The sequence below is a fragment of the Carcharodon carcharias genome, chromosome 10, assembly GCF_017639515.1.
Source record: "Carcharodon carcharias isolate sCarCar2 chromosome 10, sCarCar2.pri, whole genome shotgun sequence".
Classification (NCBI taxonomy): Eukaryota; Metazoa; Chordata; class Chondrichthyes; order Lamniformes; family Lamnidae; genus Carcharodon; species Carcharodon carcharias.
In genome coordinates this window covers 38,500,944-38,645,122 of record NC_054476.1, presented here as the reverse complement: position 1 = coordinate 38,645,122, position 144,179 = coordinate 38,500,944, and the positions used below count along the sequence as shown (strand labels likewise).

Genomic DNA, 144,179 nt, shown 5'->3' with positions numbered 1-144,179 from the left:
AGCATTGTGTCAGCTGTGGCTCATTAAGTAGCACACAAGTGACACATAATGACTATCTCCAACAAGAGAGAATTTAACCATTCCCCCTTGGCGTTCAGTGGCATTACCATAGCTGAATCTCCCACTATCAACATCCTGGGCGTTACCATTCACCAGAAACTGAACTTGACTAGCCATATAAATAATGTGGCTACAAGAGCAGGTCAGAGGCTAGGAGTCCTGCAGCGAGTAACTCACCTCCTGACTCCCCAAAGCCTGTCTGCCATCTACAACGCACAAGTCAGGAGTGTGATGGAATACTCTCCACTGCCTGGATGAATGCAGCTCCCACAAACCTCAAGAAGTTCGACACCATCCAGGACAAAGCAGCCTGCTTTGATTGGCACCCAGTTGCACAAACATTCACTACCTCCACCACCAATGCACAGTGGCAGCAGTATGTACCATCTACAAGATGCACTGCAGGAACTCACCAAACCATCCTAGGCAGCACCTTCCAAACCCAGGACTGCTATCTTCCACCACCTGGAAGTTCCTCTCTAAGCCACCCACCATACTGACTTGGAACTATATCGCCATTCCCTCACTGTTGCTAGGTCAAAATCCTGGAAATCTCTCCCTAACAGACTGTGGGTGTACCTACACCACCTGGACTACAGCGGTTCAAGAAGGCAGCTCACAACTGCTTTCTCAAAGGCAACTAAGGATGGACAATAAAGGCTAGCCTAGCCATCAATGCCCACATCCCATGAATGAATTAAAAAAACTCTCACCTTTGAGTCAGAAGGGCATAGGTTAAGTCCCACTCAAGATCCAATGCAGGCACTCCTAGTATAGTATGGAGGGTGTGCTGTTAGAGGTACCATCTTTTGCCTTCTCTGACATCTCAGTATGGTGGACATGATCCCATGCCACTACTCAAAGAACAGCAGAGGACATGTGTCCTGGCCAAAATTTATCGCTCATAGAACATTACTAAAACAAATTTTCTTGTCGTTTTTGCATTGAGGTTTGTGGGAGCTTGCTAAGTGCAAATTGGCTGCTGTGTTTCCTACATTACAACAGTTACTACACTTTGCTGAAGAATTTATAGCACAGAAACAGGTCATTAGGCTCAACTAGACTGTGCTAGTATTCATTCTCAACGTTAGCCTCTTGTCACCCTTTTTCATCTCACCCTATCAGCATAACCTTTTATTCCTTTGGCCCTGTAATCTTAGTTTTCTCTTAAATGTGCTTAATCTATTCACTTTAACCACTCCTTGTGGTAGCAATTTCCACATTCTCAATACTCTCTGAATAAAGAAGTTTTTCCTGAATTCCCTATTGGATTTATTAGTCACTATCTTATATTTATAGATTCTGTCTCCTCCACAAGTGGAAACATCTTCTCGATGTTTACCATAAAAAACCCCTTTTCATAACCTCAAACAACTTCATCAGGTTCCAGCTCATTCTGCTCTTTTCTATAAATAAGACCCCCAACCTGCTGAATCTTTCCTGTTTTAGTATCATCCTTGTGAATCTTATTTGCACCTATTCCAGTGCAACTTTATCCTTTTTGTTCTGGAGAGTATTCCAAGTATGGTTCCCAAACTTCACAAGTGATTATTTGTTTGTAAAGTGTTCAGAGGTTGTGAAAGGCGCTACATAGATTCAAACTTTTCTTTTATTTCTCACCATCCAAATAGAGGTTAATCTTGGCAGAGTCACTGGGAGATTGAGCTGTGAGCTGCCATCTCACAGTTTGTTGAAGTGTCTGAGTGAAGGTCCAGCTCCCTCTAATGGAGATACAAGATTCACAGAATTCATTGATCTGTACCTGTGCTGGACACATTTTGTTTGCACTTGTTTTGCTCCTCTTAGCCCACAGTGATAACTCCTGCACAGAATCTCCATACCTCCTTTATTGTTTTGCTATAAGGAAAGATCAATAGGTTAGCATGTGTTTCTATAGTAACTATCTATCTCACTTGTGTCACTATAAAGCTCCATCAGTGCTAATTGAGAATGAAGTTTCTGACAACAGCAGACATCCGTGAAAATTGCCTCCTCACTCTCCCTCAATAAAAATGTGCCTATTCTGCAACTTCTAACTTTGTCCTTTCCAATTGTTTATTTAGTATCCAGACTCATTATCTATTAACTTTAGAGTTTTAGTAAGTGTTTAGTGACAATCACCATTTCTCGCTGTGCACCCAACTATTCCAGCTCAGTCACTAAATCACCATCTAAAGATAATTATGGATAGACAATAAATGGACTAAACACTCATCCGAAGCAGAAATAAAAGTTTGAAAGTCAGGTGAGTTTAGAGAAGGACTGGATACATCCAGATGTTGGATGGAATGGGGTCACTTCCATCCAGATTTTTTTTTTACTTATTCTTTCACAGGATGTAGACTTTAAGGCCAGCATTTGTTGCCTATCCCTAATTGCTGAGTGGTTTGCTCAACCATTTCAGAGTTAACCACATTACTGAGGAGCTGGAGCCACATGCAGGCCAGGTAAGGAGGGCAGATTTCCTTCCCTAAAGAACTTTAATAAACCAGATGGATTGTAATGATAACTGTCAATAGCTTCACAGTTACTTGCTAGCTTTCATTTCCAGGTTTATTAATTAATTGCATTTAAATTCCAAGAGCAGCCATTGTGAGATCTGAACCCACATTCCAAGAGCATTAGTCTGGGCCTCTATATTGCTCATCCAGCAGCATTTACACAATGCCATCCTCTCCCCGTTCTATCCATGTTGGATGTAGCTAACTCCTCCTGCATCCCCCTAATTGTGAGGGCAATTATTTTTCACTCGGTTGACTGTTCTATCAACAACAGGTAGAAATGCAATAATGGGATTGTGGTGACAAATGTTTAAATATGTTGTCCTTGTAACAGGGACAAGAGACAGTCGGTCGACTTAATCTACACCAAAGAGATGCTGGATTATTTGGCTAGGCAACGACTTTTAGCCAAAATATGACAAATATTGGGCACCCCGAGGCAGTTGAGCCGGATGCTGCTCCCGAATGCCCCAAAGATGTTTCCGAAGAAGCTTTTCAAAATGGCAGTAAGTGAAGTGGAAGATTCTGAAACACTGCCAATCACAGGCCGTTCCTCTCACTATCCTCCTCGGAGTTCATAATTGCAAGTTTTGTGTCACGTACAAATTTTGAATTTGTATCCTGCACAACCAAGTCTAAGTCATTAATGTATATCAAGAAAAGAAGGGCTCCTAACACCCACCCATAGCAAGCCACTCAGTTGTGTCAAACACTATAAAGTCACAAAAAAGGAATGAAATGGGATGGACCATCCGGCATCGAAAACGACAATGGTAATCTCAGCCCTCTCGACACTGCAAAGTCCACCTTACTAACATCTGGCAGCTAGTGCCATAACTGGGAGAGCTGCCTCACTAGTCGAGCAACAGTCTGACATAGTCATCCTCATGGAATCATATCTTAAAGATAATACCCCAGACACCACCATCACCATCCCTGGGTATGTCCTGTCCCACTGGCAGTGATATATAGTCGGTAGGGAGTTGCCCTGGGAGTCCTCAACATCGACTCAGGACCCCATGAAGTCTCATGGCATCATTTCAAATATCAGCAAGAAAACCCCGTGCCGATTAAACCACCCACCCCCTCAGCTGATTAATCAGTGCTCCTTAATGTTGAAAACCACTTGGAGGAAGCACTGGGGGTGGCAAGGCACAGAATGTACTCTGGGTGAGGGACTTCAATGTCCATCACCAAGAGTGGCTCGGCAGCACCACTAATGACCAAGCTGGCCGAGTCCTAAATGACATATCTGTTAGACTGTGTCTGTGGCATGTGGTGAGGGAACCAACAAGAGGGAGAAACATGTGTGACCTCATCCCCACCAACCTGCCTGCCGCAGATGCATCTGTTCATGACAGTATCGGTAGGAGTGACCACCGCACAGTCATTATGGAGATAAAGTCCTGTCTTCACACTGAGAATACCCTCCACCTCCATTTAGTACTACCACCATGCTAGATGGGATAGATTTCAAACAGATCTAGCAACTGAAAAATGGGCATACATAAGGCACTAAGGGCCACTAGCAGCTGCAGAATTGTACTCAAACACAATCTGTAACCTCATGGCCCAGCATAGTCTTCACTCCACCATTGCCATCAAGCCAGGAGATCAACCCTGGTTCAATGAAGATTGCAGGAGGGCCTGCCAGGAGCAGCACCAGGCATACCTAAAAATGAGGTGTCAACCTGGTGAAGCTATTACACAGGACTATTTGCATGCGAAACAGCAGAAGCAGCAAGTGAGATAGACAGGGCTATGCGACTCCACAGCCAACGGATCAGATCTAAGCTCTGCAGTCCTGCCACATCCAGTCGTGAATGGTGGTGGACAATTAAACAACTCACTGGAGGAACAGGCACCACAAATATCCCCATCCTCAATGATGGAGGAGCCCAGCACATCAGTGCAAAAAATAAGGCTGAAGCATTTGCAACAATCTTCAGCCAGAAGTGCCAAGCAGATGATCCATCTCGGCCTCATCCAGAGGTCCCCACCATCACAGATGCCAGTCTTCAACCAATTCGATTCACTCCACATGATATCAAGAAATGGCTGAAGGCACTGGATACTGCAAAGGCTATGGGCCCTGACAATATCCCGGCAATGGTACTGAAGACTTGTGCTCCCAGAACCTGCTGCGCCCCTAGTCAAGCTGTTTCAGTATAGTTACAACACTGGCATCTACCCGGCTATGTGGAAAATTGCCCAAGCATGTTATGTACACAATAACAGGTCAAACCCAAACCGGCCAGTTACCGCCCCAACAGTCTACTCTCCATCATCAGTAAAGTAGTGGAAAGGGTCATCAACAGTGCTGTCAAGTGGCACTTGCTTAGCAATAACCTGCTCACTGACATCTAGTTTGGGTTCCACCAGGGTCACTCAGCTCCTGACCTCATGACAGCCTTGGTTCAAACATGGACAAAAGAGCTGAACTCCCAAGGTGAGGTGCGAGTGACTGCCCTTGACATCAAATGAGCGACTCCTTATTTTGAAACAGTGACTCCTAGTTCTAGATTCTCCCACAAGAGGAAGCATCATCTCATCCTTTCCATATCCATCTGTCAAGTCCCCTCAGGATCTTAAAAATTTCAATCAAGTCACCACTTGCTCTTTTAAACTCCAGCCGCTACAAGCCTAGCCTGTCCAACCTTTCCTCATAAGACAACCTTCCCACTCCAGGTATTACTATAGTAAACTTTCTCTGAACTGCTTCCAATGCATTTACGTCCTTCCTTAAATAAAGAGACTAATACTGTACACAGTACTCCAGGGCAGGATCTTCCGGTCGGCGAGCAGGTGGAACTCCAGACGTCACCCCACGTCACTTCCATTTTCAGGTTGGCAGGGGCGCAGCCAAATCAGCTGTGCACCCGCCGACCTGTCAACGGCCTATTGAGGCCATTAATAAAACAATTTAGGTTATTGACAGGGCTGCCCATCCAACCTTAGGGTTGGCGGGCAGGATGGGAGCCCTGGCGGGCTTAAGAAAAAGCATGAAACCTCATCCACAGGTGAGATGAGATTTCATGAGGGTTTTTAAATATTTAATAAAGGTTTCACTAAAAGTGATGGACATGCCCCAACTCATGTGACAGTGTCACATGAGGGGACATGTCAGGGAAATTTTGTTTTCGTCTCTAACATTTTTAAATTTGGAGCCGATCTCCCTGAGACAGCACTTAGCCCGCATAGTGCTTCCTGGTGGACGTCAGGCTAGGTGGGCCTTAATTGGCCCGCCCACATAAAATGACAGCACGCTCCCAATTGTGGGCACCTGCCCGCATCCGCTCCTACACTTCCCCTTAATGGGGGGAAATTTTTCCCCTGATGTGGTCTCACCAATACCCCATACAGTTGAAGCATAACCTCCCTACTTCTGTATTCAGTTCACCTCATAATAAACAATAACATTCTATTAGCTTTCCTAATTACTTGCTAACCTTTGCGATTCATGCACTAGGACACCCAGATCCCTCTGCATATCACAGCTCTGCAATCTGTCACCATTTAGGTAATATGCCGCTTTTTTTATTCTTCCTGCCAAAATGGATAATTTCACATTTTCCCACATTATACTCCATTTGCCAAATCTTTGTCCACTCACTTAACCTATCTGTATCCCTTTGTAGTTTCCTTATGTCCTCTTCACAACTTTCTTTCCTCCCTATCTTTGTGTCATCAGCAAATTTAGCAAGCATACCTTCAGTCCCTTCATCCAAGTCATTTATATAAATTGTAAAAAGTTGAGTGAAGCCAGCCCTCAGTTCCTCAATCTCAGAAACTCTTTACCAATTGCCCCATATATCATTGTCCCCTCTCAACAGTCACACACCAACACAGACTCTTGCCCAATACCCCCTACTGTAGCTGCTGCTAAACACCACCATCCACCTCCCACTGGTTCCAACACTCAATCATCTCTACTATTCCCCCATCTGGCAAATCCCTTTCCAACACTTCCACTCATCTCATGCACCATTCCTGGAGATCTCAAACCCTGGAATTCCCTCTCCTGCTACATCACTCCTCAATATTTCTTCCTTTATTTTCCAAATATGAAAGGAATAAAGAATAAAATGGACCCCACATTCTCCTGATTTTGTTCACTCTCCCTTTACTTTGCTGGAGTGAGAACAGTAAAGGGGCCCAGAGAAAGGAAATTGAATCCCAAATCACGCGGTACCCCAGAGCAGTATAGGTTGGGGATAGAGACACACAGAGCAGTATGCCTGCCTAGGGCTCCAGCTGAATAGGAGCTTGAGTACAAACTGTTAGAACAACCACAGATTCACTTTAAACAGCTGAGGATCAAAAGGTAGATAAACTGTGGACAGACGCAAAATATTCAGTGAAGAAGGTGCTAAAATTGCCAAACGAAACTGGTCATAGTGAGAATTCATCCTCGGCTGAGTGCAAGCATTCCCATCACTGGGTGAGAAGGTGAAGGGTCTGAGCCCTTTTTCAGACTGCGCTAAAGATTGGTAACTGGGGTACAGTCTCAACTGGTGGATATCCAACAGGGTACAGCGGAGAGGATAAGTTAGGATTTTTATCTAAGATAAAACCAAAAAACTGCAGATGCTGGAAATCCAAAACAAAAACAAAAATACCTGGAAAAACTCAGCAGGTCTGACAGTATCTGCGGAGAGGAATACAGTTAACGTTTCGAGTCCGTGTGACTCTTCAACAGAACTAAGGAAAAATAGAAAAGAGGTGAAATATAAGCTGGTTTAAGGGGGGTGGGACAGGTAGAGCTGGATACAGGGCCAGTGCTAGGTGGAGATAACCAACAGATGTCACAGACAAAAGGACAAAGAGGTGTTGAAGCTGGTGATGTTATCTAAGGAATGTGATAATGAAGGTACAGATAACCCTAGTGGGGGTGGGGTGGGGGGAAGGGATCGAAATAGGCTAAAAGGTAGAGATAAAACAATGGATGGAAATACATTTAAAAATAATGGAAGTAGGTGGGAAAAGAAGAATCCATATAAATTATTGGAAAAAAGGGGGATCGGAAAGGGGATGGGGCTGGAGGAGAGAGTTCATGATTTAAAATTGTTGAACTCAATATTCAGTCCGGAAGGTTGTAAAGTGCCTAGTAGGAAGATGAGGTGCTGTTCCTCCAGTTTGCATTGTGCTTCACTGGAACAATGCAGCAGGCCAAGGACAGGCATGTGGGCAAGAGAGCAGAGTGGAGTGTTGAAATGGCAAGTGACAGGGAGGTCTGGGTCATGTCTGGGACAGACCGAAGGTGTTCCACAAAGCAGTCACCAAGTCTGCGTTTGATCTCTTCAATGTAGAGGAAACCGCTTTGGGAGTAGCGAATGCAGTAGACTAAATTGAGGGAAGTGCAAGTGAAATGCTGCTTCACTTGAAAGGAGTGTTTGGGCCCTTGGACGGTGAGGAGAGGGGAAGTAAAGGGGCAGGTGTTGCACCTTCTGCGGTTGCATGAGAAGATGCCGTGGGAAGGGGTTGAGGTGTAGGGGGTGATGGAGAAGTGGACCAGGGTGTCCCGAGGGAACGATCCCTGTGGAATGCCACCGGGTGGGTGAAAGGAAGATGTGTTTGGTGGTGGCATCATGCTGGAGTTGGCGGAAATGGCGGAGGATGATCCTTTGAATGCGGAGGCTGGTGGGGTGATAACTGAGGACAAGGTGGACCCTATCATGGTTCTGGGAGGCAGAGGAAGGTGTGAGGGCAGATGAGCGGGAGATGGGCCGGACACGGTTGAGGGCCCTGTTAACCACTGTGGGTGGAAAACCTCAGTCAAGGAAGAAGGAAGACATGTCAGAGGAACTGTTTTTGAAAGTAGGTTTAGATTTAGTAAACTTTCATTACAAGCCTACCGACTCCCACAGCTACCTCGACTACAGCTCCTCACACCCCACTTCCTGTAAGGACTCCATCCCATTCTCTCAGTTTCTTCACCTCCATTGCATCTGTTCTGATGATGCCACTTTCAAAAACAGTTCCTCTGACATGTCTCCCTTCTTCCTTAACCGAGGTTTTCCACCCACGGTGGTTGACAGGGCCCTCAACTGTGTCTGGCCCATCTCCAGTGCATCCTCCCTCACATCTTCCTCTCCTTACCAGAACCATGATAGGTCGCCCCTTGTCCTCAATTATCACCCCACCAGCCTCCGCATTCAAAGGATTATCCTCCGCCATTTCCGCCAACTCCAGCATGATGACACCTCCAAACACATCTTCCTTTCACCCTCCGGCGGCATTCCGCAGGGATCATTCCTGCCGGGACACCCTGATCCACTCCTCCATCACCCCCTACACCTCAACCCCCTCCCACAGCACCTTCCCATGCAACCGCAGAAGGTGCAACACCTGCCCCTTTACTTCCTCTCTCCTCACCGTCCAAGGGCCCAAACACTCCTTTCAAGTGAAGTTGCATTTCTCTTGCACTTCCCTTAATTTAGTCTACTGCATTCGCTGCTCCCAATGCGATTTCCTCTACACTGGAGAGACCAAACGCAGACTGGGTTACTGCATTGCGGAACACCTTCGGTCTGTCCGTAAGCATGACCCAGACCTCCCTGTTGCTTGCCATTTCAACACTCCACTCTGCTTTCATGCCCACATGTCCATCCTTGGCCTGCTGCATTGTTCCAGTGAAGCTCAACACAAACTGGAGGAACAGCACCTCATCTTCCTACTAGGCACTTTACAACCTTCCGGACTGAATATTGAGTTCAACAATTTTAAATCATGAACTCTCTCCTCCAGCCCCACTCCCTTTCCGATCCCCCTTTTTTCCAATAATTTATATGGATTTTTCTTTTCCCACCTACTTCCATTATTTTTAAATGTATTTCCATCCATTGTTTTATCTCTGCCTTTTAGCCTATTTCGATCCATTCCCCCCACCCCACCCCCACTAGGGTTATCTGTACCTTCATTATCACATTCCTTAGACAATATCACCAGCTTCAACACCTTTTTGTCCTTTTGTCTATGACATCTTTTGGTTATCTCCACCTATCACTAGCCCTGTATCCAGCTCTACCTGTCCCACCACCACCCCCCACAACCTTAAACTAGCTTATATTTCACCTCTTTTCTATTTTTCCTTAGTTCTGTTGAAGAGTCATACAGACTCGAAACGTTAACTGTATTCCTCTCCGCAGATGCTGTCAGGCTGCTGAGTTTTTCCAGGTATTTTTGTTTTTGTTTAGGATTTTTATCCCTGGTTTCAGCCCATTCAGAGCAAGACACTTCAAAGATAAAAACTGGGAAGGAGACAATGGGCTCATCTCTTACTCCCTAGTGAATTGCTTAAGGATCTTGTACATTGATTTGGGACCTCCCCTAGGGCAGAACCCCATGACTGAACACTGAGATCGTTGGGCTGTGTCAGTGTTTATATCCATTGCTGTTACTGAGGTGATAACTCTAAAACATCTTCATTTCTACAGTCAGTCTGAGATGCCCTTCAGAGAAATGGATCACCTGACTGGTGGGTTTCTGTGCCCTGTTTTCACACGATGTTTCAAGATATGGAACCACAGGCTGTCCTGCTAACTCTCAGTCAGTCAAAGACATGGTCGTGATGAAACTCCCCTGAACCTTGCCTGCCGTTGCTCATTTCTCTGTCTGTTTCAAAGCCAATCATTTGTTATTTGTAATTTTCTTTGTTGGAATACAGACCGACAGCTCATGGGTGATTTTAATTTGATTCTTTAATACTCAATTCATATTTACATTTAGATGGATATTTTCGTATGTCAGATTTTTCTTCTCCTTACTGAATTCAAGCATAAAATAAATATGGAACTATTCCTAACAATATTTGTTTGGTTTTTGATTTACAGCAAATGCTCTAGTTTAGAACATCATAACAAAGACCATAGGTTAATAATTAGTCTGAGAGGAGAGTGTGAGAGGAGGACCCTGGGACAGGCAGTCAGCAGCACCTAGAGAGTGCAAGAGGAGGACCCCGAGCCAGACAGTCAGCAGCACCTAGAGGAGAGGTTGGCAGAGATTTAAAAAGAGCAGGAGCTGAGAGTCAGAGCGGAGATTCAGAGTGGAGATTTAAAAAGAGCGGGAGCTGAGAGTCTGAGCAGAGATTTAAAAAGAGCAGAAAAACTGGAAATGTGGCTCAACCATGGCTTACAAAAGAAATTAGGGATAGTATTAGATCCAAAGAAGAGACATATAAAATTGCCAGAAAAAGCAGCAAGCCTGAGGATTGGGAGCAGTTTAGGATTCAGCAAAAGTGGTCAAAAATGATTGATCAAGAAGGGGAAAATGGAGTATGAGAGTAAACTTGCAAGGAACATAAAAACTGACTGTAATAGCTTCTATAAATATATGAAGAGAAAAAGATTAGTGAAGACAAACATAAGTTCCTTACAGTCAGAAACAGGGAAATTATAACAGGGATCAAAGCAATGGCAGAAGAATTGAACACAGATTTTGGTTCTGTCTTCACAAAAGAGGACACAAATAATTTCCCAGAAATGTTAGGGAACCAAGGGTTTAGTGAGAGGGAGGAATTGAAGAAAATCAGCAATCGTTAGAAAAAAGTGGTGCTAGAGAAATTAATGGGCAGAGTCAGAACAGAGATTTAAAAAGAGCAGGAGCTGAGAGTTCTTCCCTTTAGATTAAGCTCATTAGTTACTCCCTTTAAAGAACCGTAATTATGCTGGTGGCCTTATTACACTCCAAACACTTCCACTACAGTCCAAAGGCTGAAAAGTTCCCAGAGCCTGATAATCTATTTCCCAGAGTACTAAAGGAAGTGGCCGTGGAAATATTGATGCATTGGTCAAAAAATTGATCAAGAAGGGGAAAATGGAGTATGAGAGTAAACTTGCAAGGAACATAAAAACTGACTGTAATAGCTTCTATAAATATATGAAGAGAAAAAGATTAATGAAGACAAGCATAGGTTCCTTACAGTCAGAAACAGGGGAAATTACAATGGGGATCAAAGCAATGGCAGAAGAATTCCAAAATTCTATAGACTCTGAAGCAGTTCCTATAGATTGGAGGGTGACAAATATAACCTCACTATTTAACAAAGGAGGGAGAGAGAAAACAGAGAATTACAGATCAGTTAGCCTAACATCAGTAGTAGGGAAAATGCTAGAGTCCATTATAAAAGACATGGGCCAGAATTTTACCTTTGGCGGTTGGGCCTGCGATTGCCGCTGGTGAAACGGGTCGCGCCGCCATTTTCCGCGGATGGGCCAGTTAAGGTCCCCCCGCAGCTTTGCGACTCCCGTGGAGAACGGGAAAATAGTCGCGAGGCGGCCTCAGACTGCCGGTTCCAATGGGGAGCCGGCAGCCTGTTTAAAGAGTGGCCAGGCAGCCTGCTTGAAGCAGTTCACCATGGCCACACAGAGATCAAGAAATGTTGCATGGAGGGCAGAGGAGGAGTGGAGGAGGAGGGGGGCAGGCTGCAGGAGAGGCCAGCGGGGGGGGGGGGCACTGTGCCCTCATATTTTCAGATGCATGTCTTGCTGTCCTCCTGCAAGAGGTGGGAAACTGGTGTCAGATTTTGTATCCTAAGGGTGGGAGGAGGAGGGCCCCCCATGTCACCAGCCAGGTGTGGGAGGAGGTGGGTGACGCTGTAAGTGTCCATGATGACGTGATGATGTGCGGCGCTCTGGCACACAGTGCAGGAAACTATTCAATGATTTGTTGCAGTCCAGACGGTTGAGTACCATGTCTGTCTTGGCCATTTGACCCAGAAGGCAGCCTTAGCCTTTGCCCTCCCCCCCAACCATGTATGGCTGTCATTTCTGCATGGGGCATCTGTCGCACACTGGGTGGGCAAATGGGTACTGACAATGTTTACATCAGCCTTAGTGGTTGAGATGAAGAAGGGCTTTCTGTGCAGCATTTGTTGGTTTCTGTGGCATTTGAGTAGTTTGGGGGCAAGCTGCACAGGAGGCTGGTAGACACATACTCAGAACTCTGACCCATGTCATATTGATGGTAATGAGATGGTCCAAGGGGTGCTTCAAGGTCTTTTGGGCAAGTCCCATCTGCTGGCATTGTGCTGCACCTATTTGCTCCTGTTTGCCATGGTCACGAGGATCCATGTGCTATTCAAAGTGATGGACGCCGAATGTGTCCAAGGGGACCTTTGGGGGAGGGGGTTGGGACCAGCCGTACTATCTTCTGGGTACTGATCACCAGTAGTGTAGACAGGAGCCGCTGGAGACCTCAGAAGGGCCACTGGAGTGTGGCATTCACGTACAGAGTACATGGGCGAGCTGCCCCAATAAAACCTCTTCTCTGTTTTGCAGGCAAAAAGTAACCACAATGCCCAGGGGAGCCTGAGGACTGGAGGTGGGCGCGCTGGGGGCAGGGAGGCTGGGGTCCAGCGGGCAAGCATTTGAGGTCCACAGTCCCACCCACTCTGTGTGCCCACCATCCAAACCACTGATGGTTGCTGCAATCGTTAATGCTGCAAAAATGCTCATTCACAGACTGAGACATTCTGACATTTGGGTCATACAGGAGGGACCCTCGTCCTCTTGAGGAATAGTATCTCCACCACCTTCCAAAGTCACCTTATCCCATTTGTGACCACTATCACCATGGTCTCACATGCCATTGGATCACTGCTGCACAGCCAAAGACTTATTCCATTTTCGGGGGTTTGGGACCTCCTGCACCCTTTCAGCCAGTGCGCCCCACATTACTGTGTCCAGAAGGTCCTCAGCAATTCAACTGTGAACCCCATGGCACTCAATTTAGATGAATGCCACCATGTTACTCATCCCTGCGCCAAGGGGAAATGTTGCCTTCTGCCCACCCGGTCTATGCCCCTCCTTACGGAATGAAGAGCAATAATGTGACCTCTCAATCTCCCATGTTCGGCAGAAATTGTCACAACTGTTTGAAATGTTTCCTCAGCCGCGCAACTATCCAGACAACAATGCATCCACATCAGGTACTCCTGCACTCTCCTCACTCCCCTGGTTCATAACAAGCCATGTGGCATTCCTGAGGCCATCTGACCAGCCTGTCTGCATGTGCGTTTAATGCTTGGGACCTATCTTGACTCATTTCCACCTCACCGATGTTCTTCTCCTTAGGGTCTTAAAAGGGTGAGTGACTTATGTGTCTGGGGGGTGGGGAAGAGATGAAAGATTGAAGTGAATGAACGCTAACTGATGCACTGTCCTTGTTGTTAGTTTCAGCATCACCACCAGAGCGACCTGCACCTCAACCCCGCAGACCCCCCTCCACACCTGAGGGGCAACATGTGCAACTTGCAGCACATCATTTCAGCCAGCCAGGCACCAGCACAGACACATACATCTCGGTGGGGACTTTACCATCGGCTAGTGTCCTGGGTCACAGTGGAGAGGGCACATCACGATCGCTGGAAGAGATAGTAGGGGCAGAGAGTGCCGACGGCTCCAGCAGCCAGAGGGCTGCAGGGGACGAGGCACATGCTGAGTCCACCACTGATGACGTGACTCTGGAGTTGTCCCCATTGCAGCTGCTGCAGGAAAGGTGGCAGGAAGTGCATTTGCATCTGGCAGGGTTGCATGAGGGAATGGTTCAGTTGCTCTCTGCGACGGAGGAGTCTAGGCAGAGTGCACACGAAGAATCTGCCCTCAGGGCAGAGCATAAGGATTCCTTCAATGAGAGATTGGCGACTCTCATAGAGAGGGTCTTCCACCAAATGGATCAAAATATGATTGGGATACGCTCTGACCTGCAAGCCCTTACAGCGGTACTGGCCGCAGGTGGTGTTTTCCATTGTGGGAGATGTTGTGGACACTAAGTGCTGGCACTCGGTGCCCATGCATCTGCGGTGAGCAGGGAGGTAGATTTTGACCTCACATTGGCGCAGCAGCTGCCTGTCGTCACTGTGAGCCCCTCTCATGGTACTCTGGATGAGGGCAGCAGCTCCTCCACCCCTCTGCCAGTCAACGTTTCTTCCGTTGAGGCTGCGACAACTGGGGAGGTGCCCGTTCTAGAACTGGCCACTCCCTCCCAGGCGGGGCCATCACAGGCTCCATGGGCCAGAGGATGCCTGCCCAAGGTCATCTAGGCCAATAGGACAGCAGAGTCAGCAGGCTGTCTCACAAGCCACTCTGAGCGATGGGGCGGCACCTAGACATAGCACACGCAAACGTAAGCATAAGGCACCTTAGGCACTCCACAGGTATGTCACTGGTGATTTTGTGTTGGCCTTAGAATCGGCACCCATATTTTTGTGATCGCTAACAAGTGGTGTGTGTTTTTGTTTTGGACAAAATAAAGTCCACCTTTGAAACAATGGCTGAGGGTCTTTTGTTTGTGGTGCATTTTTCTTTTTCACATATTTATCATGAGTGTTTGAATAGACATTGATGTTTCTGTACTAAGGCCTTATTTGCCCCTCTCCCTCCAGCCTCTCTCTCCTCCCTTCAGCCTTTGTCCTCCCTCAAGCCTCCCCCACTTCCTCTAGCCTCCCCTCTTCCTCCAGCCTCTGCACCCTTCCTCCGGTCACTCCCCCACTCAAAATGCTTCCCCTCACTCCAGCCATCCCTCCCTCCCTCCAGCCTTCCCCTCCCCAGGCTATCCCCCCAACTTGCCCCCACAAACTCTCGCCACCAAATTCTCCCCCCAAAGTCTGTGTCTCCACACTGTCTAACTCCCAAACATGCACCACCCACCCCCCCAAGCCCTCCCCTCCGTTCCCGTCTCCAGGCCTTGGGGCCTCCTGAACTCTTTCTGGGGTTCCGACTTCCCAAATACCACGACCCTGCTCCTGCTCCTACTTCAAAATTTCACACAGCTGCCCTGGACAACGTCACTTCCAGTTTCCAGCCGACTCTGTAAACAGGGATCTTCAGTCGGTATTGGTGGGGATGGGGGCGGTGCGCGGTGGCGATGGAGGGGAATAAGGGAGAAATGGGGGAGGGGATTAAAGGCGGAAATGGGAGAGGGGAATAAGGTGGGAATTAGGGAAGGGCAATAATGGGGGGGGGGAATAGGGGAGGGGTATGGGGGGAATGGGGAGGGGAATAAGGGGCATGGGGAGGGCAATAGTGGAGCAAAGGAGAGGGCAATAAGGGGATATTGGGGGAGGGCAATAAGGGAGGAAGAGGGAGGAGGAGAACAATAAGGGGAGGGCAATAAAGGGGGAAGGGGAGAACGATAAGGGGGAAGGGGAGGGCAAGAATGGAGAAAGGAATAAGGGGGAACAGGGGAGGGGAATAAGGAGGAGGGGAATAATGGGGGAAGGGGAGGGGAATAAGAGGACAATGGAGAGGGCAATATGGGAGATGTGGTGAGGGTAAAGAGAGGGGAAGGGGAGGAGAATAATGGGGGAGCAGGGAAAGGGAGGGGAATAAGGGGAGAAGGGGAGGGGAATAAGGGAAGTGGGGTGCAGAGAGAAGTGAAAGAGAGAGGATTGGGAGAGAGATGGCAGGGGAATGAGGAAAAGATCCTCTGAAATCTGGGGCGGGTCCATGATTTTTTCCATGAATTTTTAAAACCCATTTAACCTCTTTGGCCAAGCTTTTGATCACGTGACCTAATACTGTCTCATGTTGGCTCACCCCACCCAAAAAGTTTGACTTTTGAAAGTTTGAGGGGGGCATAGATAAAAATTGCTTCAGGGTGGGGAGGTTTGCCGGGGGGTAAGGGTGCGGAAGAAAATGGCTTGGGGAGGCAATAATTGCTTGGTGGAGAGCTGCTGCAAACCATGGGTTGGGGCAGTGGGTGTTGGGTGGGCACGGCTGGGGTGTGTGGTGGATGAGCATGGCTGGGATGTGTGGTGGATGGGCACGGCTGGGATGTGTGGTGGGTGGGCACAGCTGGGATGTGTGGTGGGTGGGCACGGCTGGGGTGTGTGGTGGATGGGCATAGCTGGGGTGTGTGGTGGGTGGGTGCGGCTGGGGTGTGTGGTGGATGGGCACAGCTGGGGTGTGTGGTGGATGGGCACAGCTGGGGTGTGTGGTGGATGGGCACAGCTGGGGTGTGTGGTGAGTGGGCACGGCTGGGGTGTGTGCTTGGTGGGCAGGGTTGAGGTATGTGGTGGGTGGGCACAGCTGGGGTGTGTGGTTGGTGGGCATGGCTGGGGTGTGTGGTGGGTGGGTGCGGCTGGGGTGTGTGGTGGGTGGGCACGGCTGGGGTGTGTGGTGGGTGGGCACAGCTGGGGTGTGTGGTGGGTGGGTGCGGCTGGGGTGTGTGGTGGGTGGGTGCGGCTGGGGTGTGTGGTGGGTGGGCATTGCTGGGGTGTGTGGTGGATGGGCATGGCTGGGGTGTGTGGTGGGTGGGTGCGGCTGGGGTGTGTGGTGGGTGGGCACAGCTGGGGTGTGTGGTGGGTGGGCATCGCTGGGGTGTGTGGTGGGTGGGCATTGCTGGGGTGTGTGGTGGATGGGCATGGCTGGGGTGTGTGGTGGGTGGGCACAGCTGGGGTGTGTGGTGGGTGGGCACAGCTGGGGTGTGTGGTGGGTGGGTGCGGCTGGGGTGTGTGGTGGGTGGGCATTGCTGGGGTGTGTGGTGAGTGGGCACGGCTGGTGTGTGTGGTGGGTGGGCACAGCTGGGGTGTGTGGTGGGTGGGCACAGCTGGGGTGTGTGGTGGGTGGGTGCGGCTGGGGTGTGTGGTGGGTGGGCATGGCTGGGGTGTGTGGTGTGTGGGCACAGCTGGGGTGTGTGGTGGGTGGGCATTGCTGGGGTGTGTGGTGAGTGGGCACGGCTGGTGTGTGTGGTGGGTGGGCATCGCTGGGGTGTGTGGTGGGTGGACACGGTTGGGGGTGCGGTGGGTGGACACGGCTGGGCAGGGTGATAAGTGGGCATGGCTGGGGGTGTGGTGAGTGGGTACAGCAGTGGGCAGGGTTGTGCTGCACAAGTTATAAGTTATAAAGAAAAACATAAAAATATCTCATCAAAACAGGGTCTGATCTTTCTAAAGTAGTTCTGTTTTATGATGTTTGAAGCTATAGAAAAAAATTCCATGATTTTTGGTGTCCAAATGCTTAAGTAATGTTGCCAAGTGCAAATGTTTGAGCACTGTGGTTTGGGGCAATAGATGACTTTGATATCAGTTATGGTAAATCTAATGTTAAGTGATAGCTAGATGATTAGTTTTGAGTGCAACTGATGTCAAATGATAGTTAAATGATTGCTCTTCAGTGCAATTTATATCAAATGAGTGCAGATGAATGCTGTTGAACACAAGTTATGTCAATTTTTTCAGGCCGGGTTATGCACCCGCAGTCCTGTTAGGAAGAGAGTTCCAGGATTTTGACCCAGCAACAGTGAGGGAACGGTGATACATTTCCAAGTCAGGATGGTGAGTAGCTTGCAGGGGAACTTCCAGGCGGTGATGTTCCCATGTGCCTGCTGCCCTTGTCCTTCTAGATGGTAGTGGTTGTGGATTTGGAAGGTGCTGCCTAAGGAGCCTTGGTGAGTTCCTGCAGTGCATCGTGTAGATGGGAGACAGGTGGAAGAAGGAGGCCCACTAGCCTCAATCTTGCAGCTTGGGAGCAGGTGCCCAGCGTGGTCAGAGCCAGCTCAGCATAAAGGAGATTCGCCATCCAGTGCAGGAAGAGGGTGAAAGATTTCAATCATTCCGCAAGGGGAAATCAACTTCCTTATCACTCTCAACTCACATTCTCATAAGCCCATCAGACATTCACAGGGTGACAGTCTACAGGGATCTCACATACTATCATCACAAGGTACATCACCACTGATTTTCTCACACTCATGTTGACATCTCCATTGCTCTCATATCCTGTGTAGCTCATGTTCTCAATCCTTACACAGGTCCACTCAGTACCTATACAAGGTAGGCATTCTTATCATCTGCCTTAGCACCCACCGTGCTCACAGTCTCTCCATCTGTCTTGATGCAGGACAAGCCTTCCCATAACAAAAGGGAGTGACCCCAGACTGGTGGGGGATGCCAGAGCTCAAGGTCCTCACTCCATATGAGGAGCATGCAGCTGAGCTAGGAATGGAGACTGTGTATGCACTGAGGGTGAGGCCGATGTCTCCAAACCAAGTGAGGACCCTGCAACAGCTGATCATTCATCCAGAGATATTGTGAGTTCATTGCAATGTTGTTGCCTATACAGCCATTGACAAATTATCTCTACTCTCTTTGATAGGCACCAGTGCGAAATGCAAGAGGGAGAATGGAAGCCAGCCCCTCAGCTCCAGTACCCAGACCACCTCGGTTGGGGATGGCACTTTTAAAAACTTTTGCTGTAACACACCAAATAAAGTAAACATAATTCAAACATAATTCAAACATTAATCAACAGGTGAAGGTTATTCCAAATAAAAAGGTGAAGTTCGCTTGAAATAGTCGTTACCACAAAGGAAGCCTCATGTAGTTACAAGCACTCCCATTATTTCCTGCACAAATGTGGCATCATGTGTAATCTCACAGTCTTTCCAACTCAGCATCTGTTTTCCAGGGTCTCTTACTTCCCATCCAACCGTTTCAGCCCTTGAGTTGCATTTGCCAGCTGCAGTTTTTGCTCTGAAATCTCTGAACACAGTTCCCACTGAGAAAGCACATGTCTGTGAATATTCTCTCACTTGGGCCATGATAGGCCTACTGGTACAGAATCCCCAGAGACTCCCTTCTCTAAACCTCCTAAAAGGCCTGGTGGGCCCCAACACCACTTCAACAGCAGCAACGGCTATTGTCCAATCCACAATTCCTTACTTTTCTTGTCTTCAGTAGTCAGTTCTTTCCAACTGTATAGTACACATAGAAAGACAAGGACCTGATCAAAGACTGCCAAACAGAAAACTCTTCCATTCAGAAAGCGCCTAGATTGTTTGCTCTTTGCACAAATTCCCAATATTCTAAACCGGCAAAGTGAAAAAAAAAGACCATGTCACTGCAATTAGCTTACTATTTATCATTTGCTTCTTAGCTGTTCATCCCCATGGCACTTCCAGGTCAAATGGGCACTTCTTGGAAATTAATGATGTTGTAATTAGGAAAGCAATTATTCCTCTTTCAAAATAAGTGCCAGCCCACTTTGTTCTTAAAGTGACATCATATGAAGCAAATTACAGGCATTTCCCAGCACATGGGTCATCACATTTCAGGATCACAGAATCACAGTGCAGAGGAGGCCCTTCGGCCCATCGAGTCTGCACCGACATGTAAGAAACACCTGACCTACCTACCTAATCCCATTTTCCAGCACTTGGCCGATAGCCTTGAATGTTATCATGTGCCAAGTGCTTATCCAGGTACTTTTTAAAGGATGTGAGGCAACCCGCCTCCACCACCCTCCCAGGCAGTGCATTCCAGACCGTCACCACCCTCTGGGTAAAAAAGGTTTTCCTCACATTCCCCCTAAACCTCCTGCCCTTCACCTTGAATTTATGCCCCCTTGTGACTGACCCTTCAACTAAGGGGAACAGCTGCTCCCTATCCACCCTGTCCATGCCCCTCATAATCTTGTACACCTTGATCAGGTCGCCCCTCAGTCTTCTCTGCTCCAACGAAAACAACCCAAGTCTATCCAACCTCTCTTCATAACTTAAATATTTCATCCCAGGGAACATCCAGGTGAATCTCCTCTGCACCCCCTCCAGTGCAATCACATCCTTCCTATAATGTGGCGACCAGAACTGCACACATTACTCCAGCTGTGGCCTCACCAAGGTTCAATACAACTCCAACATGACTTCCCTACTTTTGTAATCTATGCCTCGACTGATAAAGGCAAGTGTCCCATATGCCTTTTTCACCACCCCACTAACATGCCCCTCCACCTTCAGAGATCTATGGACACACACGCCAAGGTCCCTTTGTTCCTCAGAACTTCCTAGTGTCATGCCATTCATTGAAAACTTCCTTGTCAAATTACTCCTTCCAAAGTGTATCACCTCACACTTTTCAGGGTTAAATTCCATCTGCCACTTATCTTCCCATTTGACCATCCCATCTATATCTTCCTGTAGCCCAAGACACTCAACCTCACTGTTAACCACCCAGCCAATCTCTGTGTCATCTGCAAACTTACTAATCCTACCCCCCACATAGTCATCTATGTTGTTTATATAAATGACAAATAATAGGGGACCGAGCACAGATCCCTGTGGTACACCACTGGACACTGGCTTCCAGTCACTAAAGCATCCTTCTGTCATCACCCTCTGCCTCCTACAACTAAGCCAATTTTGAATCCACCTTATCAAATTACCCTGTATCCGATGTGCCTTTGCCTTCTTTATAAGTCTCCCATGTGGGACCATGTAAAAGGCTTTGCTGAAATCCATATAGACTACATCAACTACACTACCCTCATCTACACACCTGATCACCCCCTCAAAAAATTCAATCAAATTTGTTAGGCATCACCTCCCTCTGACAAAGCCATGCTGACTATCCCTGATCAAATCTTGCCTCTCCAAGTGGAGATAGATTCTCTTCTTCAGCAATTTCTCCAATAGTTTCCCTACCACTGATGTGAGAATCACTGGTCTGTAGTTCCCTGGCTTATCTCTACAACCGTTCTTAAATAGCGGAACCACATTAGCTGTTCTCCAGTCCTCTGGCACCTCCCTCGTGGCCAGAGAGGAATTAAAAATGTGGATCAGAGCCCCTGTGATCTCCTCCCTTGCCTCCCTCAGCAGTCTGGGACACAAATCATCTGGACCTGGAGATTTGTCCACTTTTAAGCCTTCCAAAACCTCCAATGCCTTGTCACTCCCTATATCAATTTGCTTAAGAACCTCGCAGTCTCTCTCCCCAAGTTCGATACCTTCATCCTCATTCTCTTGGGTGAAGACGGATGTGAAGTATTCGTTCAATGCTCTAGCAATGCCCTCTGGCTCCACCCATAGATTGCCCCCTTGGTCTCTTATGGGCCCTGCTCTTTCCCTGGTTATCCTCTTCACATTAATATACTTATAGAATAACTTGGGATTTTCTCTACTTTTACCAGCCAGAGCTTTCTCATATCCCCTCTTTGCTCTACTAATTGCTTTCTTAAGCTCCACCCTGCACTGTCTGTACTCCACTAATGCCTCCGCTGATTTGCTTCCCTTGTACCTGCTAAAAGCCTCTCTTTTCTTTCTCATCGTAACCTGAATATCTCCGGTCATCCATAGTTCTCTGGGCTTGTTAGGCATTCCTATCACCCTAGAGGGAACATTTTGAGCCTGTACCCCCCCCCATTTCCTTTTTGAACACCACCCACTGTTCCTCTGTAGATTTCCCCACAAGTAACTGTTCCCAGTCTACCTTGGACAGATCCTGCCTTATTTTACTAAAATCCACTCTCCCCCAATCCAAAACATTTTTTTGCAACTTGTCTATTTCTTTGTCCATAACAAACTTAAACTGTACCATGTTGTGGTTGCTACCACTAAAATGCTCCCCCACCGCCACCTCAGCCACATGTCCGGCTTCATTCCCCAGAATTAGGTCCAGCACTGCATCGTCCCTTGTTGGACTCTCTACATATTGACCTAAAAATTTCTCCTGTACACATTTCAAGAAATCCACTCCATCCAAGCCCTTAACACTATGTCTATCCCAATTAATGTTGGGAAAGTTGAAATCACCTAATATAATTATCCTATCGTTATTGCTTTTACACACCTCCACAAATTGTGCACATATTTGCTCCTCAATTTTCTGTTGACTATCTGGGGGGTCTATAATAAACACCTAATAATGTGGTTGCCCTGTTTTATTCCTAAACACTATCCACAAAGATTCATTCAATGCCCCCTCTAAGATATCATCTCTCCTTATTGCAGTAATGACTCCTTAACTAATAATGCAATGCCTCCTTCTCTTTTACTCCCTCCACCGTCTCACCTGAAGATTCTATATCCCGGAATGTTGAGCTGCCAATCCTGCCCTTCCCTCAATCACGTCTCAGTGATAGCTACTATATCATAATTCCACATGTCAATCCTCACCCTTAACTCATCTATTTTACTTGTAATACTCCTGGCATTAAAGTCAAGGCCATCCAGCTTTGCCTTACTCCCTTGAAGCTTATTGCAGCTGTACTCCCACTGACTTGATTGTTTTACTGTATTATGATGTGTCCCTATTCTGCTAACATTCTGTGTCCCCTCCCCCAGCCGAATTAGTTTAAACTCCTCCCAACAGCACTAGCAAACCCACCCGGGTGTTAGTCCCGCTCTGGTTCAGATGTAGACCGTCCCGCTTGTACAGGTCTCACCTTCCCCAGAAATGGTTCGACTGATCCAGGAATCTAAAACCCTCCCTCCTGCACCAACTCTTAAACCACACATTCATCTGTGCTATTCTCCTATTTCTGAGCTCGCTTGCATATGGTACTGGGAGTAATCCAGAAATTACAACCAGAGGGGTCTAGCTTTTTAGTCTACTGCCTAATTCCCTGAATTCTTGATGCAAGACCTCATCCCTCTTTCTCCCTATGTCATTGGTACTAACATGTACCATGGCCTCTGCCTTATCACCCTCCCCCTTCAGGATGCCCTGCAGCCGTTCAGTGACATCCTGGACCCTGGCACCAGGGAGGCAACATACCATCCTGGAGTCACGTTGACGGCCACAGTAGTGCCTATCTGTTCCCCTGACTATAGAATCCCCTAATACTATTGCTCTTCCTCCCTTCCTCCCTACAGGCTGCTTGTGGTACCAGAAGCTTGGCTCTATCCAAACTCCCTGGAGGAACCAGCGCCCTCATCAGCCTCCAAAACGGAATACTGATTTGGGAGCGGGACCCCAGGGGACTCCTGAACTACCTGCCTGTTTCTCTTGGACTGCCTGGTGGTCACCCATTCCCTTCCTTCTTCAAGTCCCTTCAGCTGCGGTGTGACCACCTCTCTAAACTGCTATCCACGGTGATCTCAGACTCATGGATGCTCCACAGTGTCCCCAGCCGCTGTTCCAGCTCTGAAATCCGAGCATCCAGGAGCTGCAGCTGGGCACACTTCCTGCACCCATGCTGGTCCCGGGCACTGGAAATGTCCCCGGCTTCTGACATGGAGCATGAAGAGCACACCACGGCTTTGAGCGCTCCTGCCATGACTTATCCCTTTAAATTAAACCTTTTAAGTCAATTACTCTCAGGCCCTTCTTTCCTGATCCTCGTTACTGCAGAGTATACAAACTGTAAACCACAAAAAGACCTTAAACTATAAGCGATTAAAGTAGTAAATACCTTACCCACTACCTACCAGTGATTCCTTTCAAATTTCCATTTGATATAAAACATGAAAAACGAAGGGCCCAGTACTGAGACCTTCCAAAACCCATTGGAAACATTTTTACAACCAGAAAAACAGCCATCAACTATAACCCTTTGCCTCCTGCCACTAACCAATTTTGGTCCAACTTCCCATTTTCCCTTGGGTTCCATGGATTCTTATTCTCCTGTCCAGTCTGCTATGTGGGACCTTGACAAAATCCTTTAATGAAATCCAAGTATTACTATTTATCTGTTTTCAAAGATGCTCAATTACCAAATATTTCCTACCTCACTGTCTGTATTCTATCCAATATTTCACACTGTGGGTGTACCTACACCTTGAACTGAGTGACTTTTCAGAGCGCATTTAAGAATCAATGACATTGCTCTGGGTCTAGAGCCACATGTACGCCAGATCAGGCAAAGATGGCAGATGTCCTTACCTAAAGGGCATTAGTGAAACAGATTGTGCTTCTGGGTGCACATCATTCTGGGCAGCCCTTAATTGGCCTTCCCACATAAAATGGCAGCACACAGCCAATCACAGTTAGCGATCGGCTCCGGGCCCAGCCGCCTCCGCTCCCGACTGGCCCTCCTGACAGGGAGCAAATTCTCCCCCTTCTAACAATATGGCCCATATGGCTATATTGCTTGCGTCAATGGCCAACTTAAATTGCTTGGCATAATTGGGTACTGCCAAACCAGTCTTGTAGTCAATACAGTTTTCAAACTGTCAAATGCCTTCTGACACTCCTGTGTCCATTGAAACTTCTTGTTCTTTTTTAATAGTTCAGTCAATGGAGCAACCACTTGGCTAAAATTTGGTACAAATTTCTGTAAAACCCACTCATGCCCAGAAATCTCAAAACTTCTTGTTTTATAGCAGACACTGGGAAATCCACGATAGCCTTGGCTTTCACATCTCTCGGAGCCACCTTACCATGTCCGATGGTTTGGCCTAGATAGGAAACTTGTGCTTTTGCAAATTCACTTTTAGCCAAGTTCATCACCAAATTAGCTTCTTGTAATCAACAAAAAAATTCTTCCAGATGTTGTAAATGCTCCTGCTTTTGACTGAAACCTATCAAGTCGTCAACATAAACAGCACATTTACTCAGTCCTGCAATTACTTTGTTTGTCAGTCTTTGAAATGTTGCAGGTACATTTTTCATACAAAGTGGCATGACTTTAAAGTGATATTGTCCATCTGGCATCACAAAAGCCGATACCTCCTTTGCTGTCTCTGATAATGGTACTTGCCAATATCCTCTTAGCAAGCCAATCTTTGTGATAAATTTTGATTGTCCCACTTTCTCAATGAAACCTTCCAACCGTGGTATAGGAAATGAATCCACTGTTATCACCGCATTCACCTTTCATTACTCCACACACAGTCTTTGTGTTCCATCCAGTTTTGGTACTAGAACAATAAGTGGGAACCCCAGTTACTGTAACTGGACTCACTGATATCATTTTGAAGCATGAATTCAATTTTGTTCTTTATTTGTGATAATTTTGCTGGCTTTAATCTATAAGGATGTTGCCTTATCAAAGATGAAACTTCTACACACACATCATGTATAGCTAAATTTGTCCTCCCACAATGTTCCAAAGGCCACAACCTAGCCTATCTAATCTTCCTTCATAGCTAAAATTCTCAATTTTTGGAAAAATCCTAGTAAACCTTATCTGTACCCTCTCTAATGCAATCACATCTTTCTTGGAAGGGGATGACCAGAACTATATGCAGTATTCTGGCTGCAGCCTAATGGGCGTGTTGTCAAGTGTTTTATAGTGTTCTCGCATCACCTCCTTGCTCTTATCCTCTGATACTATACCTATACTTATACTTGGCAATTCAAGGAAGTTATCCCATAGAATTTCCTAACCACCTGATTTACCTGTCTTGCTAACTTCAGGGATCTGTGGACATCCAGCCCAAAGTTCCTCTGTTCATCTAAACTTGCAGTATCTTACCATTTATTGTGCATTTCCTTGCCTTGTTGGCCCTTCCCGAATGCATTATCTCATACTTCTGCATAATGAATTCCTTTTACCACTTTTGTGCCCACCTGACTAGCCCATTTTATCTTCTTGCAGTCCACAGCTTTCTTCTTTACTGTCAGCCATAGGGCCAAATTTCGTATCATTGGCAACTTCTTAATCTCACCCCACCCTACTTATTTCAGTTCAAATTATTGTTACAAATCTCGTAGAGACCGATGGTTTTAAAAAAAAAGAAAGGGATCCCCATGACGCCAATGGAAAGAAAATCCCTGGACAAGGTTTCACTTTTTAAAACTTTTACTGCAGGAGACCAAAGAAAATCAACACAATTCAAACATTAATGAACAGGTGAAGGATATTTCAAACAAAAAGGTAAATTTCACTTTAAATGCTCAGTACAACAAAGTAAAGCCTGATGTAGTTATAAGCACACCCATTACCTCCTGCACAAATGTGGCATCATATGTAATCTCACAGCCTCTCCGACTTGGACTTTATTTTTCAGCATCTTTCACCTCCCATCTAATCATTTCCATCCTTGAGTCCTATTCATCAGCTGCCACTTTTGATCCAAAATCTCTGGGCATGGTTCCCACTGATAGAGCACACTTCTGTAAATGCTCTCTCACTCTTATCATGACAGGCCTGATGGCACAGGCTTCCCAGAGACTCCATTCTCTCAACCTTGTAAAAGATCTGGTGGGGTCCGACACCACTTCAAAAGCAGTAATGAGTATTGTCAATCCAAAATCCCTCACCCTTTCTGTCTTCAGTATCATTTCCTTTCTAATTGCAAAACATACACAGAGGCCTTCTTAAACACAAGGATTTGTTTGAAGACTGCCAAACAGATAATTCTTCCATTCACAGAGAGCCTAGCTTACTTCCTCTTTGCACATATTGCCAGTATTATGAACTGCTAAACATAAAAAAGGCCACACCACTGCAATTAGTTTTCTATTTATCCTTTGCTTCTTAGCTGCCATCCCCATGGCAACCACAGGTCACATGGGATTTCCTTGGAACCTAATGGTGTGATAATCAGGAAGCCAATTATTCCTCTTTCAAAATAATTGCCAGCTCACCTTGTTCTTAAAGGGACATCACATGAAAACAAATACAGCTTTTTCTCAGCACATGGGTAATCATAATGTTATAAAATGGGACCAGTACTGAGCCCTTCCAAAACTGACTGGAAGCAACCTTATGTCCATAACCCATAGCTTCCTATCACTGGATAATTTTGGATCTAACTTTCCACTTACCCTTGGATCCCATGGATTCTTACTTTCCTGACATGTTGCCATTTAGAAATTATTATGCTTTCATATTTTTTATTGATAAGCTTTACCTTCCTGCTTGACATCACTGATTTTATGATAAACTAAGAATTTTGTTGTTTATTGAAGAAACCCAGTTATTGAATGGTCATTGAGAAATTAATAGGTAAAGTACATCTTCAGTTGTATAGCTGGCTGGGAAGATCATTTAAGTATATGTTGTGACCGATGGAGTAGTGGAACGAGAGACAGGCAGTGCACTCCTCCCATCTGATAGGCCGAATGGCCTCTTCCTGTGCTGTATGATTTCATCATTCTATAAAGCTGACTCCTGTTTAGTGGACAGTGGGAACAGGAGGTTTAAAGTCCAGGTCTTAACTGGCCATAGGGAACAGTGAGGTGAGGAGAATGCTTCTGGGATCTCAATGTTTTAATAGCGATGCATGCAGTCTAATGGAGTCAATTTTTGTGGCCTTTGTTTTTTTCCCAATATTTGGTTGGAGGAAACTTCTGCTCACCCAGTAGTGGATGTGAGATAAGTAAGATGTGAAATCAAAGACAACGAAATGGTTGACAGAGTCAGTGGTGAGGTATAGCCAAGTGTCATTAGTATTTGTGCGAAATCTAATGTTGCACATTCAGATGATGTAGCAGAGTGGCAGCATGTAGATGAGAAATAGAAGGCCAAGGATAGACACTAGGGCAGGGTCACCAGAGGTAGCAGTGCAGAAGCAGGGAGAAAAGCCATGTTTAAACTAACTAAATCAAGACCATTTTCACCAGGAATTTTCTGCAAGTTAAATTAGCCCAGCATCTGATAAGGTACTGCACATAAGGCTACTTAATAAGATAAGAGCCCATGGTGTTGGGGGTAGTATATTAGCATGGATAGAGGATTGGCTAACTACAAGAAGATAGACAGTTGGGATACCGGGGACATTTTCAGACTGGCAACCTGTAACTAGTGGAGTGCCACAGGGATAAGTGCTGGGACCACAATTATTTACAATATATATTAATAGCTTGGATGAAGGAAGTGAATGTACTGTTGCTAAGTTTGCAGATGACACAAAAATAGGTGGGAAGGCAAGTGGTGAGGATGACAGAATTTTGCCCTTGTCAGGTGATCTTGGAGGGGGGCGAGCGGGAGCGATCGGAAAGCTGACTGCCACCCACGATCGGGCTGCATCCGGGGTTTAACGCTGGTGGGCCAATTAAGGCCCACCCAGCATGAAGCACATGCTGCAGCGCTCAGCGCTGTCTGTGTGGCGGAGGGGGAGGAGGGTGAGCGGGGAGCTTCACGCATGCGCGCAAGTGCATACTGGAAAGATATAAAAAATGAAAAATAAAGAATTTAAAAATGTTACAAAACATGTCCCCTCATGTGACCCTGTCACATGAAAAGGGGCGTGTTATTAATGAAAAATTACAATTTTTATTTTATTTTTAATTGCTAATTAAATAACCCAAAGGCTGCTTGGCCTTTTTGCCTGCCTGCCAACTGTAAGGTTGGGTGGACAGCAAAAAAATACATTTAATAGGCACTTTAATGGCCTTAACAGGCCTGTTAATTGTCGGCAGCGGCACTGTCGACTCCTGTGTGCACAAGTGCTCAATGACGTTGGGACGCTTGCCCAGCATCATCGCGTGTCATTTTATGCTCGTTCGGGTCAGGCGCATGCCCGCCCGAAGAGGTAAAATTCTGGCCAAAGACTCTACCGAGGGATATAGGCAGGCTAAGTGAGTGGGCAAAAACTTGGCAGGTGGGGTATATTGTGGGAAAATGTGAGGTTATGCGCTTTGGCAGGAAGAATGGAGGAGCTGACTATTATTTAAATGGAGAAAGACTGCAGAAAGCTACAGCGCAGAGGGACTTGGGAGTCCTTGTGCTTGAATCCCAAAAAGCTAGCATACAAGGTCAGCAGGTAATAGGGAAGGCAAATGCAATGTTGGCCTTTATTTCAAAGGGAATGGAGTATAAAAATAGGGGAGCCTTGCTAAAACTATACAAGGCACTAGTTAGACCACACCTAGAAGACTGTGAACAGTTTTGGTCCCCTTATCTAAGGTAAGATATACTGGCATTGGTTGCAGTCCAGAGGAGATTCATGATATTGATGCCTGGTATGGAGGGATTTTCTTATGAGGAGAGGTTGAGTAGGTTGGGCCTCTACACATTGGAGTTTAGAAGAATGAGAGGTGACCTTATTGAAACATATAAGATTCTTAGGGATCTTGACAGGCTAGATGCTGAAAGGTTGTTTCCCCTTGTGGGAAAGTCTAGGATCAGATGTCTAGGACCAGAGGGCTTAATCTCAGGGTAAGGGTCTGCCCATTTGAGACATGGATGAAGAGGACTTTCTTTTCTCAGAGGAGAATCTGAGGAATTCTTCATCGCATGGGGCTGTAGAAACTGGGTCATTAAGTATATTCAAGGTGGAGATAGACAGATGTCTAATCAGTAAAGGAATCAAGGGTTATGGGGAAAAGACAGGAAAGTGGAGTTAAGGATTATCAGATCAGCCATGATCTCATTGAATGGCAGAGCAGATTCAATGGGCTGAATGGCCTACTTCTACTCCAACTTTTTATGGTCTTATGGTCTTATGGAGACAGCCTGTGCAATGGTTGGCTCTGTTGCCTTTGGTGACTTTGGCATGCATCCTCTGGAGATCAAAGGCCTTGAGGGCCCCGGGTAACTTTGGCTGTCCTCCCGTGAGCCAGCTGCTCCCTCTGTGGTGACAAGGATGGGGTTGAGGGGTTCACAGGCAAAGGGGACTCAGTGGGAGACTGCAGTCTCTGAGTTTCCTGACTGGGTGGCCCAGGGGTGTCCAGCTGCTGCTCCTCCTCCCTTCGGGTGCCTGAGGGCCCCGGCCTGACTCCTTGAGGGACATCAGCACCTGGAGGGACATTGAGGTGGCCATTTCCCTCTCGCGTTACCACTGAAAGAACTCACCCATGGCTCCAGCGATGGAGTGCAAGTCTGCACGCATCTCCACGTTCTGCTGGACCAGGGTCTCCATGGTGTTCGCCATCCTCCCCATAGAGACCTCGATATGCACATATGTGGGCACCACTTCATCAGAGAGCAGGCGGACGCACTCCTCTGACTCACATGCCACTCTGTTGTGGGCTTCCAACAGCTCTGTGTGATGTTGCCCTGCCTTCAGCTGACTCTCCAGGATGAGTTGGAAGGCTGAATCCAGAGGCTTGTCATCTGGATTGTACCTCACAGATGCCTCTTACCCAGCAGTCCTCTGAGTGCGGGGGAGCTCGGCTGAACCTGCCTCCCCCTGCTGCAGACATGTGTCCATGCGGTGAACACCAGATTGTGAACCCGAGCCTGATCTAGATCTGGGTCCCACCGAGGTGTGTATCTCTGCGCTGGCTGAGGGTGTGGGTAAGCCCTGTAACAGGTCTTCCAGGCTGCTTATTTCCAGCTCTTCAATGTTCTCTTGGCTGGAGGTGAGGACATGGATGGAGCTAAGGGACTGGCTGGCTGAGGGTGGCGGTCATTTGGCAGAACTCCCTGTGAACCAAAGTAGAGATAAGTAGTGCATGGCAGCAGAGTCATAAGCAGGAGAGCGAGCACACACAATGCGTTGAGAGAGGGATGATGTGGAGCAGGACCCTCACGAGGCTGGTCACCACCAACCTCCCAGTCGCCACAGAAAGAGTCCGTGTCCTCACCAGTCAGCGCAATGGCACACTCATCAAAGCGAATGAGGGGTCTAATGTGGGCCACTCCACCCCCTGATCTGGGATCTCTCCCTGTTGCCGTGAGCTAGCTTCTCCTGCATGAAGACAGAAGGAGAGAGTGTGAGCAGGATGCATGGCACTGCGTGGAATGTTTGTGTGGTTTGCAGAGCAATGGATGGGATGAGGATGTGAGGTCCAGAGAATATGAGTCTGATGGAGATGTGAGGATGTGTATGAGAGTTAGGGGTGTTGTCTCTTGAGGTGTTAGATCCCTGTGAATGTGTGATAGGCTTGTGTCTGTGTGAGTTGAGAGTGACGAGGTGGTTGACTTACCCTGGTGGAACGGATGAGAGCATTCATCCTCTTCCTGCACTGAATGGCTGACCTTCTCTGTGTTCCGGTGGCACCGACCCGACTCCCAGGTCGGATTGGTGACTCTGGTGGACCACCTGTGGCCAGAGCAGGTGTAGAGGGCATCGCAGAGGCATCCCAGTGGCGCTCCAGATAGGCATTACTAAATTTGTGGGTCTTCTTTGCTTTTGGGGTCATCTGTTGCCTGGAGCAGTCCAGGTCCAAAGAAATGAAGTGGGCATGTGCTCTGGTGCGCTTTAAGTATGGTGCCCAAGGAGAGAGGAAACACAGAGGTCACCGTGTAGAGGGCAAATGGGAGCCTGACCACCAATGAGCCAGTCTATTCCCTGTGAATACACAATTATCAAGGCAGGACACGCAGGGAATGGAACAAAATGGTGCGAAAAGACACCATTGCAGATGGTAGTAAAACTGTCCTTTTTCCCACCCACTACCCGCATCTTTTGCAAATCTGGGACAATTCTGCCCTAAGAAATATAGGTCTACAGCATCACAAGCCCATTCTCCAATTTGTTAAAGTTTAGTAACTGGGCTGGATTGCAGGAGTGTCGAGCAGGCTAATTCATGAAGGAAGCCAATGGGGAGATCTTCTGTCCCAGTGATCAGAAACAAGTAACCCTGATTTTATGCTACTGAGCTCATGTGGAAATAATGATTACATCAGGGGTGTTTTCATCTATGATATGAGGTATAGTATTTGGACAAATAAAAATGCAAAGGTTAATCATGGATGGCCAACAGCCAGCACAAATTTGTCAAAGGTAAGTCATACTTGACTAATTGAATGGACCTTTTTGAAGTCACTGGCAATAAAAAGTGAGGACAGTAGGTGTTTTTGGCTGTTTTCAGTGGGCGTTTGAGAACATTATTCATAAGGGGAGAGAAATTTAGATATGTGGGACATGAGAGAATGCAACTGCATGGATAGAAAGTTGTTGATGGACAGAAAACAGAGATTTGGGGTTAATGGATGATCTTGAGACTATAGAAGGGATTGAGGTGGAAATCCCCAGAGATCAGTGCTGGGAGGAGCAAATCCCACCTGGCGTTCATGCTGGGTGGGTGAACCACCCCCTCCTCTTCCCTTGGGGTTAGTGCTGAGAGGGGTGAATCCCCTCATACCCCTCGGGGTCAGTGCTGGGAGGATGAACCACACACACGGGATCAGTGCTGGGAGGGGTGAATCAAGGGGCAAAAGTGAGGAAGGAATTTTAAACAATCACTCATCAATAGAGAAAAAGCACTAAGAAAACTGAAGTGACGAAAGACTGACAACCCCCCTGGACATGATATGCTGCATCCTGGGGTTGTAAAAGAAGTGGCTGCAGAGATAGGGATGCATTGGCTGCAATCTGCCAAAATTTCCTAGATGCTGGAAAGGTCCCAACAGATTGGAAAACTACAAATGTTGTACCTCTATTAAAGAATGAGGGGAGGCAGAAAGCAGGAAACGATAGGCCAGTTAAATTAATTTTGGTTATTGCAAAAATGCGACAATTGATTATTAAGGAAGCAATAGCAGGACACTTAGAAAATCATAATACAATCAAGCATCGTCAACATGGTTTTGGGTGAAAAAGAAATCATGTTTGACAAAATTCTTTGAAGATGTATCGAGCAGCATGATAAAGGGGAGCCAGTAAATGTAGTGTTTTCAGATTTCCCAATGGCATTCGATATGTTGCCACTTAAAAGGTTCCTACACAAATTAAGAGCTTTGGGTGTTGGGATTAATACATTAGCATGGATAGAGCACTGACTAACTAACAGGAAGTAATGAAGTTTCTCCTGAATTCCCTATTGGATTTATTAGTCACTATCTTAAATTTATAGATCCTGGTCTCCGCCACAAGTGGAAACATCTTCTCGATGTTTGCCCTAACAAACCCTTCTCATAATCTTAAAAAAGCTTTATCAGGTTCCAGTTCATTCTGCTCTTTGCTACAAATAAGACCTGCAGCCATATCAAGCTTTCCTGTTCTAGTACGATACTTGTGAATCTTATTTGTACCTTTCCCAGTGCAACTTTATCCTTCTTGTTCTGGAGAGTATTCCAAGTATGGTTCCCAAAGTTCACAAGTCATTATTTGTCTGTAAAGTGTCCAGAGGCTGTAAAAGGCACTACATAAATTCAAACCTTTCTTTTATTTCTCACCATCCAAATAGATGTTAATCTTTGAACATTGGCAATGAGTCATTGGGAGATTGAGCTGTGAGCTGCCATCTCACAGTTTGATGAAGTGTCTGAGTGAAGCTCCAGCTCCCTCTAATGGAGGTACAAGATTTACAGAACTCATTGATCTGTACCTGTGCTGGACACACGGCAGAATCATCCATGCCCACTGGTGTCAGGCATGCTGGGCAGCGTGAGCAGACAATATGGCGAGAAAGGCAAGATTCGGTTTCACGACATCGTCAAACCAGTTTGCGATCATCTGCTCAACACGACGATGGCAGGCCACGTCTCTCGCCATCAGATGTCGGGAACCTCATTGTAATACATCAGCATTTCATTATAAGGCCAGCCCTCCGGACTTATTTCCCGCACCCCCCTCCTCAGCCCACGCTGGATCATCTCTCCACGTCTGTGTGATTGCATGCCAATGTGTTTCACAACAGCATATGTAAGGCAGGCTGCTCTTTGAGGGGAACTCAAAGCTGAGTTGCACAACGAATTGCCCAGGTAGCATTGGACTTCAAGGCTGAGGCGCGTTGGAGATGTGGGGGCAAGGTCCGCCCTGCAGCAGACGTGACTTGGGGGTGGTGGACAAGGGGGGTTGAAGGTAGTGCACAAGCACATGTGGAATTGGGAGGAGGGAAGCGACCATGCAGTGGAGAAGTGACAATTCCTCTCTAACTGAGACTGTCCAGATGTGGACATATTGACATGCGTGGAGTCGGGCCTCTAACTTACCTGTCACTCAAGCAGCGCAGAGGCACGAAAGTGCCACCAAGTGCTCCAGAGCTTTTCACCCCTCAGGCACAGACTGCAAAATAATGAACGTTTTAGTGCACTGCGGAACAGTTGGATGACTGTGCACATTGTACAATCTCCTCGCTAAAACTGGCCGTGGAGCAGTCACTGGTGCAGGTGCTCACAGCCCCTTGCAAAGTCATCATCCCGGTTTGGACCAGTCTCCCCCATGGTTCAAGCTAACAGTGCAGCCTTGCAGCATGGGTTAGGAGAATGCCTGTGCCTGAGCTGAGAGCACAGCATGCAGTCCAGTGGGCAAAGCTACCGCCAATCGGTCAGGTGGCTGGGGTTTTGGGCAGCCATGAAGTGCACTAAACTGGCCATCAGCGTGGTGGCCAGACCTCTCTGGGATGCATTAAGGAACCTTCAGACTTTATCAAGAGAGGTTCTTAGTATACCCGTGATTACCCATTTGTCTCTTTCTCTTTCATCTCACAAGAGGAGTACGTCAGCAACATGGAGCCCAGTGAACTAGCTGTATGCCTTGTGGCATACAGAGAGCAGAGATGACAGAGGAGAGACTGACTGAGGCACCTGGCTGCGCAGAGGGAGGAGCAGCATCCTCAGGAAGAAAGGGGCTGCTGGGGCTCCTGCACATGCTGCTGAATAGCCACAATGAGTTTTCATTATACAGCGCCTAGCTAGATCCAGGGTCTATAGACGCTGCCTTTCATTCCTACAGGTGACCAAGAACCAGTGCCGCTGTGTAGGGAACTGGTTGGTCATATCTGCCAACTACTGCAGGATTTGGTACCACGGACACATAAAGAGCGTCCACTGCCAGTGGCCTTGAAACTGACCGCGGCGCTCAATTTTTCAGGGCTCCACGGGTGACCTCTATGGGATATCACAAAACCTCCACCCACAAATTCATCCTTGAGGTCACGGATGCCATTTTTGTGAGGGCACACAGCTTTGTACATTTTGCCCAGGAACAAGAGAGCCAGGATGCAAGAATAATTGGGTTTGCCCAGGTCTTGGGTTTCCCACAGGTGCAGTGTGTGATCAACTACACTCATGTGGTGCTCAGATCTCCATTACAACAAGGGGTCAACTACGTCAACCGCAAGGCCTTCCATTCCCTGAATGCGCAGTTGGTGTATGACCACCACAAACGCATCCGGCAGGTGTGCGCACAGTTTCCAAGGACCGTCCATGACTCCTACATCCTCAGTTGGTCACAGATTCCTGACATCTTCCAGGGTCCACCGGCTTCTAGGGGACAGGGGCTACTCGCACAGGACGTGGCTGATGACACATGTGCAATAGCCTCAGACTGCAGCAGAGCGACAGTATAATGAGGCTCATGCTGCAACTCACAACTTGGTGGAGCAAACCATCAGAATGCTGAAAATGATGTTCCGGTGCCTGGACCGGTCTGATGGAGCTCTGCAATATAGTCCACAGAGGGTGTCATGCATCGTTGTCACCTGCTGCGCCTTTTACAACCTGGCACTGCTATGGGAAGAGGGGCTGGCAGAGGAGGAGGTGCAGGAGCTGGAAGTCTCGTCCCATGAGGAGCATGTTAATGGGGATATGGGTGAGGAGGTCTTCAAAGGCGATGATGATGGCGAGGAGGCTCTCGCACTGGCCAGACGAGGCAGGCACACTTGGGAGGTCCTCAAAGCTCCTAGATTTGTGGAGGATGATGACAACATGCAATGAGGAGACACCATAGATCCTCACATTGCATCTAGGAACATTTGACTCCAGTCTGGCTTATGGCACGCAAGTACCCTCCGTGATAATGCTCCTGTCATGGAGACGCAGTGGAGACCCTAATAGTCGTTTGATTGGGGGAGGATGATGACCACATGTAGTGATCCAAAGACTCCAAAGATCTTCACATAACCTCTGAGAATGTCTGACTCCTGTCTAGCCAAGGGCAGCTCACTTGGGCTCTGTGATCAGGGTCATATCATAGAGACGCAGCCGTGAAATTTTAGAAGCATCTGATCCTTTGTCTGCCTTCAGCACCTGGAACACAGCGTCACTGGTCACAGATGCTGAAGAGATGGAGGCCAGCCAAACCTTAAAGGTGCTGAGAGCACACAGAGAGAATGACAGAACTCTGTGGTGCCTGCCCACTACATTCTGGCAGCAATGACCAGCACTACCAAGGTGCAGGTATCAATAATGTTTCCAGGGAGTGGGAGGCCAGACTATCACTTTGGTCTGAAGGCTGCACAGAGCACAGGGAAGAGGCCCTGGACTGAGACACCTGCCTTTATCTTGTGCAGAAAGGTTTCACTTCTGAGTGACACGAATTCTGCTCATCAGAACAAGGAGCCACAGGCAGGGTGACAACCTTGGGAGTTTATTGAACATTATGTACAAGCGTTTAACACCCATGCCCAGGCTGTGCAACTAAATCTTCTTAACCTTCCTAACCCTGCCACTATCTTGGTGCTCCCCAGACATCCACAGCAGAGGTGGAGGCAGCCTGCTGACTGCAATGCCCTGTCTGTGAAGACCTTGGCCGGTGTCCCCTGGAGGGCTGAGACCTGGAAGGCCCCGGCCTGCTTTCGGTGTCCTGCTGTGTGGACCTGGAGGGCCCCGGCCTGCTTTCGGTGTCCTGCTGTGTGGCAGTGGCACCCTCCTTGGCCTGTGGAGCTGGAGCTGCTGAGGTCACAGGAAGAGGGGATTCGGAAGAGCCGGACACTCCCAGAGTCACCTGGGTGGATGGCCCCAGGGTTTGCACCTACTGATCCTCCTCCCTATGGTTGTCCGATGGACCCTGGCTGACTCCATGAGCAGAATGGGTAGCTGGAGTGAGATCGAGCTGCCTAGCACCCCTCTCACATACAGACTGTTGGAGGCCAACTATGATCAGCGATGGAGTTCAACCCGTGCAGCAATGCAGGAGTGACGTCCTGGACCAACGTCTCCATGGCAGCCACCATCCTACTAGTGTTGACCTCAGTGCGTTGGGATGCCGGCACTATCAACTCAACCTGAAGGCCGATAGACTCCTCCTTTGTGCCTTGCAATCTGAGGTGTGCGGTGGACATCCTTTCCTGATGTTCCCGAGCTTGCATTTGCAGATCCAGCAACTGTGACATGACCGAGTCCGGAAGCTCGTCATCTGGCTCGGACTCAGCAGATTCCTGGTCTCCAGCAGCTCTCTGAATGCTGGACTCTTGGGAAGTCCCTGCCGGTGCCTGCTGTGGATTAGAAAGTGCAATGCGCTCACCGGATGGTGATCCTGAGGCTACTCTAAAGCAAGGTCCCACTGAGTTGTGTGTCTCTGCGCTGGTGGATGGTGTGGGTCAGCGCTGTGATGGAACTTCAGGGAAGGTTTCAGCGGATTCCTAAATGCACTGTGGGTGTACCTACACCACATGGACTGCAGCGGTTCAAGAAGGCAGCTCACTACCACCATCTCAAGGGCAACTAGGGATAGGCAATAAAAATGCTGGCCCAGCCAGCAAAGACCACATCCCATGAATAAAAAAAAATCCTCTTCTGAGCTTCCCTCCTTGATTGGAGGCCCTGGGTCATAGACTCTGTGGGCTGCTTCCCAGATGTGCCTGCGAAAGCAGGAAGAGATAATTAGTGCATGGCCGTGACCTGTGAAAGAGGACACATCATTCACGGCATGGTTGTCTGATGGATGTTGCACTGCTGGATCCTCACTTGGTAGAGCACTGGTGACCTCACCGTCAGCACAGGACCGGCCCCGATTCTCACCGGCCAGCTGGATGGCTCTGTTTTCAAAGTCCGTGAGGACTTTGATTTCAGGCATTCCTCCACCGGTCTGCGACATCTCCCTATTGTTGTGTACCAGCTTGTCCTGCATGAATAGAGATGGAAAGAGTGTAAGCGGGATGCCTGCCAGGCCAGTTAAGTATGCTTGGCCTGTGTGGGTGGTGTGTGGTCCCATGGACAGGATGAGGACAATGGTGGTGAGTGTGAAAGAGTGAATGGTGATGCCCCTTGAACTAGCAGTGAGTGAGGGCCCTGTGGATGTGTGATGGGTTTATGGGTGTATGGGTTGAGAGTGATGAGAAAAGTGACTTACCCACGCGGAACAGAAGAGATCATTCATCTTCTTGTGACACTGGGCGGCTGTCCTCTTTTGCAGGGCGTTGACACTGAGCACTGCTGCCTCCACCTCCCAAGCCGGATTAGTGATGTTGCTGCCCATCCTGCGGCCAGGGTGGGGGTAGAGGACATCACGGTGGCCTCCGCTGTGTCCAAAAGGCATTCAAGTTATGCATCATTGAACCTGGGGGCTGCAGTCTTCTTTCCTTTCAGGGCCATGTCTTCTCTGTAGCCGTCGTAGGCTGGAAGCACTGACAGGTTGTTGTGCAGCTGCACTTTAAATATGGCGCCCGGCATGATGAAGCAGCGAGGTGTTGGCGTGGCGGGCGAATGAGAACCCACCGGCCATGGAAACGGCGTGTTTCCCAGGAATGCATAATCAATGCGGTGGGTTTGGGATGATACGGCATGGGAAAATGCAATTGCGGCCAGCGGGTAAAACATCATTTTACCCGCCCACTACCACACTTAGTGCAAATCTGGGATGGTTTCTTACATAAAATCTCCTTGTCGCCTTTATTGCTTTGCTATAAGGAAAGATTAATAGGTTAGCATGTGTTTCTATAGTAACCACTTGTGTCACTATAAAGCTCCACTACTGCTAATTGAGAATGAAGTTTTTGACAACAGCAGAAGTTTGTGAAACTCCTGGTGCTAGGTGATTGTTTCCTCACTCTCCCTGAATTGTATAAAATGTGCTTATTCTACAACTCCTAACTTTGTCCTTTCCAACTGCCTATTCATAATGAGGAATTTTTGAGACTAAGTGTGGTGGCGTGATGCTTTTCCCACGGTCAGAGTAATGGGAAATCACACTTGATTCAGCGCTTGGAAGTTCAGTGCTTCTGCACAGATGAGTATCTCTCCGAATCACCTGGTGGGTCAGGAGCTGATTTGACTTCCCTGCCGTTATGTGATGAGGTAGAAGGTCTGGGCACCATATTTAAATGCCATCTGAGCATACTTATCTCACTCTCTCCATCCCAGTTGTCTCCAGGACACACACACAGATGCCTGGGAACCAGATGAAGAAGTCTGCAAGCCACAAGAAGAAGGCTGTGCCCAACTTCTGCCCCGATGCCCTCAAGGTCTGGATTCAAGGAGTGTGGGAGCATAAGGATGTGCTGTACCTGAGGGATGGCTTCCAAAAGCACACCAGTCTCACCTCTCTGGCTGCAGTGCAGTGGGCACCCACAATGCCACCCAGTGCAAGAAGAGGATGAATAATCTAATCTGCTCTGCCAGGGTAATTCATTCTTCAACTCCCTCCAATATCCAACTCTCATTGTGGTATCATGTACTCAGAGAGCTACTTTCTTCAGGATCTCACACAACCATTAGCAGGGGACACATATCACCACTGTCTCATGGAAAGTTTCACATCACCACCATCTCATCTATTATGCTGCTCACACTCCATCCTCAACCTCTCCTGGGGAGGGCTCACCGCACACAGGGGCCATGCATGTGCCCCAACCTCACCTCCATCCCTCCTCATCACATTCTTATCTTTTGTTGTCATCCAGGACAAGCTAGCCCACAACAGATGGAAAGGATCCCAGACCAGGGGAAGGGCAGAAAACCTCACCCAGTTTGAGGAGGATACCATTGAGCTGGCTGTGGAGGACAGGGATCGCTCCTGCGGGGCAGGGGAGATAGGCCTTTCCAAGCAACCTAGTATGGATGACACCCCCATGAGTTCACCACATCCTGCCATTCACAGTGAGTGACATGCAATCTTGTAATCTGGCTGTTCTTGAGCTTAAACTCTCTTCTTTCTATTATAGGCACCAGCAGATCCAGGGAGACAAGGATGGCCAACATAAGCCCCAGGCCCTAAAACACCTTGGATGAGGAAGATGAGGAAGCCACTAAGGAAGAACCGTCACTGCGGTCACCAGCACAGGAACACACACCTCATTGGGGCATAGCTCTGGATTAGGCTCAGGCTTACCTATTGGAGAACACCTGACTGACATATCCCTGCAGCAGTCGGATGCAGGGACTGCCCAGATCTCCAGCACTTGGGGGGGCTGCTGGAGACCAGCCACCCGCTGAGTCCGAGTCAGATGAATATCTGCGAGCGGTCGCCAACTCAGTAATGGAGGTACAATGACCAGTGACAGAACATCAGATAGAGATGCATCCAGTCACTCAGCTGACTGGAGCGAAGGATGGAGGAGTCCCTCCACGTTTTGCCTGATGTCGTGGTTCCGACATACGAGCGCCTTGAGGTCACCATGGGAAGGTTGGCGACTAGCATGGAGACCTTGGTCCAGCAGGTTTTAATGGATTTGCGTTCGGCACTAGACTCCATAGTCACACACACTGGTGGGCAGCATCAGTGAGAGGGAGACAAGGCACCTTGACCTCTCTCTAGGTGCCCCTTCTCCTCAAGGAGTCGGGGAGGAGCCCTGGGGAATCCACAGGGAGGATGAACATCAGCTGCACACCACAGTGGCCTCCACTCAGGATGCTCCAAGGGTGTCCAGCCGCTGAGGATTCCCTCTGCCTGTGACCCCATCCACACCAGCTGCTTAGGCAGAGGAAGGTGCATCTGCCAATAAGCACAAGACCCTTATTAGGCCGGGGCCCTCCAGGCCTCGGGCCACCAGAGGACGTCCATAAAGGTCATCACACGTCAGGACGTAGCAGTCAGCAGGTGCCTCTACCTCTGCTGTGGATGTCGGTGCTGCACCCAGGCATAGTGTTAGGGTTAGGAAAATGATGAATATTGAAATCACCTTTGGGTCATGAGTGTACAATCACTGTAAAAATATTGCACTTTTGTTAATACATTTGATGTTTCTGCGAATGGTTTGGTCAACAGAAGGCATTGTGGTTGATTACAAATAAATTCTCTTATTTTGAGGTTTAGCCATTCCCCCGCTCAGTAATAGTCTCCCTTTGTGGGATTCATATTCATGTGATGTCAACCTCACTAGGGTTGTTTCTGCACCCTTGTGTGATATTGTGGAGATGTGTTAAAATCTTTATTGGAGGTGTATGCTTAATGTGCTTGTAACCCTTTTTTGTTCACAACACACTGTTGTGTGAGGACAGCTCAGCAGCCTTGAGGGATTAGCGGCAGTTGTGTCTCCTCAGTGGAAGTGCCAAAGGACAAGGCTTGGACGAGAGGATGATATCCCTAACCATGCCCTCATCTCACTGGCCATTGTAGTTTCTCTTTAATGTGGCAACGACTGAATCAAGTAAGTCAGCGCAGCCTTCTCACTGTTGTCGACTTTCACTTCACAGAGCGAGCGCATACAGGGTTCACCACTGACCTTCTTAGAGATTATGAGGCTAGAAGGTGCATGTCTGAATGCTGAACTTGCTCTCGATGTGACTCGTTGGACATCTCTTTCAATGCCATGGAATGGCAGGAAGGGACAGGAGAAATGTGGCCATCTCCCGTTGCCTTCACTTTACTCCTCCTGAACCTGGTAGCAATTAAAGTGGCACAGGCATGTCTTCCATGGTTCCTCGATGGTGTCATCCCATGTGAGCTGACCCTCACCACTCTCTTCAGGTTCCTGGCCCTTCTACTCTTCATCCTCCAAGTAGCTCTCATCCTCCTCCATTTCTACCTCTGGCAAGGGATCACCCTTTTGCAGTGCCAGTTTGTGAAGGGCGCAACACACAACGATGATGTGGTATACCCTATCTGGAGTGTACTGCAGTGCCCCACCTGAGTGGCCCAAACAATGGAACCACATTTTCAGAATGCCAGTGGTCTGCTTGGTGGGGTCCATGTGGAGCTGTGAGCTGTGTTGTACCTCTCCTCTGAAGCACTCTGAAGCTGCGCACGGTTATCATGAACCAGTGTTTCAGTGGGTAACGTTTTTGCCCAAGCAGCCATCCCTGTAAGGCAGGCAGGAACTTTGAATATCTGAGGCAGCTGGGAGTGACTGAGAATGCATGAGTCATGGCAGCTCCCAGGGTACCTGGCACAACCGTGCATTATGTGCTTCTGATGATCGCACAACAGTTGCACATTGACGGAATTTTAGCCTTTACAGTTGATAAACATTAGTGGCTGATGCTAGAGCACTTAAAGCTACACAGGTGCTGCCTAATGCACCCTGCACTTTTGAGAAGCCTGAGATAGTAAATCTCGCAGCTTGGCTACCTTCATCAAATGTAACCTCATACAGTGATGTGCCTTGTTGTAGAGGGCATCTGTGATCTCCTTGATGTACCTCTGTGTGACAGATTGTGAGAAGCTACACAGGTCCCCTGTGGACCCCTGGAATGATCTGCAGGCAAAAAAATTGAGTCCAGCGATCATCTTCAAGGCGACTGGCAAGAGATAGCCTCTGACTCTATGGGGTGTTAGTTCCTCATGCAGAATGGGACAGATGTGATCTACCAGTGCTTGGGATAAGTGCAGATGCGCATGGCATTTCCTCTTGTTCATCTATAAATAGGAGCGTTTTCTTCAGTATATCATAGATCTAGTGAGTTGCCTCCGTGATCTGGGTCTCTCCTCCTGATCCTCATGTTCTTGCTGTGGCTTCCCTGTACCTTGGACTTCAGGCAGGGCCTCCTCCTGAAACTGTGCTCGGTGTCACCTGTCCCTTCTACTCCTTCGCCATTGCATTAGAACCCTCAAAAAGGAAGCATTTAGCCCTGATCCATAATTGTTTTAACCTCTCTGAAATGATAGGTTGAATAGATTAATGATTCACCATAGTGAAGCTGACAATCTTGAACCAATAGCAAACGTTACAGTCTATAGTGGCTCCTGCTCTACCAGCCTCTTCACTGATGCAGCTTTGCATCTGAGGTTCTAACAGATACATCGAGTTGACCAAGATGCCATTCCTAAGACTTAACATCTGAATCTCATAGTGGTTGGAGAAGGTGTGAATGATATGTGTGACCTGACCTAGCTCAGTGCTCCAAGCTCAGGTCTGGCATGCTGATTAACAATAAGTTGCTCATGATTAATAACTGGATTTCCTTTGGCCTGTTATGAATGCCAATTCTGAAACTGCATGAGAGTCTTCTATTGATGGGATGGCATATATTCATCACCTTTGCCTCCTTAATGGTTGCCTGCATTCCCAAATTCCACATCCCTGTGTGTTAATGTTGAAATGCAGCGAATGTGATGTTAAACCAGCAACATTTCCCTGTTACAGCGTGGCAAAGGCTGTTCTAATGATTACCTTCTCAAGGAGCTCTTCCCCCTTTCTCTCAGCTTTGACTCCATTTTAATCTTGTGATACCAACAAGTTAGAGGGTGCCCCCAGAAAAGGCCCTTAGTCCAGCAGTGCACTCTGCCCAGACTGCATCAGACCCCTCCCAAGCAGGTTCGCTTCTACTTTCAATTTATAACTTGCCATTAGTTTGAGAGTGCAAGATGGTGGTTCTCCACTATTACTTCAAGACCAACTTTGAACTCACTCTCTCACTATCCGCGTCTCAGAAATTTACCTGGAACCTCACGATGTGAAGAGCTCCCTCCTGTTATTCCCCAGCCTCCCCCAGTAATACTGGATCGCATTGTTGTTGTGGTCGACATTCCTACCCTCACCCCTGAGCCCATCACTGTTTAATTGCAAACTGCTTTCACACCTGTGGAATTCCAATTTTTTGGTTCCCGCTATATTCTCTGTTCTCACCTGCCATGAAACCCAGGATGGGAAAATTCCTCCCATAGTGTCCTACATTCATTATCTATCAATTTTAGAGAGTTTTAGTAAATGTTTAGCGACAGTCACCAGTTCTGTAGTGCACCTAACCATTACAGCTCAGTCACTACATCACCATCTAAAGATAACTATGGATGGGCAATAAATGGAATAAACACTCATCCGAAGGAGAAATACAAGTTTGAAAGTCAGGTGAGTGTAGAGTAGGACTGGATAAATCAAAGCCTTTCTTTTGTTATTCTTTTATGGGCTTTGGGCATCGCTGGAAAGGCCAGCATTTGTTGCCCATCTCTAATTGCTGAGTAGTTTGCTCAGCCAATTCAGAGTCAACCACGTTCTGTGGAACTGGAGTCATATGAAAGCCAGCCCAGGTAAGGATGGCAGATTTCCTTCCCTAAAGGACTTTAGTGAACCAGATGGGTTTTTATGACAATGGATAATAGCTCCACAGTCATCATTACTGGCTAGCTTTCAATTCCAGGATTATCATTAAATTGAAGTAAAATTCCAAGAGCAGCCATTGTGGGAAATGAACCCACACGCCAATAGCATTAGTCTGGGCCTCTGGATTACTCATCCAGCAGCATTTACACAATGCCATCCTCTCCCCACTCCATCCATGTTGGATGTAGCTAACTCCTCCTGCATCCCCCTAATTGTGAGGGCAATTATTTTTCACCCGGTTGACTGTTCCATCAATGACAGGTGGAAATGCAATAATGGGATTGTGGTGACAAATGTTTAAATATGTTGTCCTTGTAACAGGAGCAAGAAACACATCGATGGACTCTTCACCAGTGAATGCAGCAAGTTTCAAAACAAAATCACTTCCGAATGTTGTGATTGGTGGCCGAGTTAGTACTATTGATAGAGTTGATCTGCGGATACTTCTTAGGTGAAAACTTTTAGTTTATTTACAAGGTTCTTAGCAGCAACCACATGTGTGCTTTCTACTCAAACTCTATCTCTACACAACTCTACCACTGACTACTGACCACTGAGGTGGACTGTGCTACTCTCCTATTGGATACCAAATGTCATGTGATCTTCCTTAACAAGTATTACTCTTAAAGGCATATTACACACTAAATAAAACCACAATTATCACACTGAAAGTTCTTAGAAGAAGTATTAGGACCCATGGGCACCCGGCAGTCTGCAGGCCAGATGCTGCTCCCGAAGTGATTCAATGAGGCCCTCAGAGACGGTTTTCAAAATGCAGGTAAGTGGAATGGAAGATCCTTAGAGGAACTGTTTCTCCAACCATTGGCCGTTCCTTTCACTATCCTCCTCAAAGTTCACAATTCCAAGTTTTGTGTCATCTGCAAATTTTGAAATTGTATCCTACGCACCCAACTCTAGGTCATTAATGTATATCAAGAAAAGAAAGGATCCTAACACCAACCCCTGGGGAATCCCACTGTATGCCTTCTTCCAGTCCAAATAACAACCATTCACACTACATGCGGAACTCACTACCACATGGAGTGGTTGAAGCATTTGAGGGGAACTAGATAAGCATATGAGGGAGATGGAAATAGATAGGATTAACCATTGCCTCATGTGGCCTCAGAATGCAGCAGAGCGACGCTATAATGAGGCTCATGCAGCAGCTCGCAACTTGGTGGAGCAGACCTTCGGGATGCTGAAGATGTGGTCCTGATGCCTGGACCGGTCTGGTGGAGCCCTGCAAAGCAGTCCGCAGAGGGTGCCACACATTGTCATTGTCTGCTACGCCCTTTACAACCTGGTGCTGTAACGGGGAGACGAGCTGGCTGAGGAGGAGATGGAGGAGCTGCATGTCTCCTCTGATGAGGAGGATGCTGATGGGGATGAGGGTGAGGGAGTCCGCGGTGGTGACGACGATGGGGATAAGGCTTTCGCACTGGCTAAATGAGGCATGCGCACTCAGGAGGCCCTCAAAGCTGCCAGATTTGTGGAGGATAATGATGACATGCAGTGAAGCATCCATAGATCCTCACATCACAGTTGTGAATGTTTGACCCTATCTGGCTTAACTCAGCGGTAATACCCTCTGAGAGAATGCTCTTGTCGTGGAGATGCAATGGGGGCCCTAATAGTCGCTCAGTCAGAGGAGGATGATAACAACATGCAGCGAGGACACTCCATAAATCTTCACATAGCCTCTAAGAACGTTAGACTCCTATCTGGCCAAGGGCAGCTTGCTTGCGCTCCATGATCAGGGCCATCTCAGAGATGCAGCCATGAAAATTTAGACGCACCTTGACGCTGTGTCCGCCTTCAGCACCTCAGCCCTTCAGGAGCTGTTGCACAGCATCACTGGTCACAGATGCTGGTGTGATGGGGGCCAGCCCCACCTTAAAGATGCTGAGAGTACACAGAGAGTATGAGGGAACTCTGTGGCATCTGCCCACTACATTCTGGCAGCAATGACCAGCACTGCCAAGGTGCAGGCATCAGTAATGTTTCCAGGGAGTGTGAGGCTGGACCATTACTGTGGTCTGAAGGCCGCACAGAGCACAGGGAAGAGACCCTAGACTGAGATATCTGCCTTTTATCTTGTGCAGAAAGGTTTCACATCTGAATGACAAGAACACTGCTCATCAGAACAAGGAGCCAGGGAGATATTCTTGGGAGTTTATTGGCAATTGTGAACATTATGTACAAGTGATTAACACCCGTGCCCAGGCTGTGCAATTAATTCTCCTTAACTGTCCTAACCCTGCCGCTATGTCTTGGTGCTCTTCGGACATCCAAAGCGGAGGTGGAGGCAGCCTGCTGACTGCAACACCATGTCTGTGATGACTTTGGTAGGAGCCTCTGGAGGGCCGAGACTTGGTGGGCCCTGATCTGCTTTCGGGGTCCTGCTGTGTGGCAGTGTTACCCTCCTCGGCCTGTGAAGCTGGGTCTGCAGAGGTCACAGGAAGAGAAGATGGGCTGGACACTCCCTGAGTCACCTGGGTGAATGGCTCCAGAATGTGCACCTGCTGATCCTCCTCCCTGTGGGTGCTTGAGGGCCCCTGGCTGACTCCTTGAGTGGAAGAGGTAGCTGGAGTGAGATCGAGCTGCCCGGCACCCCTGTTGCATGCACACTGTTGGAGGCCAACTATGGCATCAGCAATGGAGTTGAGCCCGTGCAGCAGTGCAGGACTGACATCCTGGACCAAGGTCTCCATGGCGGCTGCCATCTTGCCAGTGTTGACCTCAGCGCATTGCAATGCCAATGCTATCACCTCAGCCTGAAGATGGACGGACACCTCCATCGTGCCTTTCAATCTGAGGAGTGCAGCAGCCATCCCCTCCTGATGTTCCTGAGCTTGCCTTTGCAGCTCCATAACTGTGACATGACCAAGTCCAGAAGCTCATCATCTGACTCAGATTCAGCAACTCTCTGGCCTCCAGCAGTCCTCCGAGTGCCAGGGACCTGGGAAGTCCCTGCCGACTGCTGTGGCTCAGACAGTGTGAAGTGCTTACCAGATTGTGATCCCGAAGCTACTCTAAAGCTAGGCCCCACCGAAGTGTGTGTCTTGCGCTGGTGGAGGGTGTGGGCGAGCGCTGTGACCGGACTTCAGGGAGGGTGCCTTCAAATTCCTCTTCAGAGGTTTCTTCAGAGTTTTCTTGGGGGCTCTAAGTTGTGAACTCCATTGGCTGCTTCCCAGATAAGCCTGCGAAAGCAAGGGGAGATAATTAGTGCCTGTGAAAGAGGACACATCATTCACAGCTTGGTTGTCTGATGAATGTTGCACTGCTGGATCCTCACATGGTAGAGCAGCACCAACCTCACCGTCAGCGCAAGACTGGTCCCGGTCACTGGCAGTTGGTTGGATGGCTCTGTTTTTGAATTCTGTCAGAACTTTGATTTCCAGTATCCCTCCACCTGTCTGCAACCTTTCCCTCCTGTTCTGAGCCAGTTTTTCCTAAATGAATAGAGATGGGGGGAGTGTATCAGCATGCCTGCTGGGCCAGATGATAAGTGTGCCTGACCTGTGTGGGTGGTGAGTGGTCCCATGGACTGGGTGAGGACAATGACGGTGTGTGTGAAAGAGTGAATGGTGATGACCCTTGCACTAGCAGTGATCTAGGGCCCTGTGGATGTGTGATGGGTTTGTGAGTGTGTGAGTTGGGAGTGATGAGAAGAATGACTTACCCTGGCAGAACAGAGGAGATCATTCATCCTTTTGTGGCACTGGGTGGCTGTTCTCTGCGTTGACGCTGACCACCGCTGCCACTGCCTCCCAAGCTGGGTTGGTGACGTTGCTACTCATCCTGCGGCCAGAGCAGGGTAGAGCAGGTGGGCCTCCACGGCATCCAACAGTCGCTCAAGGGACCCATCATTGAAGTGGGGGCTGCAGTCTCTTTGCCTTTGTAGCCCATGTCTCCCGGGCAGTGGTGGTGAGCTCGTGGCAATGAGTGCTTTGTTGGCAGCTGCCTTTTAAAGATGGCAGCCGGTGTGATGCAACGGGGTGATGGGGGGCGGGCGATTAAGACCCACCCACCATGGAAACGGCATGTTTCGTCGGAGTGAATATATCATGAGGCAGGCTCAGGAAGATAAAGCGTGAAAACCCGCCATTTTCATCAGCGGGTAAGACTCCATTTTATCCACCCGCGACTGCACTTAGTGCAATTCTGGGTAATTCAGCCATAGAAATTAAATAGACACCAAGCAAAGCACATTTTATCTTATGGGCAGAATTTTATGGCTCCGTTTCGGTGGGGACAGGGCCATAAAATGCGGCGAGCCGTTATAAACCACATTGATGACCACAGGAACGTAAAATCCCACTGTCATAAAATTCTGCCCTATGAATTCAAAATAAGGTCCCTTTCAATTTGTTTCCTTTGCAGACAGTTGTAGGCTTACAGGCTTAGATCTCACATGCCTCTGACTTCCACACACAAAACTCTTCTGTATATACCTGTATATTCCCTTTGAATGTAAATTCTCATTGTATCACCAGGCCCTTTGAACTGCACCTCTTCTAACAATAAAACCCCTTTCATAGAACCAATTTTATTAGTAGTATAAATATATTGCTTGTTGTCTCCTAGCTAGATTCAAAAATTCACCACCAGTCTTTGAATGGTTTATTCAACAAAATGCAAACCCTTTACCTTACTGTTTATATCTCAAAACTACTATACATCAAAGCACCCAGACTAGCTGGCTTTAATCCAGTTAACACACACACACTCACAGACACAGACCCTACTACAAGTCCAATTTAGAATAATTTCCAATAAGATTATATACATTAATATCTCTTCATGACAGTCTGCATAGCAATAAGTTTGGCTTGCATCAAAACAAACAAAACTCTCATGACTATGACACTGGGTGGCTTCCACCTGTGCTGCAATGGTAGCTAAGGCATTTGCCAGCAGTCATTGCATCATGGTTGGATCCTCAAGTGTTGCTGTGGCGCTAGCTGCCACTTCCTTGTTAGAAAGGAGGGGTTCCAAGCTTTGCGCAAAGCCCTGCACCTGGCGGTCTCACTCTGCTCCCATGTCACAGCATGCTCCCCATCCACGTCTGGGTACCAATCATTTGTATACTCTTGTCTTGACCATTCTCCACATGGAAAGTAATTACAAACTGTACAGTTCACCAGATGCAAAAGCAACAGAGGCTCCTGTTTGAAGCTAAAAAAGATTGACAGGCTGGGGCTCTTCTCCCTTAAATAAAAAGGCTGAGGCGGTGACCTAATAGATGCCTTTAAAATTATAGAGAATTTTGATAGAGTGGACACAGAGAGAATGTTTCCTCTTGTGAGAAAGAGCATATCTAGAGGTCATCAATATAAGAACATCACCAAGAAATCCAATAGGGAAGTCAGAAGAAACCTCATTACCCAAAGAATGGTGAGAATGTGGAACCTGCTACCACAGGGAGTGATTAAAGCAAATAATATAGATGCATTTAAGGAGAAGCTAGACAAGTATTTGAGGGAGAAGGGAACAGAGGGTTACAATAGAAATTTAGATGAGAAAAGATGTGAGGTGAGTCAAGTGGAGCATAAACACTGGCATGGATTGATTGGGCCAAGTGGCCAGTTTCTGTGTCCTATATCCTATGTAATCCTATGTACAGCAATTGTGGTATAACGTTATTTTTATTGTCATATTACCCTCCATTTCTGTTGTAAAATAAGTTCCGCAAAAGCCCAGCAACTTTAATGATTCTTTTGTGGACCCCATGGAAAGTTTCTATGGATGCCCAGTGGTCTGTGGACCCCAATTTGAGAACTGCTTGCTCCTGGGACCTTGCTATACTCAACTTGTCTGCCATATTTCCCACATTTCCACATAAAGTGCTTATTTTGTAGAATACTTTATGGGTTGTAAACAGTATTGCAGCATCCTGAGATCATGAAAAGCGCTATATAAATGCAATTTCTTTTTTTCTTTTTCGCTCTTTCTTTCTGTTTCTCTCCCTCTTTCTCTGGGCATCACTGGCAAGGCCAGCATTTATTGCAAATTCCTTTTTGCCCGTGAGAAGATGGTGACAAACTGATTACTCGAACTGCTGCAGTCTATGTGATGTAGGTACACTCACAGTGCTATTGGGGACGGGTTCCAGGATTCAGTCAGTGACAGTGAAGGATACATTTTAAAGCCAGAATGAAGTGTGATTTGGAGGGAAATTTTCTCATGCATCTGCTGCCATCATCTTTCTAGGTGGGCGATGTTATGGGTTTGGAAGGTGCTGTCAAAGGGTTCCTCTATTTAACAATGACAACAGGCTCCATGACAGGCCTGCCAATGTGCCCAGCATCTTGGAGTTCATGCCCATCAGCCTTTTTCTTTACACCTCCCCATCAAGGTCTTCATCTTAGTCCCCTGCTGCAGAATTTGTCTGTGTTCTCAACCTTTGGTGAGCTAACAGATGAACCATTTTATTTCCCCCAGGCCTGGCTACAGCCTGCTACTGCATAGTGACTCAAGTACCCAAGAACCGTCATCTGGCAGGCCAGTGCAGTCTCACAAAGAGGGGCTTGACCTATACCAAACATTTGATGAAGGATCACCAACACTTGATCTGATCATCCCCCCCTCCCTCCCCCCCCATAACTCTTTCTCCGGTACATCGATGACTGCTTCAGTGCTGCTTCATGCTCTCGTCTGGACCGCGAAAACTTTATTAATTTTGCTTCCAATTTCCACCCCTCCATCATTTTCACATAGTCCGTCTCTGACACTTCCCTTCCCTTCCTTGACCTCTCTGTCTCAATTTCTGGTGATAGACTGTTCACCAATATTCATTACAAGTCTACCGACTCCCACAGCTACCTTGACTACAGCTCCTCACACCCTGCTTCCTGTAAGGACTCCATCCCATTCTTTCAGTTCCTTCGCCTCCATCGCATCTGTTCTGATGATGCCACTTTCCAAAACAGTTCCTCTGACATGTCTTCCTTCTTCCTTAACCGAGGTTTTCCACCCACGGTGGTTGACAGGGCCCTCAACCGTATCCGGCCCATCTCCCGCGCATCCGCCCTCACACCTTCCTCTCCTTCCCAGAAACATGATAGGGACCCCCTTGTTCTCACTTATCACCCCACCAGCCTCCGCATTCAAAGGATCATCCTCTGCCATTTCCGCCAACTCCAGCATGATGCCACCACCAAACACATCTTCCCTTCACCCCCCTCCCCCCCTCCCCCAGCGGCATTCTGCAGGGATCGTACCCTCCGGGACACCCTGGTCCACTTCACCATCACCCCCTACTCCTCAACCCCCTCCGAAGGCACCTTCCCATGCAACCACAGAAGGTGCAACACCTGCCCCTTTACTTCCCCTCTCCTCCTCACCGTACAAGGGCCCAAGCACTCCTTCTTAGTGAAGCAACATTTCACTTGCACTTCCCTCAACTTAGTCTACTGCATTCGTTGCTCCCAATGCGGTTTCCTCTACATTAGAGAGACCAAACGCAGACTGGGTGACTGCTTTGCAGAACACCTTCGGTCTGTCCATAAGCATGACCCAGACCTCCCTGTCGCTTACCATTTCAACACTCCACTCTGCTCTCATGCCCATATGTCCGTCCTTGGCCTGCTGCATTGTTCCAGTGAAGCACAATGCAAACTGGAGGAACAGCACCTCATCTTCCGACTAGGCACTTTACAGTCTTCCGGACTGAATATTGAGTTCAGCAATTTTAGATCATGAACTCTCTCCCCCATCCCCAACCCCTTTTTTTTCCAATAATTTATATAGATTTTTCTTTTCCCACCTATTTCCATTATTTTTAAATGTATTTCCATCCATTGTTTTATCTCTATCTTTTAGCCTATTTTGATTCTTTCACCCCACCCCACCCCCACTAGGGCTATCTGTACCTTGCTTGTCCTGCTTTCTACCCTTAATTAGCACATTCCTTAGCTAATATCACCACCTTCAACATCACTTTGTCCTTTTGTCTAAGACATCTTTATTAATCTCCACCTATCACTGGCCCTCTATCCAGCCCCACCTGTCCCACTCCCCTTTAAACCAGCTTATATTTCTCCTCTTTTGTACTTTTACTTAGTTCTGTTGAAGAGTCATATGGACTCCAAACGTTAACTCTATTCCTCTCCGCAGATGCTGGCCAGACCAACTGAGTTTTTCCAGGTATTTTTATTTTTGTTTTGGATTTCCAGCATCCAGAGTTTTTTGCTTTTACCTTGATCTGACATTCGCAGCCACTAGCTCAGATACTGGTCTGAACTTTAGAGGGTAGTATAGAGTTGAGAACAGCACTTAAGTCAGCCGCTATGCAGTAGCAGGCTGTAGCCAACAGAAAGATGCCCGAACCAGGAGGGTCTCCTTATCCTCCAGCGTGCTACAAGGCTGCTGGGGTTCGCAAGGCCTTACCATGTGGCAAGGGCACCCCGTTGTTGGTGACTTTCACTGGTGGAGGGAGTAGGTTCTTAAGTGGCTATTTATTGGCTGCCTGCCAGCCTTCTCCCGGGTTTCGGGGGCGGGGGGAGGCGGAGGCGGGGTCGGGAGTTGTTTAAGTTCTCCCCATGGAAACAATATACACTGCACAAGTTTGAGGTCAGTCAAGGGAGAAGATCCCGCTTCTGGTGAGATATTGGATACTTTGACCTGAGGAATATATCAGGAATGTATGAGGAAATGTACTTTGAGGTCTGTTGACTGATGGGAAAAGCGTTTCGCAACGTCTTGAACAGAGAATGAAATCTCATTACCCTTTAACCAGCAGCGTCGTGTCAAAGAGAGATGCAAAACTTGCAATCAGCTTTTATGATTTTCCGTTTGACTTTATTACTGACCTGCGATTGGATAAGCAGGTCAGTAATAAAGTGATTAGGACATGAATCAAAGGTTGGGATGACAAGGTGGTTAGCACAAACACCCGCTTCCTTCAGAACATTTAGATTCGGTTCCTTCCAACGCATTAACAGAAAAAGCAGTTGAGGCTGGGATGGTTTGGGTTCAGTAACCGGGGACAGTTGATTCTTTAGTTAGAGAACTGAGGGGAGAATTTTCAGTGTTTGTGAGATAATGGATTCAGGCCTCACGTTTTCTGTCCTTCGCCACTTGCTGTTCATCCTGTTAGCAGCCCTTCAGCTGAATGGCGCTGCTGGGGCAATATGCTCTGTCAATCACGGTAAGCTGTATTTTTCACATAACATGTGAACAATTGTTTTCTTTGTAAGTTATTTGCAGTAAAAGGTTATTTCGCTCTTTCTTCAGCTTGCTGTGTTCCAGAAAAATATATACGTGTCGAGGAGAATAACCCAGTAAACTTTGTCATCAGTAATATAACAGTACGGGAGCATCCTGTTATGATATCGAACCAGCATGATCTACCTTATGTTGCTGTAGTCGGGGACACACTGCAGCTCACAAAATCGATTGACTTTGAGGTAATTAACTGACAGTAAAAAAATCATTAGTTTAGTTGTAACTATTTCTGACCCTGAGTGAGAAGATGCAGAGCTCGAATCCCAACCCAGACATCCCAGGGAGATAAAAACTTCAGGCTGTCCCAGGGAGACAGGAGCCCCAGACAGTCCCATAGAATCAGGTCTGCAGACAGTCTCAGGTAGACTGGGCTCCAGACAGTGTTGGTGAGTGAATTCTGTGTTTGCATCCAAATGGCTCCCTACATCTCCTGGAGTTATTGACTCCCTCTGTGATCTGGTCCTAGAAGCGCAGCCTGACTCTCCTGAAGGTGCTGTGTAACAATGATGTAGAGGTGACAGACAATTGCATGTCACAGTTGTGTGTTATAGCCAAATGTGACATGAGATTCTGCTCATTTTATTTAAAGAATTGCAAGGAGTACGATTGAACTCTGAGTCCCTCAACAAATGTCTAGTTTCTGGAATACATAGCTGACACATGGGGCCCAATGAGCTCCCAGTCTCTGCCAGTGGTCAATGATTGAAGCTGAGGGGTTTGAGAGTGTTTCTGTTGGAACAGAGGAGATTGGATGGTGTGACAGAGAAGTTTAAAATAATGCTGAGGTGGAACAGAGTAGAGAGAAACAGACTGTTTTCAGTGATTGAGAATTCTACAATGAGTGGACGTAGGTGTGAAATTCAATCTAAGACTTTCAAGAAAACGTGCTCCACCAGGCAGTGTCAGGCCCTAAATGGTTTCCCAATCTCCTAATATGATGGCCAGAAAGCACATCCCCTCCTCAATATTGATGGATGCACTGGTGTCTGGAGAGTGCAGAAACATTTAAGAACATGAGCAATAAGAGCAGGTGGAGTCAATGCAGCCCCTTGAGGCAGCTCTGCTATTCAATAAGATCATGATTGATCTTATACCTCAACTCCACTTCCCTGCCTTATAGCCCTATTCCTTCATTCCCTTCATGCCCAAAGATCTACCAACCTTTGTCTTGAATATACTCAATGACCAAGAATCCACAGCCCTTTGGATAGAGAATGCCAAAGATTCACAAGCCCCTGAGAGAAGAAAGTTTTCCTCAGCTCAGTCCCAAAGTGATAACATTAAATGAATGGGGAAAACTGTGGCAAATAGATTTCAGTTTTGGCAAATGTGAATCATCCGCTTTGGACCTAAACAGGATAAAACAGGCGACTTTCTAAATGGTGAAAAGCTAGAAACAGTGGAGGTATAGAGACTTGGGGATCCAGGTACATATAGATCATTAAAATGTCATAAACAGGTACAGAAAATAATCAAAAATACTAATGAAATGCTGCCCTTTTTATCCTGAAGACTAGAATACAGGGGGAGGGGGGGGGGGGAGGTGGGGGCGGGGGGAGAGATCCTGCTTCAGCAATACAAAGCCCTGATTAGATCACACATGGAGAACTGTGAGAAAATGTGGGCACCACACCTTAGGAAGGACTTATTTGGATGGGGTGCAGTGCAGATTCATCAGAATGATACTGGGCTCTAACTCTTAAATTAGAAGGCACAATTACAAAATCTAGGGCTTTATTTTCTGATTTAGAAGGTTTAGGAATGATTTGATCGAAGTTTTCAAGATAGACTAGAGAGAAGTTATTTCTGATGACTGGGGAGTCTAGGACTAGGGGACATATTATAAAGATCAGAACCAGAGCTATCAGGGGTGAAATTAGAAAAGCCTTCTACACACGAAGGATGGTAGAAGTTTGGACCTCTCTCCACAAATGACAATTGATGCAGGATCAACGGTTAATTTTAAACCTGAAATTGAGAGATTTTTATTAACCAAAAGTGTTAAAGGATATGGGGCAAGGGCAAGTGTATGGAGTTAGGTTGCAGATCAGCCATGATCTCATTGAATAGTAGAAAAGGTTCGAGGGACTAAATTGCCTCCTCCTGTTCCTAACCTCTTATCCTGAGACTACGAACCCTAGTTTTAGATTGTTCAGCCATCAGAAACATCCTCTGTGATTATCCTGTCAAGCCCTCACAGAATCTTATAGATTTTATAACTTAGTTCGACGTGAGATTTCTGTTCATTCTGCTAAACTGCAAAAAAAGAGGCCCGTTCTATTAGTTTTTTCCTCATATAACCAGCCTCTCATCGCAGGGAAAAATCCTTTATTGCATTCCCTCTTGGGTAAGTTTATCCTTCCTTAAGTAAGAAGATCAAAACTGTACACAGTACTCCAGGTGTTGTCTCACCAAAACAAAAACAGAATTACCTGGAAAAACTCAGCAGGTCTGGCAGCATCGGCGGAGAAGAAAAGAGTTGACGTTTCGAGTCCTCGTGACCCTTCGACAGAACTTGAGTGAGTCCAAGAAAGGGGTGTTGTCTCACCAAAGCTCTGTATCATAGCAGCAAGCCTTCTTTACTCTTTTACACCAACTCCATTGTAATAAGAGCTAACATGCTCTTTACCTATTAAATAGACTGTTATTTTTTTCAAATTAGAGTATGACACATTCTCAACCAGTGTTAATCTCACTCAACACACTGAGGGCAGGCTTTGTAACTGGCAGGAAAGGCACCTTCACACCACCCTTTCCCAATCAGCAACCTTTCCTGCTGCCTTCCTGTGCCGTCCCCATCCCCCGAACCCCCAAATGTCCTTTTGCTCTCCCTCTGAAAATGGTTGCCTTTCGAAGATGGAAATTTCTGTGCCCACTGGTGTCAGGCGTATTCAACAGCGTGAATGGACAATATGCTGAGAATGCCAAAAATCATCATGAAACCAGTTTGCAATCGTCCACTTTGCCTGTCAATGGCGGGCTGCGTTTTCTGCCAACCGAAGTCGGGTACCTCATTGAAATACATCTGCATATCATTATAAGGCCAGCCAACTGGAATCATCCCCCCACGCTGGATCATCCACTCATGTTGGCAGGAAAATACACCAGTGCAGAATACGTCGTGACCAGTGTGATGTGCAAAAGTTGGGACTTACCACCAGGACCTTGCTCACATTGCAGACATCCGAGGAGTGGAAGGTGCTGGAGCCAGACAGCAACAGCACACTGGAGGAACGTCCATGGTATGCTGGGTGGATTCTGATGGACATGACTCAGCTGTGAAGCAGCTCGTGGAAGGTGGAAAGTCACCATTGAGAGTCTGCTTACAACAGATGATCATCGAGGAGGTGGAGAAGAAGGTCCAGTTGTGTTTTGGAGAGGAAAATATACCAGGGGTCGGAGAGGAAAACTTGGGTTCCACTGGGATAGGAAGGTGTGTCGGAGTTGGGAGGGGGGAAATGAAGGTGTCGGCGGAGGTGAGGTTGGTGGGGGAATGAAGATGTCAGAGGGGTTGAGCTTGGGAGGGGGGATGAAGGTGTCGGGGGAGGTGAGTTTGGGAGGGGGAATGAAGGTGTTGGGGGTGAGTTGGGGGTGAAACAAAGATGCCAGGGGGTGATCAGGTTGGGAGGGAGGAATGCAGGTGTCAGGATGGGGCAAGCCTGGGAGGGGGGAAACGAATGTGCCAGGGAGTTGAGGTTGGGGGAGCAGGGAGTACAGGAGGGAGAAGGGGATAACAGGGAGAAGATGGCAACTGGGGAAGTAGTTGTAAGAGGGGAAGAAGGCATAAGGGAAGGGGAAGGAGTTCGGAGGGGTGCAGAACTTTAGGTGGAGGAAGGAGCTCGGAAGGAGGCAGGACTTCTGGGGGAGGATGGAGTTCTCGGGGGGGGGGCGAAGGGGTTCTGAGGGGGAAGGAGTTCCAAGTGGGGAGGGAATTCCGAGGTGGGAAGGAGTTCCAAGAGGGGAATGAGTCCAGAGGGGGCAATGTCCCAGTGAACGTGCAGGGGAAGCATCTGTTGATTCCATGACTGATTTCTGGGGAGTGTACTGAGGGTGGGCGTGGTAAGAGGGAATGGTGAGAATGACCAAGGGCAGAGAGAGGTGGGAGGGTGAGGGTGCGACGGTATCAGTAGAAGGAACGGAAGGGGTGGTTGGTGGGGTCTTGGCAACAGATATGGACCCTTGGGGGTGGGAAGAACGAGGTCAGGAGGTGAATGTGGCTGGGGGTGGGGTTTTTGGGAAGAAGTGAATGTACACGTTCACCTGGACATCCTTGATGGAAAAGGGCTGTGGCTGGTAGGTGACGCTGGGGAGGTGGAGGGTGATACCGGGGCTGGTGGGGGATGGGGGGTTGTCGACAGTGATGGGGGAAAGAAAATGGGTGACTGGGGGAGGGGAAAGAACAGGGGAGTGCACGAAAAATGTTAGCCACACCATGCTAGCTAAATCAAAAGTGAAACGAGAGGTGTGGTGGGTGAGAACAGGTGCTGCATGGGAGTGTGATCAGTGGATGGGCAGAGATGCAGCTCAGCTCAGATGGACAACTGGAAGTGAATCCCAGCAGGCAGCATTGAAAATGCTCAGGACATTGAGATGAGTGTGATACGGGAAGGATCCACATGCGTGGGAGAGTGCTTGCCCGAGGCTCTAAAGGCCCTCCTACACACACAATTCTCCCTCTAGAATCACTTGTGGCCTGGTTGTATGCAGCTGAACTGCTACTGGGAGGATGCAGGGAGAGTACTTACGCAGCATGTCTGAAAGACACCATTACGTATTATTCAGGAAAAGTGAATATATTTTCAGATTGTAAAGTGACAAATTCTGTTCACCCATGCAAGCACGTATGACCAGAATTTCTCAGCTTTTGAACTCTTAGACTTTAGTGGCTGCTCTGACATCTGCATCAGGGGTGGAGACAGCCTGTGTGATGGTTGGCCCTGTTGCCTCTGATAACTTCGGATTGGCCCTCTGGAGATCCGAGGCCTTGGGGGCTCGGCTTGCTTTGGCTGTCCTCCCATGGGCTGGCTGCTCCCTCTGTGGTGATAGAGGATGAGGTTGGGGGGCTCATAGGCAAAGGGGACTCAGAGGGAGTGGACAGCCTCTAAAGTTCCTGAATGGATGACCCAGAGATGTCCAGCTGCCCCTCTGCCTCCTTTCAGGTGCCTCAGTGCCGCAGCCTGATTCCTTGAGGGGAGTGAGCAGGTGGAGGGATGATGAGGTGCCCCATTTCCCTCTTGTGTTGCCACTGCAGGTACTCACCCATGGCTCCCGTGATGGAGTGCAGGTCTGCACATATCTCCACATTCTGCTGGACCAGGGTCTCCATGGTGTCCATCATCCTCCCCATAGTGAGCTCCAAATCTGCACATGTGGCACCACTTCAGAGAGCAGGTGGACGTACTCCTCTAACTTGTGTACCTTCCAAAAGCTCTGCATGATGTTTCCTTACCATCTGCTGACTCTCCACAACAAGCTGGAAGGCCAAAGCAAGAGGCTCACCAACTGACTCAGACCTGACAGATGCCTCTTCCCCAGCAGTCCTCTGAGTGCTAGGGAGCTTGGCTGAACTTACCTCCTCCTGCTGTGGATACGTGTCCATGAGGTGACCACCTGATTGTGAACCCGAGCCTGCTCTAGATCAAGATCCCACCGAAGTGTGGAGTGTGTGGGTAAGCGCTGTGACGGGTCTTCCAGGCTGCTTATTTCCAGCTCTTCAATGAAGGAGGTGTCCTCTAGGCTGGAGGTGAGGACCTGGATGGAGCTCAGGGACTGGCTGGCTGAGGGTGTTGGTCGCTTGGCAGAGCTCCCTGTGAACCAAAGTAGAGATTATTAGTGCATGGCAGCAGAGTCAAAAGCAGGAGAGAGAGCATTGCACTGAGAGATGGATGCTGTGGTGCAGGGTCCTCATGAGGGTGTTCACTGCTGACCTCACCATCATCGCTGGCACGGCCCATGTCCTCACCAGTCAGCACGATGGCACACTCCTCAAAGTAAGTGAGGGGTCTAATGTGGGCCATTCCACCTCCTGGGACCTCTTCCTGCTGTTGTGAGCCTGCTTGAATTCAGATGGGGAGAGTGTGAGCAGGACACATGGCACTGCATGGAATGTATGTGTGGTGAGCAGAGCCATGGATGGGATGAGGACGTCAGCTCCAGAGGATGTGAGCCCGATGGAGATGTGAGGATGTGTGAGAGTTAGTGCTGTTGCCCTTGATGTGAGAGATCTCTGTTGGTGTGTGATGGGTTTGAGAGTGTGTGAGTTGAGAGTGATGAGAAGGGTGACTTACCCTGGTGGAGCGGAGGAGATCATTCATCCTCTTTAGACACTGGGTGGCTGTCCTCTTTTGCAGGGTGTTGACACTTAACGCTGCTATCACGCATCCCAAACCAGGTTGGTGATGTTGCTGCCTATCCTGCGGCCAGAGCAGGGGTAGAAGACATCAAGTGGGCCTCCACTGTGTCTAAAAAGGTGTTCGAGGGTCGCATCGTTAAACCTGAGGACTGCAGTTTTCTTGCCTTTTGGGGCCATGTCTTTCATGCTGCAGACCTGGGCTAGAAGCATTGAGAGGTGTGTGCGCAGCTGCACTTTAAATATGGCGTCCAGTGTGAGGAAGCGGCGAGGTGATGGCATGTTGAGTGAATGAGAGTCTGTCCACCAGGGAAATGGCGTATTTCCCAGGAATGTATAATTAATACAGCAGGAATGCGACAATACAGCGTGAAAAGTCACCATTGCAGCCAGCAGGTAATATGTCATTTTTCTGCTCGCTACCGCATTTAGTGCAAATTTGGGATGATTCCGCCCAAGATGTTTTGGAATGTGAAACAATGAACAAGCCACATAGGACTTGTTGCTCAGCATCTCACGCAAGTAGAACAAGGAGCAACAGCAAGGATTTGCACAATGTTAGAGAGGGGACAAAGGATGGTTCCCTCTTTTTCCACCTCTCGACTGGAAAAATGTGTTTTAACCCCTTGAGCACTAACTGTTCTTCAGTTCTCTGCCCAAAGTCAGGTCCACCCACGGTGCCACAATCTCCACCGTGGTTAAGGCAAGCAGACAGGATTGAACCCCATGCCATTGGCACAATCTGATCCATACCAGCCATCTAGCCAACTGACCCCCATCATACACTTTTACATGCATGTTGTAGTTTGGAGCTATGGATAGTGATAGTAGAGACTTCAATTTCTTTCCATTGCATGGTTAACCAGAAATCTCTTCTGTTCTTACCACCTGCCATTGGTGTATTTTGGAAGGAATTACAAGTTGATACCCAACCTGTTTGGCCACATTATGAATTCACCTTCCTTGGCCATCATGTTCTGGAATGGGACTTGAACCTAGAGCTTCTGCCTCAAGAGGCAGGGATGCTACAACTGTGCCACAAGAGGTCCTCACTATAATTGTTAAGAACAGACATATGACAGGTTTTCTCATAAATTTTACAAAAGGGATAAATGTTTAATACTCAACGCCTGAAATGTATTCACAACCAACCAAACACACACACACAGACACACACACATACACACACACACACACACACACACACACACACAAAGAGGATGATTACAAAAGAGGTAACATGCACCTAAGTCTTAAAAGTCCAAAAGTTCACTGCCACACTTGTTTTTCCCGAGATGACGTCTTGAAACATTGCAGGCCTTTATGGTCTGCTGAAGAAATAGTCTGGAGGTTGTTGAAGATAGGTTTGCAGTGGTTTACTGCTTGTGTGTAGCAGAACTATGTAGCAGATTTCTCTTGTTTCACTCCAGTGAAGTTGCAGTCAAACACCTGAAAACCTGGTTTGATTCTTCAAATAACTAGGTAACCTGAATTCTCTGCCACTGATGGATCTTAGGCAGAGTCCTGTCCATTTGCTGGTCCAGATCTTTCTTCCCTCTGCTCCCAAAAATATGACTTATTAAATGTCCTTATCTAAAAACCTGGTTTTTGTTATGTGACCGTAGTATCTGCTATCTGCTTTTCATTGTCCTCATAAATGGTCTCTGATGACTTGGCTATTGTCAGACAATGCACTCCGAGTTTCACCTGTTTACATATCGGTTTGATAGAATAGGGGTATTTTCACACCCATTGTTTGGAATTCCACTCCGCAGCTGAAAAGTCTGCCAGAAGTATTGTGAACTAATTTATTTAATTATCTGGATAAGGGCAGTCCCTAACCATGGGAATAGTTTGAGCCATTTTAGTGACTTCTCAATGAGATATCCCTAACATCTGTTTGCATTTTAATGTCATGTCCCGACATGAAGGTTAGTTCCAGAGCCTTGTGTAGTTCCATGTACATTTATCAGCAAAGAAAAGGTCACCTGACCTCACAACATGATTTTGATTTTTAAAAATTGACCATTCTCAATTCTGTTTTAAGATAAAGTGTTCATTTCGAATTTATACTCCATGAATCCATAAGTCTATATTGTGTGAGCATGTTTTCATGTGAATGTTCCATGACTATGCTCTTGAACATATTGTGGACACTCTCTCTGTGAAAACATTTCTCTCAAATGGACAGCACCACCTGGAAGTTCCCCTCCAAGTCACTCACCATCCTGACTTGGAAATATATCGCCATTTCTTCACTGTCGCTGGGTCAAAATCCTGGAACACTCTCCCTAACAGCACTGTCGGTGTATTTATACCACAAGGACTGCAGAGGTTCAAGAAAGCCGCTCACCGCAACCTTCTCAAGGGCAATTAAGGATGGCTTAGCCAACGATGCCTGCATCCCATGAATGAATTTTTTAAAAAGTAACCACTTTTTTTAGTAATTATATATAAAGTTAAGAGTGACAAAAGGGCACTATTTATTGTTTGATATTGATATGTACAATGTTGTCTGGCAGAATCTAACGAGTCGTGTTATGATCGTCACATTAGCCTGTGGACCGATGTTGGTAAGTTAAATGCCTCCATTAGCTACTTAAAATCTGTTTGAATTCTGTGCAAAATGCAAGCACTCTGCAGTCACCTAGACCAATATGACTATAATAAATATTTTTATTATCATAGAATGATATACCATTCAGCCCATTATGCTCATACCAGCTCTTTGAAAGAGCTAACCAATATGACCCACTCCTGTTCTTTCCCGACGGCCTTGCAAATGCTTCCTTTTCAAGTATTTATCCAATTCTCTGTTGAAAGTTACTACTGAATCTCCTTCCAGTGGCCTTTCAGGCAGCACGTTCCAGACCATAACAACTCGCTGTGTAAAAACGTTTTCTCAATTTGCAGCTGGTTCTTTTGCCAATCATCTTAAGTCTGTGCCCTCTAGTTACTGACTGTCTTGCTACAGGAACCAATTTCTATATATATATATATATAATATATATATATATATTATATATAATACACACCCTATCAAAATAGCTCATAATTTTGAACACCTCTATCAAAATTCCTCTTAACCAGCTTCTCCAGTCTCTAAACATAACTGAAGCTCTTCATCCCTGGTACCATTCTAGTAAATTTTCTCTGCAACCTCTTCAAGACCTTATCATCCTTCCTAAAGTGCGGCGCCCAGAATTGAACACAATACTCTAGCTGAGGGCGAACCAGTCTTTTATAAAGTTTAACACAATTCCCTTGTTTTTATACTCTATGTCTCTATTTATAAAGCCAAAGATCCAGTATGCTTTTTTTGACAGCCTTCTCTACTTGTCTTGTCACCTTGGCCTTTCTTTTCCTGCACCCCCTTTAAAATCAAACCGTAATGATATATGTTGCATATGAACATCTGGGTTACAAGCTTTAATTATCCAGTTAATGTCAAGCATTTAAAAGATTATTATTGACAAGAAACATATTAAATATCGAAACCTTTGATTGATGCGATTTTATAATTAGCTCTCATTTATAGGAAACTTTAAGACTAAATATTGAGATCGTCAACGTCAATGACAATCCTGCCACGTTCCCGCAGGATGTATTGAATTTAACCATTAGTGAGGTAAGATGACTATTTCATTTCTTTTTCCATTCGCTCTAATGTAATATTTGCACATGGTCAATGTAATGTCCAGTATGGTGAGCAAGGTGCACTCATTCTGTCCGTATCCCTGGAACCATTCTCACAAATCTTTTCTGTGCCCTCTCTAAAGCTTTCACCTCTTTCCTAAAGTGCAGTGTCCAGAATTGGACAAGATTCAGTTGAGGCCGAAGCAGTGTTTTAAAAGGTCATTGTAACTTCCTTGCTTATGGATGTATTCATAAAATCCAGGATGCTCTATGCTTTGTTAAATGCTTTCTCAGCTGGCCACCTTCAATGATTTGGGTACATGTACCCCCAGGGCCCTCTGCTCCTACAGCCACTTTTAATTGTATCCTTTAGTGTATACCGTCGCTCCTTGTTCTTCTACCAAGATGTATCACTTCACCTAAGAAAGGGTATACTTGCCATAAAGGGAGTGCAGCGAAGGTTCACCAGACTGACTCCTGGGATGGCAGGATTGTTGTATGAGGAGAGATTGGTCTGTATTCTTCTGAGATTAGAAGAATGAGAGGGGGTCTCATTGAAACGTATAAAATACTGTCAGGGATGGACAAACTGGATGCAGGGAGGATGTTTCCTCTAGCTGGGGGAGCTAGAACAAGGAGTCACTGTCTCAGGATACGGGGTAGACCATTTAGCACTGAGATGAGGGGGAATTTCTTCACTCAGAGGGTGGCGAACCTATGGAATTGTCTACCACAGAAGGCTATGGAGGCCAAGTTACTGACTATATTTAAGGAGGAAATAGATTCCTGGACTCCAAAGGTGTAAAGGGATATGGGGACAGCGCAAGAGTATGGCGTTGAGATACAGGAACAGCCATGAACATATTGAATGCTGGAGCAGGCTTGAAGGCCCAAATGACCTACTCTTGCTACTCTTTTCTACCTTGCTATGTTTCATACATCTCTGCATTAAATTTAATCTCCCATGTGTCTGCCCATTCCACCAGCCTGTCTCTATTCTCTTGAAGTCTATCAATAGCCTTCTCACGGTTCACAATACTTTCAAGTTCTGCATCAAATTTTGAAAGCGTGCCCTGTATACTCAAATCTATGTTATTAATACATACATGTATCAAGATAAGCAGGGCGCCTAATACCAATTCCTGGAGATCCCCACTACATATATTCCTCCAGTCCAAAAAACAGCCATTCACCACGACTATAAAAACAAAAAACTGCGGATGCTGGAAATCCAAAACAAAACAGAAATACCTGGAAAAACTCAGCAGGTCTGGCAGCCCTGTTCTGTTGAAGGGTCATGAGGACTCGAAACGTCAACTTTGCTCTTTTCCGCCGATGCTGCCAGACCTGCTGAGTTTTTCCAGGTAATTCTGTTTTTGTTTTCATTCACCACGACTCTTTGTTTCCTGTCAATAAGTCAACTTTAAATCAATGCTACCATTGTACCTGTTATTCCATGGGTTTCAACTTTGCTGACAAGGCTTTAATGTGGCACTTCATCTAAAGTGTTTTGTAAGTTCATGCACATGAGCTGCATTACCCTCATCAACTGCCACCAGTTTGTAGGGCAGGGCACCAGGGGAAGGGCCCAGTCCCACGAGGCACCAGGGGAAGGGCCCAGTCCCACGAGGCACCAGGGGAAGGGCCCAGTCCCACGGGGGGGCAGGGGAAGGGCCCAGTCCCACGGGGGGGCAGGGGAAGGGCCCTGTCCCAAGAGGCACCAGGGGAAGGGCCCAGTCCCACGAGGCACCAGGGGAAGGGCCCAGTCCCACGGGGCACCAGGGGAAGGGCCCAGTCCCACGGGGCACCAGGGGAAGGGCCCAGTCCCACGAGGCACCAGGGGAAGGGCCCAGTCCCACGAGGCACCAGGGGAAGGGCCCAGTCCCACGAGGCACCAGGGGAAGGGCCCAGTCCCACGAGGCACCAGGGGAAGGGCCCAGTCCCACGGGGCACGAGGGGAAGGGCCCAGTCCCACGGGGGTCCAGGGGGAAGGGCCCAGTCCCACGGTGGAGGCAGGACACCAGGGGAAGGACCCAGTTCCACAAGAAAAAGGGGAATGGCCCAGTCTCTCAGGGCTGGGCACAGGTCCACAGGATAGGCATTAACATTGAGAAGAGAGATTAATCAGGAAGTCTGACCAGGTGATCCCAAACCTGAGTTTTAAAAGCCTTTAGGTTTTGTGAGGCTTAAAAGCTGAGGAAGGAGAAGCATAGCCTAGTATTTTTTGGGAAATTAATGAATTTGTGTGAGTGCTTGTACGATGTGTCTAGATTTCATCAGAATGAGTGAGGATGGGAAGAGGCTCTGAGATCAATAGATTCATAATTTGTACAATGGCGGGGGCAAAAAGGGTTGATCCACATCAACCGTGCTCAAATTGAATGGCAGACCAGGTGGATGGGCAGAATGGCCTCCTCCTGTTCCTGTGTCCCACAGTGAATTTGGAACTTACGATGAACAAGAGGGGGTTATTACTAAATTAGTTTACCCTTGATATAAAGACCACTCCTTGCTATTTATGCAGCGATTTATGACCCCTTGTTTTCTCTCTCTGCTGAAGCTCTTCCCTGTGAATAAAACCTGGATAACAGAAGACGCAATCGATTCTGATAACAACCAAATCTTCTACAGTCTGGATCAAAACACAGTAAGTGCTGACTCCCAGCTCAGGGGCCACCTCTATTCACCGCGCTATATACAGTATTGTACCATCTCTGAACTCAATTAGTCTACCTATTATGTGCTTTTTGTAGGATGGAGCAGAGTACTTCCGCTTAAAGACCAGAAACACACCGGAGATTATTCTCAAGAAGGCATTAGATTATGAAAAGACCAAGACTTTGCAGCTGATTTTATCTGCTGATGTGAGATTTTGATACATATCTAATAATGATATTTTGGAGGATTTGTGAGATCCTAAGTTGCCTATATGATTGGAATTTGCATATTATGTTATGTCAGCTGTGCCTGGCACTCTCACCACTGAGTCAGAGGTTTGCAACTTCAAGCTCCACTCCAGAGGCTTGAGCACATAATCCATTGATGCTCCCTGTTCAGTACTGACAGAGTGCTACATTTTCTGAGGGGCAGTATTGAGGGAGTGCTGCACCGTTAGGGGGAAAGTAGTAAGGGAATGCTGCACTATCAGATGGTCAGTACTGAGGGAGAACTGTAATGTCAGAGGGTCAGTACTGAGGGAGCACTGCACGGTCAGATGGTCAGCACTGAGGGAGCGCTGCACCATCAAGGGCCAGTACTGAGGGGTGCTGCGCTTTTGGAGGACCGGTACTGAAGGAGTGCTGCACCGTTTCAGGGGCATTACTGAGGGTGTGTTGCCCTATAGGAAGGGCAATACTGAGGGAATGCTGCATTGTTGGAGGGTCAGTGCTGAGATAGTGCAAATTAGCTGTCACATTTCCTATATTACAGCAGTGGTTACAATTCAGAAGTATTTCCTTGGTTGTGAGGTAACAATGGTTGTAAACTTTCTTTAATACTCTCTCTTCCCAAGCCCTGTACTCACATGTTTCTCTAGTTTCTCCTCATTTCCCCTCATTCCCTCTCTGAGCTCATCTTGTCCAAGAGACCCACCTCACGTTTCCTCGATCCTATTCCCATTATACTATTGATCACCTAACTTTCCCTCCTGACTCCTATATTATCCAATATTGTAAATGGTTCTCTCTCTTTTAAATCTGCCATCATCACCAACCCCTCAGAAAAACAGTCCTTGACTCCACCATCCTTGTGCTTGAACGTGCTTTTGCCTCCGAAATCTAATCCCTTCTTTCTGCCAACTCCATGTTTGAACCCCTCCAATCAGGTTTCCACCCTTGCCAAAGTGCCAAAACAGCTCTTATCAAAGTCACAACTAGCATTCTATGTGACTGTGATTAAGGTAAACTTCCCCTCCTTGCATTTCTTGACCTGTATATACAGCCTTTAACATGGTTGACCACAACATCCTCCTCCAATGCCTCTCCAGTGTCATCCAGCTGGGTGGGATTGCTCTCACCAGGTTCCATTCTTATCTATCTAACTGTAGCCAGAGAATTACTCATAATTCCTCTGATGTCCCCCAAGGATCTATCCTGGGCTAAAAACAGAAAATGTTGGATTAATGTCTTCAGAGTCATACAGGCTTGAAACATTAACATTGTTTCTCTCTCCACAGATGCTACCAGACTTGCTGCATTTTCCAGTATTTTCTGTTTTTATTTCAGATTTGCAGCATCCACAGCATTTTGCTTTGATCTATCCTGGGCCCCCTGCTATTTCTCATCTACGTGCTGTCCCCTGCCGACTTCATTCAAAAGCACGGTGTTAGTTTTCATATGTTCACTGATGACACCCACTGACTCTACCTCAATTCCACCTCTCTTGACTCCTCCACCGTTCATAATTTATCGGACTGCTTATCTGACATCCAGTACTGGATGAGCAGAAGTTTCCTCCAATTAAATATCGGGAAGACAGAAGCAATTGTTTTCCATTCCCACTCTTTCCTAACTACCAACTCGGTCCCTCTCCCTGGCAATCTAAAATTCAACCAGCCTGATTGCAATCTTGATGTCACACTTGATCCTGAGATGAGTTTCTGAGCTTATATTTCCACCATTACTAAAATTGCTTATTTCCACCTCTGTAACATTGCCCTCTTCACACCTGTCTTAGCTCATCTGCTGCTGAAACCCTCATCTGTTCCTTCGTTACCTCAACATTCGACTTTGCCAATGTACTCTTGTTTGGTTTCCCCCATTCTACCCTCTGTAAACTTGAAGGCATCTAAACTCTGTTGTCTGTATCTTAATTCGCAGTATGTCCTATTCTCCTATCACACCGGTACTCACTGTCCTGTCTTGATTTTAAAATTCTTACCCTTCTTTTCAAATGCCTCCATTACCTCCCTCCTCCAAATCTCTGTAATCTCCACCAACTCCAAAACCCTCCAAGATATTTGCACTCATCTAATTCTGGGCTTTTGAATGTCCCTGATTTCAATTGCTTCACCATTGGTGGCCGTGTCTTCAACTGTCTAGGCCCCAAGCCCTGGAATTCACTCCCTAAATCTCTCTATTCTCTAACATAAAAGCAAAATACTGCAGACGCGGGAAATCTGAAACAAAAACAAAAATTGCTGGAAAAGCTCAGCAGGCCTGACAGCATCTGTGGAAAGAAAGACAGAGTTAACATTTCAGAACTAAAGAGAAGTAAAAATATGGTGAAGTATATACTGTTTAAGGGGGTGGGACAGGTGAAGCTGGATAGAAGGCTGGCCATAGGTGGAGGCAAAGGAGAGATTGCAAAATATGTCATAAACAAAAGGTCGAAGGGGTGTTGATGGTGGTGATACTGTCTAAAGGAGGTGCTAATGGTGACATTAAGAGTAGAAAGCAGGATGAGCAAGTGACAGATGGCCCTAGTGGGGATGGGGTGGGGTGGGGGGAGGGGAAGGTGTGAGAAAAAAGGTGGGGATAAAACAATGAATGGAAATAAATTTAAATAATAATAATAAAAATAGATGGGGAAAATATATATATATAAATTTTAAATATATGTATTTGAAAATAGGGAATCAAAAAGTCTTCCGGACTTAATATTGAGTTCAACAACTTTAGATCATGAACTCTCTCCTCCATCAAAAAGGGGGTGGGGATGGAGGAGAGAGTTCATGATCTAAAGTTGTGAACTCAATATTAAGTCCGGAAGACCTTTTGATCCCTTTTTTCAAATATATATATTTTAAATTTTTATATATATGTTTTTTCCCCATCTATTATTATTTTCTAAAATTTAATTGCTTTATCCCCACCTTTTAGCCTATTTCAATCTTCTCTCCAACACCGTCCCCACCCCACCCCAACTAGGCCATCTGCCACTTGCTCATTCTGTTTTCTACTCTTGTCACCATTAGCATCTCCTTTAGCTAATATCAACACCCCTTTGACCTTTTGTTTATGACATCTTTTGCAATCGCTTTTTTATCTCCACCCATCGCTGGCCTTCTATCCAGCTTCACCTGTCCCACCCCCCCTTATACAGTATATATTTCACCACATTTCTACTTTTCTTTAGTTCCGAAGAAGAGTCATACAGACTCAGAACGTTAACTCTGTCTTTCGCTCCACAGATGCTGTCAGGCCTGCTGAGTTTTTCCAGCAATTTTTGTTTTTGTTTCTTTCCATTTTCTACCTAGCTTTCTTCCTTTTAAGACATTCATTAAAACCTACGTAGCTCTCCGTGTCATACTTTCTTCCATAATGCACCTGTTGAGTGCCTTGGCACGTTACATTACAGTAAAGGTGCTATATAAATGCAGGTTGTTGTTATTGTTGCAACATGCTATGTTGAGTGAGAGGTGTTATAAATAAAATGAAGGCTTTTCTATGTTCTCATCATTACAGGACAATTCAGATAGTACTAATTCGACCAAAGCATTACTGACCATTAACATCAGTGTCCTGGATGAAGATAACAAGCCTCCAGTGTTTGAACCCTGCTCTCCCATTCCTAACTCCAATGCAAATATCTGCCTCAATGCAGCCTATGTGGGAACTATCACACAAAACAAGACTGAGGTAGCATTCTGTCACTTGGAACTTTCTAAGCTGTATTCTGTAGCTCACATTTCTCACATCTCATTAACTTCTCCCTCTTTATTTATTGCAGACTGGCCCGTTGCGACTGCATCCTCAGCAGATTCAAGCTGTTGATGGTGATAAAGGAATCAATACAGCGATTCAATATAGAATAATAGGCGGTGAGTTAGCAGGAAGAGGTCCATCATCAATCGTGTTATAGATTTAATTCATTATCTGCATTCGGTCCAATTTTAAAGAGGGTGCAGGAAGAAGGAGATCTGGGTGTGTACACAAATGTTGAAAGGTGACAGGATACATTGACAAGGCACAACCCCATGCCCACGCAAAAGATGCAACACCTGCCCCTTCACTTCCTCTCTCCTCACCGTCCAAGGGCCCAAACACTCCTTTCAAGTGAAGCAGCATTTCACTTGCATTTCCCCCAACTTAGTCTACTGCATTCGTTGCTCCCAATGTGGTCTCCTCTACATTGGAGAGACCAAACGTAAACTGGGCGACCGCTTTGCAGAACACCTGCGGTCTGTCCGCAAGAATGACCCAAACCTCCCTGTCGCTTGCCATTTTAACACTCCACCCTGCTCTCTTGCCCATATGTCTGTCCTTGGCTTGCTGCATTGTTCCAGTGAAGCCCAACGTAAACTGGAGGAACAACACCTCATCTTCCGACTAGGCACTTTACAGCCTTCCGGACTGAATATTGAATTCAACAACTTTAGGTCGTGAGCTCCCTCCCCCATCCCCACCCCCTTTCTGTTTCCCCCTTTTTTTTTTCCAATAAATTATAAAGATTTTCCTTTTCCCACCTATTTCCATTATCAAAAAAACCCCACTAGAGCTATACCTTGAGTGCCCTACCATCCATTCTTAATTAGCACATTCGTTTAGATAATATTACCAACTTTAACTTTAACACCTATGTGTTCTATTGTACTATTGTCGTTGACATCTTTTGATGATCTGCTTCTATCACCTGTTCTGTCGAAGGGTCATGAGGACTCGAAACGTCAACTCTTTTCTTCTCCGCCGATGCTGCCAGACCTGCTGAGTTTTTCCAGGTAATTCTGTTTTTGTTTTGCTTCTATCACTGCTTGTTTGTCCCTACAACCACACCGCCCCCCACCTCTCTGTCTCTCTATCTCTCTGCCCCCCACACACATACCTTAAACCAGCTTATATTTCAGCTCTTTCCTGGATTCGAACTCAAGTTCTGTCGAAGGGTCATGAGGACTCGAAACGTCAACTCTTTTCTTCTCCGCCGATGCTGCCAGACCTGCTGAGTTTTTCCAGGTAATTCTGTTTTTGTTTTGTTTAAAAAGCATATGGAATTCTTGGCTTTATTAGTATTAACACAGTGTACAAAAGCAAGGATGCTATAGTAAACCTTTATAAAACAATGGTGGGGCCTCAGCTGGAGTATTGGAAGTAAATGCCTGCACCCTCCCCACCCAATGCATGCTCGGAGGTAGTGAAGTTTCTAAATGAGGCGGGAAGGTGGTAGGCGGGGACCTCAGCACCTTTCTTCCTCTGCCCCAATTTAGTCAGGGAGGGAAGGCGCATGGTCAGCCTTCTCACCCTGCCACTAATTGAGGCCCTTAAGCAGGCAGTTGGTATGCTGGATCACCATGCAGGGAGCCTGAAAAGCTAAACCTGTCATGCTTATTTGCAAACTCCCAGGAATTCCTATTGTCAGGCCTGATGGGGCTCCTGGCATCAGGAAGTGGGGAGGGGCCCACTGAGAGCCACCACCTGCCATTGTCTTGGCTGCCGACCTCCCACCCCCCTTCTCCCGTGACCCCTGCCCCACGACCCATATCCTCACTCACCTGTAGTCTGGGGGTTTCCATGATCCTGGGCATTAACACAGGCTGTATCACCAACAGCTGCTTTGCTCCACTGGCACTGCATGCAACTGGCGGGCTCTAATTAGCTGGCAGCTCTAGGGCTGGCAAGATTTCTGCCCCCTTGATTCCAGGGAAGGCCTGCCACTGGCCACTTAAGCCCCTGATAAGCACTTAATAGCAACAGGATTTCCCAAAGCAGGCGATGGCAGGGGGGCTCTCCAGCCAGTGGGTAAGCCCCCTGTCATCTGCATTAAATACTGCCCATTGTGTCCAATTCTGGGCATCACACAATTAGGAAGGAGGTTGAGGCCTTTGAGAGTGTAGAGCAAATTTACTGGAATGAGGGATGAGTTGTTCACAGCTAGTTTTTTGACTGGCAAAGACACAATAGCTAAGTGGCCTCTTCCTGTGTCATAAACTTTCTCTGATTCTATTCTATTCTTAGAGATTTCAGTTGCATGAAGAGATAAGAGTCATGGAGTCATCAAATCATAGATGCATTACATCACGGTGTTATGATCCCTGTAAAGAACAATAATGTTTAAAAGAAATTTAAAGTTCCGGATAATAGCTGAAAAGGATGACATGACAAGTTTTCGTGTTTCAAGATTTTTACTGTAACAAATGACTAAAAGCCCTATTAACTAAATGCTATTTTTGTAGGCAATTTATACCCTTTTATACTTATGACACATCACTCTCTCCACAGAGGGAAAAATTCTCTCCCCATTTGGGGGGGAGATGTTCAGGAGCAGGCGCATGCGGGCGCGCTTCCGATCAGGGGCATGCCGCCATTTTACCTCAGTTAAGGCCCTCCCAGTGTGACGTCCACCAGGAAGCGCTATGCATTCCCTGTGCGGGTGGGGGGTGGATTCCCTAAGCCAAGAGCGTGCTCTATCACGGGTACACATGAAAGAGCACACCCATCTCCCTGAGGCTAAGTGCTGCCTCAGGGAGATTGGTGCCAAATTCAAAAATTCAGCAATAGAAAAATAAAATTTCCCTGACGAGTCCATCACTTTTAATTAAACTTTTATTAAATTTTTAAAAACATACATGAAACCTCATCCTGCCCGTGGATGAGGTTTCATGCTTTTTCTGAAGCTTGCCAGGGCTCCCAGCCTGCTTGCCAACATTAAGATTGGACGGGCAGGTCCTTTAAGTGTTTCAATTAGTTTTTAAATGGCCTCAATTGGCCGTTGACAGGTCGGTGGGTGCACAGCTGATTCAGCTGCACCCCCGCCAACCTGAAAATTGAAATGACGTGGGGTGACATTGGGAGTTCCACCTGACGACATCCCACGTCATTTTATGCGTTGGCAAGTGGGCCCCGCCCACCCCCCCCCGCTCGCCGAACTCAATATCCTGCCCAGAATTACTGTCCTTACTGCAGTCAACAGTCACTTCCAGTTTCCAATAGGTTCATGTTTTCCTGTCTCACTGAGTCGTAGACTGCTTCCAGGCACTTCTCTCAGTATTCGGAGAGTTCTTAAATCCACTACCAGTAGCTCCCTTGATTCTCCTTTCCCTATGGCCAAGCCAGGATGAATCTCCAGGATTTCTAAGATGGCTGTGGAATGTATCATTTCAAATAGAGACCATCTCCCTCCTGCATCCGGTTTTGGTAACTTGCAGCTGCAGCCTCTACTCTCTGCTAACCAAACCAACAGCTTCTCTTTTCCTCCCTCTCATTCTTCTGCCCAAATGCTTGCTGTTTTTATCTCTGTGTTTAATTGACTGCCACTTCTCTTCAAGAAATGCCTACCTTGAAGAAGTTTTGTTCCACTCTCTGTCAGGATTTTTGTATCTCTACATCTTTTGGTTATCTCCTTCTATCATTGCTTGCTTGTCCCAACAACCACTGCAACCCCCCCCTCCTTCCCCCACCCTCCCCACCCACCCACCCCCCCACCCACCCACCCCCCACCCACCCACCCCCCCACCCCCCCCCACCACCACCTCCCCTTAAACCAGCTTATATTTCACTCCTCTCCTACTTTTACTTAGTTCTGTTGAAGGGTCATGAGGACTCGAAATGTCAACTGTACTCTTCTCCGCCGATGCTGCCAGACCTGCTGAGTTTTCCCAGGTATTTTTTATTTTTTGTCTTGGAATCCACAAGTCTATTTACAGTTAGCACAGCTGCCCTTGCCTTTCTCCCCCAGGTGTCAGAATTTCACACCTTATCAGCCAGTCCCTCAACTAGCCAGGCTTGTTGTCAGGCAGACTTCGGAAAGCCACATCACCCCTTTCATTTTAACCTAAAATTAAAGACACACAGTACAAACCATAATAATGTCATAAAGTTCATAATTATAACAATTGAAAGAGCCATTGAGCCCATGATGGCTCTCTGTGGAGCAATCCAGTCAGCCTCATTTTCCTGCTCTACTCACACAGCCTTGCAAGTTTATTTCCCTCAATTGCCCACGCAATTTCTTTTTGAAATCATTGATCACCTCTGCTTCCATCATGATGAGTTAGGACAAGGGCAGCAGAGTTTTGGGTGAGTTTAAGCTTCTGAAAGACAGAAGATAAAAGGCCAGCCAGGAAAGCATTGGAATAGTGAAGTCTTGAGTTACCAAAGACAACTAGAGGGGAGGTGAGAAATTTATTATACAGCATGTTGTTGCGATCTGCAATGTTCTGCCTGAAAGGACGGTGAAAGCAGATTCAATAGTAACTTTAAAAAGAGAATTGGTGAATACTTGAACAGCAAATATTTGCATGGCCTTGGGGAATAGAACTAATGGATAGCTCTTTCAAAGAGCTGGCACAAGCACAATGGCCAAATGGCCTCCTTCTGTGCTATATGATTCTATCAGTCTCTGTTAATGAGTCCCATCACTTTTAACCATGTTGTATTACTCTCAAATATCATGCATTGCCCTCAATCTTTGTCAATCACTCTCAAATAATGCCTATCAGTCTCACATATCATCCATCACCCTCAACCATTGTCCTTCACTCTCAAAATTTCCCATCAATCTCAACCATTGTCCATAACCTTGAACCATTGTCCATTGTTCTCAAATATTATCCAGTACTCTCAATCATTATTATCCTCAACCATTGCCCGTCATGCTCGCGCATTGCCTATTACCTTCAACAACTGTGCATCACTCACAATCATTTCAAGCGGGCAGGCCAATTAAGGCCCGCCCTGCATGGATCATGAGCGGTAGCACTGAGCGTTGTTTGTGTGGTCAGAGGGAGGAGGGAGAGCCGGGTCTAAAGCACAGCTCATGCATGTGCATGAAAGAGCGCTTCAATCTCCCTGAGGCACGGAGCTGCCTCAGGGAGATTGAAGTACTTTTTATAAAAATTAATAATGACGTTAAAAATTTAATGACTGTGTCGTATGAGATGGGACATATTTTTAATGTCAAAAGCAAGCTTTTATTTAATTTGTATTAACTTTAGGAAACCTCATCCCGCTCGTGGATGAGGTTTCCTAAAAAATACAAAGGCCACTTGGTCTTTTCGCCTGCCCGCCAACCATTAGGTTGGACAGGCAGTGTAAAATTCAACTTAATTACCTTGTTAATAGCCTTAAAAGGTCTTTTCAATTATCGCCGCTGCACAGCCAATTCTGGCTAGCGCCCGCCGAACAAAATATCACACGAGTTCATGATGGGACGCACACCCGACGTCATCACGCATCACTTTACATTCTAGCATGTGGGGCGCACGCCTGCACGCTAAAGGGAAAATCCTGGCCCATGTTTATTTGCAAAGGTACTCAGCAGCAACTAAATGTGTGCTTTCACTTCAAACCCTATCTCCATACTACTGACAACTAATCACAGAGGTAGCCCGCACTACTATTCTATTGGTTACTCAAAATCATGTGATCTTCCTTAACAGCATTCTTCTTAAAGGTATATTACACATTAGATAAGACCATAATTACCACAAGCAGAAACTGAGCTTCCATCTTTTTCTGTTTTGTAATCTTCCTTTATCGTAAAATTATATATATTTTACAGCACTGTAATAATTTGGTCCCTCACTCCCATTCTCTCTGCTTTGTGTTTTAATTTATATAATATATAAATTTAACCATTTCCCTTTTCAAAGACATTCTAGGTCTGCTTCCCCCATTCTTTCTGGATGGATATTTCACATACATGTACTCTCCATATAAACATAATGATTACCTTTCCTTCATTATTTGATGATGATCTGAAATTATTCCTTGAATTTCCAACCCACCAAACAATGTAAGTTGTCCCTCCTGATTAACTTTTTAAAAACCCCTCAGAATTTTCATCCTCACTGTCAGATCTCCTCTCAGTCAAATAATTATTTGGAAGACCAAAACCATTGTTATCGCTCCCTGCCGGAATCTCTGTTCCCAAGCTACCAGCTTCAATCCTCTTACCTTGCAAATGTCTGAGGCTGAACCAGACTGTTCGCAGCCTTTGTGTCATGTTTGGCTCCAAGATGAGTTTCCAATCGCTTATCTGTACCATCACTGAGACCGCCTATTCTAATCTCCGTGACATCACCCGACTTTTCCCCAGCCTCAGCTCATCTGCTACTGAAACCCTCATCCCTGCTCTTGTTGCCTCTAGACTCTACTATTCTAGTGCACTCTTGGCTGGCCTCTCATGTTCCACCCTCTGTAAACTTGAGGCTATCCAAAATTCTGCTCCCAATATACCAACTCCCAGAAAGTTCCATTCACCCACCACCCCTGTGGTCACTGACTTACATTGGTTCCTGGTTAAGCAAGGCAGTAACTTTAAAATTTCCGTCCTTGTTTTCAAATCCCTCCATGAGCTTACCCCTCCCTATCTCTGTAACCTTTTCCAACCCTAAAACCCTTCAAGATTTCTACACACCTCTTGAACATCCCTGATTTTAATCACTCCACCATTGGTGACCACACCTTCAGCTGCCTGGGTCCTAAGATCTGGAATTCTCTCCAAAAACCTCTCAACCTCACCTCTCTCCTTCTTTAAGATGCTCCTTTAAATCTACATCATTGATCACCTCTCCTAATATCTCTTTATGCCGCTTGGTATCATTTTTTGTTTTGTATTGCTCCTGTGAAACACCTTGGGAATTTCATTATGTTATAGACAGTATATAAATATAAGCTGTTGTTATGAAAAGAACCCCAGTTTCTCTTGTCTCTCCTTGTAACTAGCTCCTGTCATCCCTGGGTCACCTTGGTGTATCACTTTCAGACCCTTAGAAAGGCCTTGATGTGCTGTGCCAGAAACTGAACGCAATATTCCAACTGTGGCCTAACCAGTAGTTTGTACAGACTTAACATTTTCAGTTTTCTGTTGCATTCTGTGCCCCTATTTATAAAACTTAAGATCCCATCTACTTTGGCCCCTGGGCCTCTTACTTTTAAAGATTAAAGCTGACCCAGTTTTTTCCCATGATGCTGATCCATTTGGTATTCTCCCAGGTTTCCATAGACTGATTATTGTTGGACAATTTTTTCCATGCTTGTTCCTCTCTGTCTATCAGGAAACAATGACTTTTGCTGCTGTAGATCCCAGAAGTCCTTGGACTTGGTGGACTTGGTGATGTCTAATATTGGATGGTGACATGTTGGTTAACTTGTCCATGAGCTACGTTTTCATTCACTGATTTTTATTTTGTAGGGGATCACACGAACGCTTTTAAAATTAATTCAAACACTGGAGATATAACGATGATTAAAGCTGTAACCAGTACAAATCCAATTGTACTAACAGTCATGGTATGTACACCACCCCTTAATCTTCAAGTTCAAAGAGCATTTTTAATTACTAAATTTGCAATAATATAACGTGAAAGTTAGTTCCTTTCACGCACAATCACTCAGTGAAGCCATTTTCATGATTTAAAGAGACAAACTCTATACTTTCCTTGTAAAATTCCTTTGAAGAGAGTGTTCACAACCTTAGACTAACTTTTCCAGCTGGTCCTTTGCTGCAGAGATTGCATTTAAATCCATTCATTGGGTGTGAAGGATTCAGCATGATGCAGACAAACACAATGGGTTGGTGTAGGATAACCTGATGAAAACTCATTCTTGGTAAGGAGCCAATCTCACTCAAATCCCACTCAAAGGGAATACTGACTGTGCTCCCTAAGATTTTCCGTCTGATGGGTGAATAAAGGTCATGGTACATTTTGAGAAGTTCTATTCTCACCACAAAGCCTTGCTTAGTGGAAATATAGATTGGAGAATTAGACATGCAGGTTAATTTTCTCAATTGCATGTCTTTGAATTTTTTTTTGATTACTTTTAGTGACTAAAAGTTAGGGAGTGCCAACTTCTACACCCAGTCCTTGATCTACACTCCTATTGGGTATTGGATAGACCCATGCAAAACTGTTCCTGAAACAACAGAAATGAACAGCTATGCTGGATATGAAAATACCTACTGGCCCATCCAGCCATATATTTGTGATGTCTTGTTTAATCAGATTCAAATATCTCTATCGAACAGACCAACATAATGTCCTGGGAGAGATGAAGAAAACAGGCAAACAACTAGGCCAATTAGTAGGGAAAAATTCAGAAAACCCTTCTTCAACCCCTTTTAAGTGTTCAAAACTCATCCAAGAGATTACAAGTAACCTGAAGGATGCCACTGGCCCCAAGAGACCCCACTGATCATGAGGGTTCTTACCCTGAGAGAGCCCCCCCTTGACCCCGAGAGACCCCCCCTTGACCCCGATAGACCCCCCTGACCCTGAGAGATCTCACTGAATCTGGGAGACTGCAGCGTTGAGTGTGACTGTCTAAGATAATAATCACCTGATTTTACCCCACAGGCTTACCAGGAAAATGATCATTACAAATACACCACAACCAATGTTGCTCTCAATGTCTTGACAAGAAACAGCTGTCAACCAAAGTTTGCAAAGGCAACCTATAATGGAAATATACAACAAAATTCGGAACCTGGAAGTATTGTCATAGAACAAGGTACAATCGCAAGACCTCTACGAGTTCAGGCTGAGGATTGTGACTTTCCTAATGTAAGTAAAAGAAAGTAGTGGGTTTATTTGGGGAACACACTCAAAATTCTTCATGTGATTATTCTGCACAACCTAACACAGTCTGGGACTCAGAAATACTGACCATTCCTGTGGTACCCCTCTCTGTTCATTCAATACCCCCTGTCTGTTCATTCAATACCCCCTCTCTGTTCATTCAATACCCCCTCTCTGTTCATCAATACTCACTCTCTGTTCATCAATGCCCCCTCTGTTATGTTATTGCTTTCTGCTTCAGAGTATCACTGTTTCCTCCATTGATCCTCATCCTCCTCCCACTCCTAATCCTGATCCTAATTACGATCCTAATCCAATTTCCACTGTCAGAAAGTGAAATTGAATATTAGATCAGGGATGGATCATGATTGGCTATGTATGTTGACTTATGCAATTTTATAATCTGATATAACATATTACTTATTTTGTTTAATTATCAAATCTATTTTACAGAATATTAACCCTTCAATAACATATGAAATTGCACCAAATGCTAATTTTGCTATAAGCAGAGATGGACTTATCTTTACTGAGACTGAACTCCCAACTCTGCACAACCTCATTGAGTTAACGGTAAGACTGCCCATCCTTCACTGACGATTATAGTACAGTGTACAATAATTGACCATTAATCTAGCCAGTGCTTTTGATCAGTGTAGATCCCAATAGGTAGTTGAAGGTGTCTGGTGTTCCCATTCCCAATTTGAACTGGGGCTGGTCTGGATAGTGCAATTTGTCACAGCACCATTGGGCAGTGAAGGGAAACAGCAGCCAGCAGGGTCCACACCACCCCCCCCCCCCCACCCCCCCTTGCATGAAGGATGGATGCTCTGGCACGTAGCACTTCAGGACAGAGCAGGCAAAGGAAAAACTTGGTTAAAAACTAACTTTCTTTTCACTCAGGAAAATGTTTCACTCAAACCACATAACACAGGTCATAGAGAGGAAGAAAAAATGATGGAGGAAGTTTGCACTTGTAGCAGGAGGGTAAGCTGAGGGACTCTGGTAGTCATTAGAGCAACAAAGGAGTTGGGAGTAGGAGACAGTATGACAGCCATAGAATGGGTACTGGCAGCTCGAGCAGATGCTGCCAAACAGGCAACACTGGCTTCTGGTAGCATGGTAACCTGCCAATCACACAGTGCCCTGTAATATATACTTACTGGGATTGGGATGGTTCCAAAGAACCTGCTGGTATTGGCACTTTTCAGATAGAGGTCTCTGGGATTCTGATTGGCTTTAGATAAAGGAGATTCCATCAACACAAAATGGAGTATGCCATCATTCACTTACAGATATTGAGTGGAGATTTCAGTGAAAGGACACAGCACCCTCCCTTGCAGCCTGACATCTCTTCTGCTCCATTCTCTCTGCACTACCTCCTCCAACCTCCCTCTCCCCTCCTCCTCCTCCTCCTTCCTCCTCGCTCTTCCTACTCCTCCCTCCTCCTATTCACACCAATCCTCCTTGCTTCTCCCACCCTCCCTCCTCTCTCCTTCTCACTGTGCTCCCTCCTCTTCCACCTCAACAAAATTATACTTAAATTTTATCACTGATTGGGCCTCAGAAGAAGTTGTGTTCTGTTCTGGACACCATACAATCGAGGCCTTGGAAAGGGCACAGAGAAGATTTACAAGTCATGAGGTATTTCAGTTATGTGGACAGATTAGATAACTTGGGATTGTTCTCCTTAGAGCAGAGGAGGTTGAGGAGAAATTTAATAGAGGTGTTCACAAGTAGCTCACATCCTTTCAAAAAAATATTATCAACTATCAACTCCACCTTAAGCAATTTTATTAGATTGCCCATTAATCTTATATTGAAGGAAATGTAAGTCTAGTTTTTGCAAACTGCCTTGGTATTTTAACCATTTTAACTCCTGTATCATTCTGGTAAATCTGCACTGCACTTCCTCCAAGGCCATTATGTCTTTCCTAAGGTATTCGGCTCAAAGTTGAATGCAGTTATTTCAGGTGGGGTCCAACCAGAACGATGCACAACTGTATAATCAGTTCCATCACTTTGTATTCCATCCATAGAACCAAAGAACACTATAGCACAGAAAACAGGCCATTCAGCCCTTCTAGTCTGTACCAAAATATTACTCCGCTAGTCCCATTGACCTGCACCTAGTCTTTAAGATGAAAACTAATAATCCGTTTAGTTCTTCAATTTTTTTTAGACCTGCCCAATTGCCGTTATTGATTCCTGTACATGGGGTGGTGGCATTGTGATATTATCACTGAACTAGTAATCCAGAGAGACACAGGATAATGTTCTGGGGAACCAGGTTCAAATCCCACCATGGCAGACGGTAGAATTCAAATCCAATAAAAATCTGGAATTAAAAGTCTGGTCTGCATATGACTTCAGATCCATCTCTGAAATGGCCTAGCAAGCTACTTAGTTGTAATAAACTGATAAAAGGCCTAAAAGGAATGAAACAGAATGAACCACCTGGCATCGACCTAGGCTATGGAAACGACAATAGCAAACTCAGCCCTGTCGACTCTGCAAAGTCCTCCTTACTACCATCTGGGGGCTAGTGCCAAAATTGGGAGAGCTGTCTCACAGACTAGTCAAGCAACAGCCTGACATAGTCATCCTCACGGAGTCATACCTTACAAATGATGTCCCAGACACCATTGTCATCATACCTGGGTGTGTCCTGTCCTATCAACTGGACAGACCCAGAAGAGGTGGCAGCACAGTGGTATGCATTCAGGAGGAAGTTGCCCTGGGAGTCCTCAACATTGACTCTGGACCCCATGAGGTCTCATGGCATCAGGTAAAAATGGGCAAGGAATCCTCCTGCTGATTGCCACCTACCACCCCCCACCCCTCAGCTATTGAATCAGTACCCCTCCATGTTGAACACTCCTTGGAGGAAGCACTGGAGGAAGAGGCTCCACAAATATTCCCACCCTCAATCATAGGGGTGCCCAGCACATCAGTGCAAAAGATAGGGCAGAAGCACTTGCAACAATCTTCAGCCAGAAGTGTCGAGTGGATGATTCACCTCGGTCTCTTCCAGAGATCCCCACCATGACAGATTCAATTTGATTCACTACACGTGATATCAAGAGGCAGCTGAAGGCACTGGATTCTACAAAGGCCATGGGCCTCAACAATATTCCAGCAATAATACTGAAGACTTGTGCTCTAGAACTTGCTGCGCCCCTAGCCAAGCTGTTCCAGTGCAGCTACAACACTGGCATCTACCTGGCTATGTGGAAAATTGCCCAGATGTGTCCTGTACACAAAAAGAAGTGCAAATCCAACCTGACCAATTACTGCCCCATCAGTCCACTCTTTATCATCAGTAAAATGATGGAAGGTGTCATCAGCATTGCTATCAAGCAGCATTTGTTCACTGATGCTCAGTTTGAGTTCCACCAGGGACTCTCAGCTCCTGGCCTCATTACAGCCTTGGTTCAAACATAAGCAAAGAGCTGAACTCAAAAGGTGAGGTGAGAGTGACTGTCCTTGACATCAAGGCAGCATTTGACCGAGTGTGGCATCTTGGACCCCTAGCAAAACTGGAATCAGTAGGAATCGGGGGAAAACTCTCCACTGGTTGGAGTCATACCTAGCACAAAGGAAGATGGTTGTGGTTGTTGGAGGTCAATCATCTTAGTTCTAGGACATCAGTGTAGGAGTTCCTCAGGGTAAAGTCCTAAGACCAACCATCTTCAGCTACTTCATCAATGACCCTCCTTCCATCATGAGTTTAGAAGTGGGGATTTCGCTGATGATTGCACAATGTTCAGCGCCATTTGCAACTCTTCAGATACTGAAGCATCCATGTCCAAATGCAGCAAGACCTGGACAATATCCAGGCTTGGGCTGACAAGTGACAAGTAACATTCAGGTGACACAAGTGCCAGGCAATGACCATCTCCAACAAGCAAGAATCTAATCATCGCTCCTTGACATTCAATGGCATTACCATCACTGAATCCCCCACTATCAAAACCCTGAAGGTTACCATTGACAAGAAACTGAACTGGGTTAGCCATATAAATACTGTGGCTACAAGAGCAGGTCAGAGACTATGAATCCTGCGACAAGTAACTCACCTCCTGACTTCCCAAACCTTGTCCACCATCTACAAGGCACAAGTCAGGAGGGCAAATGGAATGTTCTCCACTTGCCTGGATGAGTGCAGCTTCAACAAAACTCAGGAAGCTCGACACCATCCATGGTAAAGCAGCCCCCTTTATTGGCACCCCATCCATAAACATTTACTCCCTCCACCACCAATGCATAGTGGCAGCAGTGTGTAGCATCTACAAGATGCACAGCAGGTACTCACCAAGGTTACCTAGACAGCACCTTCCAAACCCATGAATACTACCATCTAGAACGACAAGGGCAGCAGACACATGGGAATACCCTCCAAGCCACTCGCCATCATGACTTGGAAATATATCGTCATTCATTCACTGTCATGGATCAAAATCCTGAAACTCCCTCCCTAACAGCATTGTGGGTGTCCCTACATTCCCCAGTGGTTCAAGAAAGCTGCTCACCACCACTTTCTCAAGGGACATTAGGGGTAGGCAATAAATGCTGGCCTAGCCACTGACTCCCTCATCCCATGAATGAATAAAAAATACATGGATCCCTCAGCCCTTCTGCTCCTCTGCAGTTCCTAGCATTACACTATTTAGAAATACTCCTATCAATCTTTCCCAGAGCCAAATTGGATGACCTCATACTTCCCCACATTGAACTCCATCAGCCACAGTTTCACCAGTCGCATAATCTATCAATGTTCCTTTGCAACACCCTCGTCCCGTCTACACTAGTAATGCCCTTCCACATTAGTGTTACGATCATGTATAATGATATACAGCTCGAAGATTATGGAGCATATCTCTCGATTAGTTGTAGTTTATCACTGTGAAGGTGTTACTCATTTCACCTGATTAGTAGAATGATAATCTCTCACGTTATGGCACCCAGTGTTAATGTGTGATCTCTACCTGTTTACCTGGACAGATAACAGCGACAGATAATGAAAATCAAGAGACTGCAAAAACGGAGGTCAAAGTGCAAGTCATCAGCAGTAATGGTAGGAGCATTTAGTTATATTCAGACATCTGGTGTATTAGATTGAAGTGGGTTCATCTGGAAGGGCAGTGCAATCATGTAATGGGACAGTTCTAGATCCCAGGTTTTCCTGTGACATTAGTTACAGATATGATTTGAGCATTTAAAATCCTTAATACTTCTCCAGCGGGTTGCCACAGTGACGGGGCACATCTATTATGTAATGACGGTGATTTCCTGAGTTTTTATTCCTGGGGAGCATCCTAATCTGCTGGGACTGAGTAGAGGAAAATGTAGGCCAGTCATTTTAGCATCGATATTAGGAACAATAATAGAAACCCTACTAAAGGAGGGAATAGAAGATCAGCTAGAAACAAAAATATCTAATAATGAATATTCAACATGAATTTCAAAAGGGAAAATTTTACTTCAACAACCTTATTGAAATCTTTTGAGGAGGTAACAGAGAGAGTTGACAATGGTAATACAATGGGAATAATCTAAGGTGGCAAGAAGGTGTTCCACAAGGATCAGTGGTGGGACCACTGCTGTTCACAATTTACATTAATGATTTGGACTTTGGAATGTAAAACATAATTTCTAAATTTGAAGATGGCACAAAATTGGTGTGGTGGATGGGTGGATAGTCAATACTGAGGAGGACTGCAACAAATTACAGGAGGACATGAATAAATTTGCAGAATGGGCAAATAATTGGCAAATTGGCAATATGTGAGGTAACACATTTTGGTAGGAAAAAGTAGGGTGGTCACTTATTACATAGGAGGTGTGAGTCTAGGCGGGGTAGAGGTACAAAGAACTCCTGAAGTACAAATGTACCAATCACTATAAGTTGAGCCACAGGTTTGCAAAGCCATAAAAAATGCAAACCAGGGGATAGGATTGAAAAGTAGAGAGGTTATGCTAAACCTGGATCGAACTTTGATTAGCCCACACTGCATGCAGTTCTGACCACCATATTATACAAAGGATACAGATGCACTGGAGAGGGTGCAGAGAAGATTTACAAGGATCACACAAGGCTGCACTTCCCAGATGAACAGGCTGAGTCTCTTTTCTGTTGAAATAAGAAGGCTGAGGATGACCTAATAGGGGGCTTGAAAATTGTGAAAGATCTTGGTATAGTGGATGTAGAGTGAATGGCTTGAATTTTCACTCCTGGGTCAGGAGGGCAGAGTCGGGAGAATTCCGGGCTCCTTGAGCCCAATTCCTGAAAAACAGCCCCGGAAGTTCAGATTTTCATTCCAGGGTCAAGGTATTGACAGTCATTGGACAGAACTTTAACTGCTGAGGGGGTGGCATTCTGGTAAGGGAGGAGGGTTAAAGCCCCAAAAACTGGTGTGTCGGGTCAGAAAACCGACATGATCTCAAGTTAGCAGGTGAAAGGGAAACCCCTGTGGAGTTGTCAGGTAAGTCATTTAAATATAGAAGTAGGCAATAACCCAGGATTCTGGCTATAATAGCCAGTGGACAGGTTTCCCAAGCTGTGTGAAACTCATCAGGGTCAAGGAAGTGAGAGCACAGCTGGGAGACAAGGTCAATAAAACTGATCGGCTGAAAAGCTTCTAAAGAGTGCAAAAAGAAAGACTTGCATTTATATAGCACCTTTCATGAACACTAGATGTCTCAAAGCACTTTACAGGCAATGAAGTGTAGTTGCTGTTGTAATATGTCTTTAAGGTACAGCAGCATGACATCACTCAGAGTGAAGTGTGTCGTGCAATCCAGTTTTTGCTTCACTTTTACTTGTGAGTAGAACACAAAATAGTACTGATGTCTTCAGGCTTTCTATCCAAGTCTATCTATTCTCATGTGCCTAGTCTTAATATATGAACCTACAACATGCATACCCAATCTCTAAAGCTTTTGTATCATTTTAACAACACAACATGGGTGTTCAGCATGGTCAAACAGAATGGCAGCAAGATTAAGTGACGGTACAACATGGTGTACAGCCTTAGATTGTGCTACGTGGCATGAGATGACCCTTGACATTTCGATCAGATCTCAACTTGGTGCAGCATCGGAGAGTGCTGAAATTTCAGTGTGCCGACTGCGCAGAAAAGCTTTGAAGAAATAAAGAGCTGGCAAGCAGATGGATCCCTCATGGTGAGATTGTAGTGCGTAGCCTGTTAATCCAATGAATGGCACAGCACATCAAGACCAATGCTGGGTTAGCTCAGTCTGGAAAGGTGAGTGACAAGGTGTGGGCCTGATCGATAGCAAGCAAGGCAGAGTCAAACAAAAAAAAAATCAAATAAAACATTCATAAAAATCAGGCCAGAAAAGGTTAAGATAATTTTTTTTATTGATCATCCATGGGATGTGGGCTTCGCTGGCTGGGCCAGCATTTATTGCCCATCCCTAATTGCCCTTGAGAAGGCGGTGGTGAGCTGCCCTATTAAATCACTGCAGTCCATGTGGTATAGGTACAGTGCTGTTAGGGAGGGAGTTCCAGGATTTTGATCCAGCAACAGTGCAGGAACAGTGATATATATCCAAGTCAGGATGGTGAGTGACTTGCAGGGGAAAACCCAACAAGGTAAAAATCCTGCCCCAAGAGAAGAAGACCAACATGCATGATAAAAAGGTGGACACAGAATTGCCAGAACAACAAGTTTGCATCCAGAATCCCACAGAAGGCACATGGCAACCAGCCGAGGTGACAATTTTTTTCAGAACCTAGGTCCTGTGAGTCATTACACATAAAGACACAATGGTGAGGCTTAACTGAGGACAAATCAGATCCATTCCAGCTCCTCAACCATCGTGCAGTCCTATTGCATCAAGGACTGGACTCCAAATGCAAACAGGACAACATCCAAGAATGACAATCCCACAGATCGCTCTGAGCAATTAAAGAAACCTCCAGACAAGGATACCATTACAAAATCTGATGAGTGATGAAGTTGAAGAATATCAGGTCTTAAGCATTCCTGTATGATGACCTGCCTGCCTTTAAAAATGACTTCTTGGAAGATACCTATCTCATCTTGGTAAGGACAAAATGCTCTTTAAAAAGAGGATGTTATAATGTGTCTTTAATGTACAGCAGCAAGACATCACTAGAAGGGAAATGTGTCATACAACCCAGTTTTAGTTACACTTTTGCCTATGAGCAGAACACAGATGGCTCTGCTGCTGATGTCTTCAATCTTTCTATCCATGCATATCTGTTCTCATATGCCTAATCTTAATAAATGAACCCACAACATGTCTACCCAATCTGTTATGACTGATTGGTGCCTTTATATCATTAAAACAATGACTGTCATGTTGTTATAATGTAGGAAACGTGGCAGCCAGGTTGTGCAAAGCAAGCTTCCACATAAAGCAATGACCAGATAATCTGTTTTTTGTGATGTTGATTGAGTAATAAATATTGGGAGGAATCCCTTGGTCTCCTTTTGAAATAGTGCCATGGAGTCTTTTACATCCACCCAAGCAGGCAGATGGGGTCTTGGTTTAAGATCTCATCTGAAAACCTACACCTCCAACAGTGCAGCACTCCCCCAGAACTGCACTGGACCTTGACTTTTATGTCCAAGCCCTGGGCCAGGAATTTCCTTTCAGCGATTTGGGGGCGGGGCCCGCTCACTGAGGGGAAAATGACGCAGGATAACGTCGGGAGGAATCCCTGATGTCATCCTGGTAACTTTAAATATTCACGAAGGCGGGGAGACAGTGAAATCAGCTGTCTGCCCACTGACCTGTCAATGGCCAATTGAGACCATTGACAGGCTAATTAACCCCAGTAAACACCCTGCCCCGCCAATCTTAAGGCTGGTGGGCAGGCCAGGAGCCCCAGCGAGCTGCAGATTATTAATGAAACTTCATCCACTGGCAGGATGAAGTTTCATGTCCGTTTTTAAAAAATTTAATAAATTTTTATGTATTTATTATTGTGTCTCATCTCGTGTGACATTGTCACATGAGGGGGACATGTTAATTTTAATATTTATCTATTTTTAGAGTTTACTTACCTCTCACAAATCTCCCTGAGACAGGACTTTTCCACGTGCGTGCGCGAAAGAACACACTTTGACAGATGGGGATTCCCTCCACCCCCTGCACAGGAAGCGCATTGCCCACCCACTCAAAATGGCGGCAGGCCCCGTTTCGGCTGCAGGGTTCAGCCACCCATCGAGGTAAGAATTCTGCCCCTGGAGTGGGATTTGAACCCAGAATCTTGCAATTCAGTGGTGAGAATGCTACCAACTAAATTGACACTAAATTGGTGGGGTAAAACTACATATCTGCTGGCCTTGGTTATGACACAGCAGTTTGTAAAGACTGAGTTATTTAAAATTCCAGAGGGAAACTTTAAACAACTGTCATAACCTATATTTTCAATTGATGATATGTTTTGAGCTGCAGCTCTAAATTCAAGAATAAGACCACCAGCTCTTGAGAGGTTTTTATATCAAACTAAATGAGACATTTATTAACTTACAACAAATTAAACACATACACAAGGCTACAAATTACTACTATCATAACTTTTAACAAGTTCCCAAATTAGCCTCCTCTAGTGCAACAATAACCAATAGACTTAAACAGACACCAGGCAAAGCATTTTTGCCTTATGAATTCAAAATGTGATCCCTTTGCAGACAGTTGTAGGCTTACAGGCTTAGGTATTACATGCCTTTGACCTGCACACACAAACTCCTTTCCTTACCCAGTCTTTCTCTTTGAATGTAAATTCTCATTATGTCACCAGGCCATTTGAACTCCACCTCTTCTAACAATAAAACCCCTTTCATGGTACCAATTTTACTGGTAATATGAACATATTGCTTGGTGTCACCTAGCTAGGTGCAAGATTCACTCCCACTCTCAAATGCTTTATTCAACAAAATGCAAATATCCCCTCTACCTACTGTTTACACCTCAAAACTACTATACATCAAAGACACAAAGACTTCCATCCCAGACTAACTGGCTTTAATCCAATTAACACACATACAGACTAAACCGCTATTTTAAAAAATAATAATTTCCAATAACATTATATATATTAATATCTCATCCTGACAGCCTGCCTATGTGAAAGGTTTGTGCTCAATGGACATCTTCTGAAAGCATAATTTCACTGCTTTTAAGTTGCTTTCCAGCTTTTTGAGCTGAACATCCTGCTGCCAGCCCTCACTGCAGCATAGCCGCTACTCATGCAGCTCTTCCTTGCACATCCAATGAGCAGCAATGCCAATACCAAAAGCTCCAGGTGCAGTAGGAGCAATACCAACAGCAGATTGACAAGGAGATCCAGATCCAAAGAAATGAGACCCCAATACAGGGTCTACAGTCTCTCGATGTGTGTAAGCACCACTGCCTCAGGTGGCTCAGTCTCTCACAGCAGGTCACGGCTGAAATCTGCATCCTCCTGGAACGAGAGCTCCTTTGCTGTGGACTGGTGGGCACACTTTGCCAGTGGCCATGAAGGTGACTACCAACTGAGGGCCAGCCCCCAGTTCTCTGTCTCTCTCTGGAGTTCTTTCCCTTCTGCAAGGAGAGGAAGCAGAGCGTTATAAGTGTGAGAGATGGATTGTGTGAGGAGGGCAGGATGGCCCTAATTGAGATGGTTGTCTGTGAGGCATGGCTGGGAGGTCAGTACGACAAGGGTGAGCATGTGTGCTACATGTTCAAATGGGGGTGGGAGGAGGTGACTAGAGAGAGAAGAATAAGTGGATATGTAATGTGTGCTGTCTGAGGTCTATGTGCATGAGAATGCTGGGAGAGTCAGAGTGTGGGGCTTGGCAAGTTGGTTTTCTGCCACTCACCTATCCCACTCTTCTGAGGTCCTGGATCATCTCAGTGTACCATCTCCAGGTTAGAGGGAACACATCCCTGGTGCTGACCTCCTCAGGTCTGTTTGGGTTATGAAGCTCTTCCATCCTTGGAAAGTAGTGCTTCACTGCAATCCCCTGAAACAGTGGCTGCAGGTAGAGAGAGAGAGATCGGGAAGGGGTGTGTGCGGTGTTGGGGCAGCATTGGGAGAAAGCCTTCTCATGTGGTCGTTGCTGCCTCAGGAATCAATGAACAGTTGAACCTTTCTGACCCCTGTTGGGGTCCCTTTAAGTAGAGATCCATTTGTTGATAGGTCTGCGTTGTCAGCTCTTCCATGCATCGCTGACGAGGAACAAGAGCAGCAGTAATACCAACACCGAAATCGCCAGGAAAAGCCTACTTCATTGACAGCTTCCCTAGTCCCTACCGCCTACCCAACCTCCCCCGCTGCAAACAGCTCTCTTTAGGTTAAATTCCTCCTGTAGTGTGGGACTGGAGCCACATGTGGCTCAGACTGGCTCGAAGGATGGCAGCATTCCCTCCTTGTGAAGGGTATTAGTGAACCAATTGAGCTTTTGCAATAACCGAACATACTTCATGGTCACTTTTACCTGATGCCAACCCAGAAATCACCAAGTTTATTACATTCATTTTCATCCATTGCCCTGTTTGGGCTTTGAACTCCCAGCCTTTGTATCATGGAGTTTACTCTCCAATAATTTGCAGCATTCTGTTTATATTGGATGTGGTTTAATTTACTCCGGGCTAATGATTTACAAAGGAAAAAAAAGCAAAGCAATAAAAATTCACTTATTTCATAAGCAGAGTGATGACCTATGTCTTCATTGCACCAGTAAAACGGGTTGATGGTGACCATCACAGTAGTGGAGAGGGGTGGAGATTTGAAAACTCTTTACTTGTCTACATATCTACCAAGAAAATAATTTTAAATCTCAGATTGGAAAATTTAGAAAGCGAACAGTCTAAATTCCCACTGGCAAGGTGCTTAATTTGGAGAGGGAACAGGATTCCGGTGTGTTGGCCTTTTGATGAGCATTCATGATGTGCAAATAGTGTTCCCGACATAGCTCCGCGGGACAATCCTGCCTCTAAGCTGCCAGAGAACAAGATTCCAAACTAACTTCCTACCTTCGGGAGACTGAATTTTGGCCGCTCATCAAATCTTGCTGCCCCGCCCGCCACGATTCCTGCTACTGGCAGGAGCAGAAAATACTGCCCCATGATCTGCCCCATGGAATGGAGGAACAGGCTCAAAAGCCCCCAGCTCTTCCTCTGTTCTTAAAGTGTCAGACGCCACAACGAGCTAAACAATGTGTTGTGATCTGGAATGCGTTTCCTGAAAGGGCGGTGGAAGCACACTCAATGGTAATTTTCAGAAATGAATTGGATAAATACTTCATAGGATGACACAACACAGAAGGAGAGGCTATTTGGCCCATTGTGTCTGTAAATCTCTTTACAGTTACTCAATTAATCCTACCCCCCTGTCTTTCCCCATAACCCTGTAAAATTTTCCCTGATCTTTTCCTTAAGTCTTTATCCGGGAAGCGATGAGAACTTGGAACTCCTTTTAACAGGTTTACCCACAATTAATCCCAGTTATATAACAAAACTGTTCTCAACATTGATTCAGTATCCATAATTCATTGATATTATATTTCACGGTCCAATACATAAATTACATAAATTTATATTATTTATTGATAAATTTTCTGAATAAATTTCTAACTTTTTATTATTCATTTTGGGGCATGTGAGCGTCATTGGCAAGTTCAGCATTTATTAGCCACCCCTAGCAACCCTCAGAAGGTGGTGGTGAGCAGTCTTCCTGAATGGCTGCAGGGTGATTGCAATGGTGAAAGAGGTAAAATACTGCAGATGTGGGAAGTTTGAAATAAAAGCAGAAAATGCTGGAAAAACTCAGCTGGTCTGGCAGCACCTGTGGAGAGACGAACAGAGTTAACATTTTGAGCCCGTATGACTCTTCTTTGGAACTCCAGTTCCAAAAGAGAGGCTCATGGTGAAGCTGCAGATGCTGGTAGCTCACGGCTGTCGGTGGTGTGTGACAGAGGGAGAGCAAGAAGGAATAGAATAGAAGATACATTGAATAAAGGGGGAAGCGTATAAACACAGCGAGGCTGTAATTTAAAGTGTAGCCTGAGCCTCGTGCTGCAGCTGAGTACAGGTCCCTGTCAGGAGCATAAGCTCATAAATTCATCCCTCAGTAAGTCTAGTCACAGCCTATATCAGCCCCACAGTTCCCCTGTGTCCGACAGTGACCTCCAGCATTGAAGCCCTGGTTAGAGATTGCGGGTCAGCAGGTGGAATTGGCAAGAGAGCATGCATGGGGGCAGGGAGCTGGAAGTATCATTTTTGTCAGGACCCCAGTGCACGTGGAATCTTGTGCACCCATCCAACCAGTGCCGGGAGTTGGGATGGGATTGTTTCCCAGCATTCCCCTGCTCTAATCTACCTCTAAAACAGTGCTTGTGGGTGGGAGTGGGATGGGGGAGGTCTATGCCAGGCTTGAGTCTTATCATTGGGGCACATATGGAGCCTTTTACAGCCCGGTATGCCTCTCATTACTGAGCACATCAGCATTATCTGGATCCCTTTTCTGGGACCAGGACAAAGAGCGCCAAGATTAAATGGTCCCCTCATTATGCATTTCATGTGGAATGGAATAAAAGTTTTGCCCTTTTAGAGGCAGTTCAGAAATTCTGGGAAATGGTGGTTCCAAAATAATCATTCTCTGCTGTTCCTGTGGATGTTCCTCCTTGGCAGAGTTACTTAGAGGGACAGTCAGGCTCCCTCATTGCTGTTATAAATTGCTTACTATTATCCATACTTTAACTGTCGCAACTAATTAATTTTTAATCCAGCACCAATTACTATGACAACAACAGCTCAAGGAACTGGACCAACGAAACCATCGACTAACCCTGCAGGGACAGGGTCAACCACCATTGAGGTGAAGACTTCAACAAAGGCCCAGCCAACAGGTACACAAAGTAGCACCAGCCACTCACTGGCGCATCAACAAAGGCAAAGCGTCCTTGTGGTAAAAAAAAATATAGTTCACCTTTTGCCAATGATTTCATTATCTCTGTAATCTCCTTCAGCTCAACCACCCTCTGTTATTTCTGCACTCCTCCAATTCTGGCCTCTTGCCCATCCCTGATTTTAATCACTCCAGCATTGGCCTGGGGCCTCCACCCTGAAACCTCTCCACCTCTCTATTTTTCTCTCTCCTCCTTGAAGACACCCTTTAAAACTTACCTCTTTGACAAAGTTTTCCTGTCCTATCATCTCCTTATGTGGCTCAGTGTCAATTGTAGTTTATTCTCCAGTGAGATGTTATACTACGTTAGACGTGCTGAATATATGCAAATCGTTGTTGCTATTTTGAGATTGACCTGAAGATTTTGTGTAATTTTGAGTTTTTGATTTTATGCAATATTTTGACATTTGTTGTGCTCTGGGCTATTGTAGCATGACAAACACCTACTTCGAAACAGAGAGAGGTCGTTAGCAGAGTCCTGAGTGGAAACCCATCCTTTAAACAGCAATACATTAATTGATTACTGAACCGTTTAAATGCCTTGCATCCTTTAAAAAGTACCTGGATGAGCACTTAGCACGTCATAACATTCAAGGCTATGGGCCAAGTGCTGGTAAATGGGATTAGGTAGGTAGGTCAGGTGTTTCTCACATGTCGGTGCAGACTCGATGGGCCGAAGGGCCTCTTTTGTGTGAGTCTGTGATTCTGTGAATGGTCTGATCATTTAAAATTATGTTCAAATACTTTTCTTTTCCTGACCGTTTAAATGAGCTAATTTTTAACCCAGTGCCAACAACTGTGACGCCAACAACAACAACAACCCATGGAAGTGGAACACCAAAGCCACCGACTAAACTTCCCTGGACTGGGCCAACCACCACTAGTGCATCCATTCCTTCAAAGACCCCTCCTGGACCCTCAGGATCCACAACAGCAAAGTCCCCCATAACCGGGACTGGGCATGTCACAGGTAGGATGATGGGGCCTAGCATTGCAAGCATCCAACCAATTCTCCAACAGTCACAGCAAAAGTATCCACCAAACCTTGTGTTACTGGACTGATAACTACAACAAACCCTGGGGGGGGTGTTATTCTGGCAGAAGCCATGCCTTCCTCTCTGGTGCTGCGAAGAGCAGGAATTGCCAACCTCTGATTGGCTGGCAGCTCTTGGAAGGTGGGAAGTCGTCTTCTGGGGGCCCTCAGTCTGGAGGAAGGCCCGCTGCTGTCCACTTAACTGCCTGCTGGGCAGGAGGAATAGCAGACCTTCCTCCTCAGAGTCAGTGTGAGTGTCTTGCCACTTTTTCAAACAGCAAGGAAGGCACCACCAAATTTCATATCCCACGTCTCTGCCCACTCCACTAACCTATCTATGTCCTTTTGAAGTTTAACATCCACCTCACAGTTTACAATACTTCCAAGTTTCATGATACATATTTTGTAGCTAAAAAACTTGAGATGATAATTTGTTAATTTTGAATGCAATATCAATAGACTTTGTTATCCAAAGATATTAAGGGATATGGGGCAAACTGGGTGTACATGGTGTTGGGTCACAAATCAACCATGAACTCACTGAATGGCAAAACAGGTTCAAAGGCCTTCTCTTATTTTAATGTTGCTATAATGGTAATGTTTAGAGTACGGAAAGCTTTGCAACACGGTGGTGGTTGAGGAAAAGACTGCATCTTTTAAGAGAAAGTTGAATAAACATTTGAAATAGCGAAAGGAGGAAAATGGGCAGTGGGATTAGTTTACGATTTGTACAGGGCTATGGAAAAGTGAGGCAGTGGGGTTAGTTTGGAATTGATGCAGGGCTATGGAGTGAAGGTGGGGCAGTGAGATTAGTTTGGGATTGATACAGGGCTATGGAGTGACGGTGGGGTAGTAGGATTAGTTTGGAATTGCTATAGCAATGTGTTGGCATGCACATGATGGACTGAATGGCCTGCCCTTTGCTCCACTCTTTTATGGTTCATTGGAGAGACAGGGGTCCAGGGTGGAGTGGGTGAGGAAGATCTGGAATTATGATGCCGATCCTGGAGGTAAAAATTTGCGTGAACTCTTTGTGCTTGGAGTTTGAAGTGAGTGTAGAGTGGATGGTGACTGGGAAGTGCGTTTACGGAGATAATTGATTGTGGAAGAATTGAGGCAAGATTTGAGCCAATTCACAGGATGTTCCTGGAGTAGGCGGATTTGGCTGTGGAGAGTGATGCATGGTGATGCTTGATGTGGCCAGACACCCCAATTAATACTTCACTAGCTTTGTGCCAAATACCTCGAGTTTGCCCCCACCATTCCTTCTCGGAGCAGCTAAACGGACAACAATCTCGACCTTGCCCCTTGCCAGCATTGCCAACCTCCTGAGATAATAGACACAGCAAAAGCAGCACACTTCCCAATCCTGAAGTCTAGTCCCACAGCTCCCACTGGCAGAATGGACCAAATATGTTGATCATGATTAGCAATGTCACCAAATTACTAACAGTAAACAGCCTGACAGACAACAGTAACAATTCTCCTGGGTACTTGTACCTGATTCTATGGTTACAGTATGCAATCATTCTGTAGTCTTGCTCATTACGTTTACAGGTGTTATTATCGACAAGCCTTGCAGGGAAGAGTGTTGAGGAAATTGCAGACACATTGTGAACACCTGTATGATAAACCTATCTGATCTGGTAACTGTTAGGTATCAGATCCTATCTGACCTTCTGCCCATTGCTGAGACCGAAGTCCATGCAACACTTTCTCACAGTTCAATCCGTCATTAAAGAAAGATTCCCATTGTGCTTTTCTCAACCTCAGGGCTTCACAAAGCACTTTACACCACCTGAGAGAGCAAAAGATGCCTCAGACTCATTTCTAATCTAAAAGGTAGCATTTCCAAGAATGCAGAACACCCTCAGTACTGACCCTCTGACAGTGCAGCACTCCCTCAGTACTGACCATCTGACAGTGCAGCACTCCACCTGTAATGACCCTCCGATAGTGCAGTTTCTTCCTTAGTGCTGACCGTTTAACAGTACAGCACTCCTTCAATATTGCACCAAAAGTGTAAACCTGGATTTTTTTGCTCAAGTGGAGCTCTGGAATGGGTTTTAAATCCTGGCTTAGAGGCAAAAGTGACACCCACTGTGTCACAACTGATAATCACAATTGTAAAATGATGCCATGGGAATGTCATCACTTCTAAGTTTCCCTGCCAATCACTCACCATCCTGACTTGGAAATATATCCGCCGTTCCTTCACTGTCACTGGGTTAAAATCCTGGAACTCTCTCCCTACCAGCACTGTGGGTGTACCTACATTATATGGTCTGCAACACTTCAGGAGGGCAGCTCACCACCACCTTCTCAAGGGCAATCAGAGATGGGCAATAAATGCTGGCATTACCAGTGACTCCCATAACCTGAGGATAATTTTTTAAAATCTACCCACTTATTCCCCCTATATATCTGACAAATCTTCTCCTCTCTGAATCTTGGCAAGTATCCATTTGAAAGGACTGTATAGTGTTCTTGTCCTCAGCGATATCCAACTCATGTTGGAGCAGGACACTTCATTCTCATGTCTTATTCTTCCTCATATTTCATCCAATATTCACCAGCTTCTACTTGGAAATTTGAATCTTTATTAGTAACCCTCCTGTACCCCACAGAAGCTTTACGCTTTCTTGTATCTGGGATTACTGAGCAATCTCTGCACTGGGTGTACTTTGAACACAGATCAGCTGAACCTTGTTAAGAGAAAGATCCACTGCTTTGTTTGAAGTATTTCTTTGTTGGCTGCTCCTAAAGCTTTGAGCAGCTTGTGTGAAACTGAAGTAGCAATGCCTATTGGACAATAACCTTGATGTAAACCTTCTGATAAGCTGCCAAGGGTCAAAGCTTACTGAAGTGTTTCAGCTGTAAAAGTCACACCCTTGTTTTATATTAACTGCAAATAGTTCAACTAACTAGAAGCATCTTACATTTTCAGGAAGAATTTACTCCCAGAGGTATGGAGGAGATTTGGTTGAAAGGTTAGAAAAGGCTAAGTTTACTTCAGGTTTTAAATATGCTGCCCGCTTTTTCACTGAGTCTAAGTCATTGGTTACAAGCTTCCTTGCTGGTGATACCAGTTTTATCAATCCCACTGTAAAAGGAATGATGGTTCAGAGTGAATTGGGTCCTTATCCTGAGTGACCCCCTAACCTGAGTTTCAAGGTTGTTGTTAACACTGGTGACGAGGCCACAGGTCAGCATTTGGGTTCCAGTCCCACTTCCCAATTCCTGTTTAAACTCTTCACCCTCCCACCTGTGTCACAAATAATTTTGGAAAGCAGATGTTTGACCAGTTGTCCAGGAAGTAAGGGGAATAATCTGGGGCATGAGAAACTGAAAAGAGGAAATTAGAGATAAAATTAAAGCTGATCTCTGAGCCTCAAGTGAATTTTGATTTTGCCACATATGTACCAATCACACTGGGGATTGTGCAAGCTGCCAATCAAATTCCATAACAGCCCAGAGGTTCAAAAATAGTTTCCCTCCACCAGGATCAAGCAGCTAACAGGTTAATGTTTGCCAAGATCCCGCCTTGTCCCCCGCCCTGCTCCTCCCCCCGCACCCCCCCACCCCCCCCCCACCCCCAGCACTGACCAACACTCCCAGCCCTGCCTTGCCCCACCCTGTGGTCTGGGCATGTTATTTCTATTAATTCAAGGGGTATGGGCTTCGCTGGCTAGGCCAGCATTTATTGCCCATCCCTAATTCCCTAATTGCCCTTGAGAAGATGGTGGTGAGCTGCCTACTTGAACCGCTGCAATCCATGTGGTTTTAGGTACACCCACAGTGCTGTTAGGGAGGGAGTTTCAGGATTTTGACCCAGTGACAGTGAAGGAATGGCGATATATTTCCAAATAAGGATGGTGAGTGACTTGGAGGGAAATTGCAGGTGGTGGTGTTCCCATCTATCTGCTGTCCTTGTCCTTCTAGATGGTAGCGGTCGTGGGTTTGGAAGGTGCTGTCTAAGGAACCTTGGTGAGTTTCTGCAGTGAATCTTGTGGATGGTACTGGGCAGAACTTTACCCTTGGCGAGCGTGCGCCTGACACACCTGTATGTGAAATAAAGCACGTTGACATCAGATGAGCGTCCCAACGTCAACGTACACTCTCGCAATATTTCGCTAGGCGGATGCACGATAAAGACAGAGGCGCGCCTGCCATTAATTAAGTGGCCAGTTAAGGCCCTTGTGAGACTAATTGACTCCCAAGTTTACATAGCCCATGCGATTTTCAGGCCATCACAATGGCAAAACGGGCAGGCGGGCAGGCCACAATTTGCAAAACCTCATCCAAGGGCGGGATAAGAGGGGTCAGTGGCCTTGTCAAAGCGATTAGTGAGGAGTGCGGGATATCACTTGCTGCTGGTTGTAATTGGGAACAGGACAGCTTTATTTCACTTCAGAGCTGCATTCAGAGATTTCAGAGGCTTCAGTCCAGGACTCAGTGTTGTTTTCCAGGCCCCTGGAGGATTCACACCGTGTGGGGCCTTCCAGGTATCAGACAGCTTCCCTCACCCTGGTAATGGGGATTGTGGTCTCCACTGGAGGCACCTCCTCTGAGGAGGACGAGAGGGCCAGAAGGGGGAGGAGGCCAGGTGTCTCTATTCAGCTTCCAGGGGAGCGACCTGTGGGAGGAGGGGCGCAGGCACAAGAAGTGCAGAGCCAACAGGTAGTCCAAGATGGAAGGGGCTGCAGGAGACACCACTATCCGGCTGCCAGGGTTTACAGGCGGCGATGCAGCTTTCTCAGTATGTCTGAGGTGCAATGCCGGTGGAGGCTCCATCTCCCACTGGAGACAGTGACCTCCACCTGTTAGAGGATCGGCCCTGAGATCAGCTCCGACTGTGTGGGTGGACACCTCATGCCTGTGGCTCTGAAGGTCATGGTGGCCCTCAACTTCTATACCTCCGGCTCTTTCCAGGGCTCAGGGGGGATCTGTGTGGAGTCTCCCAATCAGCTGTCCACAATGCTCTGTTCATGCGTGCACTGACTTTCATTCATTACCATATGGATGAGGCCAGCCAGGCTGAGTGAGCCAGAGGCTTCGCAGCAATTGCTGAGTTCCCCCATGTCCAGGGTGCAGTCAACTACTCACATGTGGCCATCAAGGTGCCAGCGGGTGAGCTGGGAGCCTTCATCAACAGGAAGTGATTCCACTCTGTGAACGTGCAGATAGTGTGTGATCACAGGATGCAGATTCTGCAAGTCTGTGCAAGGTACCCAGGCAGTTCCCATGACGCTTACATCCTGAGACACTCCAAGGTGCCGAGGCTCTTCAGTGCCCCAGCCTGGATGGATGGCTGGCTACTGGGTGACAAGGGCTATCCCCTCAAAAGGTGGCTCATGACGCCTCTCCGCCATCCAAGAACAGAGACCAAGCAGCGGTACAATAGGAGCCACACCTCCACAAGGGCTGTGGTAGACAGAACCATTGGTCTTCTCAAGATGAACTTCCGATGCTTGGTCCGTTCAGGGGAGTACGGCAATACCCACCAGATCAGGCATCACTAATAGTGGTTGCATGCTATGCTGTCCACAATCTGGCACTGGAAAGGGGGGGGTGGGGGTGGTGCACTGGAGGAAGAAAATTTTGACGCAGCTGCACAAGCAACAGATAATGAGTCCAGTAATGGGTCCAAGGACGAGCACGGTGAGGAGAATGCTGAGGCTAACCTCCACAGAGGCAGGGACATTCGGGATGCTTTGATCCTATGCTCCTCCAGCTAGCCTGCCAAATAAGAACCACCAGCACATGCCACAGCTGCAGGCTCCATACTCAATTCCTGATAGGACCAGTTCCTTGGTCAATGTGCCTTTGCAATAAAGTTTCAGGAGACACACGTCCATCATAACATAATGGCCTACCGTGCACCTACAGAACAAATGAAGCATCCAGAGACCAGTTGCAAAAAAAATCTCATTTATTTCTGAGTGACAAACATAGCAGAAGATAATATTCACCAGTGCTTTACATCACACCATTAAAAGAAAACAGAAAAATGGGGCAAACAAATATCACCCGTGATAAGGCCGTGTTGTGCTTAAGGTGCTTTAAGCTTTCACTTGCGAGTGTTCCGTCTAGGTGCTCCCCCCTCGCTGGCACCGGCATTGAAGACAGCTTGCTCACTCTGCTGTCTTGTTGGCCTTGATGACCTTGGCTGGCGCCCTCTGGCCTGTGGAGCCTGTGCTGGCCCCGCCTGGGAGGGAGTGGCCAGTGCCACGGTTGGCATTTCCCCAGTCGCTGCAGTCTCATCGGATGCCACGGGTCACTGGCAGAGGGGCAGAGGAGCTGTTGTCGTCATCCGGAGCACCCTGCGAGGAGCCCACAGAGACAACAGGCAGCACGTGAGCCAACGTCAGGTCGCTCTGGACGTCCCTGCTCATTGATGGATGGGCACCTAGCTGGGATACTGGGTGTCCAATCCATCTCCCACACTGACACTGACCAGCTGAGGTCATTGCCGGTGTGAGGGTTTGCAGCTCTGAGCACATCCCCAGGAACCCCTGATTGAGTCCCTGGAGGAGCCTCTCCATGAGAGTCGCCACTATCTCCATGGAGGAAGCATTGTGCAGTGGTCAACTCAGTGCTTAGGCTCCATATGGACTCCTCCATCACAGAGATTATGGCACACATTCCCTCATGTATCTCTGCCAGATCCTCCCACACACTCTGCTGGACAACCAGCATCTGCTGCCTCAGGGACGACTCCAAAGGTTCATCATCAGCCATCGACTGAGCATGTTCCTGGTCCAAACATTGCTCCGACTGCCGGCACCCTGGGCACTCTCAACCTCCGCCTATACCTCAGTCAAGTGTGAAGTGCCCTCACCAATGTGCACCGAGATGCTAGATGCCGATCTTATCCCCACTGAGGTGCTGGCATTGCGCTGGTGCCTGCTTGACAGAGAGGATGTGACGTGGGTGCGTGCTCAACATTGTGGTCCTGAGGGGTCAGGGGTTGGTCTTCAAGCTTCTCACAACGCGGGGCTGCTGGTGAACCTAAAAGGGAGAAGAAGGACATGTCATTAGTTTACGTCATTAGACTGTCACTGTGCATGCCTGGCACCTGGTGAGACAGAGATCTGCATCTTGGTGCCCTCGTCTTTCCATTATCAACGGGCTTTCCAGGTTCAAGGCTCACATCGATATACGGACTACACTGCAATGGTTGCAAAAAGCCACAATTTCACCTCAGTGCACTGCACTCTTACCTCCCTCTGGTATCCCAACCTCATCGCAGCCGCTTGACCAAGGTGCATGGCACCTCTCCAGCTCCAGAGCCTCCTGCTCATATCACTTGAGGATGAGGAGGTGTGAGGGTCCCCCTCCAGTCCGTGACCTCTCTGCATTGTTATGGGATGCTTTCTCCTGAAAGGGCAGAGGAGCATTGATTAGTTCACTCTCTACCTCCAGCGCCATTGCTGCCTGGCCAATCCCACCTGAGGAGCACCTTGCATGGCTCAGCTGACTCGTGACCCTGGAGCCACTTGGCACTCAGTCCAAGCAGCCAGGGCTCATCCCCCTGGCCAGATCCTGCCTCATTGACATTTCCACTCACAAATACCAACACTTGCATTTCTCCAGCCGCTTTAACAAAATAAGACATCCCATGGACTATAATCAGCCAAGTATTTACCCCAAGTCAAAGTAGGAGCAATTCAAACAGGTGATTAAAAGTCTGGTGAAGGAGGTACTGTTTATGGTACACACTACCGCCACTGTCCACTGACAGTGGAGGGACAGTATGTTTAGGGTGGTGGATGGGTTCTGATCAAATGGGCTGCCTCTGAGGTCCACGGTGGGGGGGGGGGGCGGGTGGGCAGCTCTTACCTGTTCTGCAAAGTGACCCATGCCAACACGGTGCTCACCCTTCCCGATCGCAAGAGATCGTTAAAGTGCTTCTGGCACTGGACCCAAGAGCGTCTCACCGTGTTGTGGCTGCTGACCCTGGATGCCAGCTCCTCCCAGGCCTTTTCGGTGAGGTCGGGGGGCCTCCTCCTCCCACCCCTGGGGGCAGGTCTTTCCATCCTCACTGCCACCCCCTCCAGGAGGGCACTGAGGCACTTGTCCAAAAAATGCGGGGCCAAATACCCCGTCAACCTGTCCTCCCTCCTGCCGTGTCCACCCGCTGCGGCACCCATGCACACAACTCCCGCGTCCTTCAGTGGCAGCCTTCCAGGGGCTGCCGAGGCCGCATTTGAATCGTCTGCCGGGACACCACTGGACCCGGAGGACATTAAGCCCCCGCCTGCCCCCTCGTGCTCACTGAAAGGCCACATCTCACGCTGAGCAGTCCTTAATTGGCCCGCTGAATATAATCATGGTGCGCTGCCAATCATGGGCAGCGGTCGGCTTCCCGACCATCCCCGCCCACCCCCACCGAGCCGGCATACCGAGGGTAAAATTCTGCCCACTGCTGCCACCATGCATCAGTGGCGTAGGGAGTGAATGTTTGTGGATGAGGTGCCAGTCAAGTGGGCTGCTGTGTCCTGGATGGTGTCAAACTTGTTGAGTGCTGTCGGAGTTGCACTCATCCAGGCAAAGGGAGAGTATTCCATCACACTCCTGACTTGTGCCTTGTAGATGGTGGACAGGCTTTGGGGAGTCAGAAGGTGAGTTACTCGCCAGAGGATACCTAGCCTCTGTCCTGCTCTTGTAGCCACAGTATTTATATGGCTAATCCAGTTTAGCCTCTGGTCAATGGTAATCCCCAGGGCATTGATAGTGGGGGATTCAGTGATGATAATGCCATTGAATGTCAGGGGATGATGGTTAGATCCTCTCCTGTTGGAGATGATAATTGCCTGGCACTTGTCTGGTGTGAATGTTACTTGTCACTTGTCAGCCCAAGCCAGGATATCGTCCAGACTTTGCTGCATTTGGACATGGACTGCTTCAGTATCTGAGGAGTCGCAAATGGTGCTGAACATTGTGCAATCATCAGTGAACATCCTCACTTTTGACCTTATGATGGAAGGAAGGATTATCAGTTTCTTCAAGTATCCTTATGGTTCCTGTTTAACCCCTCACTACTTGGCCTCTCATATTCTGTAAATTAGCCAATAGAAGCATAGCAGCCTCACTGAGAAGTTGCTTCCCTCCTGAACAATGCTTATCAGCTTTAACATGGAAAACAGTCATTAATGATGTCCTAAATGGAACAACTCGTAATGATTTGTACGTTAATTGATTACTGAATGTTAAGTTTACTTTACTATCTGTTCAATCATTCTCTCAGCAATTAAGTGAGGGACCTCAATTATGTGGAGAGACTGCAGAAGCTGGGTTTGTTCATGTTAAGGCAGGAGAGTTAAGAGTTGATTTGAACAGTGTTCAAGATCATGAAGGATTTTGATGGAGTAAAGAAGCAGAAACTGTTTCCATTGGCAGGAGGGTTGGTTACCAAAGGAAACAGATATGAAGCAATTGAGATGAGAAAGATCTAGCGCAGAGATGAGAATTTTTATTTTACACAGTGAGTTGTTGTGATCTGGAATGCATTGCCTAGAAAAGTTGGAAGAAGCAGACTCAATAGTAACCATCAAAAGGGAATTGGGTAAATGCTTCAAAAGGAAAAATTTACAGGCCTGTGGGGAAGACCTGGGGAGTGGAATTAATTATATCACTCTTTCAAAGAGTCAGCTAGGCATAATGGGCTGAATGGCCTCCTTCTATGAGATTCTATGATTCTGTGATTTCCTGGCTGCTAAAATGAGCTAATTTTTAACCCAGCACCGACAACAGTGAAAGCAACAACAACCCATGGAACAGGAACATCAAAACCACCAACTAAACCTCCCGGGACTGCGCCAACCACCATTAAGGCATCGACTCCACCAAAGGCCCCTCCTGGGACTCCAGGATCCACAACAGTAAGGCCGCCCGGACCAGGGCCTACAACCAACAAACCTCACGCCACTGGATCAATAACTACAAATAATCCTCAGCCTCCAGGGTCAATAACCCCATCCAGAAATCCACCCGATGGATCAGGAACTGGGCCAACAAGTAAGCCAGCTCGTCTCTCACCATGTTGACTCCCACCTCATCACCGGCACTTACTGATCACCCCTGATCACGCTGAAAAACCTGTGCATTGATTTTAATTCTTGTCTACTTTCTCATCTTACTGTTCCCTGCCTCTCACTTCTTTGGTGCAGAAGAAATTTACCAAAATGGTACCAGTGATGAAGGATTTTAGCTACAATGTTAGGTTGAAGAAGCTGTGATTGTTCTCCTTGGAGCCAAGGAGATTGAGGGAAGATTTGATAGAGATGTACAAGATTATGACAGTTGGAAAAGGTGGACCAAAAAAGGCATTTCCCATTAACTAGTGGCACAGGACTAGGGGGCACAGATTTAAGGCCTTTGGGAAAGTGACACAGTGTGAGTATGAGCAGAAAAGTTTTTACACAGTAAGTGGTAAGGCTCTGGACATAGCTGCCTACAAGTATGGTGGAAGCGGAGATGATGAATGATTTCAAAAGGAAATTGGATGAGCATTTGAGGGTGATGGAGATAGAGTGGTGGGTGGGGATGGAACTGGCTGGATTGCTCTACAGAAAGCCAGCATGGGGTTGATGGGCCAAATGTCCTCCATTCTGTGCCATATTGACTCTAGGACTCTATGATAGAAGTTTTTAATCAAAGGTAATAAGAGATACGGGGCAAAGGCGGGGATATTAGGTCACAGATCAACTATGATCTGATTGAATGGAAGAACAGATTTGAGGAGCTAAATGACCCATTCCTTCTATACTCTCTTCATTTCCTTATTAATCAGCATTATGTTTTCCCACTGAGCTTTGATAACCTTAATGCTTACATGTTTCTATTCTATTTTAATCTTTAAATTCTGTGGGTGCATGTCTGGTTTACAATAGAAATTAACGTCAGTTCTGATGTTACTGTTGCTGACTGTCTCATTCCAATTTTATGTAACGCTAAGAATGACTGAGAAAGAGGTTCTATATTTGCCCCACCATCCAGGACAAGGCAGCCCATTTTATCAGACCCCACCCACCACCCTAATCATTCTGTCCCTCCACCATCGGTGGAAAGTAGCTGCAGTGTGTACCATAAACAGTACCTCCTTCACCAGACTTTTAATCACTTGTTTGAACAGCTCCTTCTTTGACTCGGGGTAAATATTTGGCTGATTATAGTCCATGGGATGTTTTATTTTGTTAAAGGTATTGTAGAAATGCAAGTGTTGGTATTTTCCCAAGGCCCTGTCCTTACCACTGTTCCCTGATTCCAAGTTCTCAGTCATGTGGGATTAATTGGAGCGCTCTCCCAAAGAGACAGCACTGCACAATGGGCCAAATGGCCTCTTACTGTATGATGTGGTTGATGGAACAAATGGTTCTTTCTTCCCCTCATAACTTGCTGCAGAGGAAATTATTGGAGGCTGTAAGAAGTGACTGAAGAGTTCAGGACAAGGAGACTTCGGGAGGAGAGAGAGTCTGAGAGCTAAGATGGATCATAAAAGTGATGGGGGAAGGCCATTCAGCCCATCTTAAATCATCATTTTGAGGGATTCTGATCTCCCAGTTGCAGCATCCAATTGCTTCTTGAATGATTCTAGAATCCCTGCCTTTAGTTCTTGATCTGGGAGTTTAATACACACATTGATCACTCTATGTCAATTTATTAATTACTTTTCACCAGTTGAACTTGTGCTACTCCCATACATTAAAGTAAAATTCCAGCTTAGCTTTTACTTTATCCTTAACAATCATATATTCCTCTGTAAGATCACCTCTCTGACTTCATCCCATTTTCCAATCTTTATAGCCCAAATCTCTCCAGTCTTTCCTCAATAGCTCAAACTTCTGACATTGAAAATCAGACACACAGCTTCCCTCTGCACTGTCTGCAGGAGTGGAAATCTCCCTTGTTTCATGGTGACCAGAAATGGAGCCAGAGCTGTGATCTGATCGGAGCCTTGTACAGTTTGATCATTATCCCTCCTGAAATTTGTTCCACCATTCTGGCTGTACTTTAACCTCTGGTTGGCACTGCTTGTTACTTAGGAAATGTTTTTCAGAGTGAGATGAAACTTTGAGAGTTCAGTTTGGATTGTGAAGATCCAATGTTTATAGATAGTCACTGTCTGCTGTCATTTTGAGTTTCATTGCTTAGCATAAACAGGAAGTGCCAAAGTGCAGAAGGTGCTTGTGATTGGCTGATCAGGAAACTAGCACACAACCTTACACTAAACCTCCAGAGTATCCTGTCTTTTTCTAACTTTGCTCTCCACTCCACCAGCCTTTTAGCAGCATTGCATAGATCACCTGGATGAATTGACTGTGAAACTATTGCCAGCCAATCAGCTAGAAAGAATTGCACTTGATGTATCCACAAGTTCTTCTTGCTGATTGGACTGTCAGGGCTGGTATGGCTGTCGTTAAAATGCATTCTCACTTCTCTGGAATAGTGCTGGTGCCCCTTTCTAACAAGACCACCAGGGAATGAGCTACCCATTCTGCCTCCCAGGAATCAATATCATTCCCCTCAAGGCTGCTAGCTACAGTGAGCATCCAAAATAATGGCTGAAAACTTCTTTCAAACATCTGTCCCCCAACTTCGATTAAAATCGTATTTAGGAAGTGGTCAGTTTTTAGACAGCATTCACACCTCTGGCATAAGGTATTATAAGACTTCTTCCCATGGTAAGTCATAGAAAGAATACAACTTGCATTCATACAACGCCTTTCACAATCTCAAGACATGTCAAGGTACTATATAACCAACAACGTGCTTGTGAAACAGTCACTGTTGTAATGTAGGAAACACAGGGCAACCAATTTACATACAGCAAGCTCCCATAAACAGCAAAGTTGTAAACGACCAGATAAGCTCTTTAGCTGTTGGATTGAGGGATAAATATTGTCCCAGGACACCTGGGAAAACTCTCCTGCTCTTCTCTGAACGGTGGCAATGGGATCTTTCACATCCACCTAGGAGGGCAGAGAGGGCCTCAGTTTAATGTCTCATCTGAAAGATATTTATGGTAACTTGCAGTGATATCAGATGAGAAGACAGAGTTCTCTGATCTCATCCTCCCAGAATCCCAGCCTGTCAGACTTTCATAAATGTGCTTAGTATCCAGGTCTCAGCTGGCCTGCCTGACAACATTCAACTAAATCCTCAAAGGAAGAAGAATTTGCATGGCTATGGGGAAGGAGCAGAGTGGCGGGATGGGGGAGGTGGTGAGTTTTGTGGGGGCAGGAGGGTAACCAAGCTCTTTCAAAGAGTCGACGCAGACACAATTGGGTGAATGGCCTCTTTCTGTGTGATTCTATGATTCTGTGATTTTCTGGCTGCTAAAATGAGTTAATTTTTAACCCAGCGCCAACAACTATGAAAACGACAACAACCCATGGAACAGGAACACCAAAACCACCGACTAAACCTCCCAGGACTGGGCCAACCACGACTAGGGGATCGACTCCATCAAAGGCCCCTCCTGGGCCTGCAGGATCCACAACAGTAAGGCCGCCCGGACCTGGGCCTACAACTAACAAACCTCACGCCACTGGATCAATAACTACAAATAATCCTCAGCCTCCAGGGTCAATAACCCCATCCAGAAATCCACCCGACGGATCAGGAACTGGGCCAACAAGTAAGCCAGCTCGTCTCTCACCATGTTGACTCCCACCCCTTCACCGTCACTTATTGATCATCTGTGATTGCACTGAATGTGCGAGCTGTTGTTTTAGGACCTCTTAACCTGAACTGGGGCAAATGTCCTGGTGAACTGAATAACTGGGATAATAGGTGGAATTTAAAACTAAAAAGGGAGGAGGCAGAGGTTTCAAACTGAGGGTAAATTTATAAACCTAAAGGGAAGTATGAAGACCACAGAACAGTGATACAATTTGGGTAAGTATAATCAGCATGTGATAAGAAAGAATAAAAGGTTTAATACCAATAGTGTGTCAGTGAATAAGGTCAAATCAGGGGATAATTGTAGAAAGAAAAATGAAAGGCACTTTGTTGAATGCACGAAGCATTTGTAGCAAGATGGACAAAATTAATAGCACAAGTTGAGACCGATGGGTTTAATTAACAGCCACTACAGAGACATGGGGGAGAATTTTTCGCTTGTCCATCAGGCACGCGCCTGACCCGACCCGACCAATCGCAAGATAACGGGCGATGACATTGCGTGAGTGTCCCAATATCATCGCGCACTCGCACGATATTTCGGTCAGAGTCGGCAGCGCGCCAGCCGACAATTAAAAAGCCTGTTAAGGCCATTAAAAGGTTAATTGAATGAGACTTTTCGCTTGCGGTTGGCGGGCGGGCGAAAAGGCCAAGCAGCCTTTGCATCATTTTAGGAAACCTCAACCACAAGCAAGATGAGTTTTCCAGCAGCAATAAAAACAAAATAAAAATGTTAAAATTTTAAATAATAACATGTCCACGCTCATGCGACAGAGTCCCATGAGGGGACATGTTTTATGACATTTTAGAAATCTTTATTTTTAATATTTTAAATTGATCCTCTCCCTGAGGCAGCTCTGTGCCTCAGGGAGATTTTCACGTTTCACGCTGACGGGCCTTAACTGGCCTGTCCACCCCCGCCCACTGCTACAGAGCCCGCCCGATGAGGGATAAATCCTTCCCATGGGACTGGATTTAATGCAGCCCATTGCAGAGTGAACCATGGTCGTCGGGCCCACTCAGTCACGGGAAAGGTCCCGTGTCAGTCCCATGGCAGCTGGAGAACCTCCCCAGTTAAGCTGGAGGACAAAGTGGGCTGGCGCAGAATTTCTGGCTTGGCCAGCGGCATCCCGGGTGGAGGGAATCCCTTGATATTGGACAACCTATGCCTGCGGGGACTCGACATCAGGAAGTGGGGGTGGGGCCACTGAAAGCCATTCCCCTGCCCCTGCCTCCGATTCACTGCCCCCGGCCTCCCGCAGCTCCCCTCTGAAGTCCCACCAAGAGTTGCTGGCCAACCAGGGGCCGGCAGCTACTTGTCACTGCCAGCGCCAGTGGAAGCGGTGGCTGCTGACGGCACTGCAGCCACCAGAGGTCCAGGAATGTTATGGGACCTCAGATCAAAGGTGAGCGAGGGTGGGATGGGGGTCATCCTGATTTCCTGTTATGAGTTCCTGCCACTTGACATTCTACTGAATAAAATGTAGTTCATTCAATAATTATCAGAGGTGAGTAAGAGCAAACTGAACCAAGCTAGCCTGTGAAAGGTGTAATCTTGTCAACTGATGTGATATATTGGGCAGCTTTTGCTAGGAGACTTTTGATGATTATATTCTCCTGTCCTGCACTCTCAGTCTCCGATGCCACAAGCTACACTCGGCCATGAATGGTATCCATAAACTGGAGAAAGCCAGAGTTTACTTTCTACTTCCTTTCTTCACCGTATCTCTAGATGTGGACCAAGAATGGGATCTTGTGCAGGGATTCCTGGCAATTGAACCATATCAATAACAACAACAACTTGCATTTAGATAGCACCTCTTAGATTGTAAATACCCCTAATGTATTATCAGCCAAAACTTGCCATGGAATGACATGAAATTTTAGGACAGGTGGTCAAAAGCTTGGCTAAAGAGGCAGATTTTATGGAGTGTCATAATGGAGGGGGGGAGAGATGGAGAGATTTAGAAAGAGAATTCCAGAACTTAGGGCCTGGGCAACTGAAGGCATGGCTGCCAATGTTGGAGCAATTAAAATTGGGATGCTAAAAAGACCAGAATTAGAGAAGTGCAGAAATCTCAGAGGGCTGATTTTAAAATTCTCATTCCCTTCATGGCTTCATCCCTCTCTATCTCTATTACCTGCTCCAGCCCCACAACTCTTTGACAAATCTGTGCTGTTCTGATTCTGGCATCTGCACTATCTCCAATTTTATTCATTCCACCATTGCTGTCCATTGGTTCAGCTGCCTAGGCCCTAAACTCTGGAATTCCCTCCCTGAAACTCTCCACCTTTCTAACTCTTCCTCCTCCTTTAAGACGCTCCTTAAATCACATTTTTGGCCAAGCTTGTGCCAATCTGACTTAATGGGTGGAATCTTGTGCCCTCCCCTATGATGAGTTTGGTGGTGGGGGTGCATTTAATTGAGTGGGAAGACAATGGGTAGGACCACTTCATCTTTACAATTCCACCTTGATTAAATCCATGGCAGCTCCTCAGGCCATTGTCCTCGGTCCAACCATCTTCAGCTACTTCATCAATGACCTTCATTCCATCATAAGGTCAGAAGTGGGGATGTTCGCTGATGATTGCACAATGTTCAGCACCATTTGCAACTCCTCAGATACTGAAGCAGTCCATGTCCAAATGCAGCAAGGTCTGGACAGTATCTGGGCTGATGAGTGGCAAGTAACATTTGTACTGCACAAGTGCCAGGCAATGACCATCTCCAACAAGAGAGAATCTAACCATCGCCCCTTGACATTCAATGGCATTACCATCGCTGAATGCCCCACTATCAACATCATTGGGGTCACCATTGACCAGAAATTGAACTGGACTAGCCTTATAAATACTGTGGCTGCAAGAGCAGGTCAGAGGCTAGGAATCCTGCGACGAGTAACACATCTCCTGTCTCCCCAAAGTCTGTCCACCATCTACAAGATACAAGTCAGGATCGTGATGGAATATTCTCCACTTGCCTGGAAGAGTGCAGCTCCCACAACACTCAAGAAACTTGACACCATTCAGGACAAAGCAGTCTGCTTGTTTGGCACCCCATCCACAAACATTCACTCATTACACCACCGATGAACAGTAGCAGCTGTGTGTACCATCTACAAGGTGCATTGCAGAAGCTCACCAAGGCTCCTTTGACAGCACCTTCCAAACTCATGACCACAACATCTAGAAGGACAGGGCAGCAGATAGCTGGGAACACAACCACCTGGGAGTTCCTCTATCGCCATTCTTTTACTGTCGCTGGGTCAAAATCTTGGAACTCCCTCCCTAACAGCACTGTGGGTGTACCTGCACCACATGGACTGCAGCAATTTAAGAAGGCAGCTCACCACCACCTTGTCAAGGGCAATTAGGGATGGGCAATAAATGCTGGCCTAGCTAGCAATGGCCACATCCCATGAATGAATTTTAAAAAGCAAGTCCCATGGACAGCCTTTCCACCCCACCACCGATTGAAGCCCTTAACTGGGCAATTAATGCCCACTTAAGGATCTCATCCCACCGCTACTGCTACTAACAAAGCAATGGGCTGGCAGTCGCTATGCGGGGAGCTTGCATGTTCCAGGGTTTGGGGGCTCCCTCATTCAAAGGCACTCAGTGCCTGATCGGGGGACCTGGCGTTGGGAAGCGGTGGGGGGAAGGGGTGCTTCCCTATGACTCACTGCCTGCCATCACTCAGCTGTGCTTGGGTCCCTCCTCGATCTGAGGTCAAAGGTGGGTGTAGCACCGGACGCAGCCACTGCCACCCCTGTGGTGCTGCTGAGTACATAAGAGCTGCTCACGTCTGATTGGCTGAGCTCTTGATGGGCGTGAGGTCTGTCCCTGAGGTCTTTGATCCGAGGGGAATGCCTGATAAGTACCTGTTTGGCCACAGGATGCAATGTGCCATCTCGAAAAGAGGCGAATGCTGGGGTTTTCACTGGGTCTCCAGCTGGCAGTTGATACCCCCATTGCTTCCACAATGCTCCGCCCAGTATCTCCTCATGTGACTCGGTGTAAAATTTTGATTTAGTGTGTACCTGTGAAGCACTTTGGGATATTTTATTAAAGATGTGATATAAATACAAGTTGTTGCTGTTGTTGTTGACTGTGGAGCTGGAGGAGATTATAGGGGTGAAAACATGGAGGGATTTGAACACAAAGGTTAGAGTTTTCAATTAGATGGGTTTCTGGACTGGAAGCTCGTGTAGGTCCACAAGCATAGAGAGTATATTCTGCCTCTGTGGACTATAGGACTGAAAGAAGAGGAAACTAATTAATGTTTTTGAATAATTAATGTCATAGAGATTCAATGAACTACCTGTTTAAATAAAATGTTGTTTTCCAGGTTTGCCAGTAAACAGCGCAGTAAACCCAAGGCTAATATATGAAGCCAAACACATGGCAGCCCTCGGAGTCCCACTAGGCATTCTGCTCTTCATCTCTCTCGTTATCATCGGAATTCTTCTCCACAAAATCTACCTGAGGAAAATAGATTGGGAAAAAATGGATGACGGATCAGTGACAAAGATAAAAGCTGTGAGTGATCGAACCCAGAGATACTCGAACAGAGAAACCTATCTGTAGGGTTGGGCAAAACTTGAAATAAGGCAGACCCAGAGGTAGAGATGAGATTTTGTATATAATGGTGACTGGGACTTGGGCATCATTTCAAAGGTTGCAGATGATCTGAATCTCGGAAATGTGGTAAACCATGAGAAGAATAGTAACTGACTTGAGGAGGACCTAGACAGAGTGGTAAAATGAACAGATGGCAGATGCAATTTAACGCAGAAAGGTGTGAACTTGTACATTTTGGTAGGAAGAATGAGGAGAAACAATATAAAATAAATGGTACAATTTTAAAGGGTGTGCAGGAACAGAGAGACCCAAATCTTTGAAGGCGGCAAACAAGTTGAGAAGGCTGTTGAAAAAGAAAATGCACCCTTGGCTTTATAAATAGAGGCATAAAGTACAAAAGCAAGGAAGATAGAGTGAACCTTTATAAAACACTGGTTTGACCTCAGCTGGAATATTGTTTCCAATTCTGGGCACCACACTTTCGGAAGGTTGCCAAGGCCTTGAGAGGATGCAGAGTAGATTCACTAGAATGGTACCAAGGATGAGGGACTTCAGTTACATAGTGAGGCTGGAGAATCTGGGATTGTTCACCTTAAAGCAAAGAAAATTATGAGGAGATTTCAAAGAGGTGTTCAAAATCATGGACAGTTTTGATAGAGTAAATAAGGAATAATTGTTTCCACTGGCAGGAGGAGACAGATTTAAGGTGATTGGCTAAAGGACCAAAGGTGACATGAGGAAATATTTAGCTTACACAGTGGATTGCTGTAATCGGGAACACGTTGCCTGAAAGGGCAATATTCAATAATATGATTCAATAATAACTTTCAAAAGTTAATTATTTAATACTTGAAGGGAAAATATTTACAGGGCTATATGTAGTGAAGTGAGACTAGTTAGAAAGCTCATTCAAAAAACCTACATTGGCATGATGAGCCAATTGGCTGCCTTCTGTGATTCTACAATATGCAGTCACTGGGGGAGATGGGCTGTAGCAATAAATGCACAGTTCTCATCGCAGTTTCATCCTCCTAATTCTCATCTACTTGATGCTCCTCAGCGACTTCTTCCAAAGTCATGGCACCTACTTCTACATGTATACGGCTACATCCAGTTCTACCTCACCACTGCCTCTCGCAAAGGAACAGACAAGGCCATTCAGCCCCTCAAGCTTATTGCACTATTCCATAAAATCAGGGCTGACCTGTGCCTCAACTCCATTTGCTCCATGTTATTTAATACCCTTGCCCGAGACAAAAAAATTAGCGATCCTTTCAGGGGAAGGGTGCCAGATTTGCCCTGTCCACGGGTGCTGTTTCCAACTGTCCACAGGATTTATAGAGCAGTACTTTCCTTCCCCTCACTTAACTATTCTATCACAATGGGAATAACCCGTAATATTCATAAAGATCTAACAGTTATGACATCGTACTGCAATGAGTAACTCACTTGCTGACTCCCCAAAGCACAAGTCAGGAGTGTGATGGAACACTCTCCACTTGCCTGGATGAGTGCAGCTCCAACAACACTCAAGAAGTTTGGCACAATCCAGGACAAAGCAGCCCGCTTGATTAGCAGCACATCCACAAACATTCATTCCCTCCACCACCGATGCGGTGGCAGCAGTGTGTACCATCTACAAGAGGCACTGCAGGAATTCACCAAGCCTGCTTAGACAGCACCTTCCAAACCCACAACCAGTACCATCTAGAAGGACAAGTGCAGCAGATAGATGGGAACACCACCACTTGGAAGTTCCCCTCCAAGCCACTCACCATCCTAACTTGGAAATATATCGCCGTTGCTTCACTGTCACTGGGTCAAAATCCTGGAACTCCCTCCCTAACAGCACTGTGTGTGTACCTACACCACAGGGACTGCAGTGGTTCAAGAAGGCAGCTCACCACCACCTTCTCATGGGCAATTAGGGATGGGCAATAAATGCTGGCCGAACCAGTGATGCCCACATCTCATGAATTAATTTAAAAAATGTATTCTTTATGCACTAGTGGAATTGATTTGAACAATTGACACTTCCTTCATTCTTTATCAACAAATGGTATTAAATAATTCCAAGAAACCGCTTTTCTCCATTGCAGGTATCCAAAGGTTTAGTTTCTTCAGGAAGTGACAAGATGCAGTTTACAAATGAAGGCTACCTGGAGGAAGTAACATCCGAAAGAATCCAGAAATCCAGTTGGCCAGCGCTGAAGAATCCCCACATCATAGAATCCACTGCTCTGGCTGCTGTCCTCAACTCAACCCTGGAAAACAACAATCTAACAGGATCTTCGGGAAACCAAACTGACCCCATATCCCAAAGGACCAATGCTGCTCCCACAACCCAGAAGGATGACAAAGCATCTAGCTCCTTAGACGAGACCGATAATGACACGGAGGTTAAATCCATCCTCACCAAAGAGAGGAAGTCTGATGAAGGTTACAAGTCTGTGTGGTTTAAGGAAGATATTGAGCCAGAAGCGAATGAAGAGCATGTAATAGAGGGGCATGATGATGAAGAAAATAACCTTGATCATGGTGACAGAGATGGGTTGTTTTTACAGTTCAGGCACGATGATAAATCTTCTATTGACCTTTAGGTCCATAAAAAGCTGACCCTCCACAAAATAATGAATCACAATTATTTTTGTAAATCAATGCATATTATGAGCTGTGTTTTCCAGAGCCGGTATCTGTGACATGCTATAGGCATCTTAAAGAACATGCTGCCCACAGCAAGTTGCTGCGCACTGTACAATCCAAGTACCCTCATGTACCCACAGTTATTAACCCTGATTCTCTTCACTCAGTTTCTCTATGAAGTTGTCAGTGTTGTGTCCATAATCCAAACTCACAGGAACAATGATTACCCTCCACTGTGTTAAATCCAAATTTCAGCAAGAGCTTACTTGTAGATTAATTAGGCAGCAATTTTCACAAATAAAACTTTAGCAACATCTGCTGATTAATTGCCAGAGAAATCCCAAACTAATCCCACTTCCCCGTGGCTTCCCATAGCCCTGTATGAATCCCAAATGAATCCCACTGCCCCACTCCCTTACCATTGCCCTGTGTATTCTCCTGCTTCAAAGATTCATCCCCTTTTTCCCCTGAAAGATATAGTGGCCTAAAGGAAAATTAGAGGTCAGCAATAAGTACTGGCCTCGCCAGTGGGTTTGCATCCCAAGAATGAATTAAAAAATGTCTGTTTTTCCAGCACTCCCTGTGGTAAAGAATTCTGTGCTCCAACAACCCCCTGTGTTTTCTCCTAATCAATCTCCTCACTCTTTTACTGACAATCAATGCCCCCTCATCCCTGTTTCCCCAGCCAGAAGACATCTAACCACATGTAACCCTCCTCCACACCGAACAACACCCATTCACCCAATTGCTGTGCTTCCTCTCGATCACCAATATTCTGTGTTTTTTAAAAAAAGAAAGACATGCATTTCTATAGCACTTTTTATGACTGTACAGTCAATGAAGTACTTCTCAAATTGAAATGCAGCTGTAATGAAAAAAACGCAGCAACCGATTTTCACACAGCAAGTTCCCACAAACAACAAGGTGATAATGACCAGATAATCTGTTTTTAGAGATTTGACTGAGGGATAAATATTAGGCAGGACACCAGAGCGATCTCCCCTATTCTTCTTCAAGATAATGCCATTGGATCATTTACGTCCACCTTTGAGGCTGAACATTTTATTTGAAAGACAGTACCTTCAACAGTGCAGATCTCCCTCGGTACTACACTGGAGGGCCAAGGTCAACCTAGATTTTTGCATTCAGGTCCTGGAGTGAGTTGACAAAGATCTTAATTTTAACTCGGTCTGAGGGGTTGGGTGGAGGGTCATGGAGGAACTAGGGTGAGTGACAACCTTATACATTGAGGCCCAGGGAGATTCTGACCCTAGACATCATCCCAGATTCTGTCTCCAAGTCCCCCCCAATTCTCATAGCAACAGGCCCTGGCAGCCAGATGACAGGAGGCAGGTCCCGAGGTGATTGCAATCGGTTTGAGAGCAGGGGGCTGGTGTGGTTTGAGCATAAGTTGGCTGCCACATCCCATACGTTACAACAATGACTACGAAAAGTACTTCATTGGCTGTAAAATGCTTTGGGATATCCTTAGACTGTGAAAGTTGCTATAAAAATGCAAGTTCTCTGTTATGAGGGAAAGATATTAATGGCTCCCTGGGAGGAACAATAAGGAAGTAATCTATCAGTGAACTCCAATAACATCATGAATCATGGGGAATTTATAAATGTCATCTAATTGCTTGAGGTTAGATTAGAGACTTGTTGTTTTTCCTGATGGAATTTTCCAGCTTTATTCAGCTCGGGGTAAATATTTTACGGTGGACAACGTCTCTGGGTGTGGCTATGAATTATTGTTTTACTAGAAACCTTAATGGACATGATGTCATAACCACAAGAGGTTTTTAGTAAACTCAGGAAATTTCTGGGCTGGTAAGTCTTTGTGAGGTAGAGAAGACAGAATACAGCAATCAGGGCTCACTTAATCCATCAGCAGCTAACCCATCTCATCTCATTGCAGCGTAAAAGGTCTAGGATGCATATATATTGTTCAGCCACTGGAGGGACTGAGCTGCTTGTCTCAAAACACTTAGCTCATCGACAAGAAAAAATTGAAAAGAAATTTGAAGTCCAGAAAGGTACAAAGGGTAACAGGGGAGAGAAAGAGATAGAGAGAGGGAGAGAGAGATCCATCCCTCATCTCCTTCTGTGCTCATTGGTCCATTTGATAAGATCATCTCATAAATCCCCACCCTGTTCCCATGGATCAATAGCCCTAATTCCTAGGATAGGGGAAAAAAGGGAAGAGCCCAGGCCTATTCCAAGAAAAATTCTCTCGGACACTTCCTGCTGGTTCCCTAAGGCAGACTGCGTGAGACAGCAGTATCTGAATTTCAGCAAGAGACACTTTGAGGGTGATTTCCCCTGTGTCGGGTGAATCAACCTTCCTGGGGCAGAGGTAAAAGCAAAATACTGCGGATGCTGGAAATCTAGAACAAAAACAAAAATACCTGGAAAAACTCAGCATGTCTGACAGCATCTGCGGAGAGGAATACAGTTGACGATTCAAGTCCGTATGACTCTTTACTCTGTAAACAATGGGAAAGTACCATATGATTGTCTGATGTCTCTATATTTAATAGAAATTGCTTTGTTACATTGTTGTTGAATATTGTAATTTTAATTTGTACTCAAAAATTGTATCTATTTATTTACTAAAGTTCCCAATTAACAAAATGTGTTCCTCCTGAAATATTGATGTAGTAACATTACAGATTAATTTAAATCACATTGCAGTTTGTGGGGGCTTGTTGTGTACAAATTGGCTGTTATGTTTTCCATATTAAAACAATGATAGCACTTACATATTTCATTGGCTGTGAAGCACTTTGGGTATCCTGAGTTTGTAAAAGGGGCAATAGAAATGCATGTCTTTCTTTCTCACTAAATTTTTGGATGTCATAAACACAGAAATATTGAATTGGTTGAGTTCATACTGAACACAAAGCAACAAAGAGACATTAGAGTTCAAAGTGATATTTATTATCTTGTACAAATGGTAAATCCATTCTTGGTTACTAATGGAGAGGGAATAGGGGCACAAATCTTTACATTGAAAGAAGACAGTGGAAGCATTTTTCTTTGGCCTTGAACCTGGAATGAGCTGAACTTTCTGTCGACGGTTTGAGGGCTTCTGATGCCATCAAGAATGTTTTGTTAAGCAACTCCAAGTACCAGCATTGGATTTCCCTTGTTTTCAATGTTAATGAGGGCCGGGGGCGGGGGGGCGTGGGGGGGGTGGTTGGTGGGGGTGGGGTGGTGTGTGGAGTGTGGAGCTGTGAAGGTTTGGATGATAAAAGAGTGAAGCAGCATTTGGGAAGACAACACCCAGGATATTACCCCTTTCACAAACTTAGAGGCCATACAGGCCCTACACCCAGTAGGCAGCTCTGTGTTAGAAGGATTGTCTTCATCAACGATGGGAGCTGCAGGCTCCTGCAGGAAGATCCACAACTAAATTCACCTGCCCGTGCCCGGAAAATGAACAACTCCACTCACTTTCCGTGCTGCTCGCTCATTTCAAGCAGAATGGTGGATCTGTGTAATATTGTACATGGGGCTGATTGGTGCCTGACACTGAGGGTTGGGGACTTCATCCAGTTTGGTATTAAAACATGGCTAATTCAGTTTTATTGTATAATTGACTTTCTCAAAATGAAAGGTGGTAGTAGACATCCAGCACTGCAAGCTCCTCCAATGAATTGCTTCCTGGTGACAGCTTTTATTTATTGAATACAGTTTCCTAACTTTTCCCATTGGGATGTGAACTCGTGACCTCAGCATCACTGATCCATTACCAGCACCAGGAGACTACAAGTAACCACAAAATCAGTCTAACACCATGATTCCCTGGGTGACTCTGCCTTTCTTCCACCTATTCTAATGCCCCTCTCAGTTTACAACCCCTTATTCTCGACTTCATGCCCACCAGAGGGAATAGATTCCCTCTATAAACCCTAAAAAAACCCTTTCAACTTTATTAAAAACATCAAATAAATCACCTCCTCAACCTTCTAAACTCAAGGAAAGACATGTCAAGTTGAGAGAACTTTGTCCTTTAACCCTTTAAGCCCCTGTATCACTTTGGTGATTCTGTGCATTGGTTCCTCTCTACTCGTTTTATATTAGACTGAGTTGACCCATCAGGTTTCGGAAAGGTAGCTGTCAACACCATCACTGGGGAAAGTATTTGTTCAAGGGTCAAGGTAACATCTGGAAAGGACTAGATACAGCAGAATCTGTGACTGGAGTGAGCCGCAACTTGCTTACAAGATTTTGGAACAAAGGATGAGATGTGGAAAAGATGAGCAGTGCTGCTGCTGTGATACAAGAAGTGGTGCAATTAAATGGCACCATTTTAAAGGTGGTGCAGGATCAGAGAGACATGTGGTGCTTTATGTACATAAATCTTTGAAAGGGGTAGGATAAGTTAAGACGGCTGTTTAATTGAGGATTAGAGTACAAAAGCAAGGCCATTATGCTAAACCTGTGAGTGAGTGAGTAGCCATTCTTCCATCTACAAGAGATGATGGACATGCAGCAAACAATCCCTTTAGGTGGGCTGACTTCATTTGGTGCACCTGTGCTGATAGCTGTGAAGGCCAATCCTTGTCCTTCTAGCTGGTAGTGGTCATGGGTTTGGAAGGTGCTCTCTAAGGAGCCTTGGTGAGTTCCTGCAGTGCATCTTGTAGATGGTACACTTTGCTACCACTGTGCGTCAGTAGTGGAGGGAGTGAATGTTTGTGGATGGGATGTCAATCAAGCAGGCTGCTTTGTCCTGGACGGTGTCAAGCTTCTTGAATGCTGCTGGAATTGCACTCATCCAGGCAAGTGGGGAGTATTCCATCACACCCCTGACTTATGCCTTATAGATGGTGGTCAGACTTTGGGGAGTCAGGAAGTGAATTACTCGCTGCAGAATTCCTCGTATCTGAAACCCATGATTCAATTTTTAAAAATCAACATTAATAAAACAAATTATCTGGTTATCATCACATTGTGGCTTTTTCCTTTGTGAAAATTTTCTGTCTCGTTTCCTTCATTACAACAGTGATTACAATTCTAAAGTATTTTATTACAATTTCTAAAGTAAAGTGCTCAGAGTAATCAGTAGGTTCTGAAGGCTGTGCATAAATGCAAGTCTGTCTTTCTTTTCATAAAAACTTGTTCAAATTGGCTCTAAAGAGGTTTGGGATGTTGTGATGCTGTGAAAGTGCTATAGAAAAGCAAGCCTTTCTTTTCATTTTATGAAGATGACTTATTTCTGACACAGTCATCGAAGACCTCCCTCCCTGCTCATGCTTCACACTGCCTGGTAGTTACTGTGTATCTCACTGTTTCAGTTCCTACTGAACTGTCAGTGCCTTGTCAATATTAGAAAGTGAAATTCTGCTTCGTTCACACTTACTTAAAACTAAATGGAGCTTCAGACACTCTGAGGGACACAAGAATTCCAGACCGACCCGGAGGCACAAGAACTTCAGACAGACTTGGAACACAGGAACTCCAGAGAGACTGGGGAGACAGGAACTCCAGTCAAACCCGTGGAGACAGGAATTACAACAGACCCAGGGAGACAGGAACTCCAGACAGATCCGGGAAGACAGGAACTCAAAACAGACCCAGGGAACAGGAACTCCTGAAAGATCCAGAGAGACAGGAGTTCCAGACAGGCCCGGGGACTCAGGAACTCCAGGCAGACCCAGGGAGGTAGGAAATTCAGACATTCGTGGAGACACAGGTACTCGAGACAGTCCCAGGGAGATGTCAAAGAATAAATCAGCAACTGCAGGTTACTTCAGGAAAAAGTACAATTTATTTAGCACTAAACAGTACAATGGCCATTGGGAGTAAGTCACAATAAATCTGCTCAACGATAAAACATTCAATAAGCAATATTTATACAGTGACTCCAGCATCTTCACACAGTGATCCTATTAACTTGAGTGATCTTATTAACTTGTGTGATCTTATTAACTTGCCCTTCTTTATTCTCTTATAATTATATCTATGTTAGCTAATTGATCTTGTTTACCCAAACAGTTTCTTGATTGTCCCTTAGCTCTTCTAACAATGTGCTATTCATAAATAATGATAAAAACAAAAAACTGCGGATGCTGGAAATCCAAAACAAAAACAGAATTACCTGGAAAAACTCAGCAGGTCTGGCAGCATCGGCGGAGAAGAAAAGAGTTGACGTTTCGAGTCCTCATGACCCTTCAACAGACAGCCAATGCTGCCAGACCTGCTGAGTTTTTCCAGGTAATTCTGTTTTGGTAATGTACTATTCATTCCATGAGACAACATCTGATCCTTTTTATCTGAGTCATAATCATGTAACAATCGGGCAGTTATAAATCAACCGTTATCAGTGCATGCAGTTATACCTCACAATAGGTTAGGTAATCGGTAAGTTAACTAAGTAATTACATCAGATGCAAGACAGACGGTTTTACAAATACAGACAGTTTACAAGACGTTGCATCAAATTAGAACACAATCAACAGCCTACGAGACATAGAATACAAAGAACAGGGAAGTTAAAAAAGTTAACAAGTTAAAAAGTTAAAAAAAACAAGCTGGCCAGCATACTTATGTAATTAATCATGCACAAAGTTCATTTTATTCTGGCTATGCTCTAAGAATACTTTCCTGGTTTTCCCACAAAAATTTCATTTTAACGTTTATCTGCACGCACATAAGGTACAAGTTAAACATGGTCAGAACATTTCATGACTTCCTGCTTTGTGTCTGTTGTGGGTTTTGGTAGGCAACAGGACAACTGGCTATTTTCCTGGCTTACTTCCCCTTCTCTATTTCCTCTCCTGAAATATTTTCTTTCTCAGAGACAAGAGCTTCTGGCAGGCCCGAGGAGACAGGAACTCCAGGCAGACCCCGGGACACAGGAAGTCCAGACTGACACGGAGACACAGGAAATCCAGGCTGTCCCAGCAACACAGGAACTTCAGGCAGGTTGGGGACACAAGAACACCAAATAGACTGGTGACACAGGAAATGCAAACAGGCCCGGCGAGACAGGTACTCCAGACAGTCCCGGGGGCACAGGAACTACAGACAGTCTTGGGGATGGAGAGACTCCAGACAGGCCTGGGGGCAAAGGAAACCCAGACAGAACCGAGAACACAGGAACTGCAAACAGTCCCGAGGAGACAGGAGCATCAGGCAGACCTGGAGAGACAGGAACTCTGGACAGACCAGGGACACAAAAACTCCAGAAACATCTGAGGAGACAGGATCGCCTGACAGATCTGGGGAGAGGGAAACTCCAGAAGACTGGGGAAATGGGAACTCCAGACAGACTGAGGATACAGGATCTCCAGACCGACGTGGGGACGCAGGAAATCTGAACAGGCCCGGTGAGACAGGCACTCCAGACAGAACCAGGTGCACAGGAATTACAGACAGACCCAGAGGCACAGGAACTACAGACAGTCCCGGGGAGACAGGAGCCTCAGGCAGACCCAGAAAGACAGGAAATCCGGGCAGATCTGGGGAGAGAGGAACCCCAGACAGATTGGGGAGACAGGAACTCGAGGCAGTCCCGGGGAGACAGGAGCTCCAGACAGAACCAGGGACACAGGAAATTCAAACAGATCGAGGGGAAAAGGAACTCCTGAAAGATCTGGGGAGGCAGGAACTTCAGACTGACCCAGGGACACAGGAACACCAGACAGACTGGGGACAAAGGAACTCAAGACAAATTGGGAACACAGGGACTCCAGGCAGTCCCGGTACACAGGAACTCCAGAATGATCGGGGACACAGGAACTCCAAGCAGACTGGGGATACAGGAAATCCAGACAGACTGGGGACACAGGGACTCCAGACAGTCCCAGGGAGACAGGAACTCCAGACAAACTCGGAACACAGGAGCTTCAGACAGACTGGGGACACATGAACTCCAGACAGACTGGGGATACAGGAACTCCAGGCAGACTGGGAACACAGGAACTCCAGTTAGAGTGGGAACAGAGGAACTCCAAGCAGACTGGGGATACAGGAAATCCAGACAGACTGGGGACACAGGGACTCCAGACAGTCCCAGGGAGACAGGAACTCCAGACAAACTCGGAACACAGGAGCTTCAGACAGACTGGGGACACAGTAACTCCAGACAGACTGGGGATACTGGAACTCCAGGCAGACTGGGAACACAGGAACTCCAGTTAGATTGGGAACACAGGAACTCCAGGCAAATTAGGGGCTTAGGAACTCCAGACAGTCCAGGGACACAAGTACTCCAGACAGTCCCGGGGGCACAGGAACTGCAGACAGTCTCGGGGACAAAGGAACTCCAGACAGACTGGGGGCAAAGGAACCCCAGACAGATCCGAGAACACAGGGACTACAGACAGTCCCGAGGAGACAGGAGCATCAGGCAGACCCGGAGAGACAGGAACTCCGGTCAGACCAGGGATACAAGAACTCCAGACAGATCCGAGAAGACAGGATCACCTGACAGATCTAGGGAGAGGGGAACTCCAAAAGACTGGGGACATGGGAACTCCAGACAGACTGAGGACACAGGATGTGCAGAATGATGCGGGGAAATCCAAACAGGCCCGGTGAGACAGGAACTCCAGACAGACCCGGGTGCACAGGAATTACAGACAGACCCGGGGGCACAGGAACCACAGACAGTCCTGGGGAGACAGGAGCCTCAGGCAGACCCGGAGAGACAGGAAATCCAAATAGATCCGGGGGAAAGGAACTCCTGAAAGATCTGGGAAGACAGGAACTCTAGACTGACCCGGGGACACAGGAACACCAGACAGTCCTGGGGACAGAGGAACTTCAGACAGGCCAGAGAGACAAGAACTCCAGACAAACTTGGGATGACAAGAACTCCAGACAGACTCAGGGACACAGGAACTCCAGGCAGACCCAGGGAAACAGGAAATCCAAACAGACCCGGGGGAAAGGAACTCCTGAAAGATCTGGGGAGACAGGAACTCCAGACTGACCTGGGGACACAGGGACACCAGACAGACTGGGGCACAGGAATTCAAGACAAACTGGAAACACAGGGACTCCAGGCAGTCCCGGTACACAGGAACTCCAGAATGATCGGGGACACAGGAACTCCAGACAGACTGAGGACACAGGATGTCCAGACCGATGAGGGGATACAGGAAATCCGAACAGTCCCAAGACAGACAGACCCAAGTGCACAGGAATTACAGACAGACCCGGGGGCACAGGAACTACGGATAGTCCCGGGGAGACAGGAGCCTCCCGGAGAGACAGGAAATCCGGGCAGATCTGTGGAGAAGGAACTCCAGACATACTGGGGAGACAGGAACTCCAGACGGGCCCAGAGAGACAAGAACTCCAGACAAACCCAGGGTGACAGGAGCTTCAGACAGAACCAGTGAGACAGGGACTCCAGACTGACCCGGGGACACAGGAACACCAGACAGACTGGGGACACAGGGACTCCAGGCAGTCCTGGTACACAGGTACTCCAGAATGATCAGGGACACAGGAATGCCAGGCAAACTGGGGATACAGGAAATCCAGTTAGACTGGGGACACAGGAATGCCAGGGAGTGCCAGGGACACAGGGACTCCAGACAGTTCCCAAGGACACAGGAACTCCAGACAAGCTCGGGACACGGGAACCTCAGACAGACTGGGGATACAGAAACTCCAGACAGATTTGGGGAGGAAGGTACTCCTGAAAGATCTGGGGGCACAGGAACTCCAGACAGACTGGGGACACATGATCTCAAGACAAACAGAGGATACAGGAACACAAGTCAGTCCCGGGGTCATAGGAGCTCCAGACTGTCCCAGGGAGGCAGGGACTCCAGAATTATCATGAACTCTAGACATATCATGGGAGACAGGAATGTCTGAAATAGTAGGGGAGAGAAAAACTCCAGACAGACTGGGGACACAGTAACTCCAGACAGTACTTGGGACACAGGAGCTCCAGAGAGACTGTGGACACAGGAACTTCAGACAGGCCCGGGGACACAGGAACTCCAGACAGCCCCTGGGACACAGGAGCTCCAGGCACACTGGGCACATAGAACTCCAGAAAGACTGTGAACACAGGAACTCCAGACAGACCTGGGGATACAGGAACTCCAGAAAGACCTGGAGAGATGCGAACTCCAGACAGACCTGAGGGCAGACGACATCCAGATAGACTGGGGATATAGGAACACAAAACAGTCCCAGTAGAGACAGGAACTCCAGACAGACTGGGGACTTAGGAACACCAGACAGACTGTGGACACAGGAACTCCAAACAGGCCTGGGAAGACGCGAAGTCCAGACAGATGTGGGGACACAGTGACTCCAAACTGGGGATACAGGACACAGGAACTCCAAGCAGACTGTGGACATATGAACTCCAAACAGGCCTGGGGAGACTGGAACCCCAGACAGTTCCGGGGACACAGTAACTCCAGACAAACTGGGGATAAAATCAGACAGACTGCGGACACAGGAACTCCGGGCAGTCCCTGGGAGACAAGAACTCCAAACAAACCTGGGGTGACAGGAACCCCAGACAGTCCTGGGGACAGAGGAACTTCAGACAGATTGGGGTCCTAGGGATTCCAGACAGACCCAGAGAGACAGGAGCTCCAGACAGAAGTGGGGACACAGGAAATTCAAACAAGCCCAGCGAGACAGGAAATCCAGTCCCGGGGACACAGGAACTCCAGACAGATTTGTGGAGGAAGGAACTCCTGAAAGATCTGGGGGCACAGGAACTCCAGACAGACTTGGGACACAGGATCTCAAGACAAACAGAGGACACAGGAACACAAGTCAGTCCCGGGACACAGGAGCTCCAGACAGTCCTGGGGATACAGGAGCTCCAGAATAAACAGGAACACAGGAATTCCAGACATACCTTGGGAGACAGGAATGTCTGAAATATTAGGGGAGAGAGGAACTCCAGACAGACTGGGGACACAAGGACTCCAGACAGACCGGGGGATACAGGAACTCCAGGACGTCCCGGGGACACAACAACTCCAGACAGTTCCCAGGGGCACAGAAACTCCAGACAGTCCCGGAACCACAGGGACTCCAGAATGATCGTCAACACAGTAACTCCAGACAGTCCTGGAAACACAGGAACTCCAGAGAGACTGTGGACACAGGAACTCCAGAGAGACAGTAGACACAGGAACTCCAGACGGCCTCTGGACACGGTAACTCCAGACAGTCCTGGGAACATAGGAGCTCCAGACAGACCCGGAGAGACAGGAACTCCAGATAGTCCTGGGGAGACAGGAGCTTCAGAGAGACCTAGGGAGACAGAAACTCCAGACAGACCTGAGAATACAGGAACTCCAGACAGACTGTGGACACAGGAACTCCAGACATTCCTGGGGACACAGGAGCTCCAGACGGACCCGGAGAGACAGGAACTCCAGACAGTCCCAGGGATACAGGAACTCCAGATAGTCCTGGGGAGACGGGAGCTTCAGAGAGACCTAGGGAGATAGAAACTCCAGACAGACCTGAGAATACAGGAACTCCAGACAGACTGTGGACACAGGAACTCCAGACAGCCCTGGGGACACAGGAGCTCCAGACAGTCCCAGAGAGACAGGAACTCCAGACAGTCCCAGGGACACAGGAACTCCAGATAGTCCTGGGGAGACAGGAGCTTCAGAGAGACCTAGGGAGACAGAAACTCCAGACAAACCTGAGAATACAGGAACTCCAGAAGGACTGTGGACACAGGAATTCCAGACAGTCCCGGAAACACAGGAGTTCCATATAGACCTGGAGAGATGGGAACTCCAGACAGACCTGAGGGCAGAGGACATCCAGACAGACTGGGGATATAGGAACACCAGGCATTCCCAGTAGAGACAGGAACTCCAGACAGACTGAGGACACAGGAACTCCAAACAGGCCTGGGGAGACTCGAAGTCCAGACAGTTGTGGGGACACATAACTCCAAACAAACTGGGGATACAGGACACAGGAACTCCAGACAGACTGTGGACACAGGAACTCCAAACAGGCCTGGGGAGACTCGAAGTCCAGACAGTTGTGGGGACACAGTAACTCCACATAAACTGGGGATACAGGACACAGGAACTCCAGGCAGGCTGTGGACATAGGAACTCCAAACAGGCCTGAGGAGACTGGAACTCTAGACGGTTCCGGGGACACAGTAACGCCACACAAACTGGGGATACAGGAACCCCAGACAGTCTGGGGGATACAGGAACTCCAGGACGTCCCGAGGACACAGCAACTCCAGACAGTTCCCAGGGGCACAGAAACTCCAGACAGTCGCGGAAACACAGGAACTCCAGACAGTCCTGGTGATATAGGAACTCCAGACAGACTGTGGACACAGGAACTCCAAACAGCCCCGGAGACACAGGAACTCCAGACACACTGGGGACACAGGAACTCCAGAGCGGCTGTGGACACAGGAACTCCAGAGAGACTGTGGACACAGGAACTCCAGATAGCCTGTGGAGACATGAACTCCAGACAGTCCTGGGGACACAGGAGCTCCAGACAGACCCGGAGAGACAGGAACTCGAGACAGTCCCAGGGATACAGGAACTCCAGAAAATCCTGGGGAGACAGGAGCTTCAGAGAGACCTAGGGAGACAGAAACTCCAGACAGACCTGAGAATACAGGAACTCCAGACAGACTGTGGACACAGGAACCCCAGACAGTCCTGGGGACAGACGAATTTCAGACAGATTGGGGTCTCAGGGATTCCAGTCAGACCCAGAGAGACAGGAGCTCCAGACAGAAGTGGGGACACAGGAAATCCAAACAAGCCCAGCGAGACAGGAAATCCAGTCCCGGGGACACAGGAACTCCAGACAGATTTGTGGAGGAAGGAACACCTGAAAGATCTGGGGGCACAGGAACTCCAGACAGACTTGGGACACAGGATCTCAAGACAAACAGAGGACACAGGAACATAAGTCAGTCCCGGGGACACAGGAGCTCCAGACAGTCCTGGGGATACAGGAGCTCCAGAATGATCAGGAACACAGGAACTCCATACATATCTTGGGAGACAGGAATGTCTGAAATATCAGGGGAGACAGGAACTCCAGACAGACTGGGGACACAGGGACTCCAGACAGACCTAGGGATGCAGGAACTCCAGACAGTCCCGGAAACACAGGAACTCTAGAATGATCGGGGACACAGGGACTCCAAACAGACCCAAGGGCACAGGAATTTCAGAGAGTCCCTGGACACAGGAACTTCAGATAGACCCAGGAAGAAAGGAACTCCAATGTGGAATTTTGGGTTGACCTCCAAACTTCTCCCCAAGACTGTCTTGAAGTCCTGTCTCTCCATGATTGTCTGAACCCCCATCTTGCCCATTGTATCTCCCTGGGACAGTCCAATTGTGGTCGGAATATCCCGACTGAGCCAGAGGATCCTGATTATGATGTTAAATCATTGGATCCTAGAGTTTGGTGGGTGTAGGTGACACCACCCTCTCCAACCTCATCTTATAAAATTTTTTACACTGTATACAACTAACCCCTTATTGGCTGGGGGCAAGATTGTTATCGTCAAGGAGGGAAGGGGCTTCTTCTGTTCCTGTGCAACAGTCTTGAGGAGCTAAATGACCCCCTCCTGTTTCTAAGTACAAACAATAATTCAGTATTTGAAAGAAATTATGGATGGCCTGAATTAAATATCAACTCCCCTGACAAGAATAAATTAATAATCCTTTAAGTTGAATAAATAACTAAGTCCCTGTCAGGAGATGTGATCATGCACTTTTGTTAAGAAGTAGTCATTTGTCTGACTAAATAAGCAATAAAATCTGCAAGAGGTAAATTGCTAGAACACTCAGGGGTTCACATTCAGCTGCGTGTCTAATTCATTCTCCTTTTAGTAGTCAGTTCCCTCTCATCTAACTGCTAATCAAAGTTAGCTCGTGACTGCTCGCTGAATCCCACCTGGGGGAGGGGTTTTGCAGCATTTCCCCTGCCTGTGGCTTCCTGGTTCTGTTCTTACTGGCTCTCCACCTCTTTGTGATGCTCAAAACCTCCTTCCCAACAGATCCTGGACTGGATTTTACCAGCCTGTCTCTGGACTGGGCTGGATATATGAGGGAAAGCGGGGGATGGAGCACGCATCATCTTCCCACTACCATGTCATCATGCCAGTGGTGGGGAAGGTGACAAACAGTCCTCCCATCTAACGGCCAAATGAGCCATCTAAGAGGGCAGTTAAGGGCCTCTTCCTGCCACCGCTGGCATTTTACAAGCAGTGGGTGGGCCCTCCACTATGTAGTGAAGCCACTTGGAGAACCATGCTCATCTCCCAGCAGGCTCGGGCAGGGGATAACAATTATGCATTGCACTAGGACTAACACATACCCCTGAGTGTTGATGAAGCTGCACTCATCCAGGCAAGTAGAGCGTATTCCATCACACTCCTGACTTGTGCCTTGTAGATGGTGGACAGGCTTTGGAGAGTCAGGACGTGAGTTACTCATTGCACATTTCCTAGCCTCTGACCTGCCCTTGTAGCCACAGTGTTTATATGGCTGGTCTAGTTCAGTTTCTGGTCAATGGCAACCCCCAGGATGTTGATAGTGGGGGATTCAGTGATGGTAATGCAATAGACTGTCAAAGGGTAATAGTTAGATTCTTTCATGTTGGAGATGGCCATTGCCTGACACTTGTGTGGCATGAATGTTACTTGCCACTTGTCAGCCCAAGCCTGGATATTGTCCAGGTCTTGCTGAGGAGTTGTGAATGGTGCTGAACATTGTGCAATCATCAGCGAACATCGCCTCTTCTGACCTTTTGATGGAAGGAAGGTCACTGATGAAGCAGCAGAAGATGGTTGGGCCTAGGACACTACCCTGAGGAACTCCTGCAGTGATGTCATGGAACTGAGATTATGGACCTCCGCCAACCACAACCACCTTCCTTTGTGCTAGGTATGACTCCAGCCAGCAGAGAGCTTTCCCCCTGATTTCCATTGATTTCCATTTTGCTAGGGCTCCTTGATGACACATTCTATCAAATGTTGCATTGATGTCAAGGGCAGTCACTCTCACCTCACCTTTTGGCCATGTTTGAACCAAGGCTGTAATGAGGTTAGGAGATGAATGACCCTGGTGGAACACAAACAAAGTGTCAATGAGCAGGTTACTGCTAAGCAAGTGCTGTTGATCACACTGTTAATGACGCCTTCCTTGCCACAAGGAGGCAGTCTTGTACACATTATAGACTGTTATTCTGGGAGTGTGTTCAGGCATTGAGGTAACTGCAGAACACCGAGCAGTCTTTTCAATCTATATTAGCCTTACCTAATGGTTATGAGTGAGGGGTGGAGCACAGTCTAGATAGAGAGTGTTTTGATGCTAAATAAATGAACTAAACAATAACTAAATATCAATGATATAGTATTTATTAGTTATATTTAATGCATCAAGATCACAATATTTTAGCACTTCAGACTGCCCATTTCAGCCTCGCCCCAAACACAAACACACACACACACACACACACACATTCAGAGTCAGAGTCATAGGTCACGCCTTCTCGTGTGAAACTTTATATTAAAGCTGGAGCATTTCTGAATTTTTTTCCAGAATAGACACTTTGTAATAAATCTCTGCCTTTGAACTGAATTCATTTAATTTCCTTTCTAGTGTATGTGCTTAGTAGGCTCAGAAACTAGGGCAGTACTGAGGGACTGTCAGTTCTGAGGGAGTGCTGCACTGTCAGAGGTGTCAGTTCTGAGGGGGTGCTGCACTGTCGGAGTTGTCAGTTCCGAGGGAGTGTTACGCTGTCGGAGGTGTCAGTTCTGAGGGAGCACTGCACTGCCGGAGGTGTCAGTACTAAAGGATTGCTGCACTGTCAGAGCTGTCAGTACTGAGGAAATGCTGCACTGTCGGAGGTGTCAGTACTGAGGGAGTGCTGCGCTGTCAGAGCTGTCAGTACTGAGGAAATGCTGCACTTCGGAGGTGTCAGTTCTGAGGGAGTGCTGCACCATCAGAGCTGTCAATACTGAGGGAGTGCTGCACTGTCTGAGGTGTCAGTACTGAGGGAGCGCTGCACTGTCTGAGGTATCAGTACTGAGGGAGTGCTGCACCCAAGTTAAAATCAGGCAGTTTTCACATTGATGTTGGTAGGATCTTGCTGTACACAAATTGGCAGACTCATTTCCTAAATTAAAATGGTAACTAAGCTTCAGAAAGTACTTCATTGGTTTTGAGGAACTTTAGGATGTCCTGACTTTGTGAAAGATGCTATAGAAATGCAAGGTTTTTCTTCTGGCAGGGATTTTGGGAAAGCGCACTCTCTGTTAATCCAAGCAATGCTTGGGAGTGATGGTGTAAATCTGGAATCAGTGCCCAAGCGACGTGTATATCTCTGCCCAGGGAATCCCATTTATTCTTCTTCATTCTCAGGATGTGTGTCCCTGGCTGCCCTGTGCTGAGTGCCTCGCTGAACCTCGCCAGAGGGAAGCTGATGGTCAACCAAGTGGAACTGGAGTTACAGATAGACCAGACCAAGTAAGGACAGCAAGTTTCCTTCCCTAAAGGACATCAGTAAACCAGTTGGGTTTACTTCAAGGTAACTCCAGGCTTACATTGCAACTCCCTAGTGTCAAAATGCTGTCTTTAAGGTGTGAGTTTTAGTGTTGAATAGTGAGATGAAGTTTATTTTTACAAAGGCTTGAGCTTGCGATCTACCTTCCAGTACCCCAAACTAAAGCAGGTTTATAAGCAGCAACATAAATCTCAATAACACAATAATTCCTGTGAACCCAGGAGGAAATTAACATTTATAAATCTCTGGAAATTGCATTTCATTAATTTAATTTTACTTCTTATTACAAACTTACAGAAACTTTAACTGATTAAGCCTGTGCTGCTGGTTCAAGGGAATTTTATCTGGGATGAATCTGACTGAAATGTTTCCTGCCCTCAATTCCTCAGTGTTCCGAGAGTGAGCTGTTTGCTTGTCATAAGGGTGACCTTTATTTTGATGCAAGTGATCTAAGTTTGAATGCTCTTTTATCTATTCATGAGATGTGAACATCGCTGGGTAGGCCAGCATTTACTATTCATCCCTAATTTTTTTTTTATTCATTCACGGGATGTGGGCTTTGCTGGCTGGGCCAACATTTATTGCCCATCCCTAGTTGCCCTTGAGAAGGTGGTGGTGAGCTGCCTTCTTGAACCGCTGCAGTCCATGTGGTGTAGATACACCCACTGTGCTGTTAGGAAGGGAGTTCCAGAATTTTGACCCAGCGACAGTGAAGGAACGGCGATATATTTCCAAGTCAGGATGGTGAGTGACTTGCAGGGGAGCTTCCAGGTGGTGGTTTTCCCATCTATCTGCTGCCCTTGTCCTTCTAGATAGTAGTGGTCGTGGGTTTGGAAGGTGCTGTCGAAGGAGCCTTGGTGAATTCCTGCACTGCATCTTGTAGATGGCACACACTGCTACTACTGTGTGTTGGTGGTGGAGGGAGTGAATTTTTGTGGATGTGGTGCCAATCAAGTGGGCTGCTTTGTCCTGATGATGTCAAGCTTCTTAAATGCTGTGGGAGCTGCACTCATCCAGGCAAGTGGGGAGTATTCCCTCACACTCCTGACTTGTGCCTTGTAGATGGTGGACAGGTTTTGGAGAGTCAGAAGGTGAGTTACTCATCGCAGGATTCCTAGCCTCTGACCTGCTCTTGTAGCCACAGTATTTATATGGCTATTCCAGCTCAGTTTCTGGTCAAAAGTATCCCCACAGGATGTTGATAGTGGGGGATTCAGTGATGGTAATGCCATTGAAAATCAAGGGGCAATTGTTGAATTCTCTTTTGTTGGAAATGGTCATTGCCGGCACTTGTGTGGTGCGAATGTTACTTGCCACCTGTCAGTCCAAGCCTGGATAGTGTCCAGGTCTTGCTGCATTTGGACATAGACCGCTTCAGTATCTGAGGAATTGCAAATGGTGCTGAACATTGTGCAATCATCAGCGAACATCCCCATTCTGACCTTATAATGCAAGGCAGGTCATTGATGAAGCAGCTGAAGATGGTTGGGCCGAGGACACTGCCCTGAGGAACTCCTGCAGTGATGTCTTGGAGCTGAGATGATTGACCTCCAATAACCACAATTATCTCTCTTTGTGCTAGACTCCAACCAGGGGTGAGGTTTCCCCCTGATTCCATTGACTCCAGTTTTGCTAGGGCTCCTTGATGCCACACTCTGTCAAATGCTGTCTTGATGTCAAGGGCAGTCACTCTCATCTCACTTCGGGAGTTCAGCTTTTTTGACTATGTTTGTACCAAGGCTATAATGAGGTCAGGAGCTGAGTGACCCTGGCAGAACCTAAACTGGGCTTCAGTAAGCAGGTTATTGCTAAGCAAGTGCTGCTTGATAGCACAGTTGATGACCCCTTCCATTACTTTACTGATGATTGAGAGTAGGCCGATGGGGCAGTAATTGGCCAGCTTGGATTTGTCCTCCTTTTGCTGTACAGGACATACCTGGACAATTTTCCACATAGCCAGGTAGATGCCGGTGTTGTAGCTGCACTGGAGCAGCTTGGCTGGAACACCTGTACTGGAATAGCTTGACTGGAACACCATGAGAAGGTGGTGGTGAGCTGTCTTCTTGAATTTCTGCAGTCCCTGTGGTCTAGGTACACCCACAAAGCTGTTAGGGAGGGAACTCCAGGATTTTGACCTAGTGACATTGAAGGAACAGTGATATAGTCCTAAGTTAGAACAGTGAGTGGTTTGGAGGAGAACCAGCAGGTGGTGGTGTTCCCTTGTGCCTGCTGCCATTGTCCTTCTAGGTGGTAGAGGTTGTGGGTTTGGAAGGTGCTGTCGACGGAGCCTTGGCATGTTGCTGTATCACATAGATAGTACACACAGCTGCAACTGTGCACTAATGGCCAAGGGAGCGAATGTCAATGAATCAAACACACTTAAGAAAGCTTTATCCATATTGATCCTGTCACTAGAATTCCAATTGGGATTCTGCCCATGACTTCCTGCTCTTTCAACCTGCATTGAATGTGTGAACAATGATGGACAGAACCTGTGCAAACTTCCTGTTCCTACTCCCAGTAAATTAGGATTCTTCCCAGGAATACAAACTCAGGAAATCATCCGCATTACTTAATAGTCTTGTCCTGTCACTGTGATGGCTCGCTGGAAAGGAATTAAAAGTTTTCAAAGTTAAAATCATATCTGGAACTAATGTCAATGGGAAAACTGGGGACTGGAATGGTCCCATCACCTTGCATATTGCCCTATCAGACTAATGGGCTTTAACCTGCTGCAGTTGGCCTTCTAGTTGGTGGAGAGTACAGGTTCAGCTGGAACTGGCGCTGAAACAGCATCCTGCTGTGATATCAGTTTGTGGATCATTTCTTCCTCACTATTACATAACCACTGTCAACAATCAGCAACTGATGCAAATCAAAACCTTTGAACATGACGTGTTTAAGAACAAATGTCCCAATTCTCTCTCTGAATTCTGCTTTCCTGGAAAAGAACTCTAAATATTGTTTATGAACTATAATTATTGAGCTGTGCTTTCATTCATCTGAAAAGAGAACTGAGCATTTTCAAACCCCAATTGATTATTTCAGGATGGGTGGGGGACTGTTGGGGTGGGGGTGGGGGTGGGGGGGGTGAGGTTGGGCGGGGGGGGTGATGGGCAGCGGTGGTGGGCAAGTGAGTGATTTATAGAAGCGGTAATATTTACCACAAGAGAATAATTTTAAAAGACTCAGTAAAGAGTGATGTGAATTTTCTTTCTTTGAATAACAAAGGACGTAAGAATAATTGCTTAGAAACTCCAAAGCAATCTTATTGCCATAATTTCGCCATGTGCCCGACTCTGTCACTGTGTCACAGCTCCCAAATTCTGTCTCAGGGCAGAATCATCCAGTCCAGGTTGATGGCGGGTGTCATGGCGGGCGTGAGCGGACATTATGGCGAGAAGGCCGAAAACCAGTTTTATGCTGTCATGAAACCAGTTTGTGATCATTCACTCCGCCCGTCAATGGCGGGCCGCATTTCCCATCACCACATGGCAGGAATTTAATTTCAATACTTTAGCATCTCATTACAAGCCCTGCTCACCGGAATCATCCACTCACGCTGGATCATCTGGGCATGTCGGCATGATCACAACTGTACATAAGTGACGTGCACCTAGTGAGCTGCACGTCACTCGGAACTTCGAGGTTTGTTTGCCACCTGGCATCGGGCAGCGCTCACAGTCATCAGCGCCAGGCTTTGCAGGCAGCACCACATCATTTTTAGGGGGGCTCAAGAGCAGGTCTCTACCTACCAGGCCAGCCATAAGGTGGGGGTGGCTTTTCAACAGCTGCAGAGCTAGGACTTGCTTAGGAAAGGGGGAGAAGTGGCCACAGGAAAGGGAAGGAGGTGTGGGGCGAGGGCTGTACTGGGGAAGAGGGATATACCAGGGTGTGTGTGGGGACACATGTTGAACTGTGCAAGTGGCCTCAAGATGGTGAGGGCTGAGGAGGTGGTCTCCAGAGGAGATGAGGCCAGATGTGAGGGTGTGTATTAGAGAGTGAGTGCTGATGTCCCTTGAGCTGGCAGTGAGTGAGATGTCAGGAAATGTGTGATGGCTTTGTGAGTGTGAGAGTTTAGAGTGATAAGGTGATTGACTTACCCTGGCAGCACAGATGAAATCATTCATCTGTTTACTGCGCTGGATGGCCAACATCTTGTGTGCAGCATTGGCACTGACCACCCCTGCACTGCCTCCCAAGCCAGAGTGGTGAGACTGATGGGCCTCCTGCGGCCAGACTGGGGGTAGAAGACATCCCGGCGGACCTCCACAGTGTCCAGAAGGCGTCCCAGGGATGAGTCACTGAATTGCGGTGAGGGGGGGCGGGGGGCTGCATTCTTCTTGGCTTTTGGGGCCATGTCTTCACTGGAGCAGTCCTGGGCTGCAAGACTGAGAACTGTGCATGTAGCTGCAGTTTAAATATGGCATCTGGCATGAGGAAGCAGCGAGGTAGTGGCGTGGTGGAGAAATCAGAGGCCGCCCGCCAGCCAGACGGCGTGTTTCCTGTGGCTGCATAGATGGGAAGGGGACAATACAACGGGGGAAAACCCGTCATTGTGGCCAGTGGGTAAAACCTCCCTTTTCACGCCAGCTACCACACTTATTGCAAATCTGGGAAAATTCTGCCCTCAGTGTCTGATGGTCTTGTACTTTTATTGTTTCAACACATATCTAATAGCAGGTTGAAAAATCAGGCATGTGGATCTTTTGACCACACTGTCACTCACTGCAGGCTTCTGTGGTCAGATAAAGGGGAAGTAGCTTCCTTCAAATGTCATATCTATTTAATTACAATCCCTCGCCCAATTTGATTATTCTGAGCAGGTTTCTGTCCCCAGGACCCATTTTATGTATTAAAGGTGCATGACAGGGCTGATCTGCTTTGTAATAAAGATTTCTGAGCTTATGTCAATGTTGTCATCGCCTGCACCTCCTGTCTTGTGTTTGCTTTTCATGTGTGCCTACAATTTTTGCTAAACTCCCTCCCTAGCAACACTGTGGGTGTACCTACACCACATGGACTGCAGCAATTCAAGAAGGCAATTAGGGATGAGCAATAAAAAATGCTGGCCGAGCCGGAGATGCCCACATCCTGTGAAACAATATTAAAAAAATGCAGCAGTAGGAGTCAGACCAGCATTCCATTTCCAGGACAGGGCTATTTTACCTAGTTTAAATTCCAAAAACCCTACAACAGACCTGGTTGCAAAATAAAAACAGAATTACCTGGAAAAACTCAGTAGGTCTGGCAGCATTGGCGGAGAAGAAAAGAGTTGACGTTTCGAGTCCTCATGACCCTTCAACAGAACTAGGTGAATCCAAGCTTCACCTAGTTCTGTTGAAGTGTCATGAGGACTCGAAACATCAACTCTTTTCTTCTCCGCCGATGCTGCCAGACCTGCTGAGTTTTTCCAGGTAATTCTGTTTTTGTCTTGGATTTCCAGCATCCGCAGTTTTTTGTTTTTATCTCTGGTTGCAAAATATGTGGACATTTGATTTGGAAATCAGTAATGCTTGCCAGGCCTGTGGTATTTCTGTTAAAGTTAAAGTCAATCTGAAAATTATTTGAAAAACAAGAACACAAAACAAAAATGAAGAATTTTGGGATTATAACACTGTGAGCTACTGCAGCTATTTCAGGAATTCCCAATAGGACAGGAAGTTCTCGCTTCTTTTATTCATTCATGGGATGTAAACATCTCTAACAAGCCCAACATTTATTACTCATTCTTAATTGTCCTTGTGAAAGCCTTGATACTTTAAGACCATAAGACCATAAGACATAGGAGCAGAAATTAGCCATTCGGTCCATCGAGTCTGCTCCGCTATTCAATCATGCCTGATAAGTTTCTCAACCCCATTCTCCCGCCTTCTCTCCGTAACCTTTGATCCCCTTACCAATCAAGAACCTATATATCTCTGTCTTAAATACACTCAATGACCTGGCCTCCACAGCCTTCTGTGGCAATGAATTCCATAGATTCACCACTCTCTGGCTAAAGAAGTTTCTCATCATCTCTGTTCTAAAAGGTCTTCCCTTTACTCTGAGGCTGTGCCCTCATGTCCCAGTCTCTCCTACTAATGGAAACATCTTCCCCACGTCCACTCTATCTAGGCCTTTCAGTATCCTGTAAGTTTCAATCAGATCTCCCCTCATCCTTCTAAACTCCATTGAGTATAGACCCAGAGTCCTCAAACGTTCCTCATATGTTAAGCCTTGCATTCCTGGGATTGTTCTCGTGAACCTCCTCTGGACCCTCTCCAGGGCCAGAACATCCTTCCTGAGATACGGAGCCCAAAATTGCTCACAATATTCTAAATGTGGTCTGACCAGACCCCTATAAAGCCTCAGCAGCACATCTCTGCTTTTATATTCTAGTCCTCTTGAAATAAATGCCAACATTGCATTTGCCTTCCTAACTACCGACTCAACCTGCAAATTAACCTTAAGAGAATCCTGGACTAGGACTCCCAAGTCCATTTGAACTCCACATTTCAGAATTCTCACCCCATTTAGAAAATAATCTATGCCTCTATTCTTCCTACCAAAGTGCATGACCTCACACTTCCCCACATTGTATTCCATCTGCCACTTCTTTACCCATTCTCCTAACCTGTCCAAATCCTTCTGCAGCCTCCCCGCCTTCTCAATACTACCTGTCCCTCCACCTATCTTTGTATCATCTGCAAACTTAGCCAGGATGCCCTCAGTTCCTTCATCTAGATCATTAATGTATAAAGTGAAAAGTTGTGGACCCAACATTGACCCCTGCGGAACTCCACTAGTCACCAGCCGCTATCCTGAGAAGGACCCCCTTATCCCCACTCTCTGCCTCCTGTCAGACAGCCAATCTTCTATCCATGCTAGTACCTTGCCTCTAACACCATGGGCTCTTATCTTACTGAGCAGCCTCCTGTGCGGCACCTTGTCAAAGGCCTTCTGGAAGTCCAAGTAGATAACATCCATTGGCTCTCCTTTGTCTAACCTACTTGTTGCCTCCTAAGGTAGAGAAATAAAAAAAGACTGGATTCTTTGCTGGAAGGGAGAGGCGAGCAGATGGTAAGTGGGAACAGGAATGGGCTCAGCTTTGATATTGCCCAAATGATTGAATATCCTGCCAACACTGAACGCACATCCTTGCACATTGAAAAATATTCACGTTCGGTGGAGGTGGTGCAGTGATCAATTTCACCAACTTACATCAACAGGGAGTCAACACCTTCGAGAGGGGAGAAATTAGCAGAAAAAAGAGAAAGGGGAAAAAAAGCAATTGTGAGACTCAGACATCTGTTCTATTCTTCAGCACAGGAAGATGTTAGGAATACATACATCTGGGAACATATAAAGCAAGATCACAAAAAATTTCAGCAGGGATAAGAGTCAATTAAATCCCCTTTATTTCTGCAGATTTCAATTTCCCTTGGTCTTTGCAAAACAGAATTTTATTTAAAAGCAAAGATGTTTCAAGTAAAGCTATCATTTAATAAGTTTAAAGAATACGGTAGCATTTATTCTTTAGATTCTAATTCTGGCCTAAATTCTTAGAAAACTGCCTGCTTTATAAAGGATAGTGCTTTTATTAAAAATTATTTGAATATACATGTGTTCCCTGCCCACCCAGCTCCATTCCCCTCCTCTTTTGGAAGTGCAGTTTGGTACTGTATCTTACTCCACCCTTGGAAATAGCAACACAAGTCAAATCAAGCTAGCCCCTGTGCCTATCAGCCTCAGTGGCTTTATATTTGCTGTTCTTTATAAATCTTCCAAACTATCAGGTGGAAAAAACTACAGCAGCCAAGTTAAAAACTGTACAGAGAGAATATTTGCGTTTTATAATGCAATGCATGCACCACAAAGGGTTAGCAGCATGGAGAGCAGTGCCTCTATTTCAGAAACCTCACACAAAGCCGTATTGGCAAATAAGAAAGTGGCCTCAATCAGGGCTGGCACTGGACACACCATAGCTTTCTGAGCACTGCATGATTCAAATTGGCAGCTCTTATGATACAACAGCATTGTTACTCAATGGAGATCATTTTACAAACCATATGCAAATTTACCATTCAACAGGTAGTAAAATAAGATTCCAATATCTTCAATCCCAAGCTTGACTGACCGGTAAGGTTTGATTTTGAGTTGCAAGTTTCTTAGGCAAAATCCTCACAAATAGTATGGTTTACTAGATAAACAGCACTGACTGGTCTAGTATTGACCTACACAGATGAGGAATGCCCAACATTCAGTCCCTAATCTACAAAGTGTAAACGCTGAGCTGGGTAACAGTGATGTAATAAATGGCCACACACCTTACACTAACAGGGGCATGGGAAAAATCAAGTGTTTCTGCTCTGAACAATCTATGTGGTTCCTGTGTGCAGCTAACACATCTGTTGGATCATTGAAGTACAGGGACCTCAGTGAGGACTGGATGCATGGCTCAGACTTGTGCAGCTGTCCCCTGGATGAGTCATAAAAGCAAAATACCGCAGATGCTGGAGATCTGAAATGAAAACAAAGTGCTGGAAAAGCTCAGCAGGTCTGTGGAGAGAAAAACAGAGACTCTCAAAACATTAACTGCTTCTCTCTCCACAAACGGCTCCAAGCCTGCTGAGTTTTTTCCAGCACTTTCTGTTTTTATCCCTGAATGACTCAGCAAGTTTGGAGGGGAAAGATTTATTTCTCCTCAGTGGCTGCCACTCAAATACACTCATTTCCTTAGAAGCAACAGTGTAGTTCCAATCCTATGAGCAGTTTCTGTTTTAAATAAACTGAACTTGCATCCTAAAAATCGCCCAATATGATGATCAAGTTCTGCATTAGTTTCACATCCTAAAAGATAACTGCGCTAACTGTGTGAAAACACAAGAACAAAATCATATACTTACCAGCAGCAGCCATGTGCAAAATTAGTTTTGAAACAGCAAAGATTTCCAATGGTGTCTATTTCACACTGACTATTACAAATATCCATTCAGTATTGTGACAGTCCATTCAAAAATAAAATCATCACACCTGGAACTGATCTTCAGTTATATTTCAAATATCATTAAACAGTAACAATTGCGTCATTAAATAAACTCCAAATTAAATATCTAAGATCTACAGTATGTGGAGACAAGAGCAGGCTGAAGTTAGAACATCACTTACACTGAAAATGCCAGGTAAAGCTCTGATCAGATCATCTCACCTCAAAAAAGAATTGTAATATTAGGAGTTTTGCTAATCATAAGAAAAGGACTTGCTTTTACATAACACCTTTTGAAGATAAGCTAAAAGATTTTACATCCAATTAAGTACTTCTTTTGAAGTGTAATGTAGGAATTACAGCAGTGATTTGCATACAGCAAGGTCCCACAAACAGCATATATATATATATATATTTATATATAATATATTTATATATATATATATCTTCCACTCGAGGGAGGAGATTGGGCCTCTGTTTAATACTGCATCTGAAAAGCAACACCTTGGACAGTACAGCGCTCACTCCCTCAGTACTGCAAGTACCAACCTAAGCTTTGTGCTCGCATCTTTGATAACTATTTACATGAAAATAAAACTTAGGTTTTATTCCAAGAGTTTAGAGAAGCTCGAGTATGATGGGAGAGAGACAGCAATAAAAATTGCTTCTGAACATGTGAAAGCAATTGCTAAAAATAACTCCTACTTTGCAAAAGTCCACGCAGACAAGAATTTTCTAAGTACAAGTGCACTTAGCTGACCTAGTCAACAGTTCTGGTCAGTCTGTTCACAACACAAAACTATGTGCATCAGAGTTTTCATCGCTAGGTACAGCCAGGATTCACTTATGACACCACTAACAAGAGAGGTCTATGAATATCACTTCAGCCCCTCTAATCGGAGAAAAGAGCAATCTACTCAGACTGCAGAGTGCAAGATTCATCACAGAGACAATTCAGTTAAGAAAAAACACAGCCTACAATAAAGCAGGCAGTATTTTGCACTTTGTATTGAAGAACTATAAGATGAGGCATACTATTTTGTCCTTATAGAAGGCTGTGGTCGGGCCTCACTTGGAATACCATGTCCAGTTTTGGTTGTCTCACATTTGTGGGTGATATTCAGGCTTTGGAAAAGAGTTAATACTCCCAGTGTAAATCATTTTAGTTATCAAGTTAGGCTTAAAGAGTTGGGACTCAACAAGATGGAGAAGTGTAGACAAATAGATTATTTGATTGAGTTTTAAAAGACAATGAAGGGAACTGATTATGTTCCAATTAAATAGGTTGGGGAGAACCAGGGTTCCAAATTAAAGTTGTATAAGGCCACACTAGATAAGATGACAGGTGGTGGTTCTTTTCCTGGGACTTAATGGATCTCCAGATCAGACTGCCATCTCATGCTATGGATGTTTATATACTGAATTCCTTTAAGTAAGAGCTAAATCCGTTTTTGGATGAAGCAGACATCTCCTCGTACAAAAGATAAGTACTTCAGGGACAGAAGGATCTCCTGGGCTAGTTTAGATTGCCTCGATGGGCGATGAGAATTACCCAGGTTTTTCTTCCCCCAAATTGACCTAGGTTTTAATCTGGATTTTCAGATCTCCCAGGAAATCACCTGGTCTTGGATGGGGTGGGGAGTAATTGTATTGGAATGCACCTATCCATCATCGTTTCTCCATAACCCACAATTTTTTATACATGCACACTTCATTTTAAATCATCCATCTCAACTTAATTGATATTTAAGCAGTGTAATAATGATTTATTCATGCTCATATGGACAATTTTAAATTAGAGACTGTAAGGCTCTGGCACTAGACAAACACTGCACAACATTTAACCTATTTTTGACTATGGTAATCTTAGGTTACAAACTAATACAGTTTTGTCTTAGCTTGTTGGCATGGTTCCATATCTTCAAAAGTAAACATTCTTCTTCATTTCTTAAATTACAAGTAAGATAAGCATTTGATCTCAAGGAAAAGGATTTAGGGAAAAAAAACACATTCTTGGGTAAGTGTCCATAATAAGCCCAGCCTCATGTTATACAACTCAACATACATAGCCAAAGCAAGGCTTTGCTTTTCATAACACCAGTCACTATCAGTACAGAAACATCAAACTTACTCTCAGGATTCAGAGGAAACTCCAAATCTTCTCAAAATATTTCCACAGGTGAGGCTATAAGGACAGCTTAAAAGTGCCTGAAGCAGCTCATGTTAGTACTCTGAATATTCAGTGAAATTAAGAGCCAAGGAAACAGTTGTGATTCAGAGATTCCATGTGTGCAAGCACAGTTTGCTTTACAAGGTTACAATAAGTGCGTTATAAAGCTGGTGGAGGAAAGTCCATGCACATTAGGTGTACCCACATTGCTGGATGGGACAGAAAGGCTGCCATTGCCTGATGAAAGATGGCCAGCAATATTTCAGTGCTTATGCTTCAGCACTGGGGCACCTCCCCGTCCTGGGGTAAATGAGAAGCCACCTCCTAAGCTAATTCAGCAGCAGTTGCATTACTGCTTTTAGCTGCTGCCATTGGCAGCAGTGATGTAATATAAAACGGAGTAAAGTGCAATATTAATCAACCACCGAAAGCTGTTGGACATGATGTAAAAAGAAAGAAAGGCTTGCATTCCTATACCTTTCATGACCTCAGTGTGTCCTAAATTGTTTTACAGCCTATGAAGTATTTTTTCACGTGTAGTCACTTTTGTAATGTAGGAAATATGGCAGCCAATTTGTGCATAACAGGCATAACAAATAGCAATGTGATAATGACCAGGTAATCTGTTTTTGTGATGTTGGTTGAAGGATACTGGCCCCAGGACGTGGGAGAGAACCTCTTTTCCCTTCTTTGAAATAATGCCACGTGATCTTTTGACTCACCTGAGAGGATAGATAGGGCCTCTAGCAGTGCAGCGCTCCCTCAGCGCTGGTCCTCCAACTGTGCAGCATTCCTTCAATACAGGCCCTCTGACAATGCTGCTCTCAGTATTGTCCCTCCAATGGTGCAGCGCTCCATCTGTACTGCCTCTATGACAATGTAGCACTCCATCAGTGTTGCTGACCTATTAAATGTGAATTAGCTCTTAGTTTCGGTAGCAAGAGTTCCTTTAACATAATGACTCACCTGTGGCAAATACCGATTTGATTTTTTCAATCACCTGTTCAGCAAAGTGTTCCACCTGCGGTTTTACCTGTGCAATCACAGAGGAACGTAGCTTAAAATAACTCAAGGTATTATAATAATTCATTTCACGCATGATTCCCTTTTAACAAAGATGTGTTTATAGCTTTTCATCAGTAGCTTTAGCAAAACACCAAATAGCCAAAGGTTTAGTAATTGTCAGAACATTTTCCGATAGGAAGCAGCTCCCTCAGATTCCAAGAATTGCTGCAAGTAATTGATTCCATTCAAACAACAGCAAAGGAGGCTCTTTCTGCAAAGCACGTAAATCATGAGGAAGCAGTGAGGGAGCAAGCAATACAGTATTCCAACAAACTGTAGTAATTATGATTTTATTTAGTGTGTAAAGTACCTTTAAGAATAATATTTGTCAAGGAAGATCACATGAGCTGCAGTAACCAATAGCAGAGTGGCTCGGGCTACCTCCAGCAGTGAGCGTAGAGATAGAGTTGGAGTTGAAAGCACATGTGTAGTTGCTGCTGAGTATATTATAAATAAACTTGATGTTTCCACCCAAGAAGAGTCTGCAGATCAACTCTATCAATAGTAGCACTTGGCCACCCTTACAACAAACTGGCAACAAGGATAAAACAGGATTGAACAGAAGAAATCGAGTTAAAAAGAAACCAGCACTGTACCTCGCCCAGTGATTATAAGTATCAAGCTCTGCTAGAATCGAAGAAGTATCCCCTCTAAAACTTCCACAATTTGGGAGAATTGATCCTTTTGAACCAGGCAGAGACGATTGG

At 46.3% G+C, this 144,179-nt stretch overlaps 1 protein-coding gene and 1 long non-coding RNA gene across 2 annotated transcripts; one reads left to right on the top strand and one right to left on the bottom strand.

Moving 5' to 3' along the window:
- The first annotated feature begins 53,074 nt into the window (after positions 1 to 53,074).
- LOC121283362 (cadherin-related family member 5-like) lies at positions 53,075 to 117,327 on the top strand. The gene is made up of 18 exons (XM_041197853.1): positions 53,075 to 53,347; positions 53,434 to 53,606; positions 62,296 to 62,346; positions 63,312 to 63,401; positions 65,970 to 66,056; positions 66,163 to 66,273; positions 69,814 to 69,987; positions 70,079 to 70,169; positions 77,477 to 77,574; positions 78,639 to 78,845; positions 79,314 to 79,433; positions 83,865 to 83,937; positions 92,630 to 92,749; positions 93,596 to 93,778; positions 103,586 to 103,861; positions 107,208 to 107,483; positions 111,876 to 112,066; positions 114,208 to 117,327. Exons 1-18 carry the CDS (start codon positions 53,242 to 53,244, stop codon positions 114,706 to 114,708), a joined length of 2,928 nt encoding a protein of 975 aa, XP_041053787.1. The 5' UTR covers positions 53,075 to 53,241; the 3' UTR covers positions 114,709 to 117,327.
- Positions 88,702 to 112,684, bottom strand: LOC121283363. Its single transcript, XR_005944240.1, has 3 exons — positions 112,528 to 112,684; positions 111,849 to 112,009; positions 88,702 to 89,441 (listed from the first exon to the last, which is right to left on the bottom strand). It is a non-coding gene; the product is annotated as an uncharacterized LOC121283363 (long non-coding RNA).
- Positions 117,328 to 144,179: the final 26,852 nt, after the last annotated feature.

Bases quoted from the DNA above. Each gene is read 5' to 3' on its own strand.
- LOC121283362 (XM_041197853.1), top strand. From the start codon at position 53,242: ATGGATTCAGGCCTCACGTTTTCTGTCCTTCGCCACTTGCTGTTCATC. The intron at 66,274-69,813 runs GTGAGATTTTGA...TCATCATTACAG, and splicing joins AGCTGATTTTATCTGCTGAT to GACAATTCAGATAGTACTAA. The intron at 112,067-114,207 runs GTGAGTGATCGA...TCTCCATTGCAG, and splicing joins CAGTGACAAAGATAAAAGCT to GTATCCAAAGGTTTAGTTTC.